The sequence below is a fragment of the Genypterus blacodes genome, unplaced genomic scaffold, assembly GCF_046128005.1.
Source record: "Genypterus blacodes isolate CSIRO-AG114 ecotype Tasmania unplaced genomic scaffold, CSIRO-AGI_Gbla_v1 ptg000032l_1, whole genome shotgun sequence".
Taxonomy (NCBI): Eukaryota; Metazoa; Chordata; class Actinopteri; order Ophidiiformes; family Ophidiidae; genus Genypterus; species Genypterus blacodes.
This window is the reverse complement of record NW_027466845.1, coordinates 7,481,848-7,603,743: the sequence shown is the minus strand read 5'-3', so window position 1 is coordinate 7,603,743 and position 121,896 is coordinate 7,481,848. Positions and strand designations below refer to the sequence as shown.

The 121,896-nt window shown below is 44.6% G+C and overlaps 8 protein-coding genes and 2 long non-coding RNA genes across 14 annotated transcripts in view; 4 read left to right on the top strand and 6 right to left on the bottom strand.

Moving 5' to 3' along the window:
* Positions 1-2,335: 2,335 nt before the first annotated feature.
* Positions 2,336-5,249, top strand: fzd9b (frizzled class receptor 9b). Its single transcript, XM_076146371.1, has one exon. It carries the CDS (start codon positions 2,915-2,917, stop codon positions 4,712-4,714), a length of 1,800 nt encoding a protein of 599 aa, XP_076002486.1. The 5' UTR covers positions 2,336-2,914; the 3' UTR covers positions 4,715-5,249.
* Positions 5,250-9,451: 4,202 nt separating this feature from the next.
* Positions 9,452-20,279, bottom strand: LOC142995064 (uncharacterized). 3 transcript variants are annotated; one of them, XR_012961488.1, is made up of 6 exons: positions 20,210-20,279; positions 19,628-19,770; positions 18,126-18,305; positions 17,317-17,937; positions 16,581-16,656; positions 9,452-15,055 (listed from the first exon to the last, which is right to left on the bottom strand). It is a non-coding gene; the product is annotated as an uncharacterized LOC142995064 (long non-coding RNA). The 3 variants fall into 3 exon arrangements; XR_012961487.1 differs by having other exon boundaries at positions 17,317-18,305; XR_012961489.1 differs by having other exon boundaries at positions 17,317-18,305; positions 19,694-19,770.
* Positions 20,280-24,049: 3,770 nt separating this feature from the next.
* On the bottom strand, positions 24,050-36,279 carry baz1b (bromodomain adjacent to zinc finger domain, 1B). Its single transcript, XM_076145959.1, has 21 exons — positions 35,523-36,279; positions 34,213-34,329; positions 33,246-33,390; positions 32,413-32,605; positions 32,175-32,296; positions 31,887-32,084; positions 31,627-31,794; positions 30,244-31,537; positions 29,975-30,157; positions 29,732-29,870; positions 29,478-29,629; positions 29,257-29,371; positions 29,046-29,144; positions 28,753-28,930; positions 28,465-28,650; positions 28,238-28,385; positions 27,906-28,053; positions 27,667-27,782; positions 26,980-27,119; positions 26,785-26,891; positions 24,050-26,693 (listed from the first exon to the last, which is right to left on the bottom strand). Exons 1-21 carry the CDS (start codon positions 35,639-35,641, stop codon positions 26,021-26,023), a joined length of 4,740 nt encoding a protein of 1,579 aa, XP_076002074.1. The 5' UTR covers positions 35,642-36,279; the 3' UTR covers positions 24,050-26,020.
* Positions 36,280-36,733: 454 nt separating this feature from the next.
* bcl7bb (BAF chromatin remodeling complex subunit BCL7B b) lies at positions 36,734-39,851 on the bottom strand. Its single transcript, XM_076146552.1, has 6 exons — positions 39,674-39,851; positions 39,124-39,199; positions 38,925-39,012; positions 38,515-38,673; positions 37,877-37,980; positions 36,734-37,763 (listed from the first exon to the last, which is right to left on the bottom strand). The coding sequence occupies exons 1-6, from the start codon at positions 39,784-39,786 to the stop codon at positions 37,692-37,694; spliced, it is 612 nt and encodes a 203-aa protein (XP_076002667.1). The 5' UTR covers positions 39,787-39,851; the 3' UTR covers positions 36,734-37,691.
* A 2,115-nt stretch (positions 39,852-41,966) lies between these two features.
* hip1 (huntingtin interacting protein 1) lies at positions 41,967-71,069 on the top strand. 2 transcript variants are annotated; one of them, XM_076146045.1, is made up of 31 exons: positions 41,967-42,277; positions 54,832-54,895; positions 55,024-55,166; positions 55,304-55,360; positions 56,762-56,842; positions 57,476-57,552; positions 57,642-57,703; positions 59,121-59,261; positions 59,928-59,985; positions 60,239-60,314; positions 60,511-60,654; positions 60,932-61,029; positions 61,176-61,248; positions 61,674-61,857; positions 62,621-62,709; positions 62,895-63,011; positions 63,129-63,230; positions 64,600-64,794; positions 64,919-65,066; positions 65,201-65,287; positions 65,426-65,533; positions 66,047-66,183; positions 66,314-66,424; positions 66,570-66,628; positions 67,137-67,230; positions 67,911-68,011; positions 68,157-68,262; positions 68,352-68,475; positions 68,607-68,668; positions 69,290-69,407; positions 69,519-71,069. In XM_076146045.1, exons 1-31 carry the CDS (start codon positions 42,161-42,163, stop codon positions 69,527-69,529), a joined length of 3,144 nt encoding a protein of 1,047 aa, XP_076002160.1. In that variant the 5' UTR covers positions 41,967-42,160; the 3' UTR covers positions 69,530-71,069. The 2 variants fall into 2 exon arrangements, with proteins under 2 accessions (XP_076002160.1, XP_076002161.1); XM_076146046.1 differs by lacking the exon at positions 41,967-42,277 and adding an exon at positions 47,374-47,874.
* Positions 64,282-64,586, bottom strand: LOC142995120 (uncharacterized). Its single transcript, XR_012961493.1, has 2 exons — positions 64,418-64,586; positions 64,282-64,384 (listed from the first exon to the last, which is right to left on the bottom strand). It is a non-coding gene; the product is annotated as an uncharacterized LOC142995120 (long non-coding RNA).
* An 11,152-nt stretch (positions 71,070-82,221) lies between the features above and the next one.
* Positions 82,222-91,974, bottom strand: ypel2b (yippee-like 2b). Its single transcript, XM_076146554.1, has 5 exons — positions 91,786-91,974; positions 86,666-86,895; positions 86,031-86,074; positions 85,632-85,740; positions 82,222-83,001 (listed from the first exon to the last, which is right to left on the bottom strand). Exons 2-5 carry the CDS (start codon positions 86,780-86,782, stop codon positions 82,912-82,914), a joined length of 360 nt encoding a protein of 119 aa, XP_076002669.1. The 5' UTR covers positions 86,783-86,895; positions 91,786-91,974; the 3' UTR covers positions 82,222-82,911.
* Positions 91,975-93,735: 1,761 nt separating this feature from the next.
* Positions 93,736-101,056, bottom strand: gdpd1 (glycerophosphodiester phosphodiesterase domain containing 1). The gene is made up of 11 exons (XM_076146121.1): positions 100,889-101,056; positions 99,816-99,965; positions 99,438-99,480; positions 99,056-99,191; positions 97,775-97,820; positions 97,300-97,421; positions 96,929-97,018; positions 96,467-96,600; positions 95,088-95,147; positions 94,866-94,917; positions 93,736-94,407 (listed from the first exon to the last, which is right to left on the bottom strand). Exons 2-11 carry the CDS (start codon positions 99,949-99,951, stop codon positions 94,273-94,275), a joined length of 954 nt encoding a protein of 317 aa, XP_076002236.1. The 5' UTR covers positions 99,952-99,965; positions 100,889-101,056; the 3' UTR covers positions 93,736-94,272.
* Positions 101,057-101,907: 851 nt separating this feature from the next.
* On the top strand, positions 101,908-105,257 carry LOC142995169 (transmembrane protein 120A-A-like). The gene is made up of 12 exons (XM_076146120.1): positions 101,908-102,076; positions 102,389-102,507; positions 102,702-102,818; positions 102,914-102,973; positions 103,111-103,206; positions 103,303-103,392; positions 103,730-103,795; positions 103,926-103,987; positions 104,078-104,170; positions 104,260-104,324; positions 104,602-104,670; positions 105,029-105,257. Exons 1-12 carry the CDS (start codon positions 102,008-102,010, stop codon positions 105,140-105,142), a joined length of 1,020 nt encoding a protein of 339 aa, XP_076002235.1. The 5' UTR covers positions 101,908-102,007; the 3' UTR covers positions 105,143-105,257.
* Positions 105,258-105,930: 673 nt separating this feature from the next.
* porb (P450 (cytochrome) oxidoreductase b) overlaps positions 105,931-121,896 on the top strand; it is a 17,025-nt gene continuing 1,059 nt past the window's right edge. Inside the window, exons 1-16 of one of the 2 annotated variants that reach the window (XM_076146002.1) lie at positions 105,931-106,014; positions 107,836-108,023; positions 113,343-113,391; positions 114,609-114,737; positions 115,129-115,278; positions 116,032-116,156; positions 116,748-116,837; positions 117,109-117,207; positions 117,448-117,564; positions 117,770-117,888; positions 118,679-118,860; positions 119,135-119,284; positions 119,562-119,829; positions 120,555-120,700; positions 121,026-121,111; positions 121,320-121,896. The exon at positions 121,320-121,896 is cut by the window's right edge and continues 1,059 nt beyond it. In XM_076146002.1, coding sequence (XP_076002117.1) covers positions 107,845-108,023; positions 113,343-113,391; positions 114,609-114,737; positions 115,129-115,278; positions 116,032-116,156; positions 116,748-116,837; positions 117,109-117,207; positions 117,448-117,564; positions 117,770-117,888; positions 118,679-118,860; positions 119,135-119,284; positions 119,562-119,829; positions 120,555-120,700; positions 121,026-121,111; positions 121,320-121,464 — 2,034 coding nt within the window. In that variant the 5' untranslated portion in view covers positions 105,931-106,014; positions 107,836-107,844 and the 3' untranslated portion in view covers positions 121,465-121,896. Of the gene's footprint in view, positions 106,015-107,835; positions 108,024-110,581; positions 110,913-113,342; positions 113,392-114,608; positions 114,738-115,128; positions 115,279-116,031; positions 116,157-116,747; positions 116,838-117,108; positions 117,208-117,447; positions 117,565-117,769; positions 117,889-118,678; positions 118,861-119,134; positions 119,285-119,561; positions 119,830-120,554; positions 120,701-121,025; positions 121,112-121,319 lie in introns of those variants that run through there. The other variant, XM_076146003.1, reaches the window with a different exon arrangement.

The window sequence follows — 121,896 nt, the reverse complement described above, 5'->3', positions numbered from 1 at the left end:
CAATTTCCTCTGCAGAAACGGCAAAGTAAATAGTAACGACCTTCTTAAAACAAAACATTCGCCGGGGCCAGAAAATGGATCAATTGGACGTCAAACTCCTCTTTCGAAATTTCAGTTCAGGTCAAGAAGGAATAATACAATTAGGTGAAATATAAACACATAAGAATACAGTGATTGTGGAGCCCCTGACACAGAGGAGTGTTGTGGTCAGACCGGCTGTCTCCTGTAGGAATCAGCCAGCAGCCACCGCTTCTTTATGGATGTGGCCTCACAGCTGGACGGTGCTCCCGTGCTCCATCGCTCATCTAACTTTTTAAGTAGCACCTCACCAACAAGCCCGCCAAAGCCCTAAACTAACTCACATCCACAAAGAATGGAAGGCCAAAGTGTGCACATGGGACCAGCTGGGTTATAGTCAACAAAACATCCAATATTCCTTTAAAGAGAAGACAAATTCACCAAAAAAGTAATTATTAATGAAACCTATGCAATGTTTTTTGGATAGTTTGCTACAATAACACCATTTCTCTGTGGAATTGTACCACCAGAGGTTACACATACCACAAGTCTGAGAACCCCCATAACAGCAAATGAACCTGAACTGAAAGTCTTTGGTGCGTGAAATTCAATAAACTCAACTTTGCGAACTCAGAAAACATCAGCACGTCTGGAGCTGCACCGTCTGGCTTTTTGATGTATAACTACAAACAATGACAACGATTCAAACGCCTCCGTGTATACCGACGGTGCTCAGTTCCCACTTACGGCTTTTGTGTGTCAGCCGGACTGTAATGCGGCGTGATATGTGCTGCTTACCTTGGAGAGAGTGAAGTATCTTTTTGATAATCATCTGAGGCCTTCCAGGAGCACACTCAGCCTCTCCTCCACCCTCTCCTATGCCTCCCCTGTCTTTGAAGTGTGAACTCCAAAATGTTTAAGTGGAGAGGGTCCTGAGTCGTAATGGAACTTCAGTCAGAAGCGTTTCTGTTTGATTCAACCAAAAGCCTCCACGCTGACGTAGAATAAGATATCATCTAAGAGCCTGGAATGCATTTCCTCCCCCGCTGGATCGGGCTTAATTCAAAGTTAGAGGCTAAGAGAAAGGGCTTTTATTTTTGAACCTGGTGCCAGATCTGATAAAATGGCTCACACGTACACACACACACACACACACATACATACACACGCCGCCTTCATCTACCTCAATTTGTCATCTAGAAAGCTTAAGAAGCAGAGATTTCCTTTCTTAGGATGGAAGCAAAATCCCAATCTGATAGCACTAAGTAGGACGAGTGGAAGCGTTTTCACACCCGGGTGAGTGTGTGAGGTCAAGCGGCAGTCGCAGGTTTACGCCGACGTTGTAAGAAATGATGCCTTCTGCTTTCTTCCCAGCGAGGACACTTCATTCTCTGAGCAGACAAGTGCAAAGCGCCCTCGGCAGCGTTTCAACACAGGGGCTAATAGAGACAGTATGCAGTTGACAGCCAATTCAGTCCTGCAGGGCTAGAGGCCAAAATCCTTGAGTTCCAGCCCCGTTTGAGAAAAGATCAAATGCTCACTGCAACAGCTGTGGAGCTGCAGGCTCTCCACATTCAGCCACTAGATGGAAACAATAGTCTTCCTCCCTCACTACAGCTATATCATCACTTCATCTTCATCATGTTAGAGCCAATTTTGGACATTTCTGGGGTTATTGTTTAGAGCAGTACGGCTTTGTGTGTGTTTACTGTGTGTGGGTATAGGGACACCACCCTTCATTCAGCTGGGGGGAGGTTATGGTAGTTTGCCTTTGAGCAAGGCAGCTGCAGCAGGAGGAGGATTGTTCCCAGCATGATGTAAATAAAGACAAGTTCTTTACCAGAATCTGAACCAAGCTGGTGACAGCAGTGTGAGTCAGTGTGAGTCAGGCTCCCCAGAGGATAGATCACTTTACCACAGACAGGTTAGATTAGACACAAACACACTGCTGGGTTTGACTCAACAACATCTCATGGACACTTTAAGTGATTCTGAGAGGAAGAAAAGCAGATAAAGTTACTTTTACACCTTTAACTCTGCTGCAAATCTTCATCATTACTTAGCTGAGAAGTTCACCCTCACACTGCTCCACGTGTTTGTATGCATTTCTGAACACAATCACACACTCCTCCATTCAGTATTGGTCTGATCGCGCGTGCGTGTGTGTGTGTGTGTCTGTGTGTGTGTATTTTTCTTCTCCTTCTCCCTTGTGCGGTGCGTCGCCGGTGTAATGTGAGCGTCACGGAGCGCCCCCCCCCCTCCCCTTCCTCGCCCTCCTCCTCCTCACCCTCCTCCTCGCTCAAGTCCCACGGAGCTGCGCACAAAACTTCAGTATTCAGTCCGATCGCGGCGGATGAAGAGCAACAGCAGCAACAGCGACAGCGAGCAAACACACACACGGCCACACGCTTCTTCTTCTTCACGCCGCCTCTGGACACACAAGCTTCACATACGCTTCCAAACAGCTGCTTCACATCTGCTTCTTTTTCCGAGAGGGGGGACATTTCCCGTCAGTCGGTGTGAGGATTATTAGCCCCGATCTGACGCTCCGTGTCCCCCTGCTTCGTCTCCACTCGTCTCCTCCATTGTTGCTCCGAACTTTCCGACTCTTGCCTTTTAACATTACGGGTGTTTATCACCGGATTATTGGGTTCGATTCGAGGATCGATCAGGCGAATCGTCCAAACTGATCCCCTGAAGAGTGCGCGGTGCTTGTTTTTGGAGGGGGGGATGTTTTTCTAACGGTGCGCCGAGGCGACGTTTGCCCCTCGCTATGGGGAAATAGCGGCGCAGATCCCCGCAACCGAACCTGCTTTCCTGCTCCTTCTTCTTCTTCTTGTTTATGTGGACGTCGCTCCAGAACCCGCCGACCTCCCTCTGGCACTTGACTTGAGACATGAGCATGGATGGTTGCCCGTTGAAGATGGTGATTTTCCTCTGGTGTCTGCTGGTGATTTCAGGCTCCAGTTTCGAGATCGGCTCCTACGATCTGGAGCGCGGCAGACCGGCCAAGTGCGAGCCCATCGTGATCCCCATGTGCCAGGGGATCGGCTACAACATGACCCGCATGCCGAACTACATGAACCACGATGACCAGAAAGAGGCTGAGATCAAGCTGAACGAGTTCGCTTCGTTGGTGGAGTACGGCTGCGACGTGCACCTCCGCTTCTTCCTGTGCTCCCTCTACGCCCCCATGTGCACGGACAAAGTGTCGACCTCCATCCCGGCCTGCAGACCCATGTGTGAGCAGGCCAGGCAGAAGTGTTCGCCCATCATGGAGAAGTTCAGCTACACCTGGCCGGACTCGTTGGATTGTTCCAAGTTGCCCACCAGGAACGACCCCAACGCCCTGTGCATGGAGGCACCGGAGAACGAGACCAGGGCCGAGAGCAAGAAAGGTGAGGGGATGCTGTCGGTGCCCCCCAGGGCCAGGCAGCCGGGCAGCAGCAGTGGAGGCGGAGGCGGCGGGAGTGGGAGTGGGAGCGGTGGGGGTCGCTCGCCGGGCACCACTGGGTCCTGTGAGAACCCGGAGAAGTTCCAGTACGTGGAGAAGAGTCAGTCCTGCGCCCCGCGCTGCTCCTCCGCCGTGGACGTGTTCTGGTCCAGACAGGACAAGGACTTTGCCTTCATCTGGATGACAGTTTGGTCCATCCTGTGCTTCATCTCCACCGCCTTCACCGTCCTCACCTTCCTCCTGGAGCCGCACCGCTTCCAGTACCCCGAGCGGCCCATCATCTTCCTCTCCATGTGCTACAACGTCTACTCGGTGGCCTTCATCATCCGTTCTGTGGCCGGGGCTGAGAACATCGCCTGCGACCGAGAGCACGGCGAGCTGTATATCATCCAGGAAGGGCTGGAGTCCACAGGCTGCACCATCGTCTTCCTCATCCTCTACTACTTTGGCATGGCCTCCTCCATCTGGTGGGTCATCCTCACGCTCACCTGGTTCCTCGCTGCGGGGAAGAAGTGGGGTCACGAGGCCATCGAAGCCCACAGCAACTACTTCCACATGGCAGCCTGGGGCATTCCCGCGCTGAAGACCATCATCATCCTCACAATGAGGAAGGTGGCGGGCGACGAGCTGACCGGACTGTGTTACGTGGGCAGCATGGACCCGGGGGCGCTCACCGGCTTCGTTCTCATCCCTCTGTCCTGCTACCTGATCATCGGCACGTCCTTCATCCTCACGGGCTTTGTGGCTCTCTTCCACATCCGTAAAGTGATGAAGACGGAGGGCACCAACACGGAGAAGCTGGAGAAGCTCATGGTGAAGATCGGCATCTACTCCATCCTCTACACGGTGCCTGCCACCTGCGTCATCGTCTGCTACTTCTACGAGAGGCTCAACATGGACTACTGGAAGTTTCGCGGGCTGGAGGCCAAATGCGTGTCATTCCCCGGCCGCAGGAACGAGGACTGCTCGCTGGAGACGTCCGTGCCCACCGTGGCCGTGTTCATGCTGAAGATCTTCATGTCGCTGGTAGTGGGCATCACCAGCGGGGTGTGGGTGTGGAGCTCCAAGACCCTGCAGACTTGGCAGGGCCTGTGCAGCAGGAAGCTGGCAGACAGGACTACTGGCAGGAAACCGTGCGGCGGCGTGAGTTGTGGCAGCACACACTGTCACTACAAACCCCCTGCTGTGGTCCTGCACATGGCCAAGACAGACCTGCACTCAGACAGCCCTACACACGTCTGAGGCAGCACACACACACACACACACACACACACAAGTACTGTACACACCCATTACACACACACATATCCTGCTTAAGGAGCTGCTAAAAAAGACTTTGGGAAGATGAGTTGATGGACTGAATTACTCCTCTGCTGCTGCCAAAGGACACACAGGTACACACACGAGAGTCTCCATAAACAGTATTCCGTGCTTAAAGGGACACGCTCAGTATTGTTATCGTAGTCGTCTCTTACATAGTGTTCTTACAGGTCACAAAGCGAAAACAGACTGATGAGGGAGGAATCCTGGGAAATATGAGCGTATTCTCCTCCCTGCAAAGTGGCATGATTAACTGTATAAATGTGTATAAATGTTCTATTTATTGTAAATATATTTAATTTAAGTTCACCTTGGCTCTTACCAGGTTTTGTTGTTTAGATGCATTTATTATTAAAGTTTGAGTAGCAAAGGTCAAGGGAAGTTAAGTGCCTTTTATGAGCCGTTGAGTTCTGACCTGTTGGATGGAAGATAATAAATTTGTGGAATTTCACCTTCACCTTTTTGTTGCTGCTTGCTGTCATTGTGAGTCTTCATCAGATTCAGCAGTCAGATTATTCTTCATCTCAGCCTTTTATCGTTTCCTCGCTTGTCTCCTCAAGGGACTCAGATGTTGTTTTTAATAGAAAGAATCTCCTCGCGTCCCAACAATCTTCCTCAAAGAGAGAGTGTGCGTGTGAGTGTATGTGTGTGTGTGTGTGCGTGTGTGTGTGTGTGTGTGTGTGTGCGCAGAGTGACAGTGACGGTGGCGAGGGCTCGTGTTTGCATCATCGTCTTTAAAATGCAGCAGCAGTTTGCCGGGAAGAATATATTTAATTAATGCCTCGTTTTTTAATCCTCACTATTGTGCCGCTCACGCTGCTGTTTGATCCACATGCAAATATTCACACTTTGATCTGAGAGGACAAATCTGGAGTGGATTTCAGCCTGATTGCATCGTTTCACAGGCGGCTTCAAGTTTGCTACCAGCACAGACAAAAAAACAGTAATAGGTGGATTATCAGGACATTATTTGAGTTTAAAGGAGGTCTGTGACTCTGAATTCCACCACACAAAACCAGGATTTGCTGTAAAATCGATAGAATGCTCCTAAATTTGACACATTTTGCTCAAATAGGCACCAGCTGTTATAAATAACCTCTGAGGAGAATTAAACATAAACTTATTGTTATGCTAAAATGCCCCAAATTAAGTTTGAAAGCCTTACAACAATGTTTTTGCTGTAAATTCTACTTTATTGTACAACAGATTCACTCTGCTCTCCAATGGGCCATAAAAAAGAGAGAACAAATAGCTGCAACATTACCTGAAGTTGAACAGTTTAGGAGCCAAAACGTCAAATTGCAACGACACGCAGCAAAAAGGCAGAGGAAATGACAGTGGAGCTGATTGTTTATTATGTCTGTGTCACCTCCAGCATGTGGGAACGATGGAATGGAAAAGTGTGGAATGACCCCGGGAGCTTGTTTGTCTACGCCGCCTCGTCGCTGTGACTGTAATTGTGTCTCAGCAGAACTGAACAGCGTACTGAGGTTTGTTTTGGTCCCTGTTTTCCTCTTAAAGACGACTTAAAGCTTGTTCCACACACACTAAATCAATGTTGCGTTACAAGGCGAGTGTTTCAGTTGCCTTATTTCTTACTTCTCCAAAGCGAGATGTGGGTTCGCTACCAACATCCTCCCTTTTTCTGTTTTCCTCACTTCAGCCATTGTAGACGTCGTCCGTGGCTTTTGGCAGCCGAGCCCGGACGGTTCTGGGCTCCGACGCCGTGGATCACATTGAACTATTAGAGGGTGTGTTTTGCTTGGAGTGTGCGGGCGGCCCGGAGGAATCGGGGCCGGCGGTGATTCAGCCACATGTTCCAGTTCACGGGCGCCTGAACGGGCGCGCGTGCTTCCTCCCCAGTTTACACTCCAGTGACACGACCCAGAGAGGCCAAACACTTGCTGCCTGAGACACAAACCAGCTTGTCCCACCTGCGCTTAGCGGCACTGATTAGATAGGCAGAGGCGGTGAGGACACGTGGGGTGGGGGGGGGGGGGACGGGGATGCACAGAGGACAAACTGGTCTTCAATCCTCCATTAGATTGTTTGGTTTGAACTTTTTCCACCTATGCACTTCTTCTCCTCTTTTTCTTTTCGCCGCCTCTGCACTTCTTTTTCGATTTTAATTTTTTTGCTGAACACGACCGAGACAGGTTTGGAAACTACAAAGGTCAACAGAAAGGACTGGTTACAGCTGCAACAGGATATCTTTGTTTCTTTTTCCACAAATATGAATTCTATCACCACATTTCCAGGTCAGTGGCGGCTATTTTTAGCTCGCCACACGCTACTTTGCAGCGGGAAAGTAACTGATAGATAGAGAGGCAAGAAACAAGCTGCAGTCCAAAAACACAGTTTGTTTGAGCTGTGGTTGGTTTTGGCGCCAGAGATGTGGCTGCCGGGAACACACGCACGCACACACACACACAGGCACGCAAGCACACACACCTAAGGTCTGCAGCCCTGGACCGGCACCAACCAATCTCCAAATCCCCCACCCCACCCTGCACTCCAGTAATGTCCAATTTCAGGACTAAGTAAGTTCGGTCTCGCTCTGTGGATTTAGTTTGGCTGAGAGTCCAAACTGCTTTTCTTCTTCTCTGGTTCAGGAGGTTAAACAGTGTCAGAGTCACAGGAACTAAGTACATTTATTCCAGTTATGTACGTCAGCGCAAATCAATGGAGTGTTTTCCATTTTGGGAGATTTTCTACTTCTATGTCGCTGACGCCAGGAGTTACTTATTAGATTTTACATTCAAAACAATCTTGCACTTTATCTCATTCTTATTCTTTCTCTCCTTTCTTTTCTTCTTTTCTTCCCTTTCACCTTCCTTCCGTCTCTTTCCTTTGTGCCACTCTTCTTTGTCACTTTCTTTCCCACTTTCAGCACTTAAGATAAGAGGTTTTCATATGTCGGCAAAACTTAAATCAACTATTCTTCACAATCAGCACTTTGTCTTTGGGGTGTTGATACTCGTTTAGCTTTAGTTTTAGTTGTAGTCTCCACTCCTCTTCTTCCATCACAGAGGAATCCCCCATGGTACTGATACTGAGTCACTCCAGCACAGGATTGTCCAGGATTGATCAAATTTATAGTTCAAACAAAGGTGTGAAATCAGCTCAGAGGTTGTCGGGTTTGGCCGCCGCTGACATTGTGTCTTTGTCTGCTGATGCGAGTAGAACTCCTCCATCTGGTCACGGGTCTGATTAAAGGCGATCATTATGGCATCAATGCCCCTCCTACGTAGACGTAAACCCCTGCCCAACCCTGAGGGGGAAAAAAGAGAAAATAAAGCATCCTTCATTACCCTGCCCTCCCTCCTTCCACAGGCCCTCGCCCCCCCCTGAGCACTATCCCTTTCCTGGGCTGTTTTGATGTGTAAATGAGCACATTGAAAACCTGCAGGCCCCCAAAGAGATGCTTTCCATGAAAATGCGGCAGTCAGAGAGCACCACAGTTCACACAGCTCACCCTCCTCGCAACCAGACTCCAATCAGACACTCCACCAGCCTATTACAGGACACAATACACACACACATACACACACACAACCACATAGACGGAGACACATCCCGACTCACGTCATTATGCAGACATAAACATTTACTCGCTGACCTCCGAGACGAAAAACCGCGCCAAAGGTACAAAAATGCACCGGCCTGTTTGAGAATCTGGCTCTGCAGTGACATATTGTTGAAATGAGGATAAAGTCGTGTGTGTGTGTGCGTGTGTGAAGAGATGCAGCAGAAATTAACATGCTGCGTTTACAAAAGTCACTGAAATAAAAGCTTGCAGGCCAAGGACTCAGTTTTATTAGGTATAAAGTATTAACTGTGCTGCTCAGTGTCATGGAATTCCAGAAGCATTGAATACTAATACAGATGACATCACTTATCAACAACAACACACCTACAAATCCCTCTGAATTTAGATGCATCCTCTGTTTTGGTCTTAATTTCAGATTCAGATCAGATCAGTATCATTTGTCAAAGGAGCATTTTACACTTTGACAGTTTACAAAAGTGTCAAAACAAGTGCAAATGATTTCAGACCATTAAAGGAAATGAGATGTAAGACAGAATGACGTGAAGATAAAGATGAAGAATTTGTGTTTTGCAGTGAGGGTTTAGTGTAAATGTAAATGTACTTGAATTGAGCTTAAGGACATAAATTGTCAGAGTCCATTAACATCTGCTACGTTCATCCTTTCATCTCCGTCTAAAGAGGGATGAAACAGAGAGAGAGAGAGAGATCAAGAGGAAGTTGAATTGAATTTGACGTTTGCTTTTCAATCTGGCTGAGAATGAAATGTCAGTTAAGGACTCCAAAAAAATAAAAGATTAAAAACTTCAACCGAAATCCAAACACGAATCAAAGGAGATTCGCTGTATCAAGGGCTGCTGTCGCTAAGAAACACTGTCACACACACACACACACACACATTTTAGGAACAGAGCTGGTTATCAAGAGCAATGACAGAAAGTGAAATGATTAAATACATATAGTTTATTAGTATATAGTTTATTGCAGTGACAGTGTTCATTTTTTGATTGATTGATTTGATTCATCTGGTTTGTTTTGTGTCGTGCACATCAAATTAACACCAAACACATTATTGTTGCAGTTACACAGAACATACAGAAAACATACAGAGAACAAGCAAATGCATCAAACCTCAGATCAGAAGAATCATTTCATATGTCACATGACAAGCAGCACATTAACATACTTGTGTGTGTGTGTGTCGCTTTCTCTCATATTAGTCAAAATTGCAGAAACGCCTAACTGGAAGTGAAGCGTGATCCTAAATGAGGGTGGTGATGACATGTAAAGGCCAGTCAGATGTGTTGTGAGGACAGAGCAGGGGGAGGAAGTATCTAGAAAAAAGAAGTTTCCATCATTTTCCTTTGATCAATAAGCAGAAGACAGAGGAGTAAAGCTTCTCATTCCTGTGCTGCGTCTGCCTGTGACTGCAGGCGCACATGAATCAGTGAACACAGGGAGGATCCGCCGCTCGCTCGCTCGCCCTCTGAAGCCAACAGTGTTGCTGTGATCACTGTTAATCTCCTTTGCCACTCGGCTGCCATCTCCTCAAATACATTCATCTCATTTCCAATAGTGTTCGCAGCCTCTTCTTCCTTTCCAATTAAGCACCGTCAAGATTGCAGAAGTCACCCTTTGGTGTTGTGCTGTGGGCGAGATGGGTCTTTGAGCTCAGGGGTCAGTGATGGCAAGTACTTGTTTGAGGGTTAAATCACAGCAGGCCTTTCATCATGTTGTTATGTTGCACGATCAGAGGATCGGGATTATGTAGGTCAGACGTTGGAGAGGGAGAGCGCCCCTTTTGTAGCTGCCATTTTTATTCAGTTGCTAGGCAGCACCCGCTCTAATCTCTTGTACCAAAGAGTCTCTCCCCAGAGAAAAAGAGAGGGAGCAGGAGTTACAAAGGATGAAAAAAAATGTGAAAACAGCATCAACAAAGAACACAAACCCTAGCAAGGTCCCCTTTTAAAAAGAGTCTGAAGAGAGGGAGTGGAGGAGGACAGGATGTGAAACCTCCCCGTGTCCTCCTCTCTGCCTTTGTTTGGGACCAACTAAATAAGTAATAAAAGGACGATGAACCGGTGACATCTTTAGAACAGCATGGAGTCCATTCACCATCCAAAGCCCAGTCCCTTCATTGAACACCAGATTTTTTGGTCAGGAAATATCACATCTGCCATCTTTCCACAGAAAGTTCTAAATAGTCCCCGTGGTCCAGGTGTGAGAGTCACAACCAGGCCGCTTGTCCGTCAGCAGGTAGCAGAAGGAGATCCGAGCCGTTCGGATTCAGGGGCTCAGCTTTCTTGCGGGTGAGTCACACTGCCGCTGCTGCACCTCCATCCTAAATGTGCTCATGTCACGCTCTGCCATCAAAGGTTCACCCCTGGGCTGCTCCCAGAGAGGAGGCACAGTCTTCCCTCATCCACTCATCCAGCCTAAATCACTCACAACACCCTGCCAATCTGCTCCTCTCCTGCATTTCATACTCTTTGATTTGGAATTTGGTGACTTTGTTTTGTTGTTTGTTTTATTCCAACAGCCATGATCCAGGAATCTCTCAGTTATGTAGATAGATACAACACTTGCATCAATAATGGAAATTCCCAAAATTGGAGTTACAAAGCTTTTCAACCGACAGCATGAACAACCTTTTGTGTTCAATTTTTGACACTTTGGAATGGAAAGATCTCCAATTTTGAGGATTTTCTGAGCAGTCAAAGAATAAAATACTCTTTTATAAAAGATTGAATTCTGTGTGTAGGAGACAGGGTGAGGTAGCTGAGGTGTGGGTGGCTGATTGCAAATCCCCTCGTGGGACACACACACATGCAGCCGTCTGAAACGCAGGACAGATTTCACTCCAGCAGACCATCTGAAGGTATAAAAGTCCTTTGTGAAGGAGCTCGTAGGTCTGCATGGAGGAATGTAATGAGACAACCCCCCCACCCAACGCAAACTTTCCCACACTTACTGCTAATTAAGCAGACGCTGAGAGTGTTTAGTGTGTGTGAGTGTGTGTGTGTGTAAGGGGCGCGTGGAAAACAGGAATCCAACAAAGTCTCCAATCTGGACGTTGATTAAATGACTGAGGATAGTCTACCAAATATCTTTAACTGACAAATCAAGATCAACAATCAGATCAATCATGCAGTTCCCTTCTTACATTTCTTGGATTTCGTCGACTTAAGTCAGTTTATTGGCAATCAGGAGTGCTGGTCTGACCTCTATGACATCACAAAGGCTACTTCCTGTTGGACTGCAAGTGTGTAAATTAAAGCCACTACTGGAAGCTAGTGGATGGAATTCCCCCAAAATGCATCCAAGAGTGAATTTAGTGTCATTTTTAGTGCTTTGTTTTGGACGCAACATAACCTTTGTGATGTCATCAGGGTTCCCCCGACTCTTCACAGCACTCCCTACATTGACTAAAGCCTTTATACAGTAGTTTGCACATGCGGAATAGTGCTGCCCATTAACATGTCATTTTATTGAGATGGATTGAGTCTTGAAAGTGTTATTTCATTAGAACAAATACATTTGCCGCCGCAGTGAGATCATTTCAACCTGTTTCCAATACAAATTAAACCGTTTCCATTCCACGAATCTTCTAGAAACGGGGCAATGAAGCAAATTACTGCCCTGGGAGTGTGCAGAACTTGGACCTTTTTTTTTTTTTTTACACTTGATTGATTTAAACCAATTTAGTCCCATTAATGATTGTAATTACAACTATCTAAACTTGTGTGTGAGTAGTTTTGGGGTTTGGGAGCATTTCACTAGTGGAGGAGCTGGTTCATCCTCCATATCAATATGTTAATGAATGCCAATCACATTAAATATTACACAATGTCCACATTTGGACAGTGTGCAAGTGGCAGATGAAGTTGTCCAGCCTTGTCTGTATTTTATGGACAAAATGAGACAGAAAATTCAACAGGACAGGTCTGGGCAGTTCAAACACATTTGTCCCAAAATTTCCTATCATCAATTAAGCCTTTTTTCCGGCACAGGCTGTTGACTTAGGCTGATCACTGTACATTAGCCAGTCTAGTAGTAAAGGGAACCAGCTGGGGCCACACTGACTGAAACACTGGACCTTTTGTCAAGGTCTCAGCCCCCCTACAACTAAAATAAAAACCTTGTTGCATGAGAGATTCCGCACGTAGAAACAGACATTGTTCCTATTGTGGTGTGTCAAAGCTTACATGCCAGGTCCAATACGGCGCTGAATAAACTGTGGTTTGTGTACATTCTGTAACTGTAGGCTGTGGAAAAGGAACGAGGCAGCGGTCTGTGATGATCTTGGCTGCTGCGGAGGATTTGGCACGCACAGCCAGAGCTGGAGCAGCAGCACCACATGCAGCCTTCTCCCTCAGGATAATAAGCGCTTGTGGGGCAGAGGGAGAAAACCTGCAAGGATCAGCCTTCCTGTTCACACCCCATCATGCATGAGCTGGCATTATCCATGTGTTGTTATGGTCATGAGACATTTCCTGTGTGTGTTTTGGGGTTGCATCTGGGCTTGTTTACAGCCCAGGCTAGAGCCTCATTAAGTGGAAAATGGTACTGGGCGGATGTGGGGGGGGGGGAGGCAAAGTGCCTATTAGTGGGGCCAGGCTGTAGCCCCAAACCAGAACCCAACTGGGCCAGGTGCTGCGTACTGCAGCCTGGTTTCCACAACATGGCCAAACAGGACTAAGTAGAGCTTACTCATTACACCAGCACACAACATGAATTTCCACAATAAACCTGCTCAGATTATAAACATTAATGATTTGCCAGACTGGACATTAGATTTAAGAGCCATTGTGAAACTGATTTGCACAGTGTGAGTCCAGACAGATGGTATTTACAATGTTTATATCCACACTAATAAGGCCAAAATGTGAGTAAAACATAAACATACACACATGAAGGGAACCAGCTTTCTTTCTTGCTCCACTTGTATGATTGAGCACACTGATTTAGAATTGCATTACCGAGGTTGCTGATACTCCGATTGAACTGAAATATTGATTTATGCAGATTGCTGTCTGATTATATCCAACATGGGGTTTTAATTGGAGTACCTGGAGTATAACTGAAGTGTTAATGTGCACGTAAACATACTGACTTAATCCAGAACAAGTCAAAAGTCTTATCATAGAAAACTATGACATTAGTGGAAGTACTCATATCCTTTACTTTAGTGAAACAACTAATACCACATTAGTAAATACTAAACCACAGGTCCTGTATTTATTATTCTAAAAGGTAGATTAAAAAATATATTGTCACTGTGCAATGGGTTTATTTGGCCATAATAAAGTACCAGTTTTCTTCCCCCCAATCTTTCAGAAAGAAATCTCTGTTTTGGAGGATTTACTTGCTTTCCTGTCATCTGAAGGAGTTTCATGCTCCTCCACATCTCTGACCTCTTTACCTCTCTAACTCTTACAATAACATTTAAACTGCATTGTGTCACTGAGCAAATACAAGGCTGACACACAAAGTTTCATGCCGACAGCCTTAATCAGCAAATATAGTAACTACACTCATCGGATGAGTGGAGTAAGAAGTTAAATATTTCCCACAGTGGAAACATCGTGATGGAATAGAGGAAAACTGAACGAGTCATGTAAACTTTCTACCACTGGTTTCAAATATGTGAGCTAGATGAGGTGTCCTTTCTGCTTATGTATGTGCATGGGTGACCCTGCCCTAGTGCGGTGTGTGTATGTGTGTGACCCTCGGAGCATTAGTCTCATGAATCCCCCCCATAGTTCCAGTGTGAAGTGTCCTACACAGGCTGAAGTTGTGCGGCGGAGGACAAAGCAGAGGGGGATTAGCGTCCCCCCTTTCTGCCGTGACCCCGCTCATGCACTGTGCAACACTCAGCATAATCAAACACTCGCCCAGTGTGACACACAACACAACCAAACAGTCCTGTGAGGCTCTGCTACTAAAACAAACCCGGGGGGAGCAGAGGAGAGCGGTGGAGGAGCTGTGGGGGCGGATGTGAGGGAGGCCAAGAACTCAGGGTGTTTATGCTGAACAGCCAGAGAGTGGGAAACGCACAGAACACGATCCCCGTGTTTTCCTTCTCCCGCCTAATCCGACAAAACGACAGAGGGAGCAGATTCCCTTACAGAAAAAGCTGCCACTTAGATATTTATCCTTGCTAAGGCAAACATCTGGCCCCCGCCGGCCTCTTTTCATAGGGCCACATGAGTGGGTGTGATATCCAGCAGCATTTATTTGGGTGTGAAGTTTTAATTAAAAGTGAAAGCGATGCCCTTCAGCCAACCCCCCGGCTTTGTCTGTCACCTGAGCAGCGATGGAACAGATATACTGAAAGCTTTCACTCTACTAGAAGAGCTCCTAAGGCACTGCAGATACACCACAGTATAGGTGATAGTGCATACTGCATTCAGAAATGTAATGAAGTAAAATTACACAGTAGTGCACAGAAGTGAAATGTAGTCAAGTTTTGTAGTCTTAGATCAGGCGAGGACAGCAAGCAAGCAAGAAAGAATGAACTGATATGATATGAAAAGTAGCAGTCTTGTGTAGGAGTGGCAGGAAAAGGAGACGGAGACCCACAGGCGGGGCAGGGGACATAAAGTCATCTGTCCACTCAGGAGGTGCTGATGGCGTGAAATTTCCCTCCTCATTCTTTGTTTTCAGTGGCAGTCAAATGGAACAGCCTTGGTTTCAGACCAGCGCCTGTTTCACCCCTACACACACACACACACACACACACACACACACACACACACACACACACACACACACACACACACACACACACACACACAGGGGGCGTACGTCTTACTGAAAAATCTGCTTAGGACCATGAGAACTTCAGCATGCAGGATCGCAATATACTTCAAAAGATGTCTGACAAAACAAGCACTGAACAGTCCAGTGAACATGTTGGACAACAACGTATGCAGGTTGGAACATCAACCAGGTCGGGCAAACACCTGTGACCAGCGGTGGCGGTGGAAGGCCCACTAGTGACCCTCAGGTGCCCTGTTTTACACAATATCAGTGATAAATGGGTTTGGTAATGAGGAAATAAGCACCTGCTAATGTGGCTTACTAGCCGAGCTTTATATGTTAACTTAGCGGTCAACCTTTTGCTGTGTGCTGAGTTAGGTACATATGAGCAGTGAGTGACTGTCCAGTACATGTTTTTCATTTTTATCCAGCAAATAAATGCCAAAACAGAAGTAGAAGCCTTTCACCGACTCAACACAAAGCAGTGTAATGAGGATGCTTAGCCCTGGTTAGAGTCGGCCATGACTGTGGTTATATTAGCATTAGCTGTACTGTTAAGTACTTTAAAAAAAAGTAAATATGAAGATGATGTAGGCGGAAAGATGGAGAATGCTGTATTTGTCTACAAAAAATGTTTAGTTGTTAGTCCCTCTCCTAAAATGAATGATGTTTGTATAATCTTTGCTATTTATATTTTTAATGGTGTTGTAGTTGCCAAAGCACAGACACACACAGACATACCAACCCTTCCCTTCACTATGCGATATTTTATTTTAGTGCCAAAAGTCTCTAAAAGTATTACACCAATCTATTTACATCCACATGTTAGAGCCCTGCAGCATTTACATTGTGGTCACAGTTTGACGCTGAGTTTAAGAGTGAGACTGAGCTCATGTTGTGTTTACCAATGGCCTCCGGATACAAGTACAAGGCCTCATTTATGAGCTGGCACTTGAATTTCCGCGTCACTTTGAAACAAAAAGGCTTCTTGAATGAACTGAACTCACATCTTTGAGTTGTGATCATCTCAGGGGGTAGAAGTCTTTGTGCCTTTTGATAAATGTTCCAGACAGATTTGAATAAAAGCCCAAACTTCTCAGACTTAAGTTTGATGTAGATTTTGTTCTGTCTCCAATAGAAACAAGCAAATATTACTGTGTTGAGCAATAAGAATCTATCAATGGGGTAACGGGGAAAACTTAACGTAGAAGCCAAAGCGAAACAGCATCTAGACGTTGTAGCTAGCAATAATGAGTGTGATTAAAGCTACTTGATTTTGTATAAACTGACAAATTAAAGTGAAAGTAGATTGTCTTCATTCAGCTCAGCCAAGTCTGTAGTGTAAACAACAAAGAAAGCCTTGAAACCAGTGGGGAAGCAGTTTATGTTGTTTGTTGTTTACGGAGAGACTAAACCTAAAATAGATCACAGAATGAGTTCCTAATCATTTTGGAACATCAAATTAAGCAGACCACTTACTCTCAGTCTCTTCACGCTCTCTGTCTGGGCTTCCTCGCCAGCATGCAAGCATCAAGGGCCAGGGCCTCCACCCTCACTGCAAGAAACATCAATAGTTAATGCTTGATTAGCAATTAGGTGCAGCTGTGACTGCAACCCGCACACCAGACACACACAAACCACACCCCACAACCACACAACCACACAAATGTCCCACTGTCTGCTGGCATTGTGTTGTTGACTCCTGTGCTATAATCTCAAATTCCCAAAACGCAGTCATTTGTGTCGGAAAAAGGGTTAAAATAATCTCACCACACATGCAGATTTTTCCACTTGTTTCTCGGAAATGTTTCATATTGTTCATTGAATAACAGGAAAAAGACAATAGTTACAATATGAAATCAGCCAAGAAATTTTGTTCTCTTAAAATAATTGTTTGCATATTAATGTGTCAACCATGAAATCCACTTTTCAGACTGTTGGCAGGGAGACTGTAAAAACATATTACTTTAAGACTTTATATTTGAGTGTCCAGGTTTCCAAACTAACACAACTAGAGCTTTGAGAAGGCGCCTCTCATACATAATCAGATCGCTCCTTTTCTTCTCGTGAGCCACCTTTCAGTCTTTGAAAAAACCACTTGCCTGGTTTAGTATCACTGACAGATGTCCAGCGTGTGGTTAAGTTAATGTGCTTTACCCCACCTGACTGTCTGCGGGGCTCTTTGCTCGAAAGCGTCTGGCCTATCATGTGTTACCTGGCCGTGCTCTCGGCGTGAGAGGATGGTAATTGGCGGTGAGGCGCCAGTCGCTCCCCACCCCTCCTCTGGCGTCATCGAGAGCCAGGAAAGGTGGCATAAAGCCTGGTCTCAGAGCGCTCCAGACTCCCTGGGTCCAAAGGGAACCAGAAGGCACGATCCAGTATGCAGAGGCCATCCCTCAGCCTACACCTTGCATGAACTTTTACACTTTTTTTTTTACCCTTTAATGGAAAACCTGCGCAGAGAAGAGAACAGCACGAGGAAGTAAAGTCAGAAGTGTTTTGAATAAAAGGGAGAATTATATTTGGCATTTAAAAGGAAAAAAAAACACAGCTCTAGTTTAGTGCCATACAGAGGTCCTTCATAGCTGATTGAAATTCATCTAAAGTGTGTGTGTGTGTGAGCGTGTGTGTGTGTGTTCAGGCTCCTGTCTGCCGTCCGTCTGACTCCCCTGGATTGGACTCCTGTCGCCTTCGCAGTGAAGGGCCACTCAACCTGGGTGGATATTCTTTCACTCACATCTGCTATGAATTTAGCAGAGCCAAGCCATTCAAAGGCTCCTTTATGGAGCCGTCAGCAGCCCTGAGACTGCTTCCTATTAAGACACATGCACACTTACTGCACACACACACACACACACACACACACACTAAGTGCACACAGCGTTGTACAAATGCATACTTTTACACCCGTGCTCACATTTGAATAAGCATTTTTCCTTTATGTTATTTCTCTCTCTCTACCTGTCTGCCTGTCACTCCTTGCTTTACACACGCAAACACACACACACACGTCCAGTTACTTACAAAGCCAAGAATTTGAATCAGTGCTTATGGTGTAGAAGTGCCGGGTGGTTATTGGGCCGTTACACACTTTAATCTATTTATTGCTGACATCTCCTCCCTGGACCTATATGCAGACTCCAGAGGAACATGAGATGTGAAGGCAAGTATCAAGGTCATCGTGTGATCTAGGATGCATCTGATCTGCAAAGGAGAAAAAACATAGATTAGAAACTATAAGTAATTCTAATAATGAAGTAATTTGCTTTTCTGGGAAACAGGGAACACACACAAACACATAATCCTAATTAATGCTTTAGTGTAATTGCAGCATGCGATAAAATGCTGCTTAGCCTCGCTCAAAATCTTTATGACATCACCTCAGGGAATTCAGAGGGAATGTTAAAGAGGTTGGAGGATTGAATCCGGAGTCAAGGGAAGAGTAGAAGAGTAACTTTGAGATTTTGTAATATTTCTTCCAAAATCTCCGAATGTGGAGATACAAGGTACCAGTTTGGCCACGTGTTGATGAAAACCTTTGCAACTCCTTTTTTGAAATCTGGATTTGTCATTATTCCCATTATTGATCCACACTAATTTGGGCATATTACAAACATACTTTTCCAGTCTATGTGCAGGCGTAAAACAATGGGATGTAAGTCAGTTTTACATCATCTACATATTTTCAAATTAAACATTTAGAATCAGTAGCTTGGCTCCACATGCTTACTATGAAAGTTTGAATAGCTCTCATCTTCCCTCTAGTGTGTTCATCCAGTTATTCCTCTTTCATTCACAGAGCCTGTAATATTTCCCTGATTTATGTATACATGAAGGAAATCCTGAAATTCAAATTATTGATAAAGAAGGGAGCAGCGTGTAAAGGAACACCCCGTGTTTGCATGTTTGCTAAGGAGCCTGAGCGGATGTGAGCCTTGTTTGTAAGCAGACCAAGTGTGTGAGATGTCAGCTTGGCACTGATGATGGCTGATATGTTCATTCTGCAGTTTGGAACTTGGTCCTCGGGAAGATTCTGTTTCCGAATAGAGCGGATCCCCTCTAGGGAGAGAGTTCCGTCCTCCCAAGAGCACAACTCATCCTCTGAACTCGTCTATTTCTGCACTGCCTTGCTTTCCCTGATCTTACTCTGGTTATAGCATCAAAGGCAGAGGACACACATCAGTGGAGAAAATTGGGGGAGAGGGTTGGGTAGAGAACCCTGTTTGTGAATTAAGCATTAATAATCATTTGTGCTCGCGCTGAAAGCAAAGGAGAGAGAAGAATGTAGGGTACGTCGATGCTCCGGTCATATGAGTTGGTTTTGGCAGTGAGACTTCAGCTCACCTTTACGCTCTGTGAATGATTATGTTACTGTGTGTGTCTCTGCCTGGCAGCCTGTCAGGATTTTTCTCTCTTTTCCTTGTCCTCATTTTCTCTCTGTGCCTCCCCGAGATAGAAAGATTTACCGCTGACTGAGCTCATTTACAAGTGTGCCACAATATGACATAAACTAAGCTCACTCTTACAGATGCACTGAAAGCTCCCTTCAGACAGCACAGCGCCGACTCCAGCAGCAGGAGAGCGTGACTCACTGTCATCTGTGTGACGGCACCAGTGGGACAGGTGTCAAGAACGCAGTGAGGAAGGCCGACTGCACGCTCCCCTCAGCCTGGAACACATAACGCACATCTACAGCCACATGCATGAACACTCACGTCTCAGCTGCAATGATAAATTAAACATAAAACATCTGAAGACCGGCGGTGGGCGAACAACTTATGAGTAAGAAGAAGAAGTAAAAGCACACTGAAAAAATAGTGGAAGTTAAAGTCCTGCATTCAAAAGTCTGTTTGAGCAAAGTTACATGTATTCAGTGCATACATGGACATTTTGGAATGAAATAATACATGTTTTAGAACGCTTAAATAACTCAAAACTTGGGAGACGTGATTTCAAGTCATGCATTATTATTAGTTGTAGTAGAAGTTTGTATTTGTGGGGAAAATAAAAAAAATGTAATTTCCCTCTGAAATGCTGAAACTTTATTTATTACAGCACAATTTTTATATTTTCAACCAACTTTATTACAGAATCAGAGGATTTCTTACTTTGTGTTTACTAGGTGAGACTGTTCATGCTGTCATGTCACCACAGTCTCATCCATATTCCTTATTCAAGTCAAACTGATTTGATTATGATCTGGCTGCGGTGGAATGACGATGACACACACACACACACTCGTCAGTTCTGTGCCAGTTGCCCTCTGCACTGTGGTCGTGCTGCAGGCAAATATTTGCCGGGTGGTGTTGATCCACGCTGCTTTCACACACACACATCTACAACACTGTGGACGACTCGCTGCTTCACTCCTGCTGTCAGTTTACACAGAGGTCAAAGTTTACTGTACGCATGGCCAGTGTTTGCCTGCTACTGCTGCTTTAGCTCAACCTGTTGAGTCAAACTTTGTGACACAACATGTAAAACATTTATTGTGAGTGAAAGTCTGTTTACGCACATTCTGATTGTATGAAAAGTTCAGATTCTGCATTAATGTATCTGGACGAGGTGAGTCATGGAGTGTTTCAGCTGTGTTTGTGTGGCTTTCCAAACATCTCTATTAATCAGTCACAATGTTTACATGCACTCAAATGCGTGTAGACATGGATAGAATAACTAGGATTCCACATTCTCTAAATACAGATGATGCATTGCATAATCCCTGTCTGAGGCGTCTGAGGCGTCTGAGGCGTCTGCTGATTAATACGCCAGGCCGGGTCCTGAATAAGTCATGTAACTTGGAGTAAGCACATGTTATTTATAGCTCATTTCAATCACTTTACAATAGATATGATGATGATGAAAAATGTGTTTATTGATTCAAAATTGAAATATTAACTAGTGTGTAAGCGCTTTGTCCTATGAACGTCGCTCACTCAGAGACTCTAGTGAATTGTTTGCAAGTATTATTTGAACCAGGTGTGACTTTAATCCAGTGGACTCCACTGATACACAATTTCAGGCTGTGTTCCCAGAAAGCATCTTAAGTCCTGGAATTATGGTATTTGTTCTGCTTAAGACAGTATGTTGGCTGTGAGATGAAGAAACCTTGGGAGGTTTTTGGTGTCTCCAGAAAGAATTTTCAGAGAAGCTAATGCTGAAACTGGGGTGGACACACTGTGAACGGCTCGAGTCTCAAACCTGTGACCTGCTGCAGCTCTCAACAAACCTCCGGAATTCATTTCCCTCAAAGGCTTTAATGATGAATGTACAAAAGATGATCAACCAAATTTTTGAAAATGCTGGGATTCAGTGGAGATTAAAAAACACTGCACAGCAAAAAGTGTCTCACATATCGCACAAAAACATGGGACACAACGCCAAATCAACAAAGGTGATTCCAGTAAAGCATTCTGCAATCAGTCCGGGTCAAAAGGTCATGAGACCAGACGCCTCAAGTGAGAGGAAACAGAAAATTAGGAAATAACGTTAAAAGAACAATAACACAAAATATTCCAACTCAAAATCTAAGGCTTTTTCTTTTGCCGAGCAGTCACTAAGATAAGATAAAGACGATATATAATAAGCATAAGATGGCAGCGTGTAGGAGTGAACTTTGGCTGATGACGGCATGACTCGTGTGTGAGACATGGCGTAGGATGTTCAGCGTTCAGACATATTTCAGGAGTCTGACATGTCCATCTAACTCATAAAAGGGAAGGAAAAAAAAAAAGCGTCTGGGTGAGATGTAACGCTTAAGAGACGAAGCCTCCTAAGAACAAATCCAGCCACTTCCCAAAGTTCATTACCAGTTCATCCACATCAGACCCGATTGGATTTGATGGAGAACACTCGGGTTGATTTTGGCCGTAGCCACCAAATCTGGCTGTCACCGGCCAGCAAGTGTCCATTGTCCAATACAAATAATCTGGGGACGTGAACTCGAGTCACATGAGGGGTCGACTTGGACTCGAGGCACAAAATGGGAATATGATTTCGACACGACTTGTTATCGTCAAATGAGATTGTTTACCTGGAAACTAACAAATACAACTTTATGACATGATGGGACATGATAGGACTTGGGACTCAAGTTACAACTCTGTCTCGGCTCTGCTAATAACAAGACGACAGACAAAAGGACCTGTAACTCGTTAAAGGTCTCAACACTCAAATTGGCTACATGGACCTGCACGCCGTTTCCGCTTTCACAAGTCGCTCTGCAGCTGCACATTCAAAAGCTTTCACACGGTCAAAAGAAACGACATGCTTACACACATTCATCATACATGATAAAAACATATATAGTTGTACGCAGCTGCCGCCCGGCTTTCCTTAAACGAGTATAAATCAAAGTTTCCGATGGCTTTTTCACATCTCTGACCTTTCCTCTGATCCATCCTAGCCTCTACACCTGTTGGCAAATTACAGATGACTCACAGGCTGTCAGCGCCTCAGCACGTGCAGTATTTCATGAGATCTTGCTGTCCTCCTTTCACTCCCTCCTGCGCCATACGCCATACGCCACACACACACACACACACACACACACGCTGAGTTTTGGCTGTGGATCGGTGTGTTTTCCACATAGGATCATTCTGCCGCCTACTACCTGTGTGGGCACAAGTCTGTGGATAGCTTGCTTTCTCTCTCTCTCCCTCGCTCTCCCTCACTCTGCCCAACAGACCAAAAGCATTATTTGGGGGTATAAACAAACCACACTCAATGGCAGTCTAGACACAGTAATAACTTTGTCTAAATGTCTTCCTAGTGGACAAACTGGAATTGTTCTGGAACTCCTTTTGAGTTTCCTCTGGCTGTGTGATCATTGACATGTGGAGAACGTCAGGAAATCTTGTCCACAATGTGTCAAAGTTGGAGTTTGGATCGTTGTTGAGCCTTTGTCGTGCGGTTACGGTGTTGAGTAACCCAACCAAACTTCACCTTCTCCCTCATCCGTCTCTGTGGAGGACAGAACCATTTGTCCTCTGTAATAACACTTGGCTAAAACATATCTGAACCTATTTTGGCCACGGATGGGTGACAATTAAAGGAAAAACGGGAATAATTGAATGGTGGAACACGAGCAATCCAGAAGCGTGTACTCACTGCATGATACACTTTGACAATTAACATTCCGACGTGCTCTGCGGCATGTGTAAAAACGCTGAGCGGGTCCAGTTGACCTCGATTTGGACCAGAATGAAGCGAGGGAAACAATTTGGGAATGAAAGATGGTTCATTTTGGGGGGCATGAAGCTTGAACGGTTAGTGACAGCTGTGTTTAGTTCTTGTGTAAACATGTAGGTCAACAAAGGTCGGGAAGTGTGATCCACAAAGCATCAGTGACCGCCATGCTCGTGCGTTAGGAGACAGATTGTGAGAGTGCAAGACCCTTCAAGCAAGTAACAGAGGGACGTTGTATCAGGGTTTCAGTGCATGAACTCAGACTCAGGTCCGTTTGTCCAACGCCTCCAAAATTGTCAGAATTTAACTGTTGTTGTAGTGCCACCACTTCTTTCTTGTTTTGGCAGAAGGTTTGAGTACACACGTCCATCACGTCTGGTCACAGTGGACTCATTCATTCAAGACAGGCAGCACTTTCTGAAGAATGAGCCAAGCAATCTCAACTTTAGCAGCCAATTACAGCAGAACAGCCAGGAATTGAGCAAAAAAACAAAGAACTTTTGTCCATCTGGGTCCAGACGCTCTACGTGTAAAATTGAGCAACAATTGACCTAAAATTGTATGAGTAACAAAAAAAAAAAACTCCTGAGGAAGGACACAAGGAATCCTGGGAGAACTTTGATCAGTACAGCGCCACCATCAGGCCGACAGCTGCCACGACAACTCTCCATCCTTCCAACTTGTTCGTCATTTTACCTGGAATCAAATGAAAACCTTTTGATGTAAAACACAGATACTTACAACACAGAATCCACACCAGAGTGTAACAGTTGTGGGGTATTTTATTAAAAAGTAAAGACATCAATCGGTGGTCAGGGCTCGTCAGCTTTCCTCCTTTTTTTTTTTTTTTCTTTATCATGGAGCACAAAGGTTTTACAGTTGGCAGTGACGTCTGAAGTGAGTTTGCTTCTCACCTCCGTACAAACAACAGGAGGAACTACGGTCTTCATCCATAGCCTTTATTGGAAATTCTTTACATGTAAATCCTCCAAACCTGCCGGAAACCCAGCTTTAGAGACTATAAATATATATATAAAAAAAGGAAGTGTAAAAGACTTTTGCAGTTTGTCCAGGAATTTAAAGAAAGCATTTACAGTCAGGTCTCGTTTGGAGGAGGAGGAGGAGGGCAGTCGCTTTTGCTTGTTTGTTTGTTTGAGGTCAAAACTTTGAAACTGCTGCTGCTGATGATGATGACGACGACTTGTTAACTATGTCACGAACAAAGTGAAAATAAAAAGTTGGCGGGGCGAGGCAGTGGTTTCAAAAATGAAATCAAAAGTTTGGATGATACCAACACTAGAAAAACAGCACAGCACAGACAAGAAAGAGCAAACCCACCACTGCCTCACCTCTATATACATCCATGGAAACCCTGGCAACAATAAGCAAAGGATTCTGGGGGGGGGGGAATTCAAGTGTTGTGCCCCCCTGTCTAGATTCAACATCTTTATCCACACACACATTTGCTGCAGTTCAGCCATTTAGCTCCCTCGTATTGCGTCCGACACGGCGCCTGCCTGCCTGGTAACCGACCGGCGTTCAAACTGCAGGAGTGGAGCGCCACCTGCTGACCGTGGCGGGGACTCGCCCTGCACCTCTCCCCTGGCCCGTATCGAGCTGCTGCAGCGTGTACTCGTGATTGATTGGCGGTGTGACGCGTCCTCTGCAGATCTATTAGACGTGGGTTAACAACTCAACGACTTGTCATTTACGATACGGAATAAAATGTGCAAAAACAGTCAAAATGCCCGCTTTCTCCACAAACATGTCGGTTTAAAAACACTGCTTAAGCACATCGTCTCCATCCAATCAAAGTATGGCATAATTATTGTAAATGACTCTACACTTTACTTCCTGTTCTCAATAAACATCATCAGAAAGCTGAGATGACGCCTTTTTTCTTCTTCTTCTCTAGTGGACGCTGCATGAATCTGAGCCTGGAGCTGAAACGGGAAACGGAACCCGTTATTAGAACAAAGACCGTAATAGTGGTGAGATTGTTAATGAGAGCACATTTTCAGGTGCCCGGGGGGGCGAGGAAGAAATTCTTGTGGGGATGTTTGCATTGTTTAAGCCAACGACTCGCACGAGACGATCAAACTACCGAGATCGCCTCTGAACAGAAATAGTACACTGAAGAAAAACACGAATACGGGCAGACGAGTTTTTCCCCTTCCTTTGCAAAATCCCTAAGAAGTGATGGTGTGTGTGTGTGTGTGTGTGTGTGTGTGTGTGTGTGTGTGTGTGTGTGTGTGTGTGTGTGTGTGTGTGTGTGTGTGTGTGGTCTGAGAGAAGACAAAAGCCCTGATTCGGTGGTTCAGTGATATTTCAGGGAGCAGGTTGCATGACATCACACCTTTGCCGTCTCCTGGATACCAGCTTTAAAGTCAAATTACACTTTGAGGTTGTCGACTTGGAACTGAAAAAAAAAACTCAAAACAAAATCATCAAATCGAAAAAAGTCTTAAGAGCTTTTTTGAGGACCTCACAATTTTTTTCCTGTTTGAAAAAAGAAATTACCAATATTAAACACGTTTACAAATATAAATCAGTTTTCTTTTGTCATTTCTCTGTCAAAATATGAACAAAAATTCCTTTTAACACAAAAGAGTCTTTAGTTTGTGAGGTTCAAAGAGCCCCGGCTGGCTGAGGATTCGGGCTCTTTTTTAGAAGAAGAGCGAGACAGAAAATTTAAAGCAAAGTAGAGACGATGGAACGATAAAAGAACCCTGATTTCACAAACGTTTCTGTCTCTTGGAATGTCTCCTGCTGGACGTCCTGTCCTCCTCGCTGCTCCCGTCCCCCCGGCTCGCTTCCCCCCGGCTCGGCCGCTGGCGAGTTCTCCGCGCGCCCCGCTCGCCGTCGCTCTCCTGCTCCCTGTAATCCCTCCTGCTCGAGGTCCGCTTACTCCTCCTCGTGCTGCGGCTATCCTCCTCCTCCTCCTCCTCCTCGTCTTCCTCGCTCTCCTCGTCCCGGCGCCCCCTCCCGTGTCGGGTTCTCTTCTGCTGCTCTGCCGCCTCTCTCCTCGGCCTGCTCGACTTGCCGTTCTTAACCTTTTTGTTCCGTTCCACCTCCTCGTCTTCCTCGTCGTCTTCCTCGTCTGTGCTGGACGTGCCTGGGCTTAGTGCGACGCGTTTGCGCGTGTGTCGGCGGAGGTAGTTGAGGCCCGGCACCAGCTTCTGGAGCAGCTCGACGAAGGTCTGCTCCGTCTTGGCCATGCAGGAGAGCACGTGGCTGCCCTGCTGGTTGTACTCTTCGGCGTTGGAGAAGACGAGCTTGACGTCTTGCAGGAAGTCCTGTGCGTTGCGGTACGAGCCCTTGCTGAACTTGTCCAGCATGCTCTGGAAATCCATGGGGTTGGAGATGATGTCCAGATAGTCCTCGGCCTCGTCTAGGGACACGGGCTCTCTGGAAGACGAGCAGAGCGTTGGTACATGATGAAGCATAGATTGACATTAAGGTGTTGGTGTCGCACACATCTGGAAGCTTCTGTGCTCACCTGAAGGGCCAGCTGTAGCGGAACTTCATCAGCTTCTTCAGGATTTCCTCGCATCTCTCAAGCTCCAGCGCCTGCCTGCGAGTTCCTGTGAGGGAGCTCTGTCGCACCTGCACCCACCACACCACAAAGAGTTAAATAGAGAACTCTGGGAAATACCTCCATGTGCGTGTGCGTGTGTAAATAGAGGATTGGTACCAGTTCGTCGATGTCTGCGGGGCTGTTGGGGCCGGTCCTCTGCTTGCTGCTTTGGCCGCTTGCTTGATACGACTTCTTGGATTTGCTTTTGGAGCGTTTCTGCCGTGACGATGACTGCTTGTTTTTCTTCCTCGGTCTCACTATGGAGTGAAGGTTAAAACGTGATTAGGGTGACTTCAGAAGCAAAGGAGCTTAAAGAGAAACGAGGGCTCAAAAGAGCAACGGAAAGTGAAGGCAAAAAGACGCACAAACAGAAACTTGACTTAGTTCCATCATGTAGCGTGGACACACACTCCCTTAGCTGTGTCACATAATGCTGATGTTACCCTGAGCACATTCTAGGCGTGTTTCCTAAGGGTGTGAGCGAGTTCCAGATGCTTGGATGCTCAGGAATGGCACAGAAGAAGAACAAGACCTCGATGAAAACCTCCTCAGATCCTGCTCCTCTGGCTGGGACACAATAGCTCGCCTCTACGTTCATATGGGGGCCTGAACTCACAGAGGATCAGCCTGCCACATGCTATCAGTGGATACACACTGACTGAGCCTGAGAGGTGCTGCTTGACAAAACACACAGCGGAGACGAGGGAGCAGTCGGGGCCCGAATTCCCCTTCTGCATTCTTGCAATTACCAAAAACCCACTCGCCCTAAACTCTGTGCGCCTACAGAAGAACTTGGACACTCACAGCTGTGGCCCATCGCCGTGTAGTCGTTCTCCTCCTCATCATCTTCGTCCTCCTCGGAATCCTCTTCTTCCGACTCGTCCTCGTCCTCCTCCTCGTCAGAGTCTTGGCTGTAGTTCCTGCGGGGGAGGAGGGTCAGCGTTTAAAAACGGAAAGCGGTTGATTCTCGCTATGTTCCCGTCATGACTGCAGCCTAAGCGATTTATTGGAAAGAAGCCGATGACGGCGTGTGCGTCTCTTACCGCGAACGGGAGCCGCGCCGGGCCACGGTGGGCTGGCAGGCCTGGCACAGCCACTCGCCGTCGGGGATGCGGTACAGAGCCGGGCGCAGGCAGAACAGGTGGAAAGCTTTGTTGCATTCGTCGCAGAGAATCAGCTTCTCGTCGTCATCTGGAGGGAAAACCAGCTCACGTTACAAACGGGCGTCAGCAATAGATGAGATTTCACTAAGTGAGTATATGCAGGACACGAATAACTGATCTTCCAAACCAGGACATAACAGCGTGTAAATACAGTCAGACAGAATGACGAGTTAGAACATTTACAGCCAATTAGACCGGACGACCTGACTCACCTTTCTTACGGCAAACTTTGCAGCGGGCGTTCTCTGCACTCATGTCCCACTTGATGCAGGAATCCAGCAGACCGAGCAGGACGTGCATGCGGGAGAAGGTCTGGGCCTCTCGGATCGCTGTCTTCCATTGCTCCACGGCTGTAGCCACCTGGACGGACAGCGCTTCCATTAGGATCAGTAGAACTTTTACGTTCAGACTCTCTAACCTTCTGGAGCTCCTCTCTTACCCTGGCCTCCTCTGCCAGCTTCTTCTCCTCGTCCACCTCTTCAGCCTTGCTGTTCTCTTCGCCGCCTTGCTTTTTCTTCTTCTTCTGCTTGGGGGCCATGAAGCCTTGCAGGAACTTTTTGATGACGCAGGCCTGAATGGTGATGATGCTCTCTCCAAATTGTTTTAGGCTCTCCATCGCTCTCAGCTGTGTAGAAGAAGGTGGCATAGACGCGTGCAAACAGTGAATACATGTGGATCAGCAGTACATGTCGCGAATGTGTCTTGTTAACCAGACAAACCAAATCACCTGGTCTTCGAAGTCTTGGTTGTCGTCCAGGTATCCGAGTCCTCCCTTCTGCAGGCGAGAGGCGATCTCCTGCACGTCGCTGCGCATGTATTTGAGCAGCTCTGCATGGCCGTCGCAGGTCCTGAGGCCCATCTTGGACTTACGGGTCAGATGGATGGAGTGGACGACGTCCTGGTACCTGTCACATGGGAGGAGGTGTGTTGGTGAGCGCTTACGTTTAAGTAAGTATGTGATCATGAAAGGCAAACACGTGTCATGAGGTTATGGAGGCTGCAGTCAGGCGTTTGGTTTACCTGTGCTGTATCTTTGACCTCAGTTGACTCTCTCTGACGCCCTGAGGATGAAGACTCTCCATCAGCTCCTCCAGATCGGCTGTATTGTCGCATATACACCTGAAAGAATAAACATAAATTCATGTTTAGAAATATAACACGAGTGAATGACAACAATGGGAGGCGCACGGCAGCGTCGGCGTGTGGCGTACACACACTGCACGGTGCTCACCAGAGGTTCTGTCCTTGGTTGGGAACGGTGGTTTCTATACAGATGTCTGCTGGCGCCACCTGCTGGGCTCCATCGCTGACTGCGTCGTCTGTACTGCCATCGTCCTTCTCAGCTCCTGAAACCAGAAGATCCCAACTGTAACATTCCATAACATACTACACTGTGGTTGATTTACTTACTATTATTCACAATATGTGCAGCCATAATGGCGGCCGACTCACCATCCTCATCCTCTTCTACAACTTCTTCAGTTTGGTTTTCCTCTGCAGATTTCTCCTCCTCGGGTGGGGGGGTGTAGCTGTAGTCGATACCTTCGTGTACCCAGCCCTTCTCAATGTACAGACCAGGAACCACGTCAGAGAAGAGCCAGTATCTGGGAAACAAACAAACACGACGGTCAACAACAAGCTGTCAAAGCAACTGGTAGTCGCTCGATGTTGAGTCTTCGTTGAGGAAATATAAAGGCAAATGTAACCTGTTGTGATTTCTGTCCGTGCCCAGTGGCACCCGGCGCAGCACTTGTTTGGCTTTGGCGATTCCTTCCTGAAAGGCTCTCTCTGCGCTAGCTTTCTGCTTGCGCAGCCGCTCTTCCTCAGCCTCCTTCTCCATGCGCTCTGCGGGACCAACAAACAAATGTGATGAGCACTGACTTTTAAATCAGCAATAACCTACAACAATAAGAGTAGAGTAGTGGAGTTCATTAGTTGCTGCATTGCACCTTTGTTCTGTCTGTCCTGCTCCTCTTTGTCCTTCTTGGCCTGCATGACCATCAGCTGCCTGCTCTTCACTGAGGTGATCATGTCTTCTGGCTCTGGTTCCACTGTGACCTCCTTTTTGACGTCTTTCTTGGCAATCGCCTCTTTCTTCTTCTCTGGTTTGAGTGTGCCTCCCTCCTCTTTGACTAAAGTCAGGGCCAAAAACTATTTTAGAAATCAATCAAATATATACACATCAACTTATAAGACTCTCTGGTGTGTTCCTTCCTACCTTTGTCCTCCATCTCCTTACGCTTCATCTTCTGTGCCCTTTTCCGGTTGTTAACCTCCTTGAGCGTAGCCAGACGCTCCTTCCACAGCTCAGCTGAACGCTGTTGCATCGAATCAACGTGATCTTCAACCGAGTAGGTCATGAGGATGCGGTGACACAGTGCCACCAGTAGGTTCACTTTCTCCTCAGGGCTCAGCTCAAACACTTCAGTCGTCTCGAGTTTGTCCAAGAATTCGCTGGATATCACATCATTGTAGTCGTTGACGGGGGCCAAGTCCTCCGAGCCATGGGCGCTCTCCTCGCCGTGTGCGTCGCACGGCCGTAGGCACAAGCGAGCCAGCTCGGATGCTGAGTGCATGGTGAGGGGGATCTCTGATAAGGGCATGTCCAGCTCACTGTAGCCTTCGGCCAGCTCGTCCTGTAGGAGCGTCTGCAGCAGAACCACAAGCACGCGGTTCAGGTAGAGGAAGCCCGACCCTTCCCCAGCCAGCGCCTCCATCAGAGCTATCGCTGTGATGGGATACTGGTCGTCTGGCATCAGCAGGCCCGCATAGCAGTTGAGGAAGTCCACCACCATGGCCACGTTGCCAAACAGGGTGTTGGGCAACCCCTCAGGCATGTCTACCAGCTTGAATGTGGGCAGGCTTTTGCCCCCTTCGATCTCTTGGTCCTCGTATCGGCGGGATTGTTCCCGGCGAACCAGCATCTCCTTCTCTCGTCTCTCCTTGGCCCTCTCCCTCAGCTTCTCCCTGATTTCCTCACGCCTCTTCTTCATCTCTTCCTTCTTTTCCTCCTCACTCATGGCCGCCCACCGTCTCTTCTGCTCCAGCATTTCCCAGCGTTTCTGCACCAGCTCCTGGAGCTCCTCGGGTAGTCGGCCCCGCTCGTCTGCCGACAAGGCCTTGGCGGTCTTGGTGATCAGGTAGGACAGAGCATTCTTCTTGTCTTCTTTGCCCTTGTTCTCTTTGTAGTAACGGAGGAGGTGGAGGGTCATGGGGTGCAGTGGCTTCCCCAGCTTGGGGGTCCCCATCCCTGTGCTGCGGCCTCGCTTCTTCGGGCTCCCAGCTGGGGTGCTCTTGGCCAGATGCAGCAGGGTCATCTGCTTCATCTTCGGCGTCTTAGGGCCTCCTTTAGTGTTTTTAGTTGCTTTAAGAACATTCTTATCGCTGCCCTTGCCGGTTTTCTTTCTTTCCTTCTTGTCCCCTAACTTTTTGCTGGATTTCGAAGTGCCTTCTCCTTTCTTTGGAGATCCTGAATTCTTTACCTTGAGTGGGGAACCATTCATTTTGATTTTCTGCAATTAAGCAACAACTTTTACCTCATGGGCCATAACTGACATGTAAACAGTGACGATGTGTATTGCACAAAAGCTAACTAACTGACCTGCATGTGACCCCAGATGGTGGGACTTAGGGGCATGTTTTTCTTTTTCTTCTCTCCCTTCTCAGTTCCCGATTCCTCCCCTGTGTCCGAGGTCTTCATCTTTTTACTGGGTCGACCCTCAGGAGATGACAAACTCTTGCGCTTGGCGGAGGGATTCTCGGCTAAAAACTGGAGATGAGCACAGAGAATGAGCCACACGCATTTGTGAGGGATGAAAAACAACAACAAGCCAACTTAAATAGGTAGAATCATCGAATTACCTTGTGTGGATCGAGAAGAAAGTCGCTGAATTTGCTGGGAAGGTTAAACTTTTTGACCAGTTCATCCTCGACCACCCAGGGGGCGCTCTCCCCCATGCCCAGCCTGAGAGCGTAGTGCCTGATGAAGTAGCGCATGATCTCCTTGGTTGGCGGACGCTCGGTTCTGAAGAGGCTGTCAGCTGGGACGTCACTGATCACCTGTGACATTCATGTTAGAATCATGAGTGTGTCTCATTCAGGGAAGGAGGGGGGGAGGATGATTTAACACCGATGAAGCCGTCTACCAACCTTGTCCTCCGTGATCAGCTTGACGTCATACTTGTGAGGAAGGAATTTTGGCATTACCCATCTCTTCTTCTCTTCTTTCATAGCGGTGGGAAGTTTCCTTGGTGAGCGCCGAGCTCGATCGCCTGATTAGAAGGACAATAAGGACTTTTACTTTACACACTTTTTTGGAAAGTCCGTTTATGCTCATTTTCATTTTGATTGGGTTCTGGATGTGATGGTCTCACAGATGTGTACTCACAGAGACTCTCCCTCCGGTTCTCTTCCTCTCTGAGAGGAGGTTCCTTCCTCTGGTTCTCCTGGCTGGCGTTCTCCTTGTCACTGGAAGGAGAATCGCATGCGCCTTCCAGCTTCTTCTCCCCCGTCTCACCCTCTGGGGTTTCTAGGGCATGAATCTTCACCACCGTCACTCGCAAACTTTTATCCTTCCCCACCTGGAAGAAACAGCAGTCAATGTTTAAGCATTGAAACTTTGGCTCAATTTCACTCATCTACATTAAAAGTGTGCTGTGGATCAGTTGCTTTTCATCAGTGGCACCAATTATAAATTTAGACTTCACATCACTGCCATCAATTCTCTCCAAAGCATGTTTTTAGATTGAGTGTTGAATCTTTTAAGAGTTTTCATTCGTTACAAAATGACATTAAGGGAAAAAAAGAGAAAGTCAGAGAAATAATAATGATCCTGCAGTTGCAATGTTTTAATCTCAGAGCCAAGAAATGTAACTAAAAACTGGGTGACCATCAACTATTTATTAATAGATTCTGTGAAAACGCAATTCAATTACATTTTTATTTCAAATTGGCCACTCTTTGAAATATAACCTTCTAGTTTAAGAAATTGCACTTTTTTAGCTTTTAAATTCCAATAGTTGGTTTAAAAGTCTAGTCTCTTAAACATAATGAAATGAACGTCTATTACTCAGCGGATGTGTGTGGCTGAAACATGACATTGCCGCTGCCAAGGCTACGTGTCTAAATCCTGCCAGGGTGACCTTGCTGTTCCGCGCTCCATATGCAAAGCTACTCAACAACAAAACAGACACATTAGGAATTTGAAGAATTTGAACTGACCAGGAAGTCGCACTCTTCGCCCACAGCGTACTTTGTGAGGATCTCAACCCAGGCCATTTCGACCAGTTTGTCTAAAGACACTGTGTTGTGGTGGACCATCTCCAGCACCGGCTTCTCAAACCACTGGTTATACTCCTCCTGGAGGCTGCACACAAATACGGGCCCAGTCAGTTGTTAGTATAAAAACAAATCTTCACATTAACTTTCCATCATACACCAATGCTATGCTTCACTTTGATATAAAACAATGTGTCCTCTTCTTTTCATAGGTTTAGTGTCTACAACACTCAAGTTATGGACCGACTATCAGACTCTAACAGCAGTCGGATTCAATGGACTAGTTAGCCACCATTCATTAGACTGGTGTTCCCACTGTCCTGTAATACTACATTACTCACAGGGAGCGTAGCGTTATGTAAGAGGGTAACAAAGGACTGGGACCGACCAATAGGGGGAGCACATTCTCTTGCTAAGTAAATATAGACAGGCTTACGTAGATCATGATTCTCTAGCTTTACTGAGACAAATATGCAGGCTGATTCATCGTTGTGCCTTTACTGTTGACAGATATGAACGTATTTAACACAGTGGAATTTATCTTTGCCATGTAGATGCTGACACATTGCGGGTTCATCGATGACTCAAATCACACATCACCTAGAGGAGGAGCGTCAGGTTTATCCAATCATAGCTCAGCAACGAGCCCTGTGACCTTCACTGAGAGAGCAGGGTTCCTTCCTGATGCTACTCTGTGTTTATGTAACACTAATCTTTGCAATGAAAACTGAAAGTAACTCTAAATAGTCAGAATTGGATATAATATAATTAAAGACAAATGGGGAACACTTCCCAAGCAGATAGGACTTAATATGAAGATCCACCTTTAAGTTTATTGTAAATGAAAATGATCTTAATTTGTTTGATGGAATCGTGAACACACACACACACTCGCGGGTTCAATACTCACAGTTCTGTGACTTCTTGTTCCTCCTCCCATGCTTCCTTGTGTGTGAGCTGACTGCTTCCAGTGCTCTTGCATGTCCAGATGCGCTCATCGTACCTCTGTAGACGTGCTTCATACTCTCTGTAGATATTTTGTCAAGGAAACTGCAAATTGTATGTGTCTTAAAAACACATAACACCCAAGCAATTCAAATACACAATTACATAAAAATGTAACGCAAGTGTAAACGTCACATGATGTAATTCACCATAAACATCAATCAATAATGTAAAGGTCAATCCCCGAATACTAATCCAGGCCCTAAATGTATAAAAGAATAGTAAATTGTACAGCTGATATAAAAGAATACAATAAGTGAGGCACTGGCAAGCATAAGGTCTAGCTTAATTAATGTTTTGCGGAACAAACAAACCGTTGTTGGATGAAAGTATGTAGTTTGTCTTGACTACCAGAGATGAAAGTAAAACCTTAACAAGCAACATCCCGGAAAACGATCACGGTCACTGTGCTCTATGGGTTTCATATCTTGAACCACGTGACAACATTTTATACTAACTTAATAAAGTTACTTTAATGAGGACATATTGTATAATCATGTCTCGTCTGACTGCTCTGCTGCTTTATAGGTTTCGCTGGCGGAACTTCTGACGTATCATGCTTTCACATCCACCACATGAAGAAGTGTGAAAAGTTATCAATTACACCAAACCCCAACTCTTAAGCTATATACAACCAAAGTGAGTTCCCTGGTGCACAGCTCGTTAGTTTGTCACTTCTTGGTAAAGAGTAAAAACACACAAATTAACTCAAACTCTAGGTAGCTTCTGTGCTAATGTTAACTTCTAGGCTACGTCTTGGACTGCGCGTCCACCGTCATGCTATTGTGACAAAATGGGAAACCTCCGGCTAGCAGTTAGCTCCAACAGCTAATGTCAATACTTCTGACAGGGGCCAGATAAAGCCACCGGAATGCGTGTTGGCACCTCGCTACACAACTAAAACAAACTAAAATATCTTCATTTGAGTTTAAGAAAGTGGTTCGCCGGCTACGAAAACTAACTTCATTAGCAGTAGCTAGTAAAGCAACGTTAATGTTAGCTAACGAGCTTGACACCCAAACCCTAGCGTTACTCTACCCGGGGAAACAAAGCACAGAAACAGTCAAACATGTCGGCGAGCGCCCGCTTACACACCCTAGCTGTCTTTCGCTATTCTGTGTAGTTGTTTGAACAATAGTGTGTCCGGGTAGTCACGGGCAGCGGCTAGTTGAACGTGCCGACACTGAGCCTCGGCAGCATCATGTATAAGGATACTCTTTGTTCCTGAAGGCCTCCTTGCTGTGCTCGACGATGTAGACCTCCTCTCCCGGGCCTGGTGGCTCGGCTAGCGGCTTAGCTAGTGGGTAAGGTTTCCGTCCCAAAAGCGGTGCCATCGCGGATACAGATACGGCACTGAATCAAACCCCCCGGTAGCGAATTAGTACAGACAGGTACGGTGTGTCCTTAGCATGTATCCCGGTGCCGCGAAGTGTCAACGCCGCACGTTCCGACCGGCAGGGCCCGGCTCAGCGTGTAGCGGGTTAGCTCAGTGGCTAGCAGCTTGGTCGGCTACCTCGTTGCAAAACAATAACAGTGCGCTTATTACAAGAAGTCGCATCATCGCAGCCCTCGTCTGTCCTCCTGTAGCATCGTCACAATCCTTTCCACACAAAGTCTTTAGTTTGAGATGCGCGTCTGGACTTTTCTCTGTGGATAGTTGAGAAACTTTCAGCTCTCCCGGATGAAGAAGAAGAAAAGGATGTAAGCGGCACCGAAATCAAACTCGCGGCAAAGCCTGAGCTCAGTTCAGCAGGAGGTCTGGCGCGCTCAACAATTTACACTTCTTCGCAAACTAGGCGTACTGACGCGTAATTAGTTGTCTCTGTTTCGTTTCACTTAACCAAGGCGCACTATTAGCACACAGCGGCGCGACTAATTCTTACTAAAAAAGTAAAGTGTATCAATCAAGAGGTTAATTTCTTGTCGAAATGGCGGGAGTTTCTTGTCCACCGGCACTGTACAAGTCGGTTTCCCCGGCAGCAAGCGGCGTCGTATGCAGGGACCGCCCTACGTCGACGCTGATTGGCTCCCTGAGTGTAGCGCCTTCATCGAATTGTTCTACAGCGGCCTGTCATTGGCTGATACGACGTGCCAGTTACTTTTAACAAAGCCGCGCCCCTCGCTGCATATAAATTGGAGGCTAGAGGTCAGGTGATAAAGAATCCACCCCTTTAAACTCGATATAAATGATTTAAACTAATTTTCAGCGTCTATTATAATACCGTTGATGAAAGTGAAGAAGGAAGGTTACGTCCTTGAGTCATTAAACGGGTTTCACAATGCGTGGTGCGGGCCTCATTTTCATCCGGACTGAACAATAGGATGGCCTCTGAGCCGCTTCTCATTACATACAGCAGATAATTGGCCTGACACGACATGTAATGATGAAGAAATTAAGAAATCTGCGACATTGGTTAATTTAAATGGAAAGTAGCATTTATTATGGTTTACAAAAAAATGTCTCAGTTCTAAACATGGGCAAATGATATAAATATAAAAAGAATTTTATTTTGTGTAAGTCAAAAGAGCATTGTTCCATATTGAGCATTGTATTCATGGCACATCTAAAAAGTGAACTAAATAAAGCTACTAATCAAACTTATTTTCAATTATACTATAAAACTCAAATGTGATGCAACAGGATACATTAGCATGTAAAAGCAAAGTTCAGTTTGGGAAGAAGTCATAATTCAGAAACAGCATAAATCCAGACATCTGCAATTGTGAATGGAAATAAAAAATATTTCTAAAAAAGCAATTAAAATGGACTAATTTTAGAAACTCCTGACCAGTAATTTCAGAAATGACTTAAAACTACAAAGCTTTAATTTGGCCTTAGACAATATTTAGACTTTAACACTGATTCTCTTCACTGTGCAATGTAAAGGAGTAGCTGTGAGGGCACAACCTGCAATTACAGCTACAACCAGTGCTGCCACTTTATGCAATTTCGCTTCCTTTGCTCATGTTCTATACGTCTGCAGTACTGCTCGAGTTAAAAGTTGGGGGGCTGCCGGGAGTTTCCTAATGTCATCAAAATTTACCAAAGGTTCATCAATCTATAAGTTATCTCTCACGTGTGCACACCCATCAGGGCTGTCTGGGACATGCCAATCCGGTTCAGTCTGTACATGCCCACACAATCCTGAGGAGACTATTCAGCCCAAACAATTGAAACACCTTTGTGCTTGTTCTGGGAGTTTGATTCTGGGAGTTTGTTTTGGGAATGGAATTAAATCGCTTATTGAGATGAAGTAAAAAATAACATGTAATATTTTTGTAAATACACCAACAAAGCCTCAGAATATTTTTTAAGCTTTTTAAACTCACAGCAATTGATGGCAGGCATTGTATGCATTTTGACAAAAAATGATAAGAAATAAGCTATCTCAGAACAGCATTCTCTCCTGTACAAATCTTCTTTAAAGGAGGTGCTCCAGTTTCATCCAGTTCTTCCTGTTAAAAAAAAGAAATACAGTAATTAATTAATTAAATACTCGTGTGTACTAAATACCATTTACAATTTACAATTTATTTGGTTTTCTTTAACCCATGCTGGGAGAGTGAACCTGCGTGTCTGGGGTGCTCCTGCTGGCACTGGCTGATGAAAGAAGATCCTCCTTGATCAGAGTAGGTGGCTCATCTGCCCCCTCCTGTCCAGAGTGGACTGGCTCTGAATTAATAGCAAAGCATGCATAAACATCCTAACATTGCTGTTATTTATCAGAACATATAGATCTAAAAAGAATGTTGAATCGAATAGTCCGCAGGGAAACCTAACAACACATGGAGGTCACACATGCTTATTAGGCTTATGACACACTTACTGCAACAAATGTAAAGTATGACAGAACTGTACGGTTACAAATAATTCAGCCCTGATGTGAACATAAGCAAATCTGACATTATAATAAAGACAAGACAGTCCAATTCACCAAGTGATTAGATCCCTCCTGTAACACTGAGCAGAAGCCTATTCTACCGTCTTCAATACTTGATGCTGTAGCTCTTATGACAGTATAGTACACAATTATCTGATTTCCTAGATCTATGGCAACATGTGATCGCTATTCAATAAAATCAATCAATCCATGTATAAGTTTCTGGAGATGGGTTGTGATTGATACATATGTAAGAATGAGCATTAAATGTTTGTACTTAAGAACAATCGTACATTTTTGTGAGCTCTACAAACCCATCCACGTACCATCCACACTCTCCTGGCCCAGCATCGGCGGCTGAGAGTCTTCAGTCCGGAGGATGGAGCTATGTGGGGGGCTGACCTGCTGGGAGCTGGAGGTGCTGCTGCTGTTATCCATCTTAGGCTGGTAAACGTCTGACAGAAAGCTCTGATTGCTGTTCTCATCTGAAGCAGATACAACAGGAGTTCAAAGTACAGTACATAGCAGACCAACTTGCACAGCTTTACTGTAAATCTCACCCCCCCACGCTGTTATTGTGTGACTTACATTCTGTTCAGCAACATGAACACAATTCTAAACCTGGATAAATTATCTATCCAGTCACTGTTTGTACTGATTATACATCATTATGCATGCAGTCCGTTTAATAATTCAGAACCATCTGCCTTTGAGGAATTTTAAGTCAAAGACCTACCTGTGAAATCCAGTAAAGAGCTAGTGTTTTCCAAAACTACATCTTTCAGTCCTCTGACCTCTCCACCTGTAGATTTGGTGCGATATATCTGAAAACAGAGAAGGGATTGACAGATTACAGTGTCTGTCTAATGAGGGAGGTGCAGAAAAACGCAGCTAAATAGCACCAGAGGGGGATTTCTAACGTGGCATAAACCCACCTGCTTTGTTTCTGTTACTGGAACCCACTTAAATATGCGTAAGGATGTGTCTCCAACTGTAACCCATTTCTTCTCCCTGGGGATGATATCAGATTTGAATAAATTGAGTAAGGGGGTCAGTTGAAGTTGAACACTAGTCTGTGTGCTTACATAGCATTCATCTGTAAAATGTCATTATTATGCAATGTGTAATATACAGGAGGACTGAAAGCTAGCCAAATATCTTACATTTGTCTGTACAGTGCAGACAATAACCACGTTGCCTGTTAAATTAGCCTCCCGGGTCGCTTATTGAGACGATTATTTCTGCCTACAGGATGATCGCTTCATTTATAGCGCACAGCATGTCAGGCTGTAGCCATATTGACAGGTCTCGGCGGAAAAACTCACTTAGCCCCGCCTCCTTTTTCAAACGGGGGCACCGATTGGTCTCTAGCCACGTCAGTCATCAAACTTTTCCGACTGAAGTTTGTTGAGCGACGCAGCAGCTATCCGCTACGGTGTAACTAATACATTTCCCTCCATATTGCCCTCCTGTCAGTCTACGTACCATTTGCGTACTTTCTCGATGGCGGCTAGGACCTTTTTGATGTCATCTTTAGCCCTGCTTCGGGTCTCAGCGCGGCCTGATCGTCCGGACATCTTGATGCTATTATGATTCATCTACAGATGCATCTGAAAACTTCCAAGACCAAGCCCCAGTCCTCTCACAGCGGTATTCTCGCGAGGTTTCGTGTCACACTATCCTTTTCTCTGAATCATCCTCCTCAGTACACCCACTCACACGGTACACTGTGAGTAACACCCAGTAACGACAGAGTCGGTTATTACAAGTTAATTATTAAATCTAATTTTTAGTTTATATTTTATTTTATTTTTCCCGCGCCATTTGCTTTCAATATAATAATAATACTAATAATGATAATACCGTATTTTTTGTATATTTTGTGTGTGCGTAAAGTATAAAGCCTTTGCTCATCTACGTTTTCAAGGCAAAGGTAAATGTGTAAGGAATGTAATTGTGTGTTTCTGACTTTGACCAGCTGAGGGCAGCATTGAGCCATATACAGTATAGAAAATAGGCTGCCATGGCTCAGCAACTGAGGGAAAAGGTTGCCTTTTGTTGCAATGGAAAATAATTAATTTATAAGATCAGTAATCTCACCACAGCTATCTTCCAATGTTTTACTTTCTTCAGTATTGGATGCTGAGGTAATTTAGTAGGTGGTCAATAAGTGCTACACAAGTACCAGATTCAAACCAGCCATTCTTTAGCTATTGGTGTTCAGTCAGGCGGTTGTGATTGCATCTGATACAAACATCTAACTAGAGTGGTTTTCAGTCCGGCTCCTTAATAGACCCCCAATCGGTCTTAAGCTTATTCTTGATTATGCACAGTATCACTGATCAGACAGTGCTGGTGAGAGTGAGTTTTTATTGACACCCCACTGACAGAGACGGAATGTGTTCTTAAGTGTTGCTGGCAGAACATCAGGGAACCATGTGCCTCTGCAGAACAAACAGCAAGAGAGGACATTGTTGTTGGTGACGTGATTATTGGGCTACTGGCACCATGTGATCTTGCACATAAAATATTTTTTCACACAGGCATCCATCCGATTGTTGATCCTGAACACAGAGTCTTTGAATGTGGCATTGTGTCAGCATTCACCATATCGCCCAGACTAGATCTGCTGATGAAAAATACACATAATACACACAATAGAGTCCACCTCATATAAAATGAATTAGATTCCTTGAGCACCTGGCCAGTGGCTGCACAAAGGATCTTATCTTACATTTGTGATAACAGACACGTGCTCCCTCCTCAACCAGATATACAACCAATAATATTCATATCCTAACATGTGATAAAAAATTACTGTTGTCATTTTTCAGATAAGCCAGCAAAAACACATTACTAATGGTGTGGGCGGGGCCACGCTGGAACACCAACCAGTGGCAGATAACAGTGGGAGGAGTCTGTGATAGTTGCTGTGGGGAGCCAGAGAAAGTATCCAAATAAAACCTGCTCATCAGCACTCAGGTGAATGGGCCTTCGTGCACAGTAGGGTCACGTGGAGCTACCTATGAGGACGGAGTGCTGGTTTTATTCAGAGACCGTATTTTCTCTCATAGGCTGCAGAACAGTACAGTGAGATATTCAGAAGCAGGAGGATCAGAGTTTGTGTGAAGCTGCCTGCACTGTACTGCTGTCTGCTGGCTCCGTCACTGCGCTCAACAAGTTAAAATGGATTAGCAAACGCTTCGGCTGCGACAATTCCCAACATTCCTCGTTACTCTCAATTGTGATCTATTATCTGTCGAAGATGAAAAACGTGCTTCCCACATTTTACATTTCATTCAACATATTGTGTACATTTATTTAAAAAAATTAAAGGTAAAGCTCAGCATGATCGTCATTTCATGGTCATTTTTATATTTTAATGTGAAAAAAAAAAAAAAAAAGAATCATATCCACATGTGTTAATGTTGAATCGCCCCGTTTTGTAAATGTTCTAAAAATTGTCACGAATACTTTATTTGTTTCATTGTTTCACATTTAAATCTGAATCGGCGTGTGTGTATTTATTTGTGTGCGTTTTATTGGTTGTTTCTTCAAATGTGCTTTGTCGTGCTACATCCAATAATATCCTGTAATGGGATACACTATTTGGCATGCAACAACAAACTTAATGGAATCTGTATCTGTACATGGTCGTAGTGTTTCTTCAACTCTCACACATTACAACGCTGTCCTGCAATAAAAGTTTTGTTTTGAAAAAAGGAGCGGAAATCTGATCCGTCCCACCCCGGCGCTCTTTACTATGGTACCGTTCAGGCTGCCGCTGCTGTCACTGGGGTGTTGGACAGCCAGGCCGAGTGATCCGCTGCCCGGGCTGAGTCCAGCACAGCATGGACTCCTGCCCGCCATACTTACTCTAGGGCTTATTACAAACATTTCTTTTTACAAGTCTAGCATATTTAAAGAGAGATCCGATTTTTCGTTGGTGTGTTTTTCAATTCACAGACGACAATGGATCGAGTGAAAAGCTCCATGCAGCAAGTACCGAACGCGATCCCCAAAGTGATCCGGCGGAGCGGCGGAGCCAACAGCTTGGAGCTGGAGAAGGAAAACTTTGAGAGAGGCCAGGTACGGACGAGGGGGCCGTCATGTTATACATTTGAGCAAAATGGTGAAGAAGCTCGGTGCTTGTCCGCTATAAGCTGCTGTGACGACAATAACAAGATGTTTGTAGTGTGAGATTTGGTCTGAAGTGAAGCTCGGATCTATGCCGGGCAACAGGGGCGCAAAGTCACATTCTGCTCTGGCGTGTATATCAGTGTACGCATAAATATAAACATGGCGTATTAAGTTACACTACATGTTTTAGTCTGTATATTTTATTTTCACATGGCATGATTCGCCCAGATCAATGGCAGTTGTTTTAATTTGTGTCTGTTCAGGATTGTGTCTGATGAATGAGTGCTACTGTACAACAATGGAGATGATGAAATGTAGGTCAGTGGCCTTTAGAATGGATATAACTGCTGCTGTTGAGCCTATCTAAAGGCTGAAGCAGACAGGAGTGAGGCAGTATACACACACATACACACACACAAATACTGTATGAAGGGCTCAGTCCCTCTATGGCCCTGCACACACACACACACACACACTGCATCAGAGGCAGTGGTGCTGATGGTACTGTGGTCGTGCCTGTAATAATGAGACATGCATCAAGTAGATATGAACTCAGTGTGTTGTGGTTTGTTGTGATTAGTTTGAATGTGAAAGGATCTGATGAAGGAAACTTTACAGGCTACGATATGAAGCATGGAGTGAAGGCTGCTCCTCCTATAGTGAGCCTATGTAGATTCCATGTTATGTTGTGGAGTCTGCTGTTGCTGCTTCCTGCCTGGTGGTCTCCCCTCCCCTCTCCCCAGACCAGGCACAGCCAGGGAGGAGTGTGTGTGTGGGGGGGGGAAAGTAGGTCAAATGAATCAAGCCAAGCAAACTGCCTTGCCCAAGCATTGGAGCTTTTTCAACCCAGCCAGTGCCTGGAGCTTCTTTCTCCCATTCACAGCCAACATGGCCCTAAAATGTGCACAGCAGGTATTTAGCAGCTTTGTGTGTAGATGGTTGCAGGCAGTCTGCACCCCATGACTCTGCCATCCGGGACAGCGGCGGCGCGGATTAGAGACAGCGAGACGCATTTGTGGCTTCATGTGTCTCGGGTTTAGTCACTAGGTCACTATCAGGCACCAGAGGGCCCGTCCTCCCTGGAAGTGTGTCAAAACTAACTTGTCACCAGCACGCACGCACACACACAGAGTTCCTTTTCATGCTGAGCCACCGCTTGCAGTTGTGATATCATGTGGGGTGAATGTTCCAGAAAAAAGACAACAAATAGTTTGAGTCAAACATCCGAACTTCAATTTAATCAAGCTGACTAAATCTGTCTGGTTGGCTGGCTCTCATCTCTTGTATGGAAAAAAAAAATCTGTCTCCGTGTCTGTCTACTCATATCAATAGGATTTCCAGTCAGCTGCAGCCCTTCAGCCATAAAATCTTAGGTACATGCAGTGAAAGCTTTCATATTTACACTGATAAGCCTACTATAAACACACATCTCTGTCATATTTCTATGGTAGAACAGATTAGTTTTGAGATTGATGCTGGTTTAGGATGCGAGTTGTTTATGTCTGATCATTTTGTAACGTGGTGCTCTGTGTAGAATGTGTAAGCTATTGCTGTGTAGAATGATTCTCACAACTGCCTATCTGAGTTGAGGTGGGTGAGTAAACAGGCTGGGTGTGTTCCTCTCTGTCATAGTGTCCATGCCGGGTTATAAAAAGAACAGAACAGGGCAGCCAGATAGTTCACAGCGCTGGCGTTTAATGACATGTTTAGCCCCATAATAGCAGCTGACTCTTTCATTTAGAGTTTAGTGGGATTTAATTTTTTGGCATGTTTTGTCTCCAGAGGCATGATGGTATGTTTTGGTTGCACGTTCCTTTTGTAATTCCGATAGAAACAAACCCAACTAGTTTCCACTCACAAGACCGCACATATTTAATAAGCCAGTGTTGTATCTCAAGGCTCCAGAATGTCAGAATGTCTCTCTCCTCACTTGCACAAACCCGTTCCAAGAGCTGTCAGAGGGCAGCCAGAGGTGGTTTTAGGTGGAGGTAGTAATCTCTGGACCAATGTGAACCATAATGAGAGCCTGCAGAAGGCTGCTGTGACACCAGCGCCTCAGCTGGGACTTTCAGTGCGGTTTGCTGAGTGACACCACATTGGAACTTACATAATTAAGCTCTTAAATTTAGACCGACCTGCCGGCTTCCACCTCTTCCCCTTGACTTTGGGGTCACTCATCTGTATGTGTCTGTGAATGCTTACATGTGGCTCTTGGCATGTGTGTGTGTGTGTGTGTGTGTGTATGGATGGATCTGCACCCCCCTTGTCTCCTTTGGCGTTGTGCGGTGCCCTGGCAGCTGTGGAATTCAGGGGAGGAGCGGAGCCATGGCTCATGGGCAAAGCAGGACCCAGCAGGCTGGACCTGAACAAGCATTTTAATCTCTGTCTCTCCCTCACACACACACACACACACAGTCTCTCTCCTTCTCCCCCCTACTGCTATTGTCTTGAGTACTTCCTTTTCCGTCCTGGAATTCAAAGTGCTGGAAACGTCTGGAAGTATAGTCGCATGCGTTATTGTGGCTCGGATTTCGGTGTTGTTGCAGAGTGATTCGGAAAAGGACAAAAACAATTTAAAGGTTACTTTTTGTTTTGGTATATAAGAGTCAAACTGAAACTCACAACACTGGTGTCAGCTTCTGACATGCAAATTAGAGCGTTACAGGATGAACGCCTCCATTTATTGTTTTCAAATACTCATCAAAGTGAAACAAAATGCATTGTACATATATTCCACTGACTCTGTAAACATGCATAGATTGATGAGTAATAATAACAACAAACTGAACATCTTTTAGTATCGCTGTTGAGCCACAAACCTCAAGCTTTGAACACTGCGATTCTGGCTGAACATGTTCACTCAGTCTGGTAAATGTTTGTGTTGTAACTTTAGATTTAGGGAAAGAAAACTAAGTTTGGGGACTTTAACCCCTGTGTACACACACACACACACACACACAGAGAGAGAGAGACAGGGATTAAACACCTGTTTGCTTAACATAAAACAGTGTTTTGGCTTCATAACTGAATGGAAATGATCTGAGTGGCATTTACATGGATCACTTCTCTGCCTGACTACAACTACCACTTAAAAGTTACGCCTTGTAGAAATCTATCTTATAATATTGGGTTTGAAATAGGAATGTTAATGATTAATCAAGGATTGATTAAGATTAACAATATATTACTTGATAAACGTTGGGTTTATATGATATTTATGATGAATCTGATATGTAAGGAGGCCGCTTAACTTTGCTTCACTATTTGGAATCAGCATTATTAACACTCAAGCCACAACTAAAGTGTGTTGTCACCACTTTACGAAGAAGTTTATCAGGTCTGTCTAAAGTCGACCTTTGCCTTCTTCAGAACCAATAGGGAGTGTTTGATCGATTGTAAATTCAGTGACAAAACCCTGCTATTATGATACGTCATCTTTACAATATGGAGATGTAGTTTAACCTCTTTCATAGCACATAGTAATGAAAGGATCATGGTTAGAGAGAGAAAACACCCAGCTATGACGAAGAGTCCTGTAGTTTGTGCTATTCTCGTCTCTTTCTACTGTTTCTCAAGATAGCGTAGGCTTAATATTTAATACATTATCACATATACATCACAATAGAAGTAGGGGCGTCGGAGTGGGTGAGTGAAAATCCAGGCCGAGACAGAGTGGGAGTGCTGTATGTGAGAAATGCTGCGGCTGTCGGGCTGCCCTCTATGAAGGGCCCACGCCGTACCAGGAAGTGAAGAGACCCTGTGGATAAGAGCAGCCATTGTCTCCAGACAGACTGTTTATGTTGAGAAGCCTGGAGGTATAACGTGTAGTAGCCCTGATGGGTGTAATAGGCAGCGTATTGATCATTGTCACTGGCTCGGCCTCAGCACGTCAGCTGATGTCTTCTATTTGTATTGAAGTGCTTTTTAAATACGATGGATTTGTTGGATTGCAGCTTCTATTTGGTTCAAGTGTGTTTTTTTTTATATTGCGCAATGCTGGCAGGAATAAGGAAAGCATAGTAATTGTAGTATGTTCTTCAAACCTCCACTCTGGATCGGTTTGATTCCTGCAGTAGCGTTTGTTGCGAACGTCTCACACACATACAGTAACATGTCAGCCCAGTTGTCATCGATTTGCACATACAGTACATTTGTTTTCTTCAGCAACATGCAAATCTGTCCCAGACATTCCGGCTTTCAGTCCATCCAGGAGGGATCGCTGAGCATCCTCCTCTTCCTCCTCTTCCTCCTTCAGGACAGCAATCACTGGCTGAAATACATGCAATCAGTTGTTAAGCCTTGAAAATAGAAAATGTTTGTTTACCTCATCAGTGTGAGTGAGGTCTCTTTCTGTTACACGCACCCACACACACACACACACACACACAAAAGAAGTTCTCAGTTAAACCAGATGGGGGCAGCACTCTCCTAAAAGTGTTATGATGATGGAAGCTGAGCTCTTTCCCCTTTTGCACCTTTAAAACGAGCACTTTGTAAGCTTTCTGTGTTCCCCTCATCCATAATACCATAACAGTCAGAGTGACAATGGAGTTCTGTTGATAATCCACATTTAAAACAGGCCACATCCTCTTATAAGAAAAACAAAACAAGACAAATCACTGTTGCCAACACAATTGGCTGTATGCCATCACGCTTATCATGTAGTTAACTTTCATTAGTGTCACTTTGATGAAGAGGAGGAAGGGCTTTTGAGAGACTAGTTGGTGCCAGTGTTCCCTCAGGCCAGATATCTGCATCGTGCGCTAAATGAAAGAGCTCGCTAACTCCTTTTCTGCAACAATAATGTTGTTCTAAAAAATTAGAAGAACATAGACGTCCATTTTCCTTTCTTCCCTGAGGAACACATCCCAGAGGAGAGGAGTGTGTGGATGCAGCATTAAATCTGTGTTTTCTTGTGTTGACACCATATGAATGAAGCAACAGTAGCTATTCAAAGAGTTTAGCTCATGTCCAGGAGCCCACCCCTGCAAGGACCCCGGCGGTCCCCGGAACCCAGTTTGGGAACCATACCGGGTATGAGCCATCCCACTCTGCGGGTTCCATGCTACTATTGTCTAGGCGGAGAGCGGGCTATTTGCAAAATAAAGGTAGCCCACTGGCCCGGGCTCAGCTGCTATGGGGGGCACGTCCATAAGCGGGGTGATTTAGGTGGACCTGGAGTGTAAAGATGTCCCCGTGCTTCAGGGTTTAGGGCTCATTTTCACACGCGGCTCTCGGGCGGTCGGATGCTGGAAGCCTCGCCGATCACAGAGCAGCACAGGGCCGGGGGAAAGAGAGGAGAAGGAGAAGGGACACGGAAGGAAGGAAGGGAGGAAGGAAGGAGCAGGGGGAATCATTTTAATACCAAATCGGGACACATGTTGAGCTAACGGCCCGCTCCACCTCCTCCTTCTCCTCACTAATGCTTTTGGAGCCCCGACCGTTTTCCCGTTACTAGTTCCACCGGAGGATAAAGCCCGCAGATCCCCGTCTTCAACTCCCGAGGATCCCCCCGTCTGAGGACGATCATGGATCTCAGTAAGATTGTAAGTGCCTGAGTGTTTTATTTCCTCGTTAAGCGACAGATAGTGTGAAGGTTTTGTGTGTTTTGAGGAGGTGGGGTGGCGTCCAACAAGTCCCGGAGCTTTTCTACTTTTCTTTTTTTTTCTTACATCAGCGCTGTTCTGCGAGAATATACTCAAGTAGTGCTCTTTGCAAGCAGGGGCATGTCAGGATGTTACTGCTTTACTGTGGCCGTGGGAACTTTGGATGTTGTTGTGAGGAAGAATTCTGTAAAGGTCTGCAAGCTTCCCCTCCTGTGCGACGTTCAGGGTCCCTTGAAGGGGGTCCACAGGGTCTCGGATGAACACATGGAAATCACTTCTTAAGGTTATTTACATGTTTGTCCTCGTACCCTAAACCAGCCTACGTTTTGGGCTCCAGACTTTCACAGAAGGGCTTTGTGCGCTTTAAAGCAGTGTGTGTGTGTGTGTGTGTGTGTGTATCTTGGGGGTCAGAGATAGTAAAATGTCACCAAGTCACGCTCCGTTACACTTTCACGGTTTGGTTTCCAGCAGCAGGTCGGTGTTAAAAGTTCAGCCAAATGTGACATGAATGACAATTACAAAGTGTGTGTCTGTGTCTGTGTCTGTGTCTGTGTCTGTGTGTGTGTGTGAGTGAGAGAGAGAGAGAGAGAGAGAGGTCATAGTGAGCCGGGTGAACAATATTCAAGGAGGTTTATTACACATCTGAAAGCTAAACAAGCGTAAAAAAAACAAACTGAAATGCATTGATTTAGTGTTGGATTCTGGATACTGTGGGATGTATATACAGTTTAATGTATATGTAATGTATATAACAGGCAGGAGAACTGTAATGAAGCAGGTGCACACACGCCAAAGCAACAAGACCGTCCATTCACTGCCAACATGGGTGGACGGATGGATGGGTGTGTGCACTTTTAGACCCTTGTAGATGAGGAGTGGGGGAGGGTGGGTGATGAAAGCACACACACCCAGAGTCCTCTTTCCGAGGGTGGGGGGGGGGACTCTCAGAAGCTTTAAAGGAGAAATTAAAAAAGAGAGAAGAAGAAATGATGAGATGAAAGCAAAGGTGAGCTTCCTCTGATGACACAAAAAGTCTTTGTTGCACTGAAATTTAGATATGGCGAAGGAGCAGTGAAGGAAATCCTCCACTCATTCATTCCGCTGAGCGTTTTGGGTTCTGTGTTGCTTGGGAAAGTACCGGCTGTTTTGGAATGGACTCCTCGAGACCCGACCTTCTGTGCCACTGTGTTCTGGCTGTTTGGCACCAAATACATCCAAAAGTCAAAGCCAGATAGTTTCTTCTTATCAAGCAACATCAACAGTCCTCATAGGTCATTTGATCAGAGAAGGTTCTGGATGCAAGAGGATTGTGGGTGTTACAGTTTCTTTAAGGATGGCTGAGTTCTGTACATGGCCTATATTTATCATGGCTGAGACTGATATTTGTTTGACTTCCTTACAAGGTCAGAGTGTGTCAAGCCTCCACCAAATATTGTGTCCGTGACTTTGCCCTTCCTGATTTGTTGCGACACGCCTGAGTTGTGAAAATGTCCCCAAAGAAAACATGTTTACAGTAATTTCACACGTTGTTCTTCCTATATGAAATCTCTCACTGTCACTCTGCTGCTCAAACTAGTTGTCCTAAATATCAAAATTAGGGAAATCTATTAAGTTTCCTCCCTATTTATTTTAAGATTCCAGCATCAGAGATTCATTAATACTCATTCATACCAAATGAGCTCATCACATGTAAAATTAATGTAATAAATCAGGCATACGTTTGATTTCAGTCCTGATTCTAATAAGACCTGATTGAATATGTTATTGACTGACACACTAGCTACTAACAGATGGATAATAATGGATTCTACTTTAAAAAGAAAAGAGCATAGGTCATTTTCACAGCTGCTATTAACCGCAGTTGGATGGTTAGTCAGTCATTTGTTTTATACTTTTCTTTTGTTTTATGTTCCAAACTGTTGTGGGACAAAGTGTGTCTCATTATGTCAGTCACCTTCAAGTCCTTTGTGAAAACACACACACACACACACACACACACACACACACACACACACACACACACACACACACACACACACACACACACACACACTGTGATGATCATCTGTGTTTAATGTTGGGAGTAATGAGCAAGTGGGCTGAGGAGCACAGATGTTCCTTTTATAATGCATCTTCATGACATCACCAGGAAGTGGAGCTTTAGGGTCGAGGCTCATTCACACCAGGCTGCAGGGATCGTTCCTGTTAGGGGGAGGATCATAAAGCAGCCGTGGGGGCGTAGGTCCTGAAAGTTTAATTATGCCGACGAGCCCTTCAGCCCGGCCTTAAGCACATGTGCCTGTCTGTGTTTTTAACCACCTGCCGCCCTCCGCCCTGCCCCCGGCGCTCTGAGGTCACTGACTCCCAAGTATCTGGCTGCTCGGGTGTTTTCATGCTCTTAATGGGCTCTTGAGAGGCCGCATCATCCCACAGGACGGATCTGCACCACCAAAGCGCGGTGTGTTATTGATGAGATAATGAGCAGTGTGATGCGCCCGCTTCCAGTCTGAGGCTGATGGGTCATCGCAGTTCATCTTCCTTCATCGTCCTCATCCTCATGCTGTTGCACTTGATCGTTCTTCAGGCTGCAATGCACAACTAAAACATGATGAGTGGAGGTGCTACTGTAGGTTTGATCACTTATGAGCAGAAATATTTACTGCAATATGAGTGCAGTTCAGTCCTCTCACCATGAAGGACACTAAGGCTTTCCTCTGTGTGTGTGTGTGTACGTGTGTGTGTATGTATGTGTGTGTGTAAAGACCGCGTTAAATTTCGCTTCCCCTTCTCTGTTCCAGCTCTTAGAGGTGTAGAGTGACTGTTCTATGAGAGCGGATGTGCACGTCAGATGTAAAAATGTTAAATTGGTCCTTAAACAAGAAACACAGAGTGGCTGTTCAGTCTGTGAACAGGGCGGAGACGGAAAAATGTTTGGCCCAAAAAGCTTTTCCATTTATTATCCTTAAAATGTAAAAATACATTTCACGAGCTAATGTTGTGTGTGTGTGTGTGAGTGTGTGTGAATCGCACTGTTGTAAGGTTAAGCTTCAGTTTCAGGTGTTTATTTCTGGTGATGAGGGTTGCACCACAAAGGAACTCATCTATAGGTCACAGGAAATGAACATTTTGACGTAAACAAACTGAACGTACAGACTTTGTCTCGTGGTGTTAAAGGACCTGCCCGTCTAAAATGGGACTGATGTAATCCCTGCTTCTTTAATTTGGGTAGGCTGGTCTACTCCCCCCTCTTTGTTAACACGTGGATCATCAATTGTGCTTCAATACACACACACACACAAGTCGGCTGGGTAAACTCAAGATGAGGTGGAGCTGGGCAGACAGGAAATGGGCAGAACAGGGTGTGCCAAGATAGGAAGCTTGACCAAGTGACTGTATACCCCCCCCCCCCCCCCCCCAAACACACACACACACAATCCACCTCCCCCAACTTCTCTCCATCCGTCCCCCTCCCGAGGGCTTCAGCCACAGTGACCGCCAGCCTCTGCCGCAGCACCTCAACGCGTATTGTTGATGCATTCACATGAGGCCATGCGTGTTTCCTGTTTTCATTCCTCCCTCCCTCTCTCCCTCCCTCCATCCGCCCGTCCATCACCATCCACCTCCGCGACGTGGCATCGAAATCCCAAGGAAACGTGTGAAAAGTAGGATTTATTTACTGACAGATGGAGTGAGATGCTACCGTGAAATGCTCTCATGAAGGAAACGTTCTCTCCTGATTACAGTGGATACTTAAATGTCATGGAGACACGGAGTCTCATGGTGGACGTGTCTCGGTTCCCTCGTCTGTGTGGACTGAAATGACTGAGGCATCGACTCCCATCACACCACTCCCATACTAAATCAGCGGGGGTCACGCGAGGAAGCCTCCTCTGCCTCCTTAGACAAGATAGATTCAACTCTCAGCGAGGACAAGTGTTTCCGAATTCACCCCGCGTCCGTCCCCTCTCATTTGGGTTTTGTGAGGGTGTTTCTCTCCGCCCGTCATCTTCCCATGATGGAGCACCGGGCGCAGATTGTCTCATTACTCGTGTCAGAGCAGAGACAAAAATATCCCCAGCTCGCCCTAGTCGACCGTGCGCCCCTGACATATCCCCCCGGGACTAACGTGGATATGAAATATCCGAGACACGCATTCGTCACGGGCTCTACTTGGGAAACGGGCGAGAGGAGTTGGTGAAAAGCTTGGCAGTGGGGATTGGGGAAGCGAGCTGGGGGGCTTCGTTTAGCAGGCAGAAGATGCTTCCTCTCAGCCGGTGGACACAGCCAGGCTACCATCAGCATATCAATGGTCTCCTTTCTACACAGGGACTGATTTGGAGCTTGCCAGAGCCCAACTGACCATGCAACAATGTATCAATAACACTCTGTTCCAAAAACATAGCTGTGGAGGAAAACAAGATGTTTCTGTAGATGCTAAGACCCAAACGTCTGCATTATGGCTGCTGGCTGATGATGATGATGTTAATATCTGCCCACATTGTGCCAATTAATCTGTGACCCTGTGGCTAACTGGGTCATCCTCATGGGAGAAGCACCTTTACTGGGAGCTTCTCACTCCACTGTGCCTCCGTGTTTGTTTGTGCCAGAGGAGAAATGCCCAAAACCAAATAAGATGTAAAATAGATTTTTCTTTGGAATTAAATGCAACACTAGCTGATGGCAAAAGTAAATATTGTTTAAGTGAATCCCCAAGTGTCATATTTACTCAAGTGACCCGTATTCTGACTTAATTGAGAAACTGGAAATGATGCAGGATGACTTCCGAAAGTGCAGGGCGGAAACTGATTGAAAATGGCGTAATTTAAAAATACGGTAGATTTGTGACGTCACAGAGCGATTTGTTCGTGAAGCAGCTACTATCCGTCCTCGTCTCTGCGCTCCTGTTAGATGTTTTGCGCGCTTTTAACGTCGTTTTCTTAGCTCCAGACTGTCACAATGAAGCTATTTGACTCCATAGAAGTCTGGGTAAGAATCTGAGTTTTGAGAGGCGATCAGCTGCTTTCTAATGTGCTCATCCGATCCGACGATCGATCTGCTGCTGACGCTTACAACTTTTATGGCAATGAAATCTCTTGTTCGAGTTACTAATGTGCCTTTTTTGTTTTGATGCGACATCATCAAATTTCCTTTTTATGACGTGGGGTAATGGATTCACTGTAAGCCTGGTTTAACTAGGCAAAGACTTTTTTTACTCATGTAGTGATGCTGATAGGTAGTTTTCAGTGAAATAACTTTTGAATAAACAAAAATTTGAATAATAAAATTTAAATGTATTTTTAAATTCATTTTAATTTTAATTTTTTTTAAATCAAATTTAGGGAAATGCTTACGAACTATTACCTGTGTGAGTGTAACTAACTATTAAGTAGTCACAACAAAGTGTGTGTTGCTCAGTGATCCTTGTCATCAATAGGATTACACACTGAGGGCAGACAGGGTGGATGATGAGGAATGTTAAGCATTCCTCCTGCTCTTCCTCATCTCCTCCTCCTCCCCCCTCCGTTTTAAATGAAGCTCTGGTATAACTCTATATGACTCTTACTCACAAATTAGATATTTCTTAACACAACAGGCACATTTGTCAGCCGGCTTAGCGCGTTGTTGTTGTCGTTGTTGTTGTCCTAGGTTTATTTTTCTCTTTATGTCAGAATCTGGGTGTGCGTGATGTTAATCCTAAACTATTCCCAGCAGTAAACGATCTGACCCCTGCTGCCATGTTTGTTCCGAAGATACGAGCTCCGTCCCCTTTTAGTCCCTCCTGGTCCGCTCCGGGCCCTCCAGTGGTTCCTCATAGTGGACTCACAGCAGTCCAAGGAGAGGAGGAGCGCATGCAGGACATCTGGGGGAAGTGAGATTATGAAACAGGCCTCCTGTCCTCCAATGACCTCAACCATCACGGTTTGTTTTCTGACCGTTTGCTGTTTCAGTCACAGCTTTCTGTTCCTGTCAAGGCAGGTTGAGACGCAGGATTGATTCTCGGTACGACTTCCCTCTTCTGTGGTGTGAGTCAGCCAGATGTTTCACCACAGCACCTTTGCATAGGAAACCCATCTGAAACAATTTAAACCCACAAACACTGCAGCCTTTGGAACGCACCGCAGGAAATATTTGTATTTTCTGCTCACAGTCAAATATGCATTTGATTCAAAACAAACCACTGACATTAACTGACATAGCAACTATTTGTGCTCATTAAACTGACTACTTTGTTTTGTCATGATTTGCTCGCAAACTCTTGAGTCAGTGCTGCTTCCCCTCTGCTCCGTCGTGTTTCTAATCATGTGAGTTTAACGGCGGGGGCCTGGCCCACATTTCGCAGGAGGATTGGTAGCTTGACAGTGAGCCACATGTGAGGAATGAATTGTGGCACGGCCTCATTTAATCGTTCTTCTCATTGTTATGTGAAGGTTTGATTTGTATGTTTGTATGGACCTCAGCTTCAGCCAGTAAACAGGCTTTATGGGAGCATGAGCGCAGTGAGTCCTTGAATGCATCTTAAAGCTTTGGTTCTAGTCTGGGTAGAGCGACAGCAGCAGTCTAGAGTTGAGTTTGTGGAATCCTTCATTTCCACCCAGCCTCCATAATTCAATGAGAAGGGATGACTTTTTTGGGGCTTAAAGGTTTTTCCTGAATCTTGCAGCTTTGAGGCGGTAAACTGATGTTCTTCAAACACCATAATTAGATAGAAATCAACAGACTCTCACTTTGAATAACAATAATAACAATAATAATTGTGTTTTCAGTGAACGATTGAACATTGAACTTTTCTCTTCTCTTCTCTTCTCTTCTCTTCTCTTCTCTTCTCTTCTCTTCTCTTCTCTTCTCTTCTCTTTCTCTTCTCTCCTCCCCCCTCCTCTCCTCTCCTTCTCTTCCCAGGCTGTCAGCATCAATAAGGCCATCAACACACAGGAGGTTGCTGTCAAAGAGAAGCATGCCAGGAATATCCTCATACTGTGTGTGTGCGTGCTTGTGTGTGTGTTGTACAAAAGAAAAGAACCAGAATCATCTCTCCTCAGTTATGGAATTCTGCCCAATGTTACCGTAGCAATCCTTGACCTGTCCCGTCACCCTGCATCTTGGGCACCCATCATGAGAAAGGCGCCCACACCTTCTGGGCGGCGGTTAACCGGCTTCCCCTCTCCAGCAACGCGGTGCTCTGCTGGAAGTTCTGCCACGTGTTCCACAAGCTGCTGCGAGACGGCCATCCAAACGTACGTCAAGATGAGAGAACCACGACATCACTGCTGCCACACACTCACACCAGAGAGGACGGAATGTTCAAGAATCACTTCTTACCCCTCTTTCTCTGATTTGTTTTTGTTTCCCTACTTCTTCTTCTTCTCTGCAGGTGATAAAGGACTCCATGAGGAACAAGTCTGATCTCACTGATATGAGCAGGATGTGGGTAAGGAATCATGTGGACTCTGCTTGTTTATCTTCCCGCCTGATTATTCAGTATTTAGATATAATACTTAAGATTCTTGTTTTCTGTTACGGCTGAGAAAAACTTAGCGGTAAAACAGCAACAATCAAAGCCTTCATGTTGAGTTCAGTCTACTTACACTTTAGAACTTTGATTATAGCCCAGTTCAGGCAAAAAATTAGCTTGTTCAAATGTCCCTTAACCTGATTGATTAGTTTGTTTACCCTGAGTAACAGAGGTAGGTTATGATCAGGTTGGTTGTAAATCGATTTGTTAAGGCTTGTAAAGGTCTTAACTGAATGAGTGAGTCTGTGAGTGAGTGAGTGAGTGTGTGAGAGAGTGTGAGTGATTGAGGGTGAGAGAGTGTGTGTGAATGAGTGAGTCTGTGAGAGTGAGTGAGTGAATGTTTCTGCGTTTAGCCACGTACGATGTCCCAAAGGGCTTTGATGGATTCCCCCTTAAAATGAGGGGAAATGTAAGTAAAAGGAAGCTAGTGTCTTTATTTACCAGCAGGGCAAAGCTACTTACTGCTGCTGTCCGTGTTCTTCTTGGAAGTTTTCCCAATGTGCCCTAGTAGAAAATTGAACATTGTCGGAGAAATCCTCGGCAAATGGATTGCAGCGATAACATTAGCATTGATTCAGGCGGGCGCAGGTCTGTTTGCAGTATCAATGCATGACGCCTCTGATGAAATCCAAAGGGTTTATTGTGTAAACTCGTTAATCTGAAGTTGTTATGTGCAACACGGGCGGGGCGGCGTTCCTGTTCTGCTCAGTGACCGGCCGTCCATTCCTGGAAGTCTCCTTTTCTTGCTGGTGTCACTACAGGAAGCGGGGTGCCTGTCAGCGAGGTTGCGGCCTTCGCTTCCTGTTGTGACATCACCGCCGCCCGCTCCCAGGCCAAAGAGGAAGTGAGAGGCAATCAGCCGCATTGCCGGGCTGTTCAACTTTGTCCCCGCTGTCAGACCAGGGACCCCTTAACTGCTGACACAGTCCGATGAACTGAACTGCGCTCCAAAATCTCTGTTTTTCAATGTCTATTTTCAAATGCAGAGGCTGGAATTGTGCAGTGGGAAGCGAAAAACATCACATAATCTGGTGTACATCTGGTGACCCGGAGTATGATAAGGGTCCGTCTGCCCCCAGAGCCGCCCGATCTGCTGGCGAGAGAGTTTCATATTACAGAACGATGTCATAAAGGGTTGGCAAAAACTAAATAGGCTATTAAATGGACATCAAGCCTGTTTTTTGTACATTATCCAGTATTTGTGTCACATCAGCATCAATCAATCAGTCCAGCCAGCAGCCCTGCTAGACGAGTCAAAGACCCTTTGTTTTGCCCTTGATCACGTTCCTTCCTGTCTCTCCTCTTCCTCTCTCCCAGGGCCACCTGAGCGAGGGCTATGGGAAGCTGTGCAGCATCTACCTCAAACTGCTCATCACCAAAATGGAGTTTCACGTCAAAGTGAGTCGGCCTGGCCCATAAAACCGGGCTCCAGCCTCCCTCAACGCTCGTTATCTTTGTCTCCGTCTCTCCTTTTAGTGCCAGCGCGTCCCTCTGGGCGTGGGGGGGAGTGTGAGGGGGAGGGGGGCGTCTTCATAGAAAATTCTGGCTTTTACACTAATGGCCTTTTTAGAATCTGTAATCTGTGGACTTTCTTTATATGCGACAGAGCGGAAGAGAGGCCCCAGCTGCTGCGTCGTTGTGGAAGTTAATAGTTACACAAGAGCCAGTGTTGTCAGTTTGCATCAACATCCAGGTCAAGAATGAAAGAAGAAGAGCTTAACATCAATAATATTAAAGTTCAACCAATGTTTGGCTGGTTAAGCATCCAGACACACAGCGTTGAGTTTGATTCAGAGCCAGGATTTCCGCTTTTGTTGGATTGGATGTCAAAATAACACACACACACACACACACACACACACACACACACAGCAGGCAACAGGGTCAGATTGTACCAGCCAAGATCCTCTTTGGTTGCTCAGTTATTGACAGGTCGTCATTCCGCCCGTCTCAGACGCACACTGGCTCCCGCGGTTTCTTCCGACGTTTTCCAAGCGTGACGCCCCCTCCCCGCATTATCTTTTCTTTCAGAACCCCCGTTTCCCTGGCAACCTGCAGATGTCGAACAGACAGCTCGACGAGGCGGGAGAGAATGACGTGAACAACTTGTGAGTGTGGTCGTGCCGCCACTCCTGCTGTGTTTCACGATTTATTATAGTTATTTATTATTTTCTTTCTCTCTCTCTCTCTCCTCCAGTTTCCAGTTGACAGTAGAGATGTTTGACTACCTGGAGTGTGAGCTGAACCTCTTCCTGGGCGGTACGCATGGTCTAACACACACACATGACCAGTATGACACACACACAACTGTGCACGTCCGTACAGAGAGCGATAGCTGCAGACAAATGAAGGAGGACGTCCCACTCCTTCTCCCGAGCGTCTGCTGCAGAGCTATTAGTGGTCACATACTGTAAGCCCTGCTTGTTGTCTGGGTGAGTCATCCCAGGTTAATGTTTCTTAAAGTATGGAGCAAACTAAAAATAGAATGCAGGGATGTGACGGTGCATGCTAAAGGAAAGGGAGGAAACGGGAGGTAATGACATTCCAGATTGTGTTTGTCATGCCGGGTTAAATTCCTGCCAGAATGAGATTACCACACTGACATTTAACACAATACAGCTGACTTTACTTTTGGTGACCTTGATATTCTATATGAATGTGATTTGATACGGCGCTCTGTATCTGTGTGCACATAATCCGCCGTGCAGTCGAGTCTAAAGTCCCCACACCTCACACACCAAAATCTCTAAGCCACAGCCACTTCCCTCCCACACTCTGAACGGTGTATTTTTTTTAAAAGCATCACGTCAGGGGCATAGGGGCCTGAGGTGTGTGTGTGAGTTTGCCTGTGTGTGTGTGTGTGTGTGTGTGTGTGTGTGTGTGTGTGTGTTTGTGTGTCTGGGTGAGCTGTACAGGAAACCACACCTCTGCAATGAACACAGGCTCTCAGGTCTCGATTTGTGATGGCGTGAGCGAGGCGTTGTGGGAATGAAAGAGGGCTGTAATGATGGCGGAGAGAAGAAGTCACACAATCCTGTCAGTGTTCAGGTGGCCGCTGTGCTCTCTGCTCTCTGCTCTCCGCTCACTGCTTTTACTTAAGGTTCTAAAAACACCACATCATCGCTGGGCCACTCTGAGCCCTTTAATTCACTTATAGTTAAGTCGGGGTTAATGGAATGAGATAAGGAGTCAGTACAGCTTCACTGAGTCATAAAAGTCACAAGGCTTGTGGGTGTATAAGCACATATAGGTGACTGTTTCTTGCTGTTTCAATAAAGAAAATATGGTTAAAAAATGCAGATAATAGGTCATTTGTCAATACAATGAAGATATAAACATTATTTTACACAATTTGTTGTATCCTAAGAGTCATTTTAAGGTATTCATATCAAATTGGCCTCATTCTAATGTTTTTTTAAATATATTAATTGTTGCTAATGTGCAAATATTGATTAGTCTGATAGTAATCAAAGTAATCAATAGTGACAGCCCGACCTGTGTGTACAGCCCAGTGTGACATTGATCTTGTGTATGTAATTATTGATTGTGTGTGTGTCTGTGTGTGTCTGTCTGTGTGTGTGTGTGTGTGTGTCTGTGTGTCTGTGTGTCTGTGTCTGTGTGTGTGTGTGTGTGTGTGTGTCTCTCTCTGTCTCTCTGTGTGTGTGTCTCCTCTCAGTCTTCAGCTCTCTTGACATGTCCAGATCGGTGTCGGTGACGGCAGCAGGCCAGTGTCGCCTGGCTCCTCTCATCCAGGTGATCCTGGACAGCAGCCATCTGTACGACTACACGGTCAAGCTGCTGTTTAAGCTGCACTCCTGTGAGTGACACAGACCCCCCTGCTGGTCAAACTGCACAACTACAGCTGGATGATTACAGGCTGCGAAATGTTTCTGATCAAGAGAATTCTGCTTTTAGTCATCTTTAAACACAGTTTCACACATTTCACTATTGTTAACTTCAGTTTTGGTGATGTACACAATCAACAAAGGACAATCCCACCAGTGTTTCTAAATTTACAAGGTTTTGTAAAGCTAGAAATCAGTTTTTCTGATGCATTCTAACACAAAAACAACTCAGCGCTGCACTTAGTGTGTATGTGGCAGCATCAGCAGCTTCCCTTCCATCTCCCTCAGATGTCTCCTGGAACACAGAAACAACGTCTATAAATTCTTGAGATGGGTGGCATTCCTCTTTAAAGAATGCGTGCTCTATTCTGGGATCCTTTGTGCTATTGAATCCTTTAGAAAATCCCTGTGGATAAACTTAAATATGCATCAGCTCCGGTCTTGAAAGGAGCCTGCTGCTATTTGTTGTTCAGCGGCGATGTTTTCGACCGGTGGAGGATTGTTACGTGACAGCTGTGATGCATTTAACACAAATCCCACAGCTCACCGATGTGTTAGAATGCAGAAAGATACCTGAAGTCTTTGTAGGAATTTTTGAGCTGACGCTTTCTTCTTGTGTGTCTGCTTTGTGTCCCCAGGCCTCCCAGCTGACACTCTCCAGGGCCACAGAGACCGATTCCAAGAGCAGTTTAAGAAGTACGAAAGCTCCACTCACTTTCACGCGTGTGCCAGCTGGTCACACTGTTACTGTACTCTGTGACCGTGTGTGTGTGTGAGACAGCTAGGACTGAGCTCTTACTCGTTCCGTCATACTTATTTGCTCCTACTTTTTTGTCCGTTCTCTCTTCCTTCTTCTGTCTCCACTTTCTCCGCCGCGTGTCGCCCTATCTGTGGAGCGTGTTCACCCTGCGTTCTCTCTTCTCTCATATCCTCTTCCTGTCCGCCTCAGGTTGAAGAGTCTCTTCTATCGCTCCAGCAACTTGCAATACTTCAAGAGGCTGATTCAGATCCCACAGTTGCCTGAGGTGAGCGTCGCCCTGCCGTAAAACTAACAGAAGAGTCTTGGTTTCATAACTTTACTTCTTAAATCTCTGTGTTTTGATGGATGAGCCCAGTCTCCGTTCCAATCTTCTTTCTTTAAGTCTTATATGCATATTAACCACATTTAAAGTTCACTCAAATCATTTCAGGGACTCTAAACCTCCTCTGTGCTCCCTGCAGAACCCTCCTAACTTCCTGCGAGCCTCGGCGCTGTCGGAGCACATCAGCCCGGTGGTAGTGATCCCCGCTGAGTCGTCGTCCCCCGAGTCCGAGCACGTGGTGGAGACGGACGAGCTGGTGGACACAGACGTCCCCGTCCTGCCGGTAAGATAAATTAATGGAGTAAAGCTGGAGTGTATCACTGTGAACGTTTATCGTCAACAAACCATGATGAAATTTAAAATATCTTTGAAATAGAAATACAGTCAGAAATACAGAACTACACCTTTAAGAGAAGCTGGTTACTGAACCCAATAAGTCCTCAGATTGCGTCCCAGTGACCCAGACCGGTTAATGATTTGCAATTGAAAGCAGAATCAGCAGTAAAGTTGTATCAGTGTAAGTTTGATATAAATGATTCTGTTCCTTTTTGGACTCCCAGGTTGCTTTGGAGACCAAGTTTGACGACCTGTTTGGCACCACAGCTGCCGTCGACCCTTTCAACTTCAACAGTCAGAATGGCATGCGCAAAGACGACAAGTAAGGCTGGATGACATCGCTTAAGATCATTACAGCCTGGAGATGGAGTTAAAAAAGCCAAACACACCGAGGCCAAACACTCAGATCAACTTCCCCGCATTGTTTATTTGATTTATTTTGACTCTTTCGTCGTCTGTGTCCATCAGAGACCGTCTGATCGAGCAGCTGACCAGGGAGATCCAGGCCCTGAAGGAGGAGCTGGAGTCTTTCAGGCTGGAGGTAAAGAACAAAAGCAATTAGGCTTTGTGTGTTTGTGTCCACTGACAAGACTTCCATTGTTTCTTCTTGCCCCAATGCCCAAGAGCCTCAGAATAGTATTCGAAAAAAAGTCTTGTTATGTTTACTCAAACTCGGGATTAAGCAGTGCTGTAGAGTCTGGCAGAGCAGAGGAGAAATGAGTCAACAACAAAAATGTAAAAACCACAATAATCAAAGCAGCTCTGACACACCGCAACGATTTTGGTTCCAATATCCATAATTCAACAAACTTACTTACTACTACTCCACATAATTCACTTTATTTAGCCTAACGAAGGTCCACTTTCTACCTTCCTTCCTCCCTCTCTCTCTCTCTCTCTCTCTCTCTCCTTCTCTGCTTCTCCTTCTCTCTCTCTCCCTCTCTCTCTCTCTCTCTCTCTCACCAGAGCGGCCGGTTGTGCCAGGCGCTGAGGGGCCGAGTCAGCGAGCTGGAGGCCGAGCTGGCTGAGCAGAGCCACCTGAGGTTACAGGCGGCGGGGGAGAGCGAGTTCCTCAGGGCGGAGCTGGACGACCTGCGGAGGGTCAAGGAGGACACGGAGAAGGAGCAGCGGAGCCTGACGGAGATAGAGAGTGAGGGCCGGACAGGATGTTGCTCTGTGATCTTGGCACGCTTGCTGAGCCAAACACAAGCTTGATAAGGGTCCAGACTCTTTTATAGGCGTCAGTGATTTAACACGTATCGCAGCCATATAAAGAAGGTTTACTGTCGGGTAAGGTGTCGGGCGTAACGTTTGTGAAACTGCCCGAGTGTCTCACCTTCATTCTGCCGCCTGATGTGGCAAATCAAACCCATCTGGCACATCAAACAGCTCCAGAATGGCTACAGCGGAGATCTGAGCTCCACAGCAGGTGATCGGCTCCTGAAACCAACTTTCATCATTAAGTCTGGTATAGACACAGTGTGAATGGAAACCTTAACTCAAGCCAACGCCACACACATCTGGATTAATGTGAAGATGCCTTTGAAGGGAGACACACACACTCTCTGTCCACACTGGTGTGTTCAAAGCGTATTCGAGGGGAGAAGCCGGGATAATCTAATTTGTCATGTAAACACCATGATTAGAGTGAAATCAGCATTAATAATCTAGATTCTACAAATGTAAATCAATTGACTCAAGCCTGTAAACGATCCATCCTTATAATCGCCACGAGAATTGTCTGCATGCATTTCCTGTTCTGGTCTACTTCCTGTACAAATGATGTAATGAGTCGTATCTATTCATTGAACAATTGGATCCTATTTATTCCATCCAGGTGTATAAACAACATTCATTTATGCTAAGAGGTCAGCATATGATAAAATGTGTGTGTGTGTGTGTGTTCTTCCCAGAAAAAGCTCAAGCCAACGAGCAACGCTACACAAAACTGAAGGAGAAATACACCGAGCTGGTTCAGAGTCACGCAGACTTGCTGAGGAAGGTGAGGAAACATCTTCTTTACTCTTCATCTCATTCCTTCTCCTTGTACAACACCTCAAACATCCCACTTAGTTTAAATGTTGTCCTCCTAGTATCCTCTGTAATTCCCTCCAGTCTCGGTCCTAATTCTTTCGGTGTGTGCATCTGTGTCACCCTGTGTGTGTGTGTGTGTGTGTGTGTGTGTAGAATGCAGAGGTGACCCGGCAGATGACAGTAGCCAGGGCGGCGCAGGATGAAGTAGAAACTGTGAGGAAAGAGATGCAGGATAAGGTGAAGGCTGCCCAGGAGTCTGCAGACAGACAGGTGAGGGAGACCAGGGAAAGGATTTGAGAAAAGGAAGATACTCTTTTAACTCTTGTTTGCAAAAGTTGAGGGTTTGCTAAGAAGCAGATGTGTGAGCTCTCTGCTGTTTACTTGCAGGAGAGGGAACAGCTGGAGCAGCTTCAGGAGCTCCAGAGTGAGCTTGGATCCAGCAGGGTGGAGCTGGACACCCTGAAGACCACCGTGGCCTCATCGCAGCAGGTCACACTCACACTCTCAGCTTCACACACTCCTAGACCAGTCAGGTTTTTGCCTCATGGCCTCTACAATGTGTCAAAGGGCTTCACAGGCCCACGCAGCAAACTGCTCCCAACCCAAAGCTGCCGAGGAAGACGAGGAGAAAGTCCCTAAAAGACCTAAAAATATAAAACACTCCTACCACACGTTTCTCATAAAAAGTTGATGAAATTTCTCCCCCTTAACCAGAAATAATGTGATACAAGTGCGTCTGTAGAGATTCACAATATGGGATTATTCAACCTAACGAAGGAAATAGGAAATGTTCCTAATATGGAACATTCTGGATCAAATCCCATAACAGGCTCATACGTCAAATAATTAAACAATGAGGTAATCTAGTTTCTGTTCCCCCATAATCACAGTAAAATGATCAGATCGCTCGTCTGAATATTAAATAACATCTTCACAGCGTTCACACTTCACGTCATTTCCATTTTAATAACATTCCTGAGCTTTGAGGCAGAACTTGTGACAGAAATGACCCGCAAATACAAGAGATAGCAGTGATTGAAACGGATTAAATAGCAGTGAAATTGTTCCCCGTTCCTCTTCAACCTCTCAGTCTGGATGTTTCCTCGTCTCGGTGCAACTCGCAGAGGCCAAATCGATGTTTACACCAGATGACAGGAAGCATTATGCGCTTTATTTATATACCAGTCTACAATCAAAACACAGAAGCAGTTAAACCGTAAAATCGTGTCCAAGTGGCTCCTTGTATAAATACGGGGCTCAGCTGAGGAAGTCTAATGTTTCTAACCCGGGCCGGTTGGTGACTCGTCTCTAGTAAACTCGGCCCCGCTAACTCTGTCTTTCTCTCTTCCTGCGGTATTTCTCCACTTGCCCCTCGCCCTCCCACTCTTGTCGTCCTATTTTTATAGCCACCGCTAATCGACTCTGTCACTCTTCCTGTCCTCCTCCTCCTCCTCCTCATTCCTGTGACGTTTGAACTCTTTCCCACACACTTTCCCACATTTCATCCAGCTCTCGCTCGCTCGCTCGGTTTGTCTCGATGCTTCTAACGTTTCTGCTTTCTCATTCATGTCTTTGCGCTCGGACCTGCTGGCTCTCAGGCTGTAAGTCTCATTCTTCTCCTTGGTAACTGTTACACACTCTTCCTCGCCCGCCATTGCATGTGTTCCCCTCTTCACCAGACTCGCCATTGCATGTGTTCCCCTCTTCACCAGACTCTTCCTCACAAAGAAGTGGAAAGAGGAAGACTTTTATTGTGTCCCTTATTATGTTACACCATTCTTCAGGAATTCCTTAAAATGTAAATATTATATATTATCATTTCTTTATCTTCATCTTCATCCTCGATTTCTCCGTGCAGTCAAGTGAGGTGCTCAGCAGCCAGTTGGCCACCTTGGTATCCGAAAAGGCAGAGCTAGTGCAGTCCTTATCCAAGGTAGAGGTGGAGCTTACATCCCGTGGGGAGGAGCTACAGCAAGCCCAAAGCTCATTGGCCAGCGAGAGGGAGAGCGGCGTGAAGATGGCCGAAACTCTACAGAATCAGCTCAACGAGAAGGTAGGTTTGGTCTTAATCTAGGTCAGGAGAGTCCAGCAGATGTTGTGCAAGTTGTGTTCAGGTACCAAAGAAACATTGTGTACATTTGAGCTTTCTTGTGTGTGTGTGTGCGTGTGTGTGTCAGGAGAGCCGTGAGCAGGCGTTGGAGAGCCAGCTGGTCGCCGCTCGCTGGTCCGGCCTGCTGGGAGCCGTGGAGGAGGCGGAGAAGATCATTCAGGACTCTCTGGCTCAGATAGACGACCCGGCACACATCAGCTGCACCAGCTCTGCCGGTCAGAACATAACACCAACACACACACACGTTTTGTTCCATTTTATATCCATTTCATTCTCATTATTTGGTACTTTGTCTAACATATCTCTAGTGTAAACATGTTGTATTCTCTCTCTCTCTTCTTCTCTGCAGACTACCTGGCATCCAGGTGTCAGGCCTCCTTAGAGTGTATGGACAGACTCCATTCTGCCCGGGAGGCCTTCTTGGCTGACAACACAGGTCAGAGGTCAAAGCACGACATGCATATACATACATTTTATATACATACAGTACGCTGAGGTTAAAAGTGTGAAGAAGACACCACATGAATGATGTCATTCACAGGAATCTGATCTGCTAATGGTCTCTTATGTGCAGGCGTGTCTGAGCTGGTACGAGTGGTGACCCAGTGTGGCCACCTAGTGGGCGACACCATCGTACAGGGCAGTGCCACTTCCCACATGGTGCCTGTGGAACAAGCCGATGGTAAGTGTGTGTGTGTGTGTGTGTGTGTGGGGGGGGGTGCTCACTATAAAAAGACCTGCTGTTTGAGAGTTTTTGGAGCCGATTTTTCAGCCAAAACATACACAGATAAAATAAGACTGCTGACTTCACAGGGAAGCTATTGTTTGTTCTTTTTTTTTCGGAGCGGACACAGGAAAAGGCCAGGCAAGTTTAAACATGCCCCGACATAATGAGACCATGGCCAGCAGGCTTATTACCCCAACAACAACAACAACAAAAAGCTGTGAAAGTGAAATCGGTTCATAGATCTCTTTGCCACACTGAAGCAGCATCTGTGACGGTCACACACTGCAGTCTGACCTCATGGATATCACATTGTTTTCATGTATCTAAGTAGTTTTGAAACAACTTAGAAACAAGTCCACCTTAAGTCAGCTTTCTTTCCCTCAAACTTCTGCTGCGTGTGAATGAAACCAAGTCCTTCAGTTGTTGATAATGCTGCGTCTCTCTCGTCTCTCATCTGTCCTCCACCAGCGCTGTCCGACCGCGTGAAGATGTGTGGGGCTGACGCTCTGGCTCTGCTCGGCCACATGAAGCAGCAGGACAGCCTGGCCGCAGCCGACGGATCCAAGCTGAGGGCGACGCTGGAGAGCATCCTGGCTACTGCAGAGGTCCAGAACTCCCTCATGTTTTCACCCCAGAACTACACACTGTCTTGTTGGAAGTAGTAATTAAGGTTTTGTTCTTCTACATTTGGTCTTGTGCTGGACTTGAGTGTCTTCTCTTCACTCTGCACTGCAGAAGCTGCGTCCTCGGGGTCTGGAGCTGCAGCAGGGGGAGCTGGGAGATCTAGTGGAGCAGGAAATGGCTGCCACCTCTGCTGCTGTGGAATCAGCTGCTGCCAGGATAGAGGTGTGTGTGGGGTGGGGGGGGGGTCATCTGTGTGTCCTGGTGATAGCAGCAGTGTATTTAAGTGTACTTTCCTTGTGCAGATGAAAATGTCTCCCATTGTTTCACTGTACAGCAACACTAACGTCAAAGTCTTTCTCTCCTTCAGGAAATGCTCAACAACTCTCGAGCGGTCGATACCGGAGTCAAGATGGAGGTCAATGAGAGGTAAAGTTAGAATGGAGCTTTGTTTAGAGACTCACATTAACATGAACATGAATCTACTTTAATTCTCTACAGTAGACTTCAGAATATGAAAGTAGAGGTCGAGACAAAGAGTGTAATGTTTACCAGAGGCCAGACCTGAAACCACAAACGAGTCGATGCAAGAATACAAAAGTTGATGCTGATGTTTGCATCTGATGAATTAAATTGAGTGCCTGGAATGTTTATTTGTTCTCCAATGCTGCGTGGTTTTATGGAGATTAAAGTGGAAACCGAACAGAACACAAATGAATGACTAACTTAGATTTTGAGCTCTTTCTTTGTGCCATTTGTTGTAAAAAGGTAAAAAGGACATTGCTTTGTCTCTGTTTGAGTGAAGCTCTTGTTTGTATGGTTTGTCATTGTTTGTGTATTGAGGTTGTTTCCTGCTTGTTTTCATTAAAAAAAGAGTGTTCAGCATTTTAGCAGCGCCTGTATGACGGCCTGTCCTGTACTCTGTCGCCCCCTGCAGGATCCTGGCCTCCTGTACAGAGCTGATGCAGGCCATCAAGCAGCTGATCCTGTCCTCCAAAGATCTGCAGAGGGACATCGTGGAGAGTGGCAGGGTGAGTCACATCTCTGTCTGTCTGTCTGTCATAATATTCTTTAAAATCTGTCCTTCAGGTCTTTGTTCCATTCTCAGTATGATTTTGCAACAAGTCCTCAATTATTATAAGGACATTTAGTTCAACCCTGACCTTAACACAGCTAAACTTGGCAATTAAAACTTTTAGGGGAGATTTCACACACATATGGCAGAAGTTGACTTTTGTTTTTATTTATTGTTAAGTATTCACCTAAAAGGGAGAAGTACTTAAGATGCAAATATTTCTGTTTAGAGAAGAAGAACCAAAGAAATTCGGGCATTTCGTCATAGCGATTTGAGGATTTTTTTTCAGTAATTAAAACTTTTTCTTTACAATATATTTTTTTGATACTGACTGCTCAAGTTTATCCCAACAACACACATCCCAGAGTGCAGATGACATTGCGTAATCAGACCCGTTCTTGTGCTCACTCACTCACTCACTCACTCCTCCTCCTCCCTGTAATCGTCTGGCTCCTGTAAGCGTCTCTGCGTGTCGGGACAGGACGCAGCAACACGACACCACAGCCGCTCACACTGGGCAAGGACTGGAACACTGTTGTTACATCTTCCTCACTTTGTGTCCAAACCTGCCATTACCTTTAGCGGTGGCTGGTGTGGCTTTTTAAAGTGTCTGAATTCTCTCCTCTTGTCCACAAGGGGGCAGCCTCCATGAAGGAATTCTATGCCAAGAACTCCCGCTGGACTGAGGGCCTGATCTCGGCCTCTAAAGCTGTGGGATGGGGGGCCACCGTCATGGTGTAAGTGTCACTCCTTCCTCTCAGCTCCTGTCAGTCATGTATGAGTTCATTAGCGTATGAAGGAAATTTTAAGATGTTTTATATCTGGGAAGAAGGAAGGAAACAGACAGATCAGTGGATTCTGCTTCATGTTTGCTCCTCTCAGGGATGCAGCTGATCTGGTGGTGCAGGGTAAAGGGAAGTTTGAGGAGCTGATGGTGTGTTCGCACGAAATCGCCGCCAGCACAGCGCAACTCGTAGCTGCTTCCAAGGTGAGGAGGTCTTAACGTAACGTATGTCCTCAATGAAGGCGGTCCATTGTCTCAGGAGATGTCTGCAAGTCTTCTCTCTTCCTCCGCAGGTGAAAGCAGACAAAGACAGCGGCAACCTGCAGCGTCTGCAGCAGGCATCCCGGGGCGTCACACAGGCCACAGCGGCCGTCGTCGCCTCCACCAAGTCTGGCAAGTCGCAGATTGAAGAAAAGGGTGGGTGGACGGTCTGATCGCTCGCTTTAGTAAACGACAGGATTCTTCTCTTGGTTGTTGTAGTGAAGAATTGAAGCAGTCTGAAGGAAACCTGAAGTTAGATTTGATTTCTTTTTGTTGTGCGTTTCCAGATACGATGGACTTCTCCAGCATGACTCTCACGCAGATCAAACGACAAGAGATGGACGCCCAGGTAAGCATCAGAGCGGAACATTGCCTAAACAAACATCATCCTTCTGACGTCTTAAAGTCTTCTTTCAGACAACGCTGAATCATTCTTCCTCTCCAGAGATTTGACAGAACGTTTCACAAAATTGCTTTACGAGACTCTGAAGTCTGTAACTCTGGTGTGTCTCTGTGTGTGTAGCTCCTTCTGCTTCCCCATAGTAGATCACACACACACACACACACGCTTTCAACCCAAATCTGTGTAAATAAGGGTTGTTAATTTTATTACGTTTGGGGATTTGGACACAGTAACATTTGGACACACACACGTTGTATTTACCTCTAATCCGTCCTAATTGATTAATAATTAATTGTATCTTTAAGGAAGTGGCCTCTTGTGATAGCAGAGGACGATGAAGATGGTTAACCTAATTAATAGGATGAATAAACGGGATAAATTACCTGCAGCTGCAGCGCGCACACACACACACACACACACACGGTTTGTCCCCATGTTACCTTCCCCTGTGTCTCACTCGTAGAAATAGTGCTGAGGATGAGGTCGTTCTTTGGTTTACACAGGAAACAAGAAGGCAAATGAGAGTGTGTGTAATGTTTGTGTGTGTGTGTGTGTGTGTCTCCTCAGGTCCTGGTTCTGGAGCTGGAGACGCGTCTGCAGAAGGAGCGGGAGCGTCTGGGTGAGCTGAGGAAGAAGCATTACGAGCTGGCCGGGGTGGCAGAGGGCTGGGGCGAGGAAGAGGATGGTGAGTCGGAGTGCGATGACACACACACACGCACGTCCAACACACACATCCACCGCACGTCTACGTAACAGCCATGAGAGCGCCGTGTTTCTGTCTCTCCCTCCTCTGCAGGCACAGGCTGAGACCTGCCTCCTCCATCATCCCTCTCGTCTCCACCAGAAGACTGGCTCCTGTCTGCCTGGTTCTATTTATACACACAAACACACACACTCACACACACAGTCTCTGTCTCTCTCTCCCGATTTGTTGCTTTTCCTTTCGTTTGTAATCCCAAACCAAATGAAAAGGTGCTTCTTTTCTAAACCCGCTCGTCCTCCAGTGTCCAGAAGCTTCCACAAGGACAGCGGTGAGAGCTCAGCGAAGGAGGGGGAGCCTCACACACACACACACACACACACACACACCCTCCTCCCCCCAGGACTGTTGTTGAAACGCAGCACAAGTCGATCCGTTCTACCCAATATTTATTATCTCTTCTTTCCTCGTTCCCTTTTTTTTCACAACAAAGAAGGAGGAGAGTTTACGAGCACAAGACATCCCAGGATGCATTGCACAAGGGCCAAACTCAGTAGCAGGGAGGGAGATTATGGACTTTAACCCCCAAACCCGTGTCTCAGTGTGACACACTCTCGCCCTGCGCTTAGTTCAACACGGTCGACTCGTAAAGCTGTTTGCTGTCCCGTCCCCTTCGTCCCAGCTGCTCTTCCTCCTCCTCCTCCTCTTCTCACTGTGAGTTATCACCTCTTAAAGTCCGCACGGCGTCACCGGCCGGGTTTTGCTGGACTTTCTGCCTTTCCCCACCACACCATTGTAAACGACCGTGACTGTTAACGGAAAGCTGTGGAGTTTGGGAGTTCAGAGTTCTTCCTCCTCCTCCTCCTCCTCATCTTCCTCCTCCTCCCGACTAGATACACCGATAGAGGTCGGAGGTCACGCTGCATGGCGGGGCGACCCCTAGTCCCGGAAGATGACACAGGCTCATTTTTGATCATTTCAACTTTTTTTAATCTATAGGAATAAGCCACAACAACAGGTTTTTCCTTAGCAACAACACCTCGAGTCTGACAACAAGAAACCACACACAAAATGTTTTTATAAAGTGGAATTTCCCTTCTTGGTGCGTATTTTTACATTTTTATCCTCTGGGAGGTGTCACAGGACATCTTACCTGACAGACTGACAGCGTGATCATCACATCATCAGAGTGCGAAAAACAGCAAAGTTTGGATGTTTTGAAGATGTAAGACTTGAAGAATGTCTCATGATGGGATGGAAGGCTGCAGGACCCGCGGCTCCTCTGGTCCCCCTGCAGGACCCACGGCTCCTCTGGTCCCCCTGCAGGACCCACGTCACCCTGCTGGACCCACGCAGGACCTTTTATATAGCAGGACCACCATGAGAAGGAGCTCTTGTATCTGCACTACACACACACAGTAGACTGCAGTGTTTCTAATGGCTTCCTGGAGACCGTGTAGCTGTGTACATAAAATACCAAGAATTCTATTGCCGGTCCTGATTTTCTTTTGTTGCTTTCAATGGCGTCGACTGCTGCGTCTCTGCGAGTAAGACTACGGTTCAATCGATGGTTCTAAATGGAAATGACCCATGACTAATATGAGTTTATTTTACAGACTGATGAACTGACTTTTGTGCCTTTTTTTTTTGAGCACATTACTAAGAAAACCCCCACCAGATGAGCAGGCACTCCGTGGGAATGCGTCGCCGGATCTCCATTGGAACGGTTGGCTCTTCTCTCTGCGTTTGTCTCTAACACCCTCGCTTAGTTTTCACACCTTCAGCTGTGTATGTCTAAACAAAAAAACAAAGACAAAGTTGTGACACTGGGTATTTAACAGATATCAGTCAAAGCGTATTCGCCAGTAATTCTTCCAAGGCAGCGGTGCACCTGCTGGGAGCGGCAGATGGGTGGAGGTTTACTGTGACGGGAGGGTCAATTAACGCAGAAAAGTGACCATCTGCTGCCACGACCCAGGGGCAAGGCAACAGGAAGGCAGTATTATGTGCAGTACTGTTGGGTACAGCTCTTGTATTTAATGCTGAGATGGAGTTTTAGTCATCAGTTGTTCTGTCCCTGAGCAGAAAGGTAGCTCATGTCATCAGAAGGTGTTCAAAGGAAAAGTAAATACTGGGGAAAAAAAGAGGATATGTCCTTTTTTTTTTACTGTATTTCAGGTGTCTTGATATGAAAGATGAATCAAGCACACAGTGATTAGAACATTTGGAAAAAAAGTGTTTACCCAAATATTCTTTATTATTAACCTCTCTATCTCTCTCTCTCTCTCTCTCTCTCTCTCTCTCTCTCCCTCCAGCCTTTTCAAACTGCCTCACTCTGTAGTCAAAACAGAAACAAACACTCAAATAGCAGCAAACATTGAAATATGTCTTTGTATGATACTAAAACTGTGTCGGTGGGTTTGTTTTTATTTTTTCAGTTTTTAAAATAAATATTTCAACTTATTAAAACAGCCCAGTGTGATTGTTTGGCCTCTTTGTCTCCCCCAGAACGAATCATCTTTAGATCCATTGTTTTATGTGACTTTTTGCTCTGCACGATTCAGTTGTGGAATATTCAGAGATTGCGCAACAATCGTTGATTGATTAAATGTTCAGCAGTTTATGAATCCTCTTACCTGGTGCCGTCCAGAGAGAATACAAGGACTACATTGTGCACCTACAGTAATGACTGCACCGCTCGCTTAATAGGGTTTGTTTTAATTGCAGACAATAAGGTGCTTGTGTGAGACAGTTGTTGGGTGTGTGTGTGTGCGGGCGCAAGTGCTACAAGAACAATTTGGCAAGAGCAACAAGTTCACATTGACATCAGAGCACATCTAAAATCCTGAAGCACTTAATTGATTTTGGGGGATAGATTCTATTCCAGTAAAAGCATCGACTCAAGCAGGTGAAAGCTCCAGATCTGTGATTTTCTTTATGGATACAAAAGTGATAGAACGCTTCCCTTTCATGCATGTTTAAAATGTTTTGATTAGTGGCAAAGAGGTTTGTACCGCAAACTATAAACATCCAAAAGTGGAAGTGCAGTACTGTGCATCCAGCGATTCAAACAGCAGGAGTGCGTGCGTGTGTGTGCGTGTGTGTGTATGAATCGTCATTTGAAACCACTGCTGAGGTTACAGAAAGCCTTAATCTGGGGAAAGTGTTCTACAGAATCAACCATCTCTTCTGATAAGAGACTTACTTCATCCTTACCTGACAGGCGGCACGAGGATCTGCCACTGACACAGTAACACAGAATGTAATCCCGTCTAATCTAATCCTCCTTCTACCTAGAAATGAGAGAGAGAGAGAGAGAGAGAGAGACAGACAGTGCCACAGGCTGGTGGGTTTATTGTGGTAGGTTCAGAGGTTATTGACCGAAATTAACTGTTGTTATAGCGCCACCATCAGGTCAACCAATGTCTTTTCTGTAGAACTTGCTAGTGCAAATTTTCAAATTTGGCATCCAATTCTATTAAAACAGTAAGGACTATTAAAAAAATAGGATAAGCGTTTTGTCCTGATTGATCCAGATATTGTTTGTGTGAAATTTTGACACAATTAAGTGAAAATCTAAGAAGTCCTGGCTCATGCAGATGCACAGAAGGAAAACAAAAAAAGAAAAACATGTAACATTTCTTATATTTGTTTCATGGAAGGGATGAAATCTATTAAGATAAGATAAGATAAGATTAGATGAAAGTTTATTATCCCGAGGGAAATTACTGAACTCTAAACTAAACTTAATGAAGTCTCAAATCAGTGGTGTGAAGCCTCGAGTAAACACATGTAACTGGATCCTGACTGGTGGGCCTCTAGGCCACAGCATTGAGGTCAAGTGTTACAGTGTATCCATCTTTACATTAACCTTTAACCTGTTTGGATTCCTGCAGGATTTCATTCCTCCCTGACGGCAAATAAGTCAAACCTGCTGTCACGTACACACGGACCAGGTGTGGCTTTTTAAACACACATCATGACGCATACTGTACACAAACATACATGACACTTAATAGTTAATTGCTGAATTCATTCCTTTGTGAGTCAGTCATTAGTTTTAATGGTTGGAGCTCACATTGCTCCTATACCAACTAATCATATGAAACTATAAATGTGTAGTTCGCCTAGTGGCTGCCAGATGAATTACAAGTAAGGATTGGGAGCCGCCAGTCCCAAGGACTAAATAGATAAATCACCCTAACAGCGACTTGAACCCTGGACCCTCAGATGAAACGTCTGATGAGCTAAAGCTGGGGAACAATGGTCTATCAAGAGGGGGGAAGAAGGGGAAGTGTAACCATGGACCTTGGTCAGTGAACAACCTAGAGCTCTAGAATTTCCAACACAGCATCTATGTAGCACTTGGGTCCATTGGTGTAAGTTTGGGGAGAAATACATTTTTGGTCGAATTCTCCATCCAACCATGGACCAAATTGTTAATTTTTGTGAGTTTGAGAATGAACTTCATTTATTCAGAGGGCCATTTTTGAGAAATTATCCTTTGGGGTGGAGTGGAACCAGAGACCTCAGGAAGCCTGGATGTGCCATACAGTCCTCCGCTCTACCAACTGAGCGCCGTCTGGGCTCTGAGGAGAGCAGATCAATGAGGCAAACCTGAAGTTCCAGGCCTGCATTGACTGCGCTGATTGGATTGTCTTTGAGCCTAACACACAGACAAAGGAGATCATAGCAAAGAGGAGCGCCAGTGAATACTTGAAGAACTGGTTTTGCCTTGAGAGGCCTGGGGGAGGTCACCATCCCCAACCCTCCTGCAGAGAACCCCCACTGGCAGATGACCTGAATGAATTCTAAGGCAGGGTTGATAAACCCATCTTCACACCTCCCCACTGACCCCCCAACACACACACACACATACACACCTGCACTCAAGACCTGTGAAGAGGAAGTGAGACAGCTCTTTCTCAGACAGAAGATCAGGAAGGCTCCAGACCCAGACGGCTTGTCTCCCTCCTGCCTGAAAGTCTGTGCTGACCAGCTGGCCACCATCTTAACAAATCACTAAAGATGTGCGATGGTCCCTCCTGCTTCAAATGCTCCACTATCAGTCCCAACCCCCAAGAGATCCACTATCACAGCATTGAGTAACTACCGGCCCGTCGCCATGCTAGACCCCCCCCCCCCCCCCTTGGCAAACAAGTCAGTGGATATCCTGCAACACCTCCACACCCCAGGGTTTTATGCAAAAATCCTGTTTGTGGACTTCAGCTCGGCATTCAAAACTATTGTCCCAGAAGTCCTCCACTCCAAACTCACCCAGCTCGCTCTATCAACCCCCAACTATCAGTGCATCACAAATTTCCTGCCAGACAGAAGGAAGCGGGTAAGGCTGAGGAAAGAAATCACTTCCAGGAACACATCTCTGAGCATTGGTGCCCCTCAGGGGTGTGTGTTCTCCCCACTGTTGTTCTCCTACATAGATGGTCTGCATAGAGCCACCTAGAGATGTGAGATGGAGACCCTGTGTTGGACTTGGAGAACTGTGGAGATGACAGACGACTTAAGGGGTGTCTCTGTTTGTGTTTGATTCCGCTTGTAATGTATAAAATAAATGAAAGATAGGAAGGAAGACAGGCATTCAATATAACTACAGCCACCAAAATGAGTTAACAACAGTGTCAAGTATTATTCCTCATAAAGGTGGAGGGCTCTTGCTGTGCTGTTTTGCAATGAATTGTACAGATGTTCCTAATAAACTTGTATCTGTGTGTTCATTTATCGGAAATTGGAGCAACAAATTGTCAACGGCGTCATTGATTGTTACAGCGGAAAGCAGCTTTCAGTCTCAGAGATGTGTGACATTTAAGCGCTTGTACCTCACTGAACATGGGAGTTAAAGGACCCTAAAGCAAAGATACCTCATTTAAAATAGTACTTCCACAGGTTAAAAGGTGTTTTTTGATAAATAACTGTACTTAAGTATAATTATTTCTCATTCCTCACTGTGGCATTTGAATGCTTAAATAGTCTGAATGAGTGATTACAAGATTGAAGACACCTGTGATACTAATTAAGGGAGCTAGTTTACCTGAAATGTCATTAAAAATAGTTAAATAGCATCACTTCTAAGGGAAATCAATAATCATTTCCAGGCCATTTTCATTTGATTTAGTAAAATATGTTCTAAATCTAAAGCAAAGTAAAAAAAGAATAGGGACAGTTGGATGCTAATAACTTAAGGGTTGAGGGTACTAGCATTTTAGCCACATCTGTATTCCTTGTAACACAGTCCTATAGATCAACCGAATCCATATCGCGGCATTTAGATTGTGACAACCCTTAAGACATTAGAGGCCTACACTTTGTTTCGGATAAGTAGTGAAGTAAAAGTTATTATTTGAGAGAGTATAAATATCCCACCAAAGTGCGAAGTCTCTCCCAACATACTGAAGTTCTGCACTGAATTTTGACTTTGTTTTGTTACACAACTGCTCAGTGACCTCACCTCTCTACCGTCCACATCACTGTCCCCTGATGTGATTAGTGTTGTGTCGTATGCAGCAGTGCGGCGCTGTTGTTTTGCTTGGTGCTGCTGTGCTGTCACATGGGGATGGTGTGGGTGTTTCCATGGAGGGAGGAGAGAGATAGGCGAGCTATTTATAGTCTCTGCAGTCCTGTGCTGAGCTGCCAGCAGGTCTCCTCTCTGTCTCTGCTCCCACACACACACACACACACACACACAAACACTGATCCAACAGGCACCAGCTGCCTCACGTGGAAGAGGATTTATATCAGCAGGCACTCTGACATGTACACGCTTATTGTTTTCACTCAGTCAGGCTGCGCAGAGGGAGAAAAGGTCTGATGTATCAAACTCGCACACAACATGTAACATATATAGATTGAGAAGCGGATGAAAGCAGCTGCCCGCAAGCTTCATGAAGTGAATATTTGTATCACACCAAACTGTTCTTCTTGTCATACCAGTCGCTCATCTGTCTCTTTAACAGCCTGAAAAATATAAAAACCTTATATACTGCAGTAATGTCTCCTTTTTGAAAATTATTATGGATCAGAGTGAAATACTGCGTCACAATTCCCCAAACTTTAATTTCAAATCAGTGCTGTCAGCAAGGGACTGTTAACATTTTTTGAACCGTCTTCCAGAGTGGATGAATCGACCCCACAACCTCTTTAGCACAACCGGCAATGAGAAAAACATGTGCCAGTGTAGCCAGTTAGTAAAACGGGTGTATGGACGCCACATTGTTGTTGTCAGTGTAACTTTCAGACGTTCCCTTTCAGAGCGAATTTGTTGTTTATTCTTGAAGGGTTTTAAAGTTTCGCTGCCCGTCCAAGCAGCTTCTTCAGTTCTCAGTCAGTGGTGGGCAGTAAACCAATGTTTATCCTCTGAGCTTCATTCACACCTTTGGTCACATGGTGGACTACATGGTGGACTTGGACAACTCTTACAGTGTGAACGTGTCATGGGAGTCTACTTCAGACTACTACTGCCAGATGTCCTTATGCTGATCACATTTTAAACCAAACGTTCATGTAAACTACGCACTGTGGTTTCCTTGTTCTTTCTTTGTTTAGTAATTAGTAGTAGGGTCACATGGAACTGAGGCTTTTCCCATTGGTCACTGGTTACAGTACATGGACAGACATTTATTCACACTCGCATCCACAGCAATGGACATCTTAGAACTTCAAAGTTTCCTAACTAACGCCACACAGAAAGTCAGATTGGAACCCAGGACCTGCATGCTGTGAGGTGACAATGCTCTCTTACCTTGTTAGCATTTAAATTTCCTCAATACACCGACTCTCCCCTTCATTGTTCACCTCTCTAGGCTATGTTTGTGGGCTTTTCTGTCAAACAATGACCCAAGAATTAGATTGTTTGTTATGTCAATTCACTGCTCTACCCCCACCAGTGTCAAGGCCCCATCTGTGGCTCCCCACTGTGAGATCTCCAGACTGGCTGCAAACTCAACAGAACTCTGATTTCCCTGCTTTGGTCAATGCTGAAGAGCTTTTAAAAGAACAGGGGACAGAAGCACGTTGATAAGTCTTCAGATTTGGATGACGCAAAGTACAATCTACTGACGCTCGTCATCTTCTCTGAGGTTGACCAAGACATATCTAATTCAGCTGCTCATTTATGGGAGAAGCTGATCTTTGATTTGTTTGTTATGTAAAGACCTGACATATCCCCCAAAATCCTCGGAACGTGAAACAGACACAACGGATCTGATTGCAGTATAGATGTGTATATAATTTCACAGTCTAAATGCTGCTCCAATGGTTTTCCACCAGAATGCAGCTCTGGATCTTATATGTGTTATTAAATACCCATATTTAAATCAGACATGTACGGTACATATGGAAAGACACAGATGTACAAACCGCATTTTCTATTTCAGCGTGAACAGTCACAGTCAATCATCACAATAATGCAAACAGGATTTTTGTACATATTTTTGTGGTCCACTGAGCCTTTGCTGTGTTTGACAGCAGGCCCAGCATTTCCTCAGCAGCCCTTCTGACCCCGCTGACTCCGTCTCAGCAAAACAACAGCAACACGCTCGCATACCAGAGCGGCGCTTTGCCAAATTAACCCGTTAACGTTGCTCCTAAATGCAGTAAATCTAGTGTTGTTGTCGTGACAATGGAGCACACCTGCAAACCTTTATATGTTCTACAAATACATTTCTACTTCAGTTTTGATAGAATCATTGAGTGGCATCCAAATGGCACCTGGCAATGTCCTGAGCTTGTGTGAGGCCTTATTGATACCTGAAAGGAGCAGTCCTCACATTCTAGGCCGTATGAATGCGCTGACTGAGGATGATTCCTCTGAATAAGGATGTCAGCCTTCTGAGAGTCAAAGTGTCATCAGTCTGGCCGCCCTCTCTGAAGGCCTCTGAATGCATTGTTTTGTGCTTGTCTTGCACATCTCACCCCAATGAGGACAGCTCTGGCCTGTTTTTGAGTGCCTGATACAGATATGAGGTCACAGGATATGCAGGAAAGCTTTCCCCCCCTCAGCAGGGGCATGTGGGGAGCTCTGGACGAGTAAACAAACAGGCAGGCGGCACTTTCCTTCCCTCAGGGCCAATGATCCCTCCTAAAGTGAAGGAACAGCCACAAAGAGAGCTTTTAGACGCGGGTGCAGTCCCTCTCACGGGGGCCTTTCATGGCCTCATATCGATCATCAGTACCTGATTACTTGCTACCTCATTTTTATTCACACAAAAAATGTGACTCGTCCACATCACAAAGCTCAGGCTGTTGTACTTTGTGTGATCCTTGAAAGAGAGCGATTAAGCATTTGTGGCCTGTGTGACGTAGCTGGAAAAGCAAATTAAAGCAATAAATCAGGCTCAAGGCCTTCATAACATGCCTGGAGCTGTTTTGCATAGTGTGATTTTCCCTTTATAGTAGCAGCCCCAATGTGTTTGGCTCCTTTGTGTGTTTGTCTGAGTGTGACTGTGTGCTTGTTAGTGTGCGCATGATGGATGATTGCGCTGCGAGCCATTAAGAGGCGTTGTGTGTGAGTGTACACTTGAATTGCTGCATTGCTGAGGCGCAACAATGTTATCACAACAAAGGACAGATTATGAATAGTAAATGTCGGGTGTGCTCTGGAAGATTAAGACGGCCTGTAGTGGTGTTATAAATAAGAAGAAGGGGGCCTCACAAGTGCACAAATACATCTGTGTGTGGTGTTTGTGTCTGGGTGCGGTGTGTGTGTGTGCCCCCACGCTAGACGCAGCATTAAATCATGAATCCCAGTGTCACGCCTGGATGCGAGTCCTTATGTGCCCTGTGTAGGCTGTCTGGGCAGAGCAGACGGTGCAGACACCACCGGTGACGCAGAGCCACCTTGTTGTCGTCGGGCGACAACAAAGTTGAATCCTCAGAAGATGACGTGCCAAAGAAACAAACACAGGAACTTGATGACTTTCAGCCGATATGACCCAGATGTTGACCTTTCCGTGCTGACACTGTAAAATGTAGTTCAGGCGGGGGGACAAATCACATTTTCCAGCGGCAAACAGGTGGCGGCTTTGTTTGCTGAGAGCTGTCTTGACCATTTTGCTTTCCAGATTTGATTATTGTACATTTAAAGTGATGCAGAGTCGTTGCTGTCCTTACTTTACCTCAGATGTAAACATAGACACTAACATAGAGAGACAGTTGGGTCAATCAGACAGGGGGTGGGGGGAGGGTTGGGGGAGCAGACAGTGCGTGACACTGACTCCTCCGCTGCCCTGATTTAGGAAAGAGAGAACGTGACGGGGTTGCTAGGAGACTCGACCCAATGCAAACACAGCGCACCATCTGCTGCAGTGAGATTTAGAGAGGGAGAAGAAGCTGATGAGGGAAGGAGGGATCATTTAGAGACAGAGAGAGAGAGAGAAAGAGAGAGAGAAAGAAAGATCCTAATGGAGGAGAGGAGGGGGAAGACAAAGGGAGGAGGTGAGCGGTGAGACAAAGGCATGATCAAACGCTTAATAAATGGATGACTAACAGGTGTGACTCTTATGCCACCCACTCATGGACCCCTTACACACACACACACACACACACACACACACACACACATAGAGCCTGAGTGTAGAATATAATAATCCAAGCTGTGTGGTTGTTGTTGCCTTTTCAGCCCCCCCAAATATAACACACGATGCACTCGTTACCATAGGGACGAAAATAATTAACTTACAGAAGTGAAAGTTCTCCCCAATTCCTCCCGACGCTGACGTGAGTGCGGATGAGTTAATTACACAAACATCCACATAATTAGCCTGGAAGTGTCTCACTATTACTGTTATTATCACCAATGCACCGTCTTTAATTAAGTGTGTGAACCGCTGCTACAGAAGGGCGGAGATGCAGATGCTGGATATTTGCCATACACACACACTCAAACACACACACGGGGCTCCTCTCATCTCCTCTTTATCATTGACTGTTCATTCCGCCCACGATTAAGCCAACACCACATTCCGTACAGATATCAAGGTGCATTTTAATAGATGAAGATCCAATGATATATAGTCGACATCAGCATCCTCCTTTACAAAAGACATTAAAATTGAAACATTTTCAGTAAAAAAGTAGTAAGTATCGTACAGCCAATGTGGGGTACCAGAGAGAAAGCATGACATGACCTAAATCATATTCATTCATCATCATCATATGGATCATAGATAAAACACAATGACACTATTTACAATTTGTAACACCGAGGTTGACATGAATGGTAATCCTCATGGCAAATACAGTAAATAGAATATATTCATATATTAAGATCCTTTGTTTACAAAATCATATTGTATTGTATATCACAGAGAAAGGCTTTCCACCCCCTTGGCGTTCAGCTGTACACACCCCCTTGTTTGCAACATTTGGCCCAAGCAAAATGAGATCTTTTGTTTGGTCAGTTTATTGTTGATGGGCGGCGTCTTTGGTTGTGCTGGGTTTTACTGGCAGCAGGCGTCCAGCTGCTGAAGGGTTAACTCTGTGTACGTTTTGGATGGAGCCGGATAGTTCTAGAAGAGAGCTCAAGCCATACACTGGGCAACTTTGGAGCATTTTTTGTGATTTTCTTCATATTTTTGCAACAACAACAACAATGTGTGACTCGTTTCCTGTCAACGCTTTCGTTGTGTCGCAGAAGGATCCAAGAACTCACACACACCGATACGGATCTGATTAGATGAGTTACTAATTGCAGCTTTAAAGCATAAGCATCGCAACTCGTAATCCATGTGAAATGTTCTGGTCACAAAAATGTCACGTGAGCCACAGAACACTTTCTGTTCATGCATGCATTACCAATGCACATGGAGAAGAAGGAGTTAATGGATTCTCTCATTAAAACACTGCTCAGAAAGCCACCATGAAGACTCCACTGATAGATTATTAACAATGTTACTCATTAATATTGTCTCAAATGTTGCCCACGTGTCAAAACAACAACAAATCGCATAATAAATGATACAAAATCTAGGAAAACGGTGGCGCCTTCAGAAATAATGTCCATCTAGTACGTAGTGTCAAAGTGTTGCCCAGCAGCAGGTTTAACTGTTCTGAGATATCAGGGGTCAGTGAGTGAAGGACAGTGTAACAGCAGTTAAACAGCAGTCATCCCAGAGTGAAAGAGAGCCTAAGAGCGTCAACTATGACCTTTCAGCCATATGCATGTACAGTACATAACTCTGTGAAAGTCACATGTGAAAGCCTCATAACTCCATTATTTACCTCCTAAGGTATCTACCTGAATTTGTCTAACTGTATTTTCCGTTAGGCCCATGAAACCAGTCATGCCTCAGCCCTTAGTGTCTCAGTCCAGGTAAATGATCAGTTATCCAGGCCTGTGTGTTCTCACTGATATCCTCTCGCCTCCAGCGGCAGAGGGGTCTCGCTCGCTCACTGCCAGCTTTACCTTTGCCTTTTTATCCCAGCCAAAGTTTTCCACCTGAGACTCGCTCAGTTCGTTGTGTAATCCTACCTGGCTGCGTAACAAAGGTGGACACAGTGACACCAGACATACACAGAGAAGATTAGCGGATCACATTACACGACTCCGTGTATGGACGGATGAATAAAACCCAGGGGAGCTGCTTCGCTGCTGCGAGGTCACATTCCTCCCTAGTTTCAGGATGAGCCAGTGGCTGCTTGTATTCCTTCTCCTCCTCCTCCTCCTCACCCCACACCACTGCATAACTGGATCGGGGTCTGCGTCTGCCTCTCCCCTCCACGTCACGCAACCTAGCGGACAGCGACCCCCCCATCTCCCCGATCCAACTTCCCTTTTGCTCAGGCCTGCGTGCCGAGCCTCATACTGGCCCGGCAAGCACGGCCCTGATCAGCTAGATTTGCTATAATCATCTTAGGTCATCTGTTTCACACTGGGTGCAGCACTAATGTCCATCAGCTCCTCACCGAGGCCACAGAATGGCACCGGGCCTGACCAGCTGGCCTCTCAAGGGCTTAAGTTACCACTGAATGACCCACACACAACTGGTCATGACATTAGGGTTAGACAAGGTGAATAGTTCACAAACTGATGTTGTCTCCCAGCAGGCTCTAATGGAGTGCTGCCACCTTTTCAAGACCTACTGATCATGTATCAGTCAAAGAAATAAAGAAACAAACTAATGAGGGTGCAGCCTGTTGTCCCATGGTTGCCGGCCTGTCACCTAGACCTGCTAGCTGCTTGTCTGCCTTTCTGTTGCTCTGTCAAGCTGGGATGTCTGGAACATGTAAGTGTGTGTGTGTGTGTGCATGTGTGTGTGTGTGTGTGTGTGTGTGTGTGTGTGTGTGTGTGTGTACATCGAGAGGGATGGGGGAGGGGGAGGGGGGGTAGACAGAGAGTTACAGAGGTTTAATGGTAAAATCGGCCACACCAAAGTCACACACTCACCCACCGCTCATGACCCCAACTCCCCCCACCCTCCCCCCAGGTCATTAATCTGTCCATCCAGTCACCCAGCCGCCATGTTGCGGTTGCGCCTCAGTCCCAGCCGTTGTCCTTGATCATGTGGGCCAGCTCGATGATGAACTTCCCTTCTTTATACTTCTGACTGCTCTCGAAGGCGTGTTCCTGAAAGGGCGGGGCGAAGAGGAGGACGGGAGAGACAAAGATGGGTTTTAATGCACTTGAATGCAGTTAACAAAAACAGACGAGTGGACGCAGACTGGAGTCACACAGACACACACACAGAGGCAGAGATGGTGGTGGTGCCGTCTTTTCAGCTGCATGTGAAAATCCTTGAATAAAACCTGGCCCGGTCTCTTCTGGCTCTAAAGAGGCCGCTTATGTAATTCAGCCACTAAAACCCTGCAGAGGAGCACATAGGACACACTGGGTCTCCATGCTTCACACTGGCACACAAGACTGGCCGAGCGGTTAGAGAAACTCTGCCAAAACATAAAGGTCGCAGGTCAGATCCCTGCCAGATCCGACTCAGCAGTGGAGCCTGGTGCAGTTTATAATATTAGTCTACCATTTGGTGTGTCATCCAAAAACCCCTCTGGAAAATATGAACGGGATTTAAGGAACGCCAGAAATGAAGTCTGCAGCAGGGAGACTTGCCGGCTCCACTTAGTGTTCTCCCATTAAGAACATCAATGGGACTATTACGGTAAATGTCTGGGCTTAGTTTTATTAGTTTGTCCTTTAAAAAGAACTAACTGGAATAGAAGAAAGGAACAACTAATTCCAACTAAAAGATTGAATCTCCACAGTTAAATGATGGAGCAGTTTCTCTACTGACTGGAAATCACAAAAAGGCAATTCACAATTCAATCAAAACAACAGCAAACAGGGTTAATTTCCGTGTTAGTTATGCACACAGGAACACACCAATATAAGATGAAACTATATATTGCAACTTATGTTTTAAACTCTGATCATTTAACATTAATTTGCATGTTATATTCAGGAATTTGTCTTCTTAGTTTTACAGCTGTTTCTTTTACTAGAAGTCTTTTTTATATGTGACCTGCAGTACCGACTGTGACCACTACGCCTAAATCAGGTCACAATGTTTCTCCTTCCGGATGCTATCATCTGTAAACGAATGGGGTTTCCCCAGTAGATTGTTTCCAAATTTGTATGTTTTCTGGGCATTCATTCAATCAACTCTTGTTTTCTGAATAGTTTGAAAGGCACAATGTTACATTAGGGAGTTGCACTAATTAATGGAAACCCTGCTCATGTGTGAGAGACAAAAAGAGCTTCAGCCAGGTGTTGTTGCATGAGAGCAGCTCAATGTTTCTAAGCCCTTCTTCATAGCAGGGCTGTGTTTTGGCTTTCTTACCGTGTGACAACAGTAGGCCTATACACATGTTCTCTCACTGTGAAGCCACTGTATTTTGTTATGTCTATTTCGGTGGAGGAGCTGCACAGCAGCAGCCTGTTATCAGATGTCTCTGTGCGGAAAGTGCAGTAGGTCAAGCGTCTCCATAGAACTTTGATGACTGTAGAAAAAACAACCCTGAGATATAAATGGCAGCCCTCCATTACGCACGTGTCCCTTCTGTTTTCTCTCTGCCCCCTGGGGTCCTGGCAAAATTAGTACGTACCAAGAAAAGTATGACTTGTGGAGCTGGTTTACTGAGTATTTTCAGACATCACGAGAAAATCAGCTATTTTTAGACTGAGAGGTTGAGGAATCAGGTTTCAGGTGAACAGTGAGGTTAAGGTTTGGGGGTTACAGAGAGGGCGCTCCTCAATGGGGCCTTGTTGTGGGAGAAACAGCACGGATAATGTGTGTGTGTGTGTGCGTTAGTGTGTGCCATAACCCCTTAAGGAAACAGACACATGCCCTGCGGTGTGTGCTCACACCTCCATGCTGACAGGGATCTGTCAGTGACAGCTGGACCAACATATACAGCTCTCCTGATATATGGACCAGCCAGCATGTGTGGATCCTATTCAGATCAGAGGCCCTGCAACACCTTCACAGCCTCACTTTAGGTTCAACTCTGAATGCTACTATAAGAAGCCAGTCTTTATATGGGTGATCAGTAATCAAGAATTAATCAATAACTGATCAACTATCATCTTTTAGGTTGAACTAATTGCTAGGAACAGTGGGTAGTCACAGTGTAATACTGAGGGCCCATGGTGCTTTGGGGTTAAGGGCAGGAGCACTAGAAAGCACACAGAAAACCACAGGGCTTCAAACCCACAACCTTCCTGCTGTGAGGGAACCGCAAACCGCTGTGCCAAGTCCAAGCTTGTCCATTGTGAAAATGTTCTGCTTCTTGGTTTCACATCATTGAAAATAGGTATAATGCTTAATTGTCAGACATACACATGATAGGCATTTGTCAATCAATTCAATGGAGTTAGAACGTGTGGTGTAGTTGGGATAGTGTTAAACTACACGGTGGCTGTATTTATTATAATACAGCATTATTAACATATAGTATGACTTCAGGATTGAGTGACAACTGAAATGACAAATTGTCTTTGTAACTCGAATCGTGCACAACTGGTCAGGTATGAGTCATGTATTTTTATAATACAGGAGTCATGTAATGTAATGTAATCCATTCAGCCCACTGCTGTGCGTTCACCCTGAGTGAAGAGTCGCTCCAAATATAATCAGGGTCTAAATAAAATTAGATTAGTGCTATAATAATAACCACCACCCAATTTGTTGTCCTCTAAGCTTGGCTGCTGTGTGTGAGCTGAGTTTCCACTACCAAACCATGGACACTTACATATTTCCAGCCCAGCGTAGTCTTGCAGTTCTCGCAGTAGATATCTGCCACAGCATGCAGGCCTGTGAGCAGGACTCTCTCCTCTGCAGGGCCACACCCCACGTTCACTCTGAGCCAGAAGGAAAGCAGGAAAGAAGGTAAACTAAAGGAGAGTAAGGCCCTGTGCAAGTGCTCAGCTGCATGTATGATCATCACCTCAGAGTGAGTCACTGCCTCACACCCACTCACACAGTGCATACTGATAAAGCAGCCCGGGGCAGTGGGCTGCAGAGCGTTTTCACTCTCGACTTGTCTGATAGTGCTGCTGCTCCAAAGTGCACGAACACACACTGAGTCCATACACACAACACACTGGAACACTTTATATTATTTATTTATGGAGTTTAGACAAATACTCACACTGAGTTGAACAGGTAAGCTCGGCCTTGACTGCCCTGGAACGACTGAGAGAGAGAGAGAGAGAGAGAGAGAGAGAGAGAGAGAGAGAGAGAGAGAGAGAAAGAGAGGGAGGGATGAGGGAAAATGTGAAAAATAATCAAACCTTTGCTCTGGTTCAACATCTATACTTTATATCATATGACATAAATGTTATATCTTGGTTAGGGTTTAATCACATAGGAGCCATAGTTCCTTAAAAACTCGAAAAATCCCAATCTTACATTTTTTGAACATACTGTATCTTTAATATCTGAAAAGTTTGTAAATAGATGTATAAAAAGGCTTTATGTGTGTCTGTGTGTGCGTGTGCATTTCTGTCACAGGTCTGTGTTCACGTGAGCAGTAGTTTATATAAATGCACATTGAAAGAGTGACCATACATTTATAATCCTAATTGCTTTTAGATCTAAAACAGTCCACAAGATCAAGACAAACTAGATTTCATGACTAAACCTCGAGTGTTGCACATGTGAACTCCTCCATCACCGTGCGTAACAAATAGCTGCCTGAATGTCAGCTCTGCCATCGTGGTTTCCAGGAGCAACCATTGCTGGTAAGATGAGTCAAGTAAGTGTTGCAGAGCTGAAGCTGGTTACCTTGGAGATGAGCTCATCGTGGTTGGCCAGGTGAGCTCGACAGTGGATGCAGCTGTAGGTTCGGTGGCAGCTCGGCAGGTAGGCCTGAAAGGTCTTGGAGCGCGTCATTCTGACCATGGGCGGAGTTGGCGGGCGGTGCAAGAAGGGACTGCCGGCCCAGGTCGGCTCGCAGGGGAAGCACCGCAACACACAGGTGAGGGCCGTGGTGGGCGGTGGAGGGAGGCACACACCTGAGGGCGGCGGGATAACGGTTACAAGGTTGCGCAACACCCAGGGCCGCAAAGTGGGACACAGGTGTACAGCCGGTGGGTCACTGCTGTCATGGTTCAGGTTCATTCTTCCAACTCACGTGAAGGATTAGGATTACAGTCCCGCTCCATATGGGTCTGTGAAACCCTTTAAACCCCCAAACTGTGACAATCTGATGACATCATGTCTTATTAACAAATGTCTCAGGTAGGACAGAGTGCTGACACAGCACCAGCATCAGCACTTTGACAAAGGTCCTTAACCATTCTCTACTATTGCATACTTAATTAGGGACAGTTAAATTCAGTCTAAAAATGGTTTTGAAAGATCATTTGCCTTTGACGCATGCAGATGACAGGAGACGCTCTCTTTCCAAGACTTTAGTTAGACACTGATGAGGTCAACTCCACACTCTGCTATTGGATGATTGTGCATTTTTAATACCACCCAGTATTGCAATTCAATACAAGATGAAGAAAACCTGCATATCCAGAAAAGAGGAAACCACCATGAGGAGAGCCAGCGGGGCACCACTGGGCTCCTTTGTTACACTTACAGGGCCAGATTATTGCACACCAGCATCTGATTCCATTGTGATCAAACAGTTTTTTTCACTACTCAGGTTTTAGTGTTGGCCTCTCAGCACACGCAGACAGCCGGGCTCAGGTTGTGTGTTTGAGTCTGAGAGGCTGCAGAGATAATCTGCTTAGGTGAGCACAACTGTGAGCCCGGTGCTATGTTCACTCCACGATATCCAAATAGACAGAGCGCTTAAAATACTTCTACTGCTGTGCCCCGGTGCCTGAGAAGATTGGCGATCTGGCCTTGGAAGCATCCCAATGGCCCCCAAGCCGTGAAGGTAGGAGATGTTTTGACTAACTAAACACAGGAGACAAAATAGTTAGAGGCCAAAACGCTCTACGTGTCCCATTTTGTGTTTACCGCTTACAGGGGCCATGCTGTGCTTTTAATTTTCCCTCATTTCTATAGTGTAATATAGTCATGGTTGCAAAACTTGAGGTCCACATTTAAAGTGGAAGAGTCCATTATCCACTAAGGCAAAGTTAAAGACCATAGTTCCCTGAAATCTTACATTTTTCTTCTGGTCTGACCCCCCCACACATTACAAGGCAGTCTGTCAGTGGGACCAGCTTAGGCCTGACACAGGTCAACCAGGACATGCTGTTTTCACTCTGTGTGTACAGTGGTGCTACAACAGGGGAGACTCAAGTGGATTAAAGCATTGCAAAAGTTCCAAAATAAGACCGCTAATAAAAAAATAAAAATAAAAATAATACAATTTAAAGAAAACGTAATATGTTCCATTTCATTAAGGAACTTCTTCTTACTCTGACTCTAACTGACAAACACTAACAAAACAAAGTTCACTTACATAGTCTGTGTCACTCTTCCATTTAATATTCTATATGAATCACTTATACTTTTTGTTTGTATGATTTGTCTGCTGCCCCACTTTTGTTTCCTCTGCTTCCTGCCCGTGTGCACGGTACCATCTGGAAAACCTCATAAAACACAGGATGGGGGCAGGAGAGGCCAGAGTGAGCTGAGGACAAACAACAGAGGCCTCGTTTGCGTTGCAGCGGTGTGGTATGATTGTTGTCAGTGTCAGATGGAGGCTTGATAACAGCGCCGCCGCTGATGGGAAGGACGCAGCCGATATAAATAAATAAGGGGCGGTGAGACGTGCCCTTGTTTTCCCTCCTCTGACTCTGTGCCAGCGGCGTGGGATCGGGCACAAAGAAATGCTCAGTACAGTTGTCAGAGCTGACCCCCTGACACACACACACACACATACACACACACACTCCTGATATGACCTGGAGCAAGTTGATCCTCTCGGTCAGTTTAGGACTACGGCTCACACTGGATCCAACTGTCCTACCGCACAGAATCAACACCTCTGATATACGACCGACACACACAATGCACTTCCTTAACTTTCCCATTCAACTCCCTTGTATTTGGCTGCTGTGGGAACGCCGCAAACACACATCAACAACACTCCCGACCATCTCTCTAATCATACACAAACTTCTACGATTACAGCTCAGTAATTAATCTTCTATTTTAAGGATAAGCAATCCAGGAATGTAAGCTTCAAATCTCAATCTTCTAATTTGATTACATTTCTTTTTAAGCTTCTTTTTAAGCCTCCACCACTGCATTTACTATATAAGTGACTCAGGATGAGTGCGACAGCTAAACACCTCAATTACGCTGCCTTGTAGATTTGGACCAAAAGCCTCATCAGATTCTGTGTTGTTTAAGCTTTGAACTCCATCAGAAGCTGTTTGTGGTGTAACAGTGGTCCATGTAGCTAACATGTCACTGATAGACACTTAACAACAGCGGTGGATTATCATATTGGACACATTACACATCTTCCCATGGGTCATATATAATCCATCTGGAGTTCCTTGGAGTCGAGCTTTCACGGACCACGGCCGAGATTAATGTCCGCTTAGAAACAACAACCGTTCACAAAGCATGTCAGTGAGTACATTTGCCTCAAAAAGGTCTTTTGTGTCTGTTTATAAGAAACTCAAAATCCAGTCACGATACGGGAAGTTGTAGCTTTGATTTGGGAGGTCTGAGGTTTTTGTCATTGCGGTTCACTGTCTCAATATAACATCCAGACCAGAATGTAACCACAATTAAAAGCTGCTTGTGGTTTCAGCTCTAAGTCCCTTTAACCTGATCATTATAAAGATCACAGGGACAAGAAGAACCATAAAGACCGGGAGGATATTGGACATATATGGGTTAGGGGGGGAAATTGCCCTCTGCATCACGGTAAACATGCACGCTTAATGGATTAGCTTCTAAAAACAGAACAGCACTCATCTCTGTGTCTGAACATCTTGTTGCATGGCGACATTGTTTTGTAGGACCGAGACGCTGAAGGGCTGTAAAAACGCTGATGCAAGGAGACAATGAGGGCCTGATTCACAATAAAAACACTTTGACGGAGCAGCAAATTGCATGAGTGATCAGAAGACTTCAGACTCTAATCACAGATGCCCAGGCAGTCTTCTTCCGCACCAAATTCATCAACCATGACACATTAGAAACAAGGCTGTCTGAGCCTGCAAGAACTGCCTCGTCTGTCTCTCTGTGCCTTTCCAGCTGTATTTTTTATTCTTTTTTGCTGTCGCTCCATTCATTCATCGGCAGTGCCCATGGGTGGTTTGAGGTCACCGAGCTGTCTATTCTGGTCATTTCTGGGTGTCATCACAAATAGGGCGACGTGCCAAAAGGCCGCTTGTATCCAGACAAAAGAAACAACCAACCTTTATTATGTAACACACTGATGCTGCTGATGCTCATGCTGTTTTTCCCGACAATGACTGAAAGCCAGGTAAGAGAGGAACAGAGGGGTGAGGAAAGGAAGAGAAAAGGAAGGAAGGACGGAAGGAAGGAAGGAAATCAATTTGTGGTGTTAAGTACACTAAGTTTTCATCTTGTTCACCCTTCAGTCACATCAGGGCCAACAGCATACAGCAGCATGACATCACTGAGTAAAGCAGAAACTCCTCCCTGCCTCCCCACATATCACATCTCAACATCTCACTGATGAGACGACGCTCCCTCATACCAACTCAAGTGTCTGTTACTTATTGACACGTTTGCCAATGTACTCACCTCTGCTGTGAGGTGAAGCAGGACGTTTTCAGTATTAGGATGCTTGTTTTTGACTTGTTTCTAAATCCTTATCATTTACAAACAAGATTAGAAGGAAACTTTTCTCAACCCCCTGCTGGTGAGGCTGACGACAACCCATGTAATTCTGATTCTTAATCCTCCTTTCTTATACATTTGGTTGGGCTTTCAGATGACATCACTGTAAAAAGTGATGTACTAAGAGATTCCAGTTCCCTTTTGTTTGATTATATTTCAAGGCCCGCAGCTCTCTGACCTCATCCTCCATCCATGCATTGACTCCTCCTGATCGATACCTATCTGCGCTCTGCAATGAGATCGTCCAGAGTGAAAAGGTTGTGACATCATTTGATGATGAAGTCATGGGGATATACATGTACATGGTCTTTAAATATCACTTGGCAGGGAAACAGCACCTCCACTTCTGGTATCTTCTCTTGGGATGGGATGGTGGAGGAGAGGCAGCTTAGAAGTATGTGTGAGGTTTACAAAGTGTGTGTTATTGGTATGAAGCAGGTCACAGGCAATGGCGCAATTTTTTATCTGGGGCAGAACTTCAGCCACCACACAAGCACAGATGGTGGGGATGCCTCAGCTCAGCAATGCTGCCTGTGAACCAAACACACACGCACGCACGCACGCACGCACACAACACACACACACACACACACAATCTCTCTCTCTCCTCTCTCTGTCTCTGTCTCTCTCTCTGTGAAATAGACATCAGTAATGACTTTGACAAATCGATGAAAACCAGACCTCTGCCGTCATGATGTCTTGATGTTCTACTATCTGATCACCCGCATTGATCACAGTTTGATGGCGCATGCAAAAACGTGTACTAATAATAACCACTAGATAGCTCCACTGCAGGACCATCACCGTCACGATCGACAACAACAACACGCCACTCATCGGTCCAAACACTTGTGACAGTCACACAATGCGCAAAATTACAGGTATAATCTTTGGAATGTTGTAGTTAAGTGTACATAAGTATCGATCGTACCTGAATGATCAACACCCATATCAAGCAATGTTAGAGGATGTATCGATTAAAAGTGTTGGACAGTCTGTATAGGACTGAATTGAGAGTGGAACAAATGTGATATAGCAATGTAACAACACAGTGCGCATTGGTAAACATACCGCAGGGCAAATAACACTGACAAACATTTTTTTCTTTTTACCTTTGACGGGATGAAAAAATTCGGATCTCCACGTAGCCTAGAAAATGTCGCACCTCCTCGGCTTCTTCCTCGTGGCAGTGCCAATGCTAAAGCCCGTTTTGCATTCCTTTCCTTGTAGATTTCCTCTCTCCGGCCCTGGTAAGTCCAGCAGAGACGCAATGTTTTGACGCGCAGCGATGCTCAGCAGAGTTTAGGAGAGAGAGAGAGAGGGAGAGAGAGAGACACAGAGAGAGAGAATCAAAATACAGCCACCTGAAGCGAGATGACTCCCCGTAAGCGACTTCCGCCTTCGTGTAAATAGAGCTAATGCAGCGAGGTCCGTTCGAGTTTGAAAAGGTGAAGCCGAGCGTGTTGGTGTCCGCTTCTGTTCTGAGCTGGACATATTTGATGTAGCGGTTTAAACAACGTACTAATAAAACGATGATATTGACGCTGTGGCGATATTTACGCAAGTTTGTACGCGCGGCAAATTGGTGCGCATGCGCAACATTGATTGCCTCTAAAAGCTTCTAAAACATTCATTTGATAAATTAAAGCTATAAAATTGTTGTGACTGCTCCTTTTTAATGTGAGATTTGTCTGTGGGTTGTGATATGTCTTAGGCTGGACCATTGAAATATAGCCACAAGACTGAGGACATGTGAGGATCATCCCACAGGATCCATCCAAAGTGCAAACATTGGACGAGAGGCATCTTGACGGCCGAGTTCAGGCTCTTTGGTAAAAATCACACTGGGATGTTGATTTGTGGAATAAATGACAAGCGTGTCAGCCAATCAACAAAGTGATCGGGCATAGCAACACCGAGCTGATTGGTCGGCAGCTGACACGAGTAACGAATAATGTCACCGGAGGCTAATTTTTTACTGAACTCTGGAAAATACAGTGATGTGTCCGACACTTTAGGTTAAAGAACGAATAAAGAAGAAGTTACCGTAAAAGTGAGATTATTTCTGTTACAAAAACCAGTATAGAATACGTGTTGGTTGTCGGTGGTCTTCATGTAATAAAACATGACCACTAATTATTTATTATTTCCAACTTGCTGTAGGGAAAACATACAATATGTGATCGCTGACCAACAGCGCCCCCCTCTGGCAAACATGTCAACAGCCTGCCAAGTTAAAGGTGGTAGACCAGGAGATGTGATAAGATAAGATTTAATATTTACAAACTGAATAGCGTGTCAACTTCAGAAGGAAAATATCGATTCTGTGTAAATCGAACAATTGAAGGAGATTATTAATGGTTTGTGCACATACACACCACTTGTATCACAATTCTTTATTATTTTATTGATACAGATAAAACACTGCACTTTTAATAATCTCCCTGTAAATCAAATGCCACACTCTCATGTGGGATAAGGCGTTGGGTCTGTCACAATACATCCGAACACAACAATATTCATTTGAGCATGCAAAACAAATGTAATGTCAGTGATGTATTCATGTCAATTTCTCTTGGACAGCTTTGGACATTTTACAAAACACTGTAAAAATGTCAGATTTCTCTTTAAAAAACATTCAGTAACAGCAGCAATAAAACATCCAGTACCAGCAATACTGTCAAATACCACATAGTACCCTCATTACATGGCCACAAAATCAGATTAGACCTTTAGTGGTCTGATAATCTTAGAATAATAATGATAAACAATGATTTGTACACATTCAAACTAACACACAGAGTCGAAAGGAATTATCTTAATATTTCTGAAAACATTTTACAGTGTTTACTATCACATTTCATAACAACAACGAAAAAGATACGACTCATGACGAAATCAAACTGATATATTCTATTATATTCTATTATATTGTGCAAAATCATTTGATGGAGAAACTCATCTTCAGTCATTTTCTGCAGGAATCACAGCAAAATCTAAGCTTCAACCCCTCCTATCTTTAAAAAGAGGATATAAAACTTTTCAGTTCAATTCACAGATCAATTTGTCAAATGCCATTTGTTGGTTGGCTGTGACCCATATAAAATGTATCTGCTTAGTCTGAGTTATTACACTATGTTCATTGTCAAACTGTCCAAAAAAACCCAAAACAAATGAAAGGCCACATACATTAAATAGCACTTAAAGATGATTTTCAGCTGCTTGTGCTGGTGCTTACACTGATGACCCCTGTAAAACAACTTTCAAGTCAAAAGCCTTCAATCAAATGTGAATTCCACACAGAGCTGCTTAAGAACCGGCCTCAGTATGTGTGCTTACAAACATCAATACTCAAAAATGCAGAAATGTGTGTCACTAGTGCAAAGAACTGCTTCTTCCTCGCAGAAGCAGTGGAGGCAGAACTTAGCTGCGAACCCTACTGACCCACAGTCGGAGAATACCTCTGCTGGAATGCGTACAGTAAAAGTGTGTATGTGTGCAGGAGGAGTGGAGGGGGGATTATTTGGCAGGTTGCTCAGGTTTTGCAGAATAATCACTGGCATTTGGGTTGGTGGGAGGTGAAATGAGACTTGGCGGGGTCACTGGGGCTTAGTAATGTGATTCCTGTCCATGAAGTCCTTGAGCTTGGTGGGAAAATCTGTCATCACCCCTGTCGCTCCTAAATCGAACGCCCTCTGGAAGTCCTCCTCATCGTTCAGCACCCAAACGTAGACCTGAAAGCAGCAGCAGCAGGGGGACGGACGGTTATCCAAGAGATCTTACATGCTTACATTCATTTCCATGACATTTCAGAACTTCCGGCAAAAGTCTAGGCATTTCCCATTTACTTACAGCAAATCACAACTGAAACTGCTCAGCCAGGACACCAGGCAAAGATTACAGCCTGTGGTGACTCATATATCAGCAGGATACGGTTGATAACACGTTATTTTTGGTGTGGGTTTGAGTGCCAATATCACACAGCTGTCACTTGCCTCCTTAATCTATACAAACAAACACCTCATCAAAATTAACTAACCGGTCTATCAGCATCAAGACCTGGCACCTTAGTGTAAAAATAGTAAATATTAGTGAGTCTTAATAGGGAGGTGGTGGTAATAAGGCCTGGAATAGCTTCCTTTATCCTCTTCGTAAGGAGAAAAGTATTATAGGAGATAAAAAGCAGTTTTACCTGGATTCCTCTGGCAGTTAGATGGTTGAACAGAGATTTCCTCATCAGCAAGCTGTAACAAAAGAGTACAGAGAGCTTCAGGATGGCTCCAATCACAAATACTTTCAAAAGAGGGTCCCAAAGTGATTTCCAGTGCCTAACTAAAATCCGATTAGGTAGCATAAACAATACCAAACATTGGATTTACTCCCTCAATTCAAGGATTTCTGACATTGAACTTACGTGTCTGCCAACCACGCCACAAATCTTTGGCTCTTGGTGATTCTGCTTGGATCCTTTAGTCTGCACAGACACACAGAAGAGTAAAAGAAGTTAAATCGAGTTTAAACTAACTTCTTTGTTTATCACAGCAGGCAGCCCCAAAGTATGTTGGAAATACAAGTTCAAGTTATTATTTATGCATAAATGTCCAACACAAAGCTTGATTTAGTAACTATAAAGCATGAAAGCAGCTGATTAGGTTTTCTGCAGTTGTAAGACTCTTTCTAGGGAACTCTTTAACTCAAGTAGAAAGTGTGCGCAATACATGAACGCATCACAAATGGATCATGTAACCGCATCTGCTCATGTGAGGGTGGATTGTTCCCTTAAGTAGCATTAAGTAAATACTTAGCACACATACTGTAGAAGCCTTAACAGCAGTGTGATGAAAGCAATCAGCTGACCCTTAAAGCCTGTGGAGCATAGTGCATAATCTGCCCTATGACCTTGATCCTTATGATCCAACCAACACATACACTCTCCCCGGGCAAAGTGGTGTGAATGTTTCTTTTATCGATTTAATTAGAGAGGTGACGGATCGTCTTTCAGCGTCCAGATCCCCAAAACGGAAACGGAGACAGAAAGGGACCGAACGGAACAAAGAGAGCTGAACAAAGAGAACAGGTAGGCAGGCAGAGGAGGCAGAGGAGGAGAGGAGCCACGTGTTGAAACATTTACAACCCTCATTAAAGATGTAAAGTCTATTAAATTAAAATACATGCGAGAGGGCAAAGTAAAATTGTGGGTTTAATTAATCCAAATCCAGCCCTGAAGGTTCCAACAGAGAAAATCTATCAACTAAACTGAGTCAAAACAGCTTTTGAGTTCAATCAATATCACTAAAAAAAAAAACATTTGGGATATGATTGGTATTCGCAAGTTATTCAACCAAGATTGATCTAATTTAGGGTTTTATAGTAAAAATACACAAATGTTTCCTTTTATCCCCTAACTCTCCGTCAATGCAGACAGCTGGACCAAACAGGAATTCTTTCAATCCGGAAAGTGCAACTGGGACAGAATTCCTCATTAATCCAGCGACCCCGGCTCATTAAACCCTGTAAATACATTTCTTTCTTCCATTCTTCATATTTTTCCGCCACAGTTTACGCAGACAAGAGTTCAATTCGTTCATTGGTACACTGTAACACAGGACCCGACCTTTGACCCACTGCTATCAAATGCTGTGTACCTGCGCCATGACACCGATCGGAGGAGTGTAGAGTTACGAATGTATGTCACTGACACACTAGGGCTGCCAAGGGCTTGTGTCTGTGTCAGTTTGTCGACAGCACAGTATTACCCAGGGTACACACACACACACAAACACACATGCTTACTTGGTGACAATAGAGGGCATGGGGATCTCCAGGAACTGCTCCTTGATGGGAATGAAGGGCAACAGTCCTGTGTAGAAGAGGCCCAACAGCTGCAGCACTCTGGGAAAGCTGAACAGCACTGGAATACGAGGGTTCTACAAAACACACACACACACACACACATTACCAAGATATAGTTTTACTAATATATAGCAATTGATGTTGATGACTGATAAGAAGCCAAATCAAAGAAAAAGTTACTGATGCACAAATAGAAGATCTAAGCCACAAAGCAGGATTCAGAGCTGCTATGATGCCTCCATATCTTCTTTCCTACAGCGTTCCAACCATCCCAGTGCGACACCTACTTTACTTACTTTCCATTCAACTTCCTTAACGGCGCCGACTGATACCGACACCGAGAGGAACCACAAAGAGTCTTGTCAGATCCAAAAGCAGATTGTGTATCTTGTCTTTGTTTACCTCTTTGTAACACTTTTTGACAATCTGGTTACTGGCGTTGCCCCACACCGTCAGATGTTCTCTGTCGTACTTAACCACCAGCTCGGACACCTGCAAAGAGGGATGAGTCGGCATTATGGAAATTTGTCCAGTCTGAATAACTCCTGCGGCATTCCCAAAGAAAACATCCTTTTTCTTTCTAACATTAGATAATATTCATATATGATTTCCAAAAAAAACACACATTAACCCATAACATATAAGCCTGTACTTGTCAGGAGATACCACACACACACACACACACACACACACACACACACACACACACACACACACGTACACACACACACACACACACACACACACACACACACACACACATATATACACACCTTTTTGATGAGTGTGTCGTTGTTGACCTTTATGTCAACATTGACGGGGGTATTTGGAAAAGCTTCAAAGATGTCCCTGAGCAGAGGGATGCGTTTGTCTTCTCCCCCCTCACAGAAATACTCTGCACAAAAAACAAGGACGAGTCAGGGTCACCTTCACACGTACTGAACGCTGTGTGATAAATGTGTTCATCCTTCGCCCTGGGCTTGTCACTCTCCTGCCAACAGCTGCTAAACACACACACAAAAGACGTGCTGACAGTGATGTTTGCTGCTGCGCTAAATGAATTTGGGAAATTACTTTAAAAATCTAAATGCTATTTAGTCACAGGGGTCAGATTTGATCTTGTTAAGTAGTGCTGCATCACTGTTAAGACAAAATGGCACAAACACTCATGCTGTGCCGGTTGTGGTGCAGGCGTGAAGTCGGCGTCGTTTGCACTGATAACACGGGACATGAGTGTGAGACGCTCACCCCTCTGAAATGTTACACCCAGCTTGCAGAGGTATGTGGGGAGCTCCTGCAAAGAGCACACAGCGGCCAGTGGTTAACACATAAGACAGAACAGACAGGAGGAGATGCAAGGACACACCAGGACACAAGCAGGAGACACACTGGGAGTTATCAACATTCATCTCCAGCCCCACAAATAAAACTGCAGGGATTAAATGACATCCATTTCTGACAATTTGTTATCTAATTTCAGGGTGTGGGCCCTCAACTTCAAAATAAAGTTAATTATGCAGTAGCTGTAGCCAACAGTATGCCACACTCAATTCTGAGTACTTGATTTGATTAGTATTCACATTTACATTTCAAAACAGCTTCAAAACGATACAAAGCGAGCCAGACTCAGGCCTGAAGTCCTGACAAATAAAGTGAATCTTGAATCAACCTGTACATGCATCCCAGTAAAGATGTTCATATTCTTATTTTCCGAGCACACTGGGTGAATACGGCCTTTTCTGCTATTCTTGGAGTGTCTCTGTTAAGTTCCCTCCTGTTCCCCTTCACTCTGTTCTGATTGGTCGGCTGTGTCAGGCCTTAGTGGGTGCCATTGTAAAAACATGTGTTACTTGTCTATGTACACATGATATGGAGGCCAAAGTCGAATCCAAAATGAAGTTTTCAGGACAGTTTGAAACCTTTTGACCCTTGAACCCTTTCACAATGACTATATCCAACTATATCAGATTAAAATAGAACAAAAGGCACTGTTAAATACGATTTGTTAAAGAAAGCATTATAAGCGATCAATGAGCAACAATTGATATAACTAGAGTGGCTCACTAACTAACTTCACCAAAAAGTGACCATATCACATGGTCACATGACTTTCTGATGAAGAAATAATCAGATAGATAGATCACCTGATCGCCTGATCTGTGTGGTTATGGAACCTCAGTCACAGGATCCATAACCACTGGTGACCTCATTTACATAATTGAATTTTTCTCAAGCATAACAAGATATTTTTTTGAGTTCTCAAAGTTTCAAGGATTCAAACATTTATGAAAACTTTTCACCAGAAATATCTGAAACGTGGATGTTTATTTTGACCTACAATATATAGCAGTTTCCAAACCAAATTTCAGGCTAAATTTAAGATCATTCATTTGTGAGTAGTCTAAAGAGAAATGGACAGCTAAACAATGTATGACGCTGAAAAGAGATTAGAAAATCATATAGATGCTCATTCTCTTTCCAATATAGAGACATAATGATAATAGGAGACGAGGCAGAGCAGCCACTCACAGCGTAGGACACGTCCGAGATGTAAGAGTTAATGCCAGTGGACCTCTGCAGGTTGGCATCATGGGACACCACCACCTCTCCATCCTTGGTCAGGTGGCAATCCAACTCCAGCATGTCTGTGCCGAGATCCACAGCACTGCACGAGTCAACACACAGCACACACACACACACACACACAAACGTTACTGTATCTGTGTAAGCGTAGAAAAACCACAAAATGGAAAACCACACACAGCACACTTGCATGCCAATATGATAAGCGCACACATGCTCATATGCCGCCCACATCCACATGATCAATCACCAGTTCCTTCTCTTGTGTGTGGGAAGCTCAGAAATGAAGATAAAAAGCTTTGTCATAATGCCTCGGCCCATAACTCACTGCTTGAAAGCTGCCATTGTGTTTTCCAGATTTTCACCGGCCCCTGCAATTCAGACATACACACTTAGTGTCGTCATGGGTCTCCCCACAGGAGAACAGTGGAACAGTGTTCACACAGTAAAGAGAATGTAATGTAAACTTCAGTATTCACAACGAAAGCTCGCCCTAACAACAATCCATCACACTTATAAAAACAATGATGTCAACATTAAGATAAGAGCCAGTGAACTAAACCTGTGTGTCAAGAATTATTATATCTGATGATAATGAGATAACAACACATTATGATGAGCGTGTTGGAGCATCCTTGTATTTGAGGTAAAGGTCAATTAGATGAATATTGAAATGACGACAGAATGACCACCGACACACACTCACCTCCACGGTGGGAAATGTGCCTGCAGCGGAAAGCCTCTCGCCTCCTGCGGTGAAGGATAGACGGGCATTTCATCAGCAGGGCCGAGGTGAGCACGTAGCCCGTTATTGTAGACAGCACGTACACAGCAGCACACATCTCCTGCCAGTTTGCTGGAGATGGAAATGTAAAACACAACACACTCCAAGTCAACATCTGGATTTTTGCATTGTAATACCTGTGTATGTTGTGGTGACAGTGAATAGTACATTATTGAGATAGATATAATGAATATTCAGTCAGGTAAAAGTGACATAATGCTTTGCTTACACCCTTAAAGATTGTATAAAGTCTGGTGACCGACTTGATTTGATTTGACATGGTGAACTAGATACAGTTATTAAATGGTCACAAAACAATCACAGCAAAGTCAGATTCGTTCTATCATCTTTTATCGGTGTGTATCAGAAATCTGAACAGGTTCCTTATTTAGTCTTAAAAATAGTCAGTTAAACTGTGATGGGGATTGAGAAAAACAAGCCAAGTCTAATTGATTCCACTGATCAGCGTTGGTTGTAAATGACAATAGCGTTTATATATATCGCCGACAGCGGTGAATATTTGAGGGTTAGCAGAATTATGCTATGGTTGAGCTAAATCAGTGTAGGGGATTAGGAAGTGACTGTGTTAACTGGTGCCTTTGGCGAGAATGCGTCTGTTCTTTAGTAGACGTAGAGGAAAGACAGCTGTAACCTAAATAATACATCCATGTGTGTAACTTTTGTAAAGGTAATCAATATCATGGTGTGTTTATTTCTGTTTACGCTGTCATTGTTTAAAACCTAAAAAATAATAATGTTAGCGCTAGGGGATAATGCGTTGCTATTTCTTATTTATGACGGTTTGACACTTTCAAAACTTTCCTTGATATTCGAATGAATATGAATTAATCGATTGAGGTGGACAAAAATCGCCAGAACGACTAATTGATGTCTTTATTTTCCACACCTGTCTCCACTACAGGCACATACTCGCCAGATAACGCGGTCACTAGGTGCTCCATTACACTGGTCGAATTTAGACGGCGTTACTTTACCTTTTGTCTTCCAATTCTTCAATGTTTCCTTTTTGTCTTGAAGAGCGTATTCAGCACCGGTTGTTGATCGTCCAATGATCTGTACGGTCACCTTGTGTTAAAGATGAACGGACGCTTTCCTCGTCAATCTGCGGTGACTTCGGCTCTGATCAGCCGGTAAAAACACTTCAGACCGGTCGCTCTGTAAGAAACGCGCATGCGCGAACTACAGCAACCGACCAATTACTACCGTATGCGGATGTAAACAAGGGTGACACTCGTGGAATGTGTCTATGACAACGTAGGAATACTATAGAAACCCCTCTGGTACTTCGTGCCATGTTCTATAGCAAGCAATTGGTCCCTATTCGTCTTTAAATTTAAATAGAAGTAGAAATTAACATTTATTCATATTCGTTTACCTGTTTTTTGATCGTAGGCTTTTTGTGAGCCGATTATTACTTGTTGTTGTCTTTTAAGAATACAATGACACCAACATCTCAATCTGCTTTCAAACTTATTCAACAGCTACATTTTGACGTGTAGCGATAACATTAAAAAAAGCTACTTATTACCAGTATATAGACCAATTTGTGTTCGATTCCACTGTGCCACTAGAGGGAGCAACACATAAATAAACTGGGAAATTCATCGTCAGGATTTTTCCACAATTACTTCATTCTTCAGATTTCTTATGCATTCTTCGAAATAAAAGTGCCATCACTAAAAAAACTGAACCACATAGTAACATAAGCAGCTATGACTTAAGCAAACTTATAACAATAGCAGGAAATGCACCCACCCTCACACACTCAATGATTGAATAAAAGAAGACGACTATGAACTCTGTCTCAGTTAATTGATCATTAGAAACTTCAATACCTGTAGCTATGATAATTACTCACAATTTTAAATGATTGTAATAACTGAACAATGTGATACATAATGTTTCCAGAGTTCAAGTCCAAATCTCTCTCGTATAAGTCAAAGTTCATTTTCTGCCATAAACCGTCTGCAACGATGCCATACACTTCCTGTAATGTAGCGCTGCACCACAGTCCAGACCGATCATTGTTGTCTTTGGTGGTTAAACAATTAAGATTTCTCCAAGTATTTCTATCAGTATAAGGAGTTTACAAAATGCCTCACGGTTTGAATGAAGTTCTGGAGGAGTGGAAATGTCTGGAAGAAGACTATCAACGCACTCAGGTAAGAGAAGGGACCACAAATCATTAAATCAGCTTTTATTATGCATCATTATGGAATTCACATAAAACTGTTGCAGAAGTAACTTTACATATGGTCTCAACCAGACCGCTCAAAAACCCATAATGGAACCTTTTGAATGTATGGCAGTTGTGTCACATATAAAAATGCCACAAATTAGCACTGCTGACTAAAACTTAATGCTAAATATGGTTTGGTCCCAGAACAGAGTACAGTATAACCTACAAAGTTCACGTGTGTTTTGATCTACATTTTCAATTGGATATAAACTGTGTTCTTTTTTATGACATCCAGGAGACCCACAGAATGTATTTGCAGAAACTGGATGAAATTTCTAAACTCCAAAGCAGCTGCTCGTCCTCAATTTCCAATCAGCGAAGAAGATTGAAGGAGATGTCGAACCTAGTGGAGAAGTAAGTGTTCGAATCTGTACACACACAAATACACAAACCCACACCCAGCAATGCAGAAGTGAAGGCTCGTGGAGTGATACTGTACTGTCTTATCAGCTCACACACACACACACACAGATAGGCACACGTTTCAACTTGTGGCAAATGTGTGGTAATGATACAAAGTTATTTTGTGCACTTAAATCATTCATCAGATGCAGCAGAGGCGAAGCAGAGGAAAATGCCAAAACCATGGAAAAAATAAAAGAGAAAATCAAGACACGACCAAATGCGTTCTCTGAAATGGAAGCTTTTCTTCCCACAAAGAACGGGTGAGAAGACCTTTTCATTAAAATCTTAACACTAAAGGTTGACATAATACCTTCTTACATGTACATCATGTGGTTTGAAACATTTTATGTTTCAGGTTGTATCTCACTCTGGTCCTGGGAAATGTGAACGTCACTCTTATGAGCAAGCAATTGAAGTGAGCATGATCAACAAGGACACACAGCATGACGTTTTGGCTTTGGTGTTGTAAATTATAATATTCTGTCTATTTAATCTGTCATGGAAACTTGAATACTATTTATTGATTCCTATATTTGATGCATCCAATGTCAGATTTGCCTACAAAGACGAATACGAGAAGTTCAAGCTGTGCCTCACAATCATACTGCTGCTGTTCTCCTGCATATGCTATTTCTTTGTGAGCTACAGGTATGGACAGATACAGTTCACTGGCAGTTTCCTTACAAAGACACAGTTTGTGTATCTAAGTCGGTCTCTTATCTTATCATGTGTCTCTTACGATAGATTTCTCGATGCAATCCTCAATTTCCTGCTGGTGTGGTACTACTGCACATTAACAATAAGGGAGAGTATCCTCATCACCAATGGCTCCAGGTGAGCACTGCCACTCTTATGATAGAAAACAACCATAATCTGATATTGATGTATGTCATTATTTAATAATACACAAAACTAAAATGTGATAGTCCACAATTAGTGTTTCCTCCTCAACTTTGGGTGTTTAATCATATTCAAAGATTGGACATTTTTGGACACAGGCGAACCTATGTCCAAAGTATGATGTCATTATTTTTAAGTTTATTAAGATTAGAAGAACTATGTTGGAGGTCATATATAAGGTACAATTTCAATGGACATGAATCAGCCGTTAACAATTGTATGAGTGTAAAAATACAATCTACATATCTAATAAATGTGTCCTGTGTTTTAGAATCAAAGGCTGGTGGGTTTTCCATCACTACGTCTCAGCTCTTCTGTCTGGTGTAATGCTGACATGGTGAGGAGATGACAAAATAAGATCCCTTAATAACACAATAATAAGTAGTAAAACACCATTTCACCATACACTGAAACAATGAAATATAAATTGCTATATATTTACAAATTCTCTCTCTTTCATGCCTCAGGCCAGATGGAAACATGTACCACACATTCAGAAACCAGTTCCTTGCCTACACTTTGTATCAAAGTAAGGTTAAAGTACGATGACTCAGCCTTGTGCCAAATCGAACTAAGGCAGTACCGTCTTCTGAATGCGTGTTTCTTCTGAAATACACAGGTTTTGTTCAGTGTCTGCAGTGTTATTATCAGAGTGGCTGTCTGTACAGACTACGTGCCCTGGGAGAAAGACACAACATGGATCTGACCGTGGGTGAGAAACAGTCACATAAGCATTTTCAAAATCTTGCTGTAATATTCAGAACGAGTGCGTTTAAAAACACGTCCGGATTCTGTTTGTAGAGGGATTTCAGTCCTGGATGTGGAAAGGGCTGAGTTTCCTTTTGCCCTTCCTCTTTTTCGGTCATGTGAGTTTCCCATACATGATTTTTGTTGAATCACAACTGTGCTTTTCAAAAGTTCATCTTACTACTTGCTTAGTCAGTGTTCATAGAACATGCCTAGTCATGTTTAGAATAGAATTGCTGACATAGACAAAATGTTAAACATGCTGAGAGTACAGACCTGTTTTCATAATGGCCATCTTGGTGTGGTCCAAAACATTCTTATCTTGTTGGCAGTGTGATTAATCCTTCAGCATGTCTTAAGAGTCGATCCCCATTAGACATCATTCTTGTCTTGCAGTTTTGGCAGCTCTTCAATTGCCTTTCTCTCTTCAAAATGGCCCAGCTCCCGGAATGCCATGAATGGCAGGTCAGTGTGCTCACACTGTGGCCACATTTGGTCCTTTCATTTCCCTGTTTAGCCGTGACACAGTGAAAGATAAGAGATTTGTTTTTTTTAACCATAATGCTCTTCTTATTTGCAAGTACTGCATATTCACACCACTAGAGGGACATTGGTGTTTGGTTCACTTAGTGTGGAAGCCTTTGGCAAATATTTTGCTGATTGTCTGAAAGATGAACCCTGTGACTTTGCATCTGCATGTTTTCTTTGGATAAACTATAACTTCACATCATTCTCTCTCCCTTCTCACAATTCAATGTTTGCATATTGACTCATCTATTTTGGCGATTGTGCTTACTCATATTCTTCTCCCACGTAATGCCAGGTCATGATGTGTGGTCTCTGCTTCCTTATTCTGTTCATGGGGAACTTCATCACCACTGTTGCAGTGGTTCGTCAGAAGCACAGGAACAAGAACCAGGAACCAAAGAGTCAGTGATGTGTAATCACAATCACCCCCCCACTCCCCCAGAAGACCAAAGCAGCACTTTCAATATCTTAGTGTATTAACTGACTCACAACAAATGAACAATGCACAAATATTAATCAATAGTATCTCACCATTAAAATTGCAACTACTTTATGTTCCAACTTGTGTCTGTATTTTCACGTGTTAACTTCTTTATAATTGTGAATTGTGAAAAAGCAACCAATACACTTTCAATAAGTCTTCAATAAGACATTGTTGATGTTCTTATTTCAAATTTTGTTTCTCTGGACTAATTGGGAACATTTTGTTTTTTGTCTGGGCTCTTTCCTTCACAAAGCAAATCTGTATGTGTGTGTCCCTATCTGTCAGGTTTCACCCGATTACAATGAACTGCTTATCTCATACAGACTGATAAGACAAAAACTTATACATAAACTTATAGAACAGCTCAACACATGCAAACAATTACTCAAACTAACAAAGAGTGTCTAGGATTCACAGTGCGTTCTCCTCCCTGGATTATATAACCGTGACCCTTGGCATGCAAACCCGAGCACGTATTTGTCATAGCATGTTAAATATGTGCTAATTTAAGGTAGATCATTTTACAGACCAGTCGACGTGTTCACTAACACAAATTATAAAACGAGCTTCAATGAATTAAACAGTAAATGTTACATTAATTGTGTCGGAAAAAACACACTTTTGCGTTTCACGTGTATAGGAAATCACTCCATTCGGGGCGTGCGTAAACTCGAACGCCGACGTGCCACCCCTCTCAGTATCTCCCAGTTGGTTCGGTCCTGCGTACCGTAACGTTTTCTTCCGCGTTGTACATAGTGTGTGTGTGTGTGAGCGTGACACAGAGAGGAGAGGAGAAGGTAAGATCTAAACACACACACTCTCACCTACATGCGTTATACCAACGTGCATTATGAGCCACAAACCACAACGCACCGCAAACACGAACAATAGTTTGGAATTAAATTAGCGTTTAGCCGTCGTTAGCCAAAGCAGGTTCCTCCTGCAGCTGTTACGCAAACTGGAGCTAACTTTTCTCCCTCCTCTTCGTCACTATCCTCTGTCTTAAAATTGTAACTCAACGCAACTTCTGTTTCATTGTTCTGTCTCTATACTCAAAAGTATTTCGGCTAATTTCACTCAGTGTTGTCACGACCCAGGGAATAGTCAGGGCCCAGCTACCTACCTCACTTTACTCGGTTTATTTAAACGTTAGCGTTACTTATTTCTCTTATTTCATTATTGTTATCCAAACTTTTGTTCCCCACAGTGATAAAATAACGCGTTTATTCATTTATCTGAAGTTGTTGAACTTTTTCTTCCAGCGCCGTGCTGTTTAAAGCAGTTGTTGTGCACACGTGATAACTCGGTAATACGAAGGAACTCGTCACTTATACGATCGGCAGCTTTGTCTCAGTGTATTTACTGAAGAGGCTGAACGGTCCCAGTGAACTCTGATTAACTGCCCCAGATGTGATGCTATCCAGTGACCAGCCGGAGCCCCTGTGGCAAATCCCCTGCAAAAACACCTTTATTACTACAACTAGCAGCTGACATGAAATCAGCGTTATTGTTTTGATTACACCGTGTAAACCAACCTAATGTCCATAATAGCGTAATAATAATGATAATAATTTATCTTCTGTCGTTATTTGCCAGATGTAGACTGTGTTTTTGTGTGTGCTGCTGCTATATTCTCCCAAGAGATTGCAGAGCAGAATAGTTGACATGGATACAGTATTGCAACAATCTGCAAGCAGGCACAAGTGATGTAACTAACAAATGAGCCACGTTCACACATTTGTAATGGGTAACTGAACGTGTAGTACAACTATACTATTTACTTTATAGATATACTGTCTGATGTTGTCCCTCATATCTCAGAAACCTCTTCCAGCTAAGTTCAACTCGGCCTTGGATGTTAAAAAATCTACATCAGTTAAGCTTTTAGTTCTGTGTCTTTATCTGAAATGGTTCCATTCATTCTTTTGTTTATTTCACATTTATAGAGAAACATGTTGATGGCATCAGTGATCTCTTGTGACGCCTTTAGTCCGGAGTGCAGCACCAGTTGTATCAGTGAGTCAGCAGTTTTGCAGTGAACATGTCTGTGTAAACATAATCTGCAAAACTAACAGACCAACTCTTCTCAAACTGTTCTCCAGCTACTTTAATGGATTACAGCAAACCTGAAAGCCATAATTGCTCTCTGAATTAAATTGTAACCCGAGAGTGCAGAACACCAAGTTCTCTCGCCCTCTTAAGTGAATAGCTCCTACGGTGTACTTGTTTAAAAGGAGCTTTGTGTTGCTGAGGGGTGAAGGTCTTGCTGCGAAGGTGTCATGGCAACCTTAGACATGGCATGAATGGGAAAGAGATTCCTTGTGTATTGACAGCAGTGAGTATGGAGCAGTGGCCTTACAGTCTTCAGAGGCAGGGGTTTAGTAATGTTTGCACAAGAGGCCATCATTCTGTTGGATTGTTTGTACAGTATTCATATTAATCACACTGGTCTGTAACTACATTATCCTAATCAGCGGCTGAACAGGTTTTATGGTCACACTCAGGTCTGTCAGTCATCTTTCTTGCCACTGTGGGAGTATTCCTTATTTCAGCAGTCAAGATTCAGTATTTGTTGGGACAAATGTTCTAATGTTTGTGCTCTTTCTCTCCCCATACAGAGTGTAAACATGGCAGACACCGAAGCAGACGGCATCACCCACACCGAGCCTATGGTGGATGAAGATGAGCCACTTTTTAGTAACCTGGACCTCTTCCTCTTCTCCTTGATTGCCGGCCTTGTCATTTATTGGTTCATGTCCCGTAAGAAGCCCGACCCCATCCCGGAATTCAAGAAGCTCGACACAATGTGAGTGTATATTACCAGTTTATAATTCATTCGAAGAGGGTCTGGGAGTAGATTAAACATCAACGGTGTCATTCATTTTAACTACAACCATCAGGAGGAAAAACGTTACCATTTTATTCTCATTGCATCTTATATGCGTTTTATTTTTCCACTCATAGGATGTTACATAAGCAAAACAACCCAAAAATCATTCATCTTACCCTCAATGGAGATTATTTGCCCCATATCTGTGACGTGTCATCATACAGTATGTGTTCAATTCTGTTTACATTAGCTGTGAAATTATTTCTACTCTTCTGTTTGGACAACATAATGTAAATTCACCTGTATTTAAATTTAATTTTTATTGTGGACTTTGTATGATGTCGTTGCTGTTCTTGTAACCTTGATCAATAAGGTTATAATGTTTAAAAAGCGAAACTAAACAGGCCCTTATAGATTAGCAACAATGCAGAGGAGTGGATCTGCAGCTGGAGGGGACGGTTGGTATGTTAAGGTCTTGACATACCACAAAGTCAGATTGAAGAAGCCCTCATCCTGGCACCGCAGGCTGGTTTGTCCACTCGTCTGCGTCTGCCCAATAGCAAGAGCTTTGCTTCAAGGCAAAGACAACACCAAGCTTCCCTTTTACTGAGCACACACACTCAAATAGGCGAGTAACTGCTGCTGAGTTGGAAGTGGAGGTTGAGACAAACCCATTTTATGTTCATGGCTCTTAGTATTCCTTGGACTTTGGTGTTGTTTTTCTACCCTTTGATTTTTTCGTGAGGCGTTTTTAAAGTTTAAAACACAAAGCATTGACAAGCTCTAACAGAGGGCGTCTGGTCTGAGTAATCACTGTACACCTGTACAGGTACAGCTCATATCAGAAGAGTGACTCCACAGTTCAGATAACAGAAAAGAAGAAGATGCCATGATATCGAGTTATTGTGCAGTTTATGATTGAGTCCTGACGGTTGTAGAGATCTATTTCTTCAAGTATTTTCACCTCCCATCTTCTTGAGTTACTCTGCCTTTGGTTTGCCGTGCTGTAATGGTTATTTATTTTAACGTGGTCGCTCCTACATGATCCTTATCACGATGCAGCACAATGTCCTCTTGAATGTAAATTCCTATGTTAAGTCACATGTTGTTAGAGAAGAATAATAGATTCATTGGCCAAACACATTTGCACATACAAGGAATTCCCTGTGGTGTAACTGCTCAACACAGATGCATCTTGTGTGTGTGTGTGTGTGTGTGTGTGTGTGTGTGTGTGTGTGTGTGTGTGTGTGTGTGTGTGTGTGTGTGTGTGTGTGTGTGTGTGTGTGTGTGTGTGTGTGTGTGTGTGTGTGTGTGTGTGTGTGTGTGTGTGTGGGCTGTGCAAGGTGTCGTGACACAGCCATTGAAGTCGCTGTGTGAAAGTGCACGGCTAATGGTTCGTGTAAATGTTCCACTAGGAGGTGACCTCTGTTCTTTTTCTCATGTCTCCCTCACCCGCTCGCTGGCTCACACACACACGCGCTACAGCATCACTTATCAGTGGAGGGATGAGGGTTTGGCTTGTTTGCAGTGAACTATGAATGCAGTGGCCACATTGTAGTCCCTCCCATGACCGCATTACAATTTGTTTGGTCGTCGGAGTAAATCCACGGGCCAAGGAAGAGCCGCACTCATTGTCTGAGGTCTCGCATTGGCTGTTTGGAGGCTGAACTCAGTCTGTCAAAGGGAAATCCTGACCATGTGTGTGAAACACGAGGTTGACTAGAGGGGAGAGACGCTGGGAGAACATGTTTTCTGCTCTGGGTAGATTATATATCCGCGGAGGGCGGGATTAGAGAAAGGGAACATGGAACGACACAAGCACGGCGCTAGACTCCCCTCCCCTTAATGGAAGCAGTGATTACCTAACTGTTATGAAGGGGGCGTAGGCCTCCATGTCTTTCCTGTGCTTTTGTTTTTGGCCCTGAACCCATTTTGAAAGTTCCCTGGAGAGCAAGTGAGGAAGGCGAGCCAAGCTTCTTTTGTGAGTCCTCCCCAAAGGTGGAAAGTTGAGGCAGAAGACAAGCACCCCTTTCTTTGCCCTGACTTACTCTTTTTTCCATTCTTCTTTCCCCACGATCTAATTTTCTGTGTGCACGCCAAGCTGCGCTGCCATTGGAGTAGGGACCATGTCACAAATGGAATCCTTTTATGATAAATGAGGTTGCCATAGTAATGACATTCCCCTCTCTCCTCCATTGGGGTGGGGGTGGGGGGACACTTCAGAGAAACTACCATTCACAGCTCTTCCCCTCACAATGGTCCACCGAGAACTTGCTGTGATAACTTGCCAAGTGGATCGTGTAGACTTTTGAGTTCCTAACACCTTTCAGAGCGGAGAGGGAAAGGGGCGGGGATGAGGAGGAAGGCATTTTCAGCTCAAGAGTGTTTCAGTGTGTGTTTGTGTGAGTCAAAAGTGTGGGTCTGCAGCTCGGCTAGATTTTATGGGAAAGTCTGTTTCCCACCATTGTGTCCTCAGCAGTTGCCAGACATTGACAGGGCTTGTAGGCTGCTGTGTGTGTGTGTGTATATGTGTGTGTGTGCGCGCGTGTGTGGTGGAGCGGAGCTCTTTCTGTTGGGAGAACAGACCCTGCTGCTTTCAGAGAGGCACAGGAAAAGGCAGAGTTCAGAGCGTGTTGGAGGTGAAGGCAAGCAGCTCTTCAAAACCTCTGAGTGCCGCCGTGCCCTCCTGGACTTGTTTGTTTTTCATCCTGCGGTGGTGGATTGTTGCCGTCCTGCTTTTGATTTCAAGTGTGGCGGTTCTGGCTCGCCTAGCCAGTGGTGCTAGTGGCAGTGGTGAGCTACAGGGCTGCGTGCCATGGGCTGCGTCTTCTCACTGCCAGAGGACAGGAGAGATGCTGCTGAGAGGTCAGTAAAGATTTTGTTTGAGTGTCCCTTCAAAAGCAATCGAACTGATTTTTAATCTTTTGCGATGCTTACGCGATTTTCTTACCCTTTCTCATCAGTCATGTTTTATCCTATGTTGTGTGACTCAGGCTGTGCTTAGGAGCGTAAGTTTAAGTGACACCTTTGAAGCACGTTGTGTCCTGTAGAAGTGGCTTCTGTTTGAGGTAAGGTCTTAAGAAAGTGTTTCAGTCTGTCTGCATCTTGTTTTCCCACAAGCTCCTCAAAGCGGTGCAGTGGTTGTCATTGCATAACATCATTCAGGTTTTAATGAGAGTAAACAAGCATAGTGTGAGCTTTGCTTAGCCGTTGATATCGATGTTTAAAGTGTGAGTCTGGACTTGCATAGACCAGCTGTATGTCTGAATGAGCCTTGGAGTAAGTTGACGCGGAGTCCTTGTTTGACAGTGTTTGGTTTCTTTTGGTGGATGGAAGAACAGATTAGAGGTTTCTGTGAACAGCGTTGTGGAAAATCTCATGTGTATGATTTGGAATGTATACTGTACATGCATAGCAAACTAAGTGCTGACCTGTGCCTGCCAAGATTCTGAGGTATGTAAAGTGTGGATGAGAATCAGAACGTGTCCAGTTTTCTGGAATGTGTTAAGCTTTGACACTATCAGTACTCCCCGTCACTTCCTGAAAATGTCAAACGACGACACAACGCCAGGAAGCTCAGAGTTTCTTTGACCTGAGTCCTGCCAAAAAGGGAATTGTTGCCAGTGTGTGAAACTTTGGGGCTATTTAAACCCTTCAGGACCGTTACCATACTGCAATTAGCATCAGGGCCGATTAGAATAATGACTCGTTCATTTAAATATACCTATCTATCTCTCATACCCTAAGTGTTGGGTTTGCTGTCTTTGTTGCTTGTCCCAGACCATTTCCAATAGAGGATCTGCTGGATCAAGTAGGACTTAAACATCAAACACATACTGGGATGTTTGTTTTCACATCAGACACAAAGATGACCTCAGTTTATCCACACATGATTTGTTGATAACCCAGCTAAAACCTTTCAGATGTGCTTTTATCATCATTCATTCATATTGCTTTGTTAGAAGTACGAGTTCATTCATAACGATTTACTACATTACAGTCAGTTTTAAAGGGGTGTATTTTTGCCCCCCTTATTTGAGTCTTTAGGGGTACAAATGTAGAAGGTTCTAGGTTTACTGGCTCACAGAGAACTTAAATTACAAGCATTTTTAGTTTACAAGATCCAGGTTCTTCACAGATGTTGAACCCTGCCAACCTGCCTGTTTCTAATGATGCAAACACACTGATCCCTGTGGAGTGACTGACTGAGTGAGTGAGTGAGTGAGTGAGGGAGTGTGAGTGAGTGAGGGAGGGAGTGAGGGGCCAGCAGGCAGACGATCTGCACTGATAGCGGCCCCGGCAGAGCCTGTTAAGCCGTTCAGGAAAGCTCCAGCTCGGGGGCAAAGGCTTGTTTCAAATTTCCATCAGGAATTTTGGCTTCTGAGTGTGTTCTGTATGGATGCCATACGCCTGCCCTCCACACACTGACCGTAGACTCTGTGTCTCGTAAGCACACATTAGAGACAGAACTGAAGTGGAGGATCTAAGTTTACGTCCCCTTATACCTAATTTGCCAATTCTTCAAACAAACAAACCTGATTTCTGGCTTGGGAATAGGACACGCTGTATATATTTTTGTAGGCTCTAGGACATTGCGGTGTTTCTAATAATCTGCAAATATATTCCTTCTGCATAGTATTCCAGTTTAGCTTCATCTGTAGCCTTGTTGTTCCTTTTTCAGAATTGCAGCTGTCCACTCAGACCTTTGATGCCGAACTGAGCGGCATTGCCTTTTATTGTGTGCGATGATAGATGTTGCGCCCTCCGTCTTTGTCTCATAAGGTTGTCTATGGCTTGCACATGTTGTTTTGATCTGTCCCCATCCATTAATTACTTCATTGGTACAACAAGCCTTTCAATGATCATCGAGTATCAGCTGTAATGATAAGATATCCAGTCTGGCTGTTTTATGACATAAGTCTCAATGAGTGTTTTATGGTTGATAACTGCTCCGCTACTCTACAGCAACTATGATGACATAAAAAAAGTCATGTTCATTGTGAGATATGTATATTATTTGTGGTCTTTAAACCCGGTCTTCTTCATTTAGTGTAAGACTTACCTTACCTTAACTCACAGTTCGATCCTCCCTTCTTACCTTAGTTAAATGCTAAAAATTCAATTCTGTTGTAAATCATTATTATTAATACTTTTCGGTCTCGCTTTCAGTTTATTTTTTACACATTTACGCTGTGCTGTCAATACTTATTTTGTGCAACAGCTTGTTTTAAAAGTGTGCTGTTATGGTAGAGAGCAAATTCAAAGACTAACTTATCAACTTGTTCTTCCTTTCAGAGCACCCATCACACGAGAGACCAGTTTCATTGAAAAGATGAAGAAAATGGTGAGTGAGCTTTTTGTTTATTTGTTTTTGTTTCCATGGGCCTGTATTAAGAAGGGACTTTAAGAGGTTAGCTCAGTCCGATTTTTCAATGTCACACAGTCTGTCTGATTGCACTCTGTCGCCATGGTAACTTATGCTCCACGGCTAGTCTGGCACAGAGCTCCGAGCTGATGACCAATCATTAGAAAATAAGAAAATAGCGTCATTGTCCCTGCAGGATCCGGTTGAAGTACGTGCACGTATCTTGAGGGCGTCTCTCCACAGGGCCAGGATATTTAGATAGCGGCACAAATCAGCACTATAGACACTCAGTGCTTGATTGCCGTGCATTTTATGCCGGAAGATATGCTGGAAGATTGGGACTAAAACAATCGCTGCACTAAGAAAGCTTCGTACACAAAGTGTGTCGATTAGCAGCGTCATGACACAGTTTAAGATCTTGTCAAGCCAGCTAACGCAAACAAGGCCGAGGTTTGTTGAGCCTCCTTGGTAGTCCAGCCCCCAGGAGATGTTTTGGCCAATTATTTCAGCACGTTACTGTTGTGACTTAAAGCAGACTTAAAGACTTATTGTCCCTCAGAAATTCATTTTTATCTACAAGTCAAAGTTCCTCTGTCAAAGTATTTATTGTCATCATTGTTTTGGATTTGACATGCTCATTGGCTTTAGGGTCATACTTCTTTGTGGTCATAGTTTTGAAGTTCAAAATACAGTCAGCACTGAAATGTCCTTTTGCTGTGGTTTTCCTTTGTGGGTTAAGAATGTAATGACTATAAAATTGCTTTGGTGCTAATGTGACTGTACAGTGTCTGTTTGGACTTTGATGCTCCTGTTTCCAACTGGTCTTCAAAAAATGACTTTGGTTATACAGCTCTTGTGGGTTTGCAGTAAGACTTTAGTAGACATTTTTCCTCCTACACCTTTTGATTTAGTCACTGCACAGTAGATAAACACACTCCTTCCACAAATGCATATGCTGTATACAGATGTTTGCTTCAAATGTGTCTTTTTCTCTCAGAATTATTTGTTTCAGCTTAGAGGAGCTGCCAGATATGACAAAGGATTTGCTGAAGATGGTAGTTAGAGGTTTAGAAAGTAGCTAAATACAAATACAGATGTTAACAATGCTCACAATGGACAACGTTTTCAGGGTTGGAAACATTGTTACGCTCCTCATTGTTAAGCCTGTGCCCTTTGTTTTCTCGATTTGAAACCAGGGCAAGAACATCATTGTCTTCTACGGCTCCCAGACGGGCACAGCAGAGGAATTTGCCAATAGACTGTCCAAAGACGCTCAGCGCTATGGCATGAAAGGAATGGCTGCTGACCCAGAGGAATATGACATGGTAATTTACAATAGTGGAACAACATGCAAACCACAGAATTCAAACAAAATGAGGTCCTTCTCGTTCAGCCAAGCAATGATGTCATCATGGAAAAAAGACCCAAGATAGACTATGTGTGCAGCAAAGTAAACATTCATGAAACATTGCAGTATGGAGGGGAAAGGCAGATTACACGCTTACAGAATGTAACAGAGACACGGGACATTATTCTGTCCCAGTATGTTCTGATTGTATAACTTATAGTAGCAGTCCTTTACTACGGTCTCTGAATGGTATTGGGAACCTGAATGGGTGTGATGATTGAAATGTCTTGATGTCCAATGTCTTGATATACATCTCTGATAAATGTTTCTGTTCGTCACCGCTCACTGTCTCTGATGCTGATGTCCAGGGTGAAATGTCTCGTCTGTCTGAGATTGAAAACTCCCTCGCCATATTTTGCATGGCCACCTACGGAGAAGGAGACCCTACAGATAATGCTCAGGACTTCTATGACTGGCTGCAGGAAAATGAAGACGACCTCTCTGGATTAAACTACACTGTGAGTCTTTCTGATCGAGTATAGCACAAGGGCCACAATACTGAAAATCTTTTAATAAGACTGGAAATGTCCAAATTATGAGCGATATGTATATTAAGATGTGACAGCACCATTTATACTGTCTGAGTTTGAACGCTTAACTTTAAACTTTTACTCCTTTACCAAGAAGAAGGTCATTCATAGTTTAACAAATTATTTTCCTTTGACTTTTTCTGGAGTTTAAGTTTCATGGAAGTGGAACTTAGAATGGCAGCGTGGAATACTGGGAATCACAGGCTGGATTTGCATTTATACTGGAATGAACATGACAGAGTGTAATTAAATTTTTCCTATTCCTGGCCCGCTACTTGTTGATTGTATGAGTCAGGCCGTGTCAGTTTGCATGGGTATCCACATTCAGAGTGCAGCCCAGTCGCATTTGTGCTCACCATGAAAGAAAAGTCCTTTTGTGATGTCATGTCAAGTCTGGGCCAGTCTTCTGTTCGTCCCTTCTGGCATGTTCACTGGATGTCCTCCTGTCTTGTATTCTTTGTCCCTCTGGCCTATAGTGAATGTATAAAGGGATTTCTTTAAAAACAAGTTATTTAAAAGGTATTGATTCAGATTAATGCAAAAAACTCTACCAAAATACTCTGTCACACTTAAAGTCAAAACACTTTCATTTTAACCTGCGCAGTGTAAATAGGTTCACTCTTGTTCTTGTCCTCAAATTGCGTATAGAAACTGGTTAATGATACATGTGTGTCCCCGCAGGTATTTGCTTTGGGCAACAAGACTTATGAACACTACAATGCAATGGGTAAATATGTGGACAAAAGGCTGGAAGAACTCGGGGGAAACCGCATCTATGATCTTGGTTTGGGAGATGATGATGGCAAGTAAGTACTGGATTATTCCTCTGTGCGAACAACAATATGTCTTGTTTGTTCCATGAGCATAGAGGTGGAGGGGTGCAGCTCAAAGTCCATGATGTCGACCCTGACGAATGATTCTCTAAACATTTCACTGGAAGCCATCCGAGAACAGAACATTATTCTTGTTGTTTCTGTTTGTCCATCTGTCCATCAGATGTCTCGACGTTTATCTAGACTGTGCTCAAATTGGGTGTGGATTCACCCTCACCCAATGGCAAAACAAACAATCATAAAACTTTTGGTCACACCCCCCTGACCTTTCCTGTAGTGTCACCAACACAGCAAACCCTGTTCTTTTACACATAAAGTGTCATATCCCAATTGTTCAATGTAATGGAGAGCATGGTCCCCACAAACAGGACTTCTGATTTCCAGTTGAGTTAAGACTTTGTTTGGAAAATCACTGAAGTGGTTTCACTTGAGTGATTTTGTGATTGGTCCTCTTTGAAAATGTTCCCTGGTTTGTACTTGTAAATAAGTTGTCTGCATTGATTTGCCTTGTTATGTCTAAATCGAAGCTCTTTCCCCTCTGACCGGCCTGCTGGTGTCTTTCAGCCTGGAGGAGGACTTTGTTTCCTGGAGAGAGCAGTTCTGGCCAGCTGTCTGCGAGCACTTTGGAGTGGAAGCTTTAGGCGATGAATCAAGGTTCATTCACAGACAAGACACAATTATTTTCCTCGAAAATCTGGTATCATGTAGTTCATCTCTCTGAATTATGGTTTCCCTTTAATGCATGCTCATACCAGCCACCTGTTAAAACTATTTATAGTTGAGGGCTATTTTCTAAATGATTTGGAAATCCCCTTGTTTCTGTACATGAATAAACACATGTCAGGTATTTCACCCTCCTGCCAGCTGCTGCACCTATATGTTTCTCTGTATGATGTGACTAACCACGCTCTGTCTCCTCACACAGCATACGACAGTACGAGCTGCAGGAGTACACCGACATCAACATGAACAAAGTCTACACAGGAGAAATTGGCCGCCTGAACAGTTTCGAGGTTCAAAAGCCGTAAGTATTATCCTGGAGGAGCTGGTCACTGGTTGAACTCATGCATCGCTGTTACACCTGCTTAGTCATTGCTCACATTTCACCTCAATACCAATCAGATACCAAGTTTACCAAAGGTCATGTTCTAAAAATGAAGCTGTCTGCCACCTAGTGGACACGTGAAACAGCCTTTTTAAAGACTTCAGTTATTTTTCAAATGGAAGATTTGATGTATTAACAGACTTGATGATCTGTTTTCAGACCTTATGATGCTAAAAACCCATTCCTGGCTCCAGTCACTGTCAACCGGAAACTCAACAAAGGAGGCGACAGACATCTTATGCACCTTGAACTCGACATAACTGGCTCCAAGATCAGGTAAGTGTGATCATATGCATCCATTATCGACCCGCTGACACCGTCACAAAGTGGTTTCATATTAATTCATTTTTATGAATTTTATTGCTTGTTCTTAATTACCTGACATACGAGTGAGGGAATCAAGTGCAGTGGCAGGCCCAGCTCATATCTTTATGAATGCAGGTCCTAAGTCCAAATGCGTTTTAACATTCTGTGATTTCAGATACGAATCAGGAGACCATGTTGCAGTTTTCCCGACAAATGACTCAACGTTGGTGAACAAGCTGGGGCAAGTCCTCGACGTGGACCTTGATGTGGTTATCTCTCTCAACAACCTTGATGGTATGGCATTGAACACTGGAAGCACCTTGACACGCACACGCCTCTCAAAAGATCTCAAAACATCTTCCCTTTCATCCTCTCTTCACCAGGACCACCAACATTTCATAACACATTTTTTTTTTTTACATTTATCTTCTTTATATATCACAACCATTACGCTTTTTCAAATATTCATATTCATTTTCATTAAATATTTATGTGACCAACTTCTAAATGAAGTGATATGAAACTAAACATCGCACTTTCTTCAGTTCAGTTTAACATTGTAATCAACACATCACCACTTGCACATAAGTAATGTGGATGTGGGTAGGTTGCTTGATGAGCAGCCGGGAAACGTGCCACTCTGCTTCTTGACAAATATGTTCCTCTGCTTCCCCGCACATAAATTTGTACATTGTGGAAAATGGTACCACTTTGTTTCATGTACGTCAAACCCTGCGATTGCAGAATGGCATAAAGCTGGAGGGACTGTTTCACAACAGCAGCTTCCTTCTTGTACTTGGAAGGGAAGTTGATATATTGCTGTGGATATGTTATTGCTGCAATAAATATGTTGCGTAAACACCGTCAAGGTCATCGCGTGTCAGCGATAGTTAATGCCTGTTGTGTTTGGCAACATTATGGGATACGGGATTGTTATTATTTCATCAGTAGTTTATCAGAGATGTTTCTTAATTGATCAGTTCTGTGATAAGCTTATAGTTCAGCTGTGTAGGAGACTTAAGTGCCAGAATGACACACAGCTTGTTTGTTTGTTTTGCTGAAACTACAAACTTGTGTTTTTCAGAGGAGTCCAACAAGAAACATCCGTTCCCATGCCCCACCACCTACCGCACGGCCTTGACTCACTACCTGGACGTCACGCATCCACCTCGCACCAATGTCCTCTATGAGCTGGCACAGTACGCCTCTGACCCCAAAGACCAGGAGAACATGCGCAAGATGGCATCCTCGTCCCCTGAGGGCAAGGTGTGTGTGACTGGTGGAAAAGGGTCTCTGGGATGGGTTCAGGCAGAGAAGAAATTCCATTGTACATGTGACAATGACAGTAAAGTCTCCCCCCACTTCGTACCTAAACGTTTATATATCCGGGATTCCTTTGGGGTGGATGCTTGGCTTGCTTGCTTTGCACAAGATAGATGTAGATTCCATTTGTGTAACACAGTCTGCTTAGGCTTTGTAAATTGGTTATGGTCAGTGGACTGTAACTCATGAATGTCTGTTTGCTGCCACCTCTCGACAGGCTCTGTACCAGAGTTGGGTGTTGGATGCCTGTAGAAACATCCTCGCCATCCTGGAGGATATGCCGTCTTTGAGGCCTCCCGTTGACCACCTGTGTGAGCTGCTGCCTCGTCTCCAGGCTCGCTATTACTCCATCGCCTCCTCCGCTAAGGTAATGATTGAAATTGCTGTTGTAGTGGTAGTAGAAATATCAAATTATAAATGATCCTTCTGTTTGATTCGCAACGTTAAAGTCAACCATGGTCAATCCAACACTTTGTTTGAAAGGCAAACGTTTATGGATTGTCATAGTTCCCACAGGATAAATCCTAATGCTCCATTGACCTTTCATCTAATGGCACCAGTAGCTCGAGGTTTCATATCAGGAAACCTAAAAAGAAACTGTCGACCGTTCCGTGTCTTTATCATCAATCTGTTCTGTTTTGTAGGTTCACCCCAACAGCATACACATCTGTGCGGTGGTGGTGGAGTATGAGACCAAAGCTGGCCGCACCAACAAGGGAGTCGCCACAAACTGGCTCAAGAACAAAGTGGTCACTGATAACGGCCACAAGTCCACTGTTCCCATGTACATCCGCAAGTCTCAGTTCCGTTTGCCCTTCAAGGCCACCAACCCAGTGGTCATGGTCGGCCCTGGGACTGGAATCGCTCCATTCTTGGGCTTCATCCAGGAGAGAGGCTGGCTCAAAGAGCAAGGTACAGAATACAGAACCGCCTGTCTGTGTCTGTGTCTGTGTGTGTGTGTGTGTGTGTGTGTGTGTGTGTGTGTGTGTGTGTGTGTGTGTGTGTGTGGGTGTGTGGGTGTGTGGGTGTGTGGGTGTGTGGGTGTGTGTGGTTTTTTGTTTTTCTGACCTTTCCTCAGCTTGTCTCTGAAGGGTTTTCCACATCTCTATCCTCGCAGTCATGTTTTTTTTCCCTGTGGTGAGGTTAGAGTAATGGTCATCACATGCTCACAACACAAGAATGCAAAGAGTCACATGGTCCCTTTTGTTTCCTATTACCCAAGTCTGGTCCAACACCATGAACCCTGGTCTCCAGTGAGTCCTTGTTCTATAGAGTTATTTACTCTGAACATCTCTAGGATGAACCCCAAGGTTAGACTGTCAGTGGTTTGGACATAGAAATGATGAGAGGGTGGTGCGTTTGACCAAAACATTCAGCTTTCACAAACACAGTACAGACCCAAGCATTTTAAAGATGGTGCACAGAAGGAGAATTGATCCATACCACAAAATAATCAGTAAAATACCCAAGGCAGTAATACATTTTCAACATTTCAACAGGCAGCAAAGAGACTAGAACAACATTGGCAAGCAGCGGAGTTGTACAAGGAGCGAGTAGGTGTGTGGGCGTAGTGGGAAAAGCCTCTGCCAGTGTATGAAATAAGCTTTTTTTCCCTTTGTGGTTGTGACCTTGTACAGGAAAGGAGGTTGGCGAGACGGTGATGTACTTTGGCTGCAGACATAAGAACGAGGATTATCTTTACCAGGAAGAGCTGGAGGAGGCAGAGAAGACGGGAGTTCTAACAGAGCTGAACATTGCCTTCTCCAGAGACCAGGAACAGAAGGTGAGGCTGTCTGCTTATGTTTGCTTCTCCTTCATCTTCTCCTCACATCAAGTTCTGCCGCCAAGTGTCATTATTTAGTTTAGTGTAAGATTAAAGTGCATTTTAATAGCATCTTATAAGTTTCAGAATGAAAATGACGAGGGCTGCCAAACACCTTTTACATAGTTCTGAATTCATTTTTAATATTACAGGTGTATTTAGTGTGTTTGTATCTGTATGTTGTATTTTGAACGTGATATTGAGACCTTTCACTATATGTGTCATACATACAGCACATCATCATGTTTTAAACCAATGATCATGGTTTCCTTTGTTCAAATTGAAGGTGTACGTGCAGCATCTCCTGACGAGGAACAAGGAGGGGTTGTGGAAACTGATCCACTCAGAAAACGCTCATATCTACATCTGCGGGTAATTAACAAATCATTGTAATAACCCTGTTCCTCATTGGTGCTTTAGCGCCTCCTGGTGGCGACATGAGAAGTTGTTTCATCACTATTAAGACATCACCTCCAGTATACAGTATGGACGATATATAGACAAACCTATTGATGATATGAATTAAACTGAAGTAGTTACAAAACCAAATGTGTAAACTGATGTTTTTTTGCTGCTTTAGGGATGCCAAGAACATGGCCAAGGATGTGCAAACAGCCTTCTGCGACATGGCAGAGGAACTGGGAGGCATGACGCACACTCAAGCCACAGATTACGTCAAGAAACTAATGACCAAGGGACGATATTCACAGGATGTCTGGAGTTAAAGAATCTCAAGCCCAACCTCACCTACTCAAGTTTTCGTCGTTCTTGTCTACCATGTTTTATCAGGACTGGATCTAAAAGCATTCAGTACTTAGTACTACTCAACCTGTTTGTTTGTTTGTTTAGAACCACACGAAGCAGCAGATCATGAGGCTTTGGTTTCTGTCAAACCCTACCTCAGCAGGATTTCTTAATGAACCCAGTAGCAGTTTCAATTGGTGTTTTGTAAACAATGTATACTGCTTATCTGGATAACTAGCCCACCTCCTCTGGGGTCCGCAGTCACTCTTGTACTGCTACTATCTTTTATGGAGCCTCAATACCAAGACAGACTGGATCCCATTGGCCAGTAAAGTTTAGGAATGTATTACCAAATGAATGAATTGATTTGCTACAGCTCTCATGGGTTGAATATGGGAATCTGCTGGCTTGGA

Coding starts and splice junctions, on each gene's coding strand:
- fzd9b (XM_076146371.1), top strand. CDS start 2,915: ATGAGCATGGATGGTTGCCCGTTGAAGATGGTGATTTTCCTCTGGTGT.
- baz1b (XM_076145959.1), bottom strand. CDS start 35,641: ATGGCACCGCTTTTGGGACGGAAACCTTACCCACTAGCTAAGCCGCTA. Junction 29,145..29,256: donor AACCAAGGACAGAACCTCTG/GTGAGCACCGTG, acceptor TTATTCTTTCAG/GTGTATATGCGACAATACAG. Junction 26,892..26,979: donor CCGCAGACATCGACGAACTG/GTACCAATCCTC, acceptor TGGTGGGTGCAG/GTGCGACAGAGCTCCCTCAC.
- bcl7bb (XM_076146552.1), bottom strand. CDS start 39,786: ATGAATCATAATAGCATCAAGATGTCCGGACGATCAGGCCGCGCTGAG. Junction 39,200..39,673: donor ATCGAGAAAGTACGCAAATG/GTACGTAGACTG, acceptor TATCATCCCCAG/GGAGAAGAAATGGGTTACAG. Junction 38,674..38,924: donor CTCTTTACTGGATTTCACAG/GTAGGTCTTTGA, acceptor TATCTGCTTCAG/ATGAGAACAGCAATCAGAGC.
- hip1 (XM_076146045.1), top strand. CDS start 42,161: ATGGATCGAGTGAAAAGCTCCATGCAGCAAGTACCGAACGCGATCCCC. Junction 59,262..59,927: donor GCTGTTTAAGCTGCACTCCT/GTGAGTGACACA, acceptor TTGTGTCCCCAG/GCCTCCCAGCTGACACTCTC. Junction 60,315..60,510: donor AGATCCCACAGTTGCCTGAG/GTGAGCGTCGCC, acceptor TGCTCCCTGCAG/AACCCTCCTAACTTCCTGCG.
- ypel2b (XM_076146554.1), bottom strand. CDS start 86,782: ATGGTCAGAATGACGCGCTCCAAGACCTTTCAGGCCTACCTGCCGAGC. Junction 86,075..86,665: donor ACGATGAGCTCATCTCCAAG/GTAACCAGCTTC, acceptor TCTCTCTCTCAG/TCGTTCCAGGGCAGTCAAGG. Junction 85,741..86,030: donor GCTTACCTGTTCAACTCAGT/GTGAGTATTTGT, acceptor CTTCTGGCTCAG/AGTGAACGTGGGGTGTGGCC.
- gdpd1 (XM_076146121.1), bottom strand. CDS start 99,951: ATGTGTGCTGCTGTGTACGTGCTGTCTACAATAACGGGCTACGTGCTC. Junction 97,019..97,299: donor ACGACACACTCATCAAAAAG/GTGTGTATATAT, acceptor CCCTCTTTGCAG/GTGTCCGAGCTGGTGGTTAA. Junction 96,601..96,928: donor TCAAAAAGTGTTACAAAGAG/GTAAACAAAGAC, acceptor TGTGTTTTGTAG/AACCCTCGTATTCCAGTGCT.
- LOC142995169 (XM_076146120.1), top strand. CDS start 102,008: ATGCCTCACGGTTTGAATGAAGTTCTGGAGGAGTGGAAATGTCTGGAA. Junction 103,207..103,302: donor TATTTCTTTGTGAGCTACAG/GTATGGACAGAT, acceptor CTCTTACGATAG/ATTTCTCGATGCAATCCTCA. Junction 104,171..104,259: donor CAACATGGATCTGACCGTGG/GTGAGAAACAGT, acceptor TTCTGTTTGTAG/AGGGATTTCAGTCCTGGATG.